Source organism: Amblyomma mixtum, chromosome 3, assembly GCF_055824585.1.
Source record: "Amblyomma mixtum isolate Tamu chromosome 3, ASM5582458v1, whole genome shotgun sequence".
NCBI lineage: Eukaryota > Metazoa > Arthropoda > Arachnida > Ixodida > Ixodidae > Amblyomma > Amblyomma mixtum.
The window spans coordinates 251,307,672-251,429,567 of NC_143014.1; the positions used below are offsets into that span (position 1 = coordinate 251,307,672).

At 47.4% G+C, this 121,896-nt stretch overlaps 2 protein-coding genes across 2 annotated transcripts; both read left to right on the plus strand.

Annotated features, from left to right (window-relative positions):
• The first annotated feature begins 626 nt into the window (after positions 1-626).
• LOC149354332 (cytochrome P450 4V2-like) lies at positions 627-44,582 on the plus strand. Its single transcript, XM_089575961.1, has 12 exons — positions 627-798; positions 9,632-9,741; positions 10,220-10,302; positions 11,586-11,785; positions 14,801-14,867; positions 20,289-20,415; positions 24,743-24,925; positions 35,759-35,932; positions 37,575-37,641; positions 39,690-39,869; positions 41,702-41,854; positions 44,488-44,582. The coding sequence occupies exons 1-12, from the start codon at positions 627-629 to the stop codon at positions 44,580-44,582; spliced, it is 1,611 nt and encodes a 536-aa protein (XP_089432087.1).
• An 8,668-nt stretch (positions 44,583-53,250) lies between these two features.
• LOC149354333 (cytochrome P450 4V2-like) lies at positions 53,251-120,930 on the plus strand. The gene is made up of 11 exons (XM_089575962.1): positions 53,251-53,278; positions 70,736-70,845; positions 71,604-71,686; positions 86,115-86,314; positions 87,375-87,441; positions 95,455-95,581; positions 102,232-102,414; positions 108,631-108,804; positions 110,482-110,548; positions 112,910-113,089; positions 120,764-120,930. Exons 1-11 carry the CDS (start codon positions 53,251-53,253, stop codon positions 120,928-120,930), a joined length of 1,386 nt encoding a protein of 461 aa, XP_089432088.1.
• Positions 120,931-121,896: the final 966 nt, after the last annotated feature.

The window sequence follows — 121,896 nt, forward strand, 5'->3', positions numbered from 1 at the left end:
GATGTATTCCTTGCCACAAAACAGAGGGACTGAGTAGGCCACTATTGCGGTGCATCTAACTACAGGTTCCCGATGTCTAACAGTGCGTCCATGGATTTTTTGTCCGTAACCGTTCCCTTGTCGCCGCTAGAGCGCCCCAAGTGTACTTCACTCATTAATAATGAATAAAAAGCCGTACACAATTCCTGCAGGGCCCCCGCCCGACGAAAGAGCACGTCCAGTCCACGTGCCTGGGCTTTTGGGCCGGCCCGAGCACATGCTGTGTTCTATTCCGTCGTACCACAAGCCCTAGGATGCGGCCGTAACTGCCACGCTGCAACATTAGCACGGCAACGGTCAATTTGTCCCTTCTTGCCTGCCTGAAGATTTAAGTCATGGTTGCTGTCTGTGGAGAAGATATATAGTATGCTTGTTTTCTCTTTTCACTGCACTGATTGCCCACTACTCTTCTCATGCAAAAATGTCGGCGGTCTTGTAAATAAATATCAAATTTCAAATGTCATATAAGCAGCAACTTCAGCAGCACCACTATTCAAGTCGAAGGTGATAAAGCTAACTGTATTTATCCCGTCCTTCTGATGCAGGACAGGTTCAGGTCTACACGCCTTTTTATTGCGATGGGTGAGATGGCTGATGATGATGACACATTTATTCTAGCCCGGCAATGTGCTCCTGTGGACAGCGGCGCTGCTGATCGGGGCGTGGTTCGTCAGGCGCTGGTATCTGCCATGGCTGCGGACTTGGCTGGCCCTGAGGCCCTTGCCAGGACCTTGGGGTGGAATACCTATTTTGCATGCGGTCAGGGTGTACTGCCGGGAAAGAAAGCGACGCACTATCGACTCCTTTCCAGAAGGTGAGCGCTGCGCTGAAAAAAAGCTCACCTAAAACAGCAACCTGTTGCGTTTCTGTGAGTAATTCGGGCAATGAGTACAGACTCTCCGGAGTCGAAACGTCTATAGATAACTATTTCGCGCTGAATTAGTTGCAGGGCAAAAAAATAAAATTGAAGTAACAGCACAGTAGTGGAGGCTAAAGGCCGACGTAGGATTCACGGTGTTCGATTGTAGCGATGCTGCCATTTTTATTTATTTTTGACCACATCATGATGTTCAGTGAAATAAACTGCAAGTATTAGCGCTTCTGGAATATCGAAGCAGTGTTCCTAAGGCGAATATTAGCATCTAACCAAACCTAAGTATTCAGCGATTCTGAAAATGTTTGTATTTCAACCGCTGGTTGTCATGGTTGTCATGAGCGCTGGTTGTCATGAACAAAAACAGAAACTCGCGCTGAATAACTTGCACAGACTTTGGCGAAAAAATTTAAACGGCATGCCATATGCTTGGTTTAATAAATTCCCTGAATGCATTCTTCTTTTTACTCTCTAAGAAAGTGCAGCCGAGGTAACTCAAGCAGACTGGAGCACTCGCCGCGTTTCATTTTTTGCAAATGTAGCGGCGATGAAATTATGTTGACGCATTATCAAAAAAAAAGCAAGGTGCGTGGTATTGAACAGAAGGATGCTTTTTATTACCTTCGGGCACTGGTTTTATTTCACCGGCGAAGAGTAAAGAAGCGCAGTGTTAAAAATAGTGAAGTTGGCTTACCCTCAAAGTAATGCATTCGTTGACTTCGTGCAAGAGGAGGAGAAACATTTATTAGAACCAAAGAGATTTTGATATCATTCGAGTGGTGGCTAACTAAGCCCTTTCAGGCACACCTATGCTACTGAATTGGTCCATTGAAGGAATATTGCACAATGCAATCAAAAACACACTGACTTGATTGGGCATGCAGCTAAGGGGGTACGAGGTTTTCAAGAACGTTTTTATTTTTTGTTCGATTGAGATGAAATTCTTTGTCTATGTTGTTATCGATCTTGTGACTACTTGCACAATGCTTCAGTATTATGTCAATGTCACCTCTTCGCGCACGTATGGCGTCCACTTAGGCAACCTTAGAGCGTGGGGGGGTAGCGGTCGCGGTATAAAAAGAGATGTCCTTGACTCAGCGTGGCAAGCTCAGCCAGAGACAAGCTGTCAAGTGACAAGGGGTGGGGGGGTGGGGGGGGGGGGAGGGGTCGTTTGGTGCCCAGCTTTCGCAAGTCGCAAGCCAAAGAATGGGTCGGAGTGAAAGGTTCACAAACAGAACAAAACTTATACAGTAAAGAGACAATAGAGAGGAATTTACAATCACTTCTACGACCACATACAAAGTGATTGCAATAAAACTCATGCAAAGTAATGCTCGAGAGGCCTCAATACAACAAAAGCCTTGCACCTAAAGTGCACTAATTTCAAGAGAGAGACAAACAAACAAAACACAATTTGTTAACCAGGCACTGCGATAGTCGACGACCAACGGATCATGATGCAGCCGTCCTGCAGGTCGGCGCAAGCTGCCTTGCTTGTCCGTGGCTGGGCGTGTGGTGCTTACTCGGGTGCTTACAGCGGCCAAGGCCCTTCATATAGTATAGGCGTGCTCCGCGTCTGTCCGTTCTTCGCGCCAAGGTAGGCGCGCACGTACACACGGTATTAACTGTACAATTTCCTTCTCATTCTCGCACCGGCCGTGCGTCCCCATTGGTGAGACACGCAGACCAAGGGTGGAGACCAAGGGCTGATTGCACGAAGCAAATAAATCAATCTTTTTCCCAGTCTAATCTTATTCGCGGTCTAAACCCTCTTTCGGTTTTGAGGAAAGGAAATGCACATGACTGGTTCCCTTCGTCGGTGGACGCCTCAAGCGCGCCACTAACGCTGACTGAAACATTGAGTTACAAAGTCTTTAGTCGGCGTTCGTGGTGCGCTTGAGGTGTCCACTGACAAAGTGAACCAGCTATACGCCTTTCCTTTTCTCAAAAGCCGATAGAGGCTTTCAAACCGCGAATAAGATTCGACTGGGAACAAGACTGACTGATATGCTTCGTTAAAACAGGCCCCGCTTCCAGAACCTTCCAGTTCTTTTTTGCGGCGCGACATGTTTTTCAGGCGCCGCGCTGGCGAGTGAAATAGAGAGGGCAGCAACACACACAAGTATAGGCGCTCTCCGAGGTTCCGTCTCCACTGTTCTAAATTTCTCTGCGGTTCGCACTGGCGAGATTGCTTCTGCGCCGAATGTGAACCTAATTTGGTGGCAATTAAAGTGGTATTTGTGTGCAAATTTTAGCGGTGTTTTGTTTGCATTTTTAGACTTTGCACAAGATTCCACATAAGTGCAACAAGAAGGTGGTAGGGTTTTAATGTAGCTGAACCGAGTAGACGTGCGAAAGCGCGTTTTTAGCCTGGTTGGCCCATGGTTTTGCATTGCTGAGTCGTCGGCACGTCTGGAGACGATATTACTCAGGTTAAGCTCTGATCGAGGTTAAGCTGTGTGATCTGTTCGCGCCGCAGATGAAAGTTGATGGCGACGATGTGCAGTGCAGAGCGAGAGTGTGTTGCACTTTAACACGAGGCGCGACTGGTTGCGGCGATAGCATAGTGCCTTCTTGCAGTGGCCAACGAAGGTGATCTGCTCGCACCGCTGCGGGATCGAAACCCAGTTGGCGCAATATTTATTTTATTTCTGCATGGGCTGTTGCTGTGCCAGGCTTCGCAAAGGTCACCTTCAAGGTCAAGCTTCACACAAATTCGGTGAACCGGTTAGACCTCGTGAAGTACTGCTTTTGCACAAAAGACTTCAAGGAACACTTAAGCTCCGCCTTAATGGGTATGACGCGATAGAGATAATGGGTCTCTTCAGTGGCCATGCGCTATACTCTTTGCATAGTGGTTCGCACACACGGTCATTCTCTACTTTGCATTCATAGATCGCGGGGACGGCTGATACCACGCCTGGCACAATGGTGCAGTGGCAGAGCGATGCGCTCCTTCCCCGTGAGGTCGCTGTTTTAAACACAGCCACCGGTGTGGCATGTGACACTCACGTTGCTCTTACCGCGCGACCTCTCGGTAACAATCATTAACTTATCTGCCAGCTTGCCACGGTGGATAGCTTGCTCACAGTCCGATGGACAGGTCGCACCAACCACAATGACCAAGTTTTGATGACGTGATGTAGGTCATGTGACCTATAGTCGCATACAACTTAGGTCTGCAGTAAAGCTCCGTCCACGTTCAGGACCACGGCAGAGTATTCTTCCCTGCCAAAAAAGTAGTCCATCAAAATTTTTCTTGCTGACTATACAAGAAGCTAATCACAAGAAAAATTCATAAGCTCTCGAATTTCGATACCTGGCTCGTTTAATAAAGACAAGCATTAAAAAGCTGATTTCGTTAACAGTTGTGATTGGCGAGCGGAGTGATACAGCGCTTGTGTGTCCTCATTCTCCGTCGTGTGTCTTGCTGGTTTGCGCTGGTATTTATATGTTATGGATCGCCAACTAGCCCGCACTTTTACCCTACTCAGTGATACAGGACGCCGCAGTCCGTAGCCTGGTGTTAACAACTGCTCCTTTTTAAAGTTGTATCCTACTATAGACCAGATTTTTTTACCCTCGCACGCAGGCTGCGGGCGCGCTCCTACTCTCGACACCAGTCGCCATCTGTCGGCGCGCGCGGCCCGAGGCCCGAGGGAATAGAATGAAGATCTATTGATTTGACTCAGTGGAGTAGTAACTGTATAGGCGAGCTGCGGACTGAAGATTGTCCAGACGGAGCGCATGTTTTCGATCACCAGTACGTGTTCGGCATCCTTGCGCTGAGCTTGCTCTTGTTCCCATTAAACACAATTCATGCACAGGATTGTAAGCACACGACCGCTACCCATTTCAGCTGCTTTTTCCGCACGCATGTCAGAGGGATCTGGGGGGGTAAAGGTTTATCTATAGTATCTTTCTGCTGTTGGTATCTAGCTTAGTTTGGTTTAGTTTATTATTAAGGTTTAACGTCCCAAAGCGACTCAGGCTATGAGGGACGCCGTAGTGGAGGGCTCCGGAAATTTCGACCACCTGGGGTTCTTTAACGTGCACTGACATCGCACAGTACACGGGCCTCTAGAATTTCACCTCCATCGAAATTCGGCCGCCGCGGCCGGGATCGAACGCGCATCTTTCGGGCCAGCAGCCGAGAGCCGTAACTACTCAGCCACCGCGGCGGGGCGGTATCTCCCTCAATCATAGGAAAATATGCGCGATTTCGCTATATTTTCCACACTTAGCCAAACGGCTACGCAACAGACTCACACGTGGCGAGAGCTCCTGAAATAAAATAATGCGACTTCAGACCTCCCAATTAGCGAAAGCTGGATTAGCTGCTCATATCTATTCAAGCTTTGATAAATTGAGCGAAAGTACGTTTTTATCCACCAGGTTGCGTAAACCATGACAAAATTTGTTTTCTGTTGGCGCTGCGACTCAGTTGAGCTCACAGCGGTAATTTGTTGATAAACTGGCGCACCAGGCAGACGACAAGAAAGCCCTGTTTAGGAGGGCGGGGGGGCTTTATGGCCGGCAGGAAGGAATAAGAGTGCATGGGAATTGGAACTGCATGCTAGCCGCACACCTAATGCTTGATATTGAACAAAAAGTTTTGTTTGCGGAGGAGCACCAAGACGGAAGCGATATAAGCACGAGCGAGTTCTAAGCGCTGGCACAATTGACCTGAATGTCAAACTAAATGTCATTAAAACGAGTCAATATTATCGCTTTGATAACTTAAATACTTCCTGCAACACAGCCACGCGGCGGAAGTATGCTCGACAACGTTTTTTTAGCGCCCGAAGCGCGGCTATATGCAGGCGCGGCCGTGGAGCTGCCGCAGCCCCGCAGTCCCCAGAGAAACGCCCGCACCGCGGAGCGCCAGTCAGCGCAAAATGGCCGCGCCCGGGAGCAGCTCTGAATTCTGGTCTATAGGTGGCAGATGCGTCCCTGGTTTTTCGCTCACAATGATCCACGCTGGATTTTCCACAGCACAGAAGCCTTAACGCTATCGCGTTCAAACTCTGGAGGCACTTAAGTAACCTTGAGAGGGAAATGCGATAGCATTAGATTTCACATGTGTCGCAGCTTCTGTTGCAACTTCTGTGTGTGTTTTCGTCGGTTTCTCTGCAGCTTTCGGTCCATTAACCGCAACATTCAGGTGTAGTCGATAGTTTGACGGCATACTGCTGGTCAGCAATCATGGCTGATGAAGTTCACCGGTCCCTGACCGGGGTCAGTGATCAGTGAACTTCATCATTATTCACATGCTGCAGACAGGGATGCAACCAGACAAAGCCCGAACCACAACTCTAGGGGTCCCGCCGCGGTGGCTCAGTGGTTACGGCGCTCGGCTGCTGGCCCGAAAGACGCGGGTTCGATCCCGGCCGCGGCGGCTGAATTTCTTGAAGGCGAAATTCTAGAGGCCCGTGTGCTGTGCGATGTCAGTGCACGTTAAAGAACCCCAGGTGGTCGAAATTTCCGGAGCCCTCCACTACGGCGTCCCCCATAGCCTCAGTCGCTTTGGGACGTTAAACCCCAATAAACAAAACCAAACCAAACAACTCTAGTGCAACATTCGGACTGCTATCTGCAGAAGGAGGTATCAGCTGCGCTGTGAGGATGCCGGCATTTTCATGCGTCAGATTTTTTTCTCTTTTTGATTTCGATTTTTTATCTAGGTTGCTGTCTGGGCAGTAGGTTGGGCACAACTCGGTGGGCAGGTCGGGATGACGTCACGAAGTCATGTAACCTCTCTCGATTATGCAATATTTTGTTACTCACAATCCGGTGGAGCGGTTGACAGCTTCCACGGTACGCAGCTTGTGATGACGTCAAAAGGTCACGTGACCTCTCACTACCAATCAGCGAATTTCGTCTGGGATATCTGAGGGGGGGGGGGGTGCGACGATAAATCTGATGCTTTGTCGTTAAAGATAAGAAAAGCCCAAGACGAGATCTCTCACGAGTAGCCCGGCTTCTCAAAGGACTGCCACAAGGAAATCTCGTCTAAGCAACGCGTCCTCGGGAAACATGAAAGGCGCAGAGGTGAAAAGTCAGCACATTGGAGTGAGACCGAAAACGAACGCACCCCTATCAGCACAGAGGATGAAGAACGAAGACCGAGGGAAAACCATGGATTAGCCATTTTGTTGAAATCCCATCCGCCACGGGGCAGGGAAGAAGGGAGGATCATGAGGCGGAAAAAAATATTTGGAAGAAAAATGAAACAATAACAACCCCAAAAAACCACAGCCCTAGGAAGGCGGGAACAGACCCCCCCCCCCCCCCCCCCCCCCCCCCATATTGTCACAAGAACAAAATTGGGGAGGACACTTAAGCTCCGCCTTAAGGGTATGACGCGATAGAGTTAATGTGCTTATGCCCATACTTGCAGAATCGGTCTTTCTCGACCTTAATTGATAGATCCCTGGGAATCCTCATACCTTTCCAGGCGAATTGCTGCAGTGGTTAAGAGATGCGTGCCTGCCCTGCGATGGCAGGTGCTGCCACCGGAGGGGCTTGAGCGACCCAAGCTGCTCTTCCCGAGGAACCTCTCGCGACCGATAATTAGTTTAACTTCCACCTGCCCCGGTGGTCAGTTTGCTCATAATCCGGTTGGCAGGTTGGGATGACACTACAAGGTCACGCGATAGGTTGCTTCTCCGGGGACTTGTCAATCCCCGCAAGGATACCAGGGTTAACCATATGCGTATTTTCCGACCATTTCAAGTACCACAGCGGCTGATAACAAAAAAAAAAAAAATTCGGGTACTTCTCTGCAGATGTCAGCTAAGAATAGAAAACGAGTTATTCAAGGGGGAAATTTGAATTTTGATATATGGAATTTTTTTTTTACTTTCTGCGATTTCAAATCCGAGTTGCCCGTTCCCGCAAAGGTCGCAGTTTTTGTCGCGTTATTTTTTCTCTCCCTTTCAGGAAACGTGCAGCTAACAGCTAGGCATTGAATTAATGGGCCTGTCGCCCTATTCAGACCTAATGGGGTGGCACGCTCGCACCCGTATTCTTACGATTGATTTACAGCTGAAAAGGCGGAAGCAATTTGGGCAGCAAAACGTTCCTTTCTAAGATAAATTGCGGTGATTCGTGTGGAGTGGGCGGAAACAGCAAGGCAGCTTGAAAGTTCTATGTAAAATTACGAACAAAGATGGGCCACAATGAATTTTGGCGGTATTAGCTTTTGAGCGAAGGGATTTATGCTTTTGAAAGCACGAATTTCAGCACAGCAGAAGAAGCTACACATTGGCGCTTTGACGGAGCCATTACGACTCGCCTGTGTGGGGCTTCAAGTGTCAAATAAAATTTGATCATTTCAAAGGGTGAACCAACCAGTGTAAGAAGAAAACTACGACTTCGTGTTCACTCTATAAAGAAAAATCGAACTCATTCTGCTGTCCCAGAAAGTTGGTGTATTGGCCTTCTTATAGGCTGAAATAAGACGCCTTTAAACTTTGCCGAACTATGCTGTAGTAATAAGGTCAGTTCAAGTGTTCTAAAGCTGATCTTGTTTTCAAAGGATGTTCTCTAAGTCAGACCTTTTCTGCCTTCAAATAACGCGATGCTACCGTCGTTCTTTGCCAAACAGCTCTCGAGGTGCCTCGTTCCCATTGATTCGATATATTAAAAAAAAGTAATCTAACGTTACCCCAGTAAGAAAAATTCGGGAGGGATGAGCAAACGCGGGCAGTCCGAGTTATCAGATAGCTTACGTATCAGCACTAGAAATGCAAAATGATAGTTGGTGTCTCAAATCCCCTTTTTTGCGGAAAGATGCAGTATCTTTGCTTTCTCGTCGAAAAAACATAGCCATGAACAATTAATACCCGCAGTCCGTCCTGTCTCTGTCTACATCATTCAGACCACAGCACAAGTGGCTAAGAGCAATATCTTGGCCTCAGCAGTCTCCCTGTGGTTCACTCTGCGTTGCGCGGTGGCAGAAGACGAATCTGAGCGCTTTTTTATTCTCGCTATTTATTCGGAGCAGCCCGAAAGGTATAGAGCGGAGATAGCGTGGGCAGCGAATTTGTCGCATTTATCGCCTGCGTTGTCGCCGGTGATTGAAAAGCTGGTTGCGCGATCATTTTAACCATGTTTTACAAGTTAAGGGATTTTCGCTTGCGTTTTTCCTTCTTTCAAATCATGCGTTAGACGTTGGTATACATGGAAAACATCACGGTATTCGCCTACAACTGCTAAACAATTGATAATTGAATTTGTTCGTAATCCTATTTCGCTCTCGTTTTCACCAGCCGAGCAGTGACTGTGACATGTAGTTGGTGTGTAGGTCACGTGAGGCATGAAAAAAAAACTACGTATTAGCTATTTTACTTTTTTAGTGGCAAACGTGACGTAAACGCGAACTACACGTGACAGCCATCGTCAGGTTGATGACACCGAAGCCAAGAAAATCATGAAGAATAAATCCAATAATAAATTAAGTAGTGTTCTTAGGCGAATACCTTGTTGTGAAACATCTATTTTAATGGCTAACGCCTCATTTGATACAAGCAAACAAGCGAGTAAAATTTGTGTCTATGATCTTTCAACATTAGGATGTGGGCTGGCGGAGCACAGCAGTCAACGAGAAGCGGTTGGCGAACCATAAACGCCTACACTCATGGCTCACAAGTATTACGAATCTCGACCGGCACCAACCTCGCACTCCTGTATTTTTCACCACTTTCACTATTTCAGTTGCCTTCCGCTTTCTGCGTCAATTGTTCAAGCAGTATGAAGGGCAGACGTTCAAGTCATACCTTGGAGTATTTCCCATCGTAGGTATACACACGCCCGAAGCTGCACAGGTGATTGCATTCACTTTTGCGCTTAACATTTCTCAATAAAACCAAAGCAACCAATTTTTTAAAAGTATATGTGAAAGCGCAGTGTGGCTTAGCTAGACGGTTCTATTTTAATACGAAAGCCCAATTGCTTGATCAGGTCTTCAAATTACAGTCTATAATCACGGTGTATTCTTTTTTTTAATCAATGATAATTTTCTTCGACTTTGAGGCAGCAAGAAAAGAGAAAAAGTTGTGCGTGCCCTACTCAGCGCGCTATTTTTTTCAGCCCAGTTAAGTCCATCCTTTAACTTTAAAATTTCATAAGTGGCCTCCATTACAAAGTCTAAGAAAGCAGTGACAATGATATAGCTCTTAAATGCCTTCAATTTGCCGAGGTTGAAAAAACATTGAAGTGGCATCATAGACTCGAAAGATTCTATGGTTAGTTGATTAAAACTTAAAACGTGATTGCTATTTTATAACACTTACGCCCTGTCAGGCCATCCTCACGTGCAAGAGCAGGAAACCCTTCTTCTATAATTTTCTGGTCCCATTGATCGGTAGGAAAAGCCTTCTCCTAAGGTGAGTAATTTCATGTGCATTTTCTCGTAATCTATTTCATCTGTCTGTTTAATACTGAAGTTTAAAAGCCCTGTTTTTAAAATTTTTGCAGCTGAAAAGAACGCAACGTACAGTATCCTGTTGGAAAGATGTGCACAATGACGTCACTGGAGCGGCGAGAATCGCACCGCTCGGCTGGCGCAGCGCCGCGCTTTGCGAACACACCTGGCACTTTCGTTATTGGCGTGTTCGCAACCGCAGCGCAAAGCGATGTTATATGTCGCTCCTTTGACACGCCTCTAGAGCTAATCTCTTTTACTCGCGACTGTAATCTCAGGGAAAGGTGCATGTAAACTATATTTGTATTGCATGATCTGGAGGTGCAGCATATGAGAACATTTTAGCATGGTACACTTGTAAGACTGGGGCGTTCACTTAGTCATGCTTTCTTATTAACGCAGCACTCCTGTCGTCTCCCTCCATTGCACTACTGTCACCAAAATTTAAACTAAGCCGCAGCGGTGGCTCAGCGGTTATGGTGCTCGGCTGCTGTTCCGAAAGACGGGCGTTCAATTCCGGCCGCGGCAGTCGCCTTTCGATGGGTGCGAAGTGCTAGAGGCCAGTGTGCAGTGCGATGTCAGTGCACGTTGAAGAACCCCAGGTGGTTGAAATCATCCGCAGCCCTCCACTGCAGCATCCCTGAAAGGCGGAGTCGCTTTGGCACGTTAAACCCCCTAAATGAAGTGAAATAAGGAAGGTCAAATTTAATTTTCCCTAGTGTCTTCATAATTGAACGTTACCGCCATGGTTGCTTTCATACTACAGTATGTTTCGAATGAGAGAAGCAGCATAGAGAAGGACTTCTATGCCAAATAAATTCGCGTCCATGTCGTCAAAGAAACGCTCCTTCAACCACCGTTTGCCACCGTATATGGCTGATGTCGAAGGCATTCCGGTGCTGTATTGTCGTGGGAGGGAGAACACTCAAAGCATTTAAAGTCCAGCATCTTTCCATTGTATTGTATAACAAAACGTTTTCAACCCAGTATGAAAAGCCTAATGTATGCCGTTCGTATTTTAGTCCCTCTTCTCAAGCAATCTTTATGTTAAAAGCATGGCTTCCTACAGTAAAGTCGACCACATGACCTACTTAAAACTGCACTGCAGAAAGATAAACCATGGCGTTTGTTTGATTTTTTGTGAAAGCTAGAAGTTTAGAAAGTTTATTCTTGAGCTCGCGCGATAAATAGCGCCAATAAAATCTTCAATTCCGTCTGTCTTGTTGAGCTTGCTTTTTTTCTCAGGGCCGGCGATTCCTCGAGGATCAAGCGCAAAGACATACAGCAAGGATTACGAGCTAGCGCCTTGGACGGCTATTTAAGCGTCATGCAAGAGTACGCAGACTCTCTGGTGGCCCGTGCAGAGCATTTGCTCACGAAGTCACCGACCGAGCCTATCGACATTGCGGAGAACGTCTACACCTGCAACTTGGACATAATTGGGCGTGAGTGCGCAACATAAAAGAGCGACATTTCTATTCGTATACACAAGCCGTTCGGCGGTTAACACCGATAAAGGCTTATAAATATATTCAGGAAAACGTGAGAACATTATAGCAAAGGCAGCTTGTATGAGCCTGAAAAGGACAAGGATTAAAGCTACGCCGCTAGGTAGCGTGTAGGGTGGAGGAAAATGGATCACCTAAGGTTAAAGTTTAAAACTTATTGGCTAATTTGCTGGCTGCGGCTGTTTACTTTTGTTTCTTGAACTAAATGCCGCGAAGTTAGAGGTTTTTTTTTTAACGGACAGTTCATAAGAAATCTTGGCTCCCAACGAAAAGAAATTCAAGTCGGATTTCTTGGCTATGAACGGTATCGGTTACCCTGACAGAACACTATAGGAAATTTATCGTTCTTCCAGATAAAATGTTCGTCCTTTCGGGAACGAACTGCGCTGCCACAACAATTAGTCCAGTAATGCATGCTGCCGGGCTAGTTGGTTTAGCATCTTGAAACTTGGAATAAAAATACCTTGGCGCAAATAATTTCACAAGGACAAAAGAGACGAGGAGCCTGTCCGTTGTCTCCTTGTCTCTTTTGTCCTTGTGAAGTTATTTACTCCAAGGTGGTTTTATTCCATGTTTCAAAAGCCATTAGTCCTTTAGGGGTATTAAAGTTATCGGGTTCTTTGCTTTGCACCGGAGGTGCGCAGTCAGCGACGATTTGCTGACTTGAAGGCTCCTTGCACCCGATGTGTCCTGTGGGCGACGGTGTAATCACGACTGCCAACAACGGTTGCTAACGAGAAAAACAACTGAAGTTTATATACAGGAGATTTACAAAGTGTACAGAATATTAAAAAGAGTGACAAATAAGATGGAACTGGCTAACAAGGAAATCTTCCCCCCTCGGCATAGCCGAAGATGCGGATCATCTAAACCTAGTCTAGCACGACGGTTTGGGTTCCCGGGCTCGCTTTTAAACCCTCGGGAGTCCATCTCACATTTAGTAAGCATCCAATAGCAGCAAGCCTCGACACAATTCGTTCCTTGCTTCGTTATACCTCCTTAAATTTTGACACTATTAGTAACTCTTAGTTAACAAGTTATCAAATTAGTTAACAAATGCGATGTACGGAGTGATCTGATCTCAATAAAAGCGATCGGGTCTCCGAATCGCTCGTCCCGCCCTACAACATTGGTAGTGCACACGAAGCCATCTGTCGAAGTGAAAAAAAAACGAACTAGACGGACCCCAGAGTCCCTTTCTGCGCGGGTCAATCCGGCTCCTTCTTAGTACCCATTCACTTAAGAACTCTTGCGGTTCCCAGGCTTAGGACATTACAGCAAGCGGGAAAAGTCACTGTCATGCAATCTCCCTTGAGGGGGTTCTTTGTTGCACACCGCTGCTGCCGGCGGTTTCCTGAAAGGACGGTGACGAGTCGAGGGTAGCTTTTGGGTTTGCACCCACAAAGAAGTCCCTGGCCTTCTGACGAACCGGTGGCAGTCGGCCACACGGTGGCGCCTATGTTCCCAGTGGCTGCCGGCGTTGTCCAACAACAAAAGTCAAACACATGCAAATACACAGTTTTAATACATCGAACAACACATTTTGGTACGTAAAAGACTGGCTGATACTGCTTTACGATGTGCAAACCAAAGGAGCGAGATCCGTAACCGAAGGTTCAGTCAGCCGCATTATCGGCTAAGCCGCAGTAAGGTTGCTGTTTTCACTACACAACAGTAATGAAAGATGGCTTACTTTTCTGGAAAACAAGGCTCACATTTTGGCGGAGCGCTGGTAGTAAAAGATACAGTGGGAGAACTGCAAACAGCGTAAAGCGCCAACGATCGCGAAACAAGCAGCGCACAGAAGCGTTCAGTGCGTACAGTCTGCGCGCGTAGCAAGCAAACGCTAGTGACTGCAACGCCAAATGAGGGACTAATTTTGAAAATTAAAAATTAACCAATCAACATTACAAAAACAATAAACTGCATCGTTTTTGTAACTTTTAGGTAAAACTTACTTTTATATAAAGCATACAGACAGACCTATTTGAACTTGAAATTGTTAAAATCATCCTCACTTGAACTTTAAATTCTATCGCCGCCGAGCGGGGTGGCACCAAGCAGCAAAACCTTCGGTGTGCAGGACGCATGGAAGGATGCGCCCGAGCGGACTGCGCCAAGGCGGAGACGGCAGCGTTCGCCGCACGACTCCAGCTGGGCGCCCGTAGCCTGAGTCGCTTTGGGACGTTGAACTCCGTAAACCCAATCAAAACGAATTTAAGCAAGCACCACGAAAGACGGCTTAATTTTTTTTTCACAGCACACATTTTAAGGCGAAATCCTTTAATGACTCATTCTCCCGTCCGTCCGTCCGTCCGGCGTTGCATCCAGCACCTGGGGTGACTCATCGACGTGCGCAGCTGATAGGAGAAAACGAATGGTAGCATCAGATAGGGGGGACAGAATGTAACCCTGACGCCGTTTGATGACTGTAGAGTGAATAGTTAATTAATTATAGCCAATTACAGCGAAAAAACAAACAACAAAATGCGTGGATATAGCGCGGAAGTCGATATAGCGACGGGAACGGCGTGACGTCATATTCACCGGAAGTCGTCACAGCATAGTGAAAATTATCACAGAATGGGCGGAAAAACGCCTTATTTCTGTCAAATTAGATTGAAAAATGTCTAATTAAGCGTAATTAGTACTGGAGATCACCGAAACATTTATCGTTTGGGCAAAAATTGCTCAAAAACGAGGAAAACTGGATGATGACGTTAAATCAGATGAAAGGACGTCGAAGCAGTGTGATCCGCTGCCAAGCAACAACTGCCGGCGCACTGCGCATGCGCAGCGTGACGTCACCGCTTCCTCTCGCCACGCTGTGCTTCTCTGTCGTGAAATGAATTCAGGCGCGGCAAATTCAAATCAGTACAATGAGTCGCAAACGGCTTTCGTCTTCCCGCACTTAAGATATATCTAAGTGCCTCCAACGAATTTTTATTGCAGGTTTTGCTACAGGAGAAAGCCTCGGTAGCGAAAAAAAGCATGGAAACTGTGGCGCCTATTCGGATATGTGAGTCATCTTTGGCTCTGCGCTGTTGTCACTCGTACACCTCAGTGATGATGTAAATGCGCAATGATAACACTTGCTCACGTTGTTGCTATAATTATCACCTTCTTACAATCGCTCCTGCCGCAGCGATTATGTCTAGCTTATGGGCAAGACAGTTTTTAACCCGTATGCTACACAAACTGAAGCTAGGACCCAACACATAGGATGAGTAAAATTACAGTGCGCAAATTTAAGCAATGCTTCTTTGGATGGACTCATGCTGTTTTGAATAAAAAAGATGCCCAGGCTTAGCTTGGTTAAGGCAAGAATGCGTTGCATATTGCGCGGTCTTTTTGCGCGAGGTATTGCTTGGCGGCACTCGATTTTCTCAGCAGCTTTTCCTCCGTGACGTATGGATGTATGGATGGATAGGAGCGCCCCCTTTGAAACGGGGCGGTGGCAACCGCCACCATGCTCAGCCTTTCTTTTTTTTTGTTTTCTTTTTCTTCTTTTTTTCTTTCTTATTTTTTTGTTTTCTCTATTCTTTTTTTTCTTTTTTTTCTTTTCACTGCGTTTACAATTCTCACCAAGAATCGCCATCATCTTTACCTACGGTTTTTCCTCCGGCTGTCGTGACGTCACGTCACGTGGGTTGGGAAGCTGCCAGGCCGCGCCCAAGGGCTGAACTGAGTGATTGCAATATGCTACGCATAAAAGGAGTGGAGGAAGGAGAAAGACTGACAAAAAGAGAGTAATGCCAGCCTGCATAGTGTAATGCAGAAAAGACGTAAGACCTTACTGCCTGTTCGCAGCAAACGAAAGTCACATATTTTCAATCATCATATCGCTCATCTACCGACTGCGAAAAAAAAATAAAATTACGTGACCTATCCCATCGCTGCTAAGTTGCCTCGCAGTGAATCAGCGCCTATACTACTCATAAATTTCTTTGATATTCATGTTTTCTTCCCATTTTTTTTTCTTTCACACACCACTTGGTGTGGTGTTCCCAGCGGTTAGAAAATTAAGCGAAGCGTTTTCAGGAGAAACTTTATGATCGCTTTGCTAAAGTAGGGCGATGGTATTTGAATGGGTAGTTCTGACGCAGACGTAGCTCCAGCTGCGACATTAACGTTTAAGAAGATAAACTTTAGAGAATGAATATGGTGCATTGGGAAGACACAGGAAAAAGGTGGTAAAAGGTGCTTGCTTTGAGCAGTCCCACAAGAACAAAATGCTGGTGTAGACTGGTGTACACGTGGCTTTAAATAGATGGGACGCAAGCAACTGCATGCGGGTCCGTTCTACTTATTTTACAGAATAACGATAAATAATGGTCGCGCTGCTTCTGGACGAAAGTTCCTGCATGCAGATTCCTTTAGGACACCTTCTGTTGGTAATAGCTTGAAGAAACCTGGCGTTAAAATGTACGCATGAACATATACGACACGCAAGTTGAAACCGTGATCTCGTAACTATTGTTCTACAAGCACGAACGCAACGAAATATGGAAAAATGAGGCAGCTGAAACAAACAAAAAACAATAGATGCCTTGCGTTAAACGATCGACCAAGTTTCCAAACAGATCCTTCGAAATAATGAAAGCAGAGCAGACGGTAGAAATGTCTCATCCAGTTACGTCGATTCTTACGCGTAGATATCAAAGTTTGACTGTGAACGCAGGAGGAAACAAGCTCACACTCATTCCGTTATTAAAAGAGAGACCGCCACTTCGAAGAACCATTTAACCAGAGACTCCGAAGATTGAAAATAATTGAAACTTGCACACGATAAAAGAAACAAGCTATCTATAGGCATTTCCACTGCAGAAAGGTCATTGAATGTGTGAGTCCATTTGGGTTCTCCCTCTCGCAAGCCGCTATCAAGTGTCTTCACTGATGTACCACTAAAGCGTAGAGCGCGTTTTTCACAGTGCGAACTGAGCATAGTGTGATATGGAGTCAATTTTAATGACACAAAGACGAAGGAAAAGTCTATGCAATAAGTGTTCAGGCGTGTCCAACCCGCGGCTAGCCTCCGCGGTGGCTCAATGGTTATGACGCTCGGCTGCTGACCCGAAAGACGCGGGTTCTATCGCGACTGCAGCGGTCGAATTTCGATGGAGGTGAAATTCTAGAGGCCCATGTACTGTGCGACGTAAGTGCACGTTAAGGAACCCCAGGTGTTCGAAATTTCAGGAGCCCTTCACTACGATGTCCCTCATAGCCTGAGTCGCTTTGGGACGTTAACCCCCTTAAACTCATAAACCAAACGAACCCACAGCTGTCATATTTCATGGCTAGCTGGCAAAGGTAACGAAAGATTTTTGCCAAGAGATGCGTAATGAACTGAAAACAATTAAGAAACCTGGATGAGTTGTGCGAAGCCACCATCGTGTTTGTTATCAATTTAGCGACCATGCAGGTGCAACTGCACGAAACTGAGAAAAGACAACGCTTTGCTTGTCAGACACTGATAACTTTTTCTTTCCGATATGCAAGTTTGTCAAGCGAAGAAGGCCGGGCAGAAAAGGTCGGGGACGAAAGGGAAACACGCACACAAGCGTCACTTCCTCGTTACCCTTCCGTCGTATTCTTTTTAGAGCGAAAGCCTTTAATGCCTCATCGTTGCCTACAGAAGGTTGTCAGCAGAGGTGTCACGCTTTTCGGTTGGTCGAAATGGTTAAGACGTCAGAGTGCGCGGATTCGATGTAATGAGGTCACCTACGGTTGCCTGACGCCCCCTTTTGGAGCAGACAACTAAAAAGTAGTTGTCGTCCGCTCCGACAGGGAGGTATGGCGTCCGTGGGTGACCACATTACATACCTCATTACTGCGAACAGAGGCATGGATACCACCGAACTCATCGAAACAGAGAGGGAGTCGTGTTTAAGAAGCCGTCAAAGTCGGCATACAAAATGTCTAGTTGTAATGTGTAGTCAAAGTATGCAACCAAATAAAGCACTAGTAACGCACAAACAGTCTCGCAGTCAATGCCAAACAGTGCGCCAGGAAAGGCTTTCGCCTTGCAGCACTTTGCAGAGCCAAAGTGCCCCCTGAATTTTTTCTGCCGCGACATTGCTCGCTTAACATACGTCTAGCTTGCTCAAACCTTTACGCAAGTTTCTGCGCAGGCCGAATCATGAGGCAAAAACTTCGAGAACGCTTATGCTTCGCCTTTAAGAGTAGAATGACAGCGTTATCGGGCCGCAGCCGCTATCGGCTGCCGTGCAGAGGGGGGGTCCGCTTTCTTTGCAGACGAACGGGATTGCAGCATCCCTCGGTGGATTCCTCGAGAGATGGAAACTTTGCGCCAGACACACCAGGCTTAATGTCAAAGCAGCATCGCATCACTGCGTGGCGGCACATTCGGTAGCCCCGCAGTGGGTTTACATATCTCTCTTTACCCGATTTGTGATGCGTGAATCACACTTTACACACCGATACGTCACTCATGCACACGAATCGAATCGTTCAATTACCGTCAACAATCTCAGAAATCGAATTTGGTTTAATTACCTTATTAAAATTAGCATATTCATAATTAACTATGCAAGCATTAGTGCATATCCTTAAAACACCACACCACGTCAAAGACCATAACCCATTTGCCATGTCCACCTCTGTCGCGCTTAAACCAAAGAGCGCCTGTCGCCTATGGGTACCATACCCGTATCGCAATCCAAAGCTCCTTGGTTGGAATCCCCCCTGACTCTCGCCCAATTTACTTTAAATCGAAATTACCTTATTTTGCATATAAAACGTCCTTAAGGTGTTTGCGACCAATCCCGGCACGCCAGCGTTAATTTGTATTTTTCATGTGCTGGTTGTGCGCGTTGACGGAGCAGTTTATACATACGGGAAGCCAGAGTGTGATTGCTGTGGCTTTTTTTAATTACCCGCTCGAGGTCATGTGGTTGTGACGTCAAGACCCTGTCAATTAGTTCCAATATTTTCGTCACTCTAAAGGGAACGGCGACACCGGGTTTTATTCGTCACGAGGCCTTTAACGCTACGCGTTAAAAAATGCTTTCCTTTCTTGTCCATGTAGGTCAGTGAAGGCGCACAGCCGCCACAAATCCGGAAGAGGTGGCACATAATGTGCCATCCCAAGCCTAATTAGTCAATCAATTCATGTCATAACGAACGGACTAAGCATTGGCTGCCATGCGCACAACACTCACCGCATAGTCATTGATGCGACGGTTCCGAGACGACTTGGCTGCGGCTGCCAGCGCAGCGGCTACAGCGCCTTAACCAGCATGACCCCTAGATCATCTTCTGCAAGTGTTCGTATTCATTCCGGGGATGATTCAGCGGCCAAGGCACTATTCTCGTCGCCCCATATTCACGCGGTTGTAAAGAGATGTCGTAGCCATTTTCTAGCGGAGTTCCTCGAACCTGTATAAATGTTAAGCCTGGGGTTTGCGTATTCGACGCTTTCACAGTATTTGGTTTTTGGTTTAACGTCCCAAAGCGACTGGGGCTATGAGGGACGCCGTAGTGAAGGGCTCCGGAAATTTCGACCAGCTGGGGTTCTTTAGCGTGCACTGACATCGCACAGCACACGAGCCTCTAGAATTTCGGCTCCATCGAAATTCAGCCGCCGCGGCCGGGATCGAACCCGCATCTTTCGGACTCGCAGCCGAGCGCCGTAACCACTGAGCCACCGCGGTGGGTGCTTTCACGATATATAGATTTCCTTGTTTATTGTCTTCCATTTCCCATTTTCTTCGTCAAATGGTGCTTTGAATTTGGGCTCCTCCTTAACCTCCCTTTCTTGGTGAATGTATTCTCCTCTGGAAAGAGCAGACTAATTTACCTGCAAGGAGAGATAAGGCAGTCAGCACTGCGTGTATGAGGAGTAGCGGAGTAAGGCTTGCAAACTTTCACCCGCCGCGGTGGCTCAGTGGTTACGGCGCTCGGCTGCTGACCCGAAAGACGCGGATTCGATCCCGGCCGCTGCGGCCGAATTTCGATGAAGGTGAAATTCTAGAAGCCCGTGTGCTGTGCGATGTCAGTGCACGTTAAAGAACCCCAGGTGGTCGAAATTACCGGAGCCCTTCACTACGGCGTCATTCATAGCCTGAGTTGCTTTGGGACGTTAAACCCTAATAAAACCAATAAAACCAAAAAGCTTGGAAACTTTCTTTTGCAGTTATTCTATTGTGCTTCCCCAAAACCTGGTCGCCCGCACTAAATCGAATTCTCATTGGTGAAAACAATCAACGCGGTAGATTCATGTCATGGCCAGTAATAACAGGTACTGGACTCTTGCCTTGAAATGTTCGGTTTGGATTGTAGCGTTGACCTTAGCACTAAGCATTTCACTTGATCTAAATGAATTTTTTGTTCCATTTTTGAAATTGTTTCATCTCCATTCGTTTTTTGCGCAAGCATGCGTTGCCATTGTCTTGCAAAAATTGTGTTCACTAATTTGCAGATTGACGCCCCTGATAACTACGCGAATATTTCAACCCTGGCTGTGGTTGGACAATATCTACTACGTCACGCCCAACGGACACTTATTTCAGAAAACAGTGAGGAAGGTGCATGACCTCATACGCAGTGTAAGTTCTTCTACTCGCTCGATCGTAGCTTGAAGTGGCACCCCACGACCTCGCATCGAGTCACTATGTGCCCTCTGCGGTCACGGGAGCGACCCCGCATGTGTTTGTCTATATGAGATACCCAAGTATATCAAGAAGTCCCCTGCACGGAAAACAATACAATACCTTGGAAATAATACTGGTGGTGACAGAGCGCCTACATTGGTATTTATGATTACTTCATCACAATCGAACTAATCAAAATTTCTTTTTCATTCGACTGCTCTAGCCGCACGCGAAGACCATGGATTAAAAGATGGAGATCTTGAGTGAAGACAAGGTGGAAGCTTGGGCATGTTGGTGTGTGGGGTTCAGTGAATGTTTTCAGGTAGTTCAGCGTTTATGGTTTTCGTTGAAGAGCTTCAGCTTTCGGATTCAAGAGAGAAAGAGAGAGAGGGAGCTCTTTAATGAAAAAACAGGCAATTTAGGCGGCGTGAATATTCGCTGACATGCTACCCTGCGCAGGAGAGGGAACAGGGGAGTAAAGATGGAAGAAGGGTGTCAGAACACAGTGCGGTCATTGAAGAGGGTTGTAACGCAATAGTTTACTGCATGATGGCTTCTTTTTGCATGAGTCCGAAGTGAAGTTCTGTGCATGTACAGCGGGGTGATCGGGCAATTTAGAGTTTGTCTAAAACATCAGTAGCGTCTAAATAGGCAAAAAAGAATATCATTGCACGTCGCTGCTGTCTGTAGCAGCCTAAAGGACCTAATATAGAGTCCAGTGTTATTGGCACTTGGGTGACGGACTGCATGCATTGCTCATAGTGCGCACGTTCGTTGGCGTACGCTGGACATTCGAAGAGAATATGAAGTACAGTATCAATTGAGCCGCAGTTGTCACAATACGGACTGTCTGCTTGCTTGAAACGGTATCGTAGATTGTTCGTAAATGCAACATTAAGACGGAGGCGATGGCAAATTGATTCTAGGTGATGCGGAAGCCCGAGTTGCAGTCTTGATTTCAGCTGTGGGGCGATGGAATGGAGAAAGGGGTAATGATGACTTGGCGAGTTCCAGAGGCGGTTCTCTTCATCATGGGTATACCGTTTGGCCAGTTGAGATGCATCTGATTTTTTTGAAGGTGCACTTATAGTTACGACGCTGTAGAGGATTGCATGCCGCTTAGTCTGCTCTCTCGTTGGCGAGTATGCCGCGGTGAGCTGGAATCCATTGCAAAATTATACAGTGGCTTTCAGCAACAGCCAAGTGGTGCAGGTATCCAATGTCATGAGAAATTGGCGGGTGATTTGTTCTCTTCAGTAAGTTGGACAAGGTTTGTAGCGCTCCTTGCGAGTCGGTGAAGATTACCCAGCATCTTGGGTTATGGCTCAAGATATAGGAGACAGCTTCTTTTATTCCGTATAGCTCTGCTGTGGTGGAGGATTTCCGTCACTCTAGGCGCTATGAAAGCATTTGGCCTGATGAGGGCACATAAGCCGCATTGTGAGGCGTCGTGAGAAGTGGAGCCATCCGTGAAGATGTGTGTGTCTTGCGAATTTTAAGGCGGAAGTTTTTAATTCCTCATCGTTGTAAGCAGGAGTTGTCGACAGAAATGTCACGCTTTTCAATTGGTCGTGACGTCACAGTGCGCGAATTCCAAACGGGGCTAATTGCAACCATGCAACCAATTAAAAGGATCGTATAGTGATGCTCCAAGTAAGTGGGACTCAGTTTAGTTAATTGCTTAATTAACCAGATAGCTTAATTAACGTTTCTAGTCAGACCAGATAAATAAATAAAACCCAGTAGGAAATTGCTCGAGTTCGCGAATCGAACCAGGGTCTCCGGAGTGAGAGACGAGCACGCTAATCACTCCGCGACGCCAGCTCAATGGTTTGGAATGAACAAAGGCACGTTTGGTGAGTACGGTGTCTTTGTTCACTCCCATCTTCCTCCCTTCCCCTGACGGAGATGTTCGGGTGTCCACCGAGATATGAGAGACAGATCATTTCCTTTCCTCAAAAACCAATTTACCGACGAGCAAGGCTAGAGCCGAACGGGCGATGGTGTTCTGTGGTCTCCCTGTCAGCGTTGCAAGACGCTGTCGCGTTCCACTCTTAGAGACGAGGCTGAACATCTTAACCACACATCAGTGACGCAAGCAGCAACACCGCGCATAAGGCTTCCGCGTCACCGCACTTCAGGTCAAGAAAGTGCCCCCCCCCCCCCCCCCCCTGAATTTTTTGCTCAGCTATGTAGATCAGAGCAACTTGTAGTGGCGCATCCTGCGGCATGCCGTTTTTTGCAGTGAACGGATACAAGGTTATCGCGTATCCCTGCAGCACTCAAAAGAACAAGAAATCTTGACTTGTATTTGGTATGAAATATTAATTTCAAAACACCTCTGCTTGCGCAAGATGGCCGGCAGGAGTAGTGTGTGGACTACGGCGCCAGTAGGTAATTCCCCCCGTACCGTGTCGTCTGAAGTCGGGAGGGGTTGACAATGATGACAGCGCGTCGCGCGCTTCGGACGCTGTCCAAGCCCGCGAGGATTGGGGAGAAAGACCGCGAACAGCCTTGTCGGGGCCGCAAGGGGCCGACGACCGTTCCCGTTGAAAGGAAGTGGCTGGGGGGTCAGTCAGGTCGGCGACTTCTGAAATAGCTAAGCAGTGGACTTACTGGCGCCTCTAGAGTCGGGCTCAGGCGAGCACTGGGCTCCGCCCACTTGTACCTACAGTGCCACTGCAGCGGGATTGGTTGAAATTGGTCGTCTTCCTCACTCCCTAAGTGACCATAGGCTACCAACTCGACAACTGCTTGCATAGACGGCAGTATGACGGCCGTATGCGCACGCGTCGCAAACGGCGCATTGCACAGACCTGAGGGAGGTGCAAAAGTGGCTTCACAACCAGCTGAAAACATTCTTGGAAGGAATACACAAGCCTGTGGCCTACTGGACCAAGTACATTGAAAATACTGGAGGCTATATAGAGGAATGATGTACACGTTGTGCATCTAGCTTTCTGTGAATAAATTGTAGAATGAAAAGTGTAGGTAATTTTTGCCATGCTCTTGTACTACTAGTAGTAGTAAGTGTAGAAGTAGTCAGTAGTAGGAGTAGTAGCGTTCTTAAGTAGTCGAAGTAGTACCATTAGTATGTAGCATTAGTGGCACTAGTAATAGTAGTGGTTACAGTAATAGTAAGTAGTAGTAGAAGTATTAGCTGTATTAGCAGTATGACTAACAGTTTCAGTGAGTACAGTAATAGTAAGCAGTAGGAGCAGTAGTGACCATCATGCGTCTGCAATCACATGGTCACTCTGCGCACATAATCTGAGCCTAGCTCCTCGATATCAGGTAGACGCTCTGTCATCACATGGGGCACGCCGATCGCCTTGAAACGCAGCTCAAGATAACACCTCGAAATTACTGCTTGAGGCGGTATCTTGCTCGCTAAAGCAGTGCTAGCCGCATCTGTTATGATAAAGCCTCCAGCGGCAATGTGTCACATCAATCGCGTTGCGGGAGGGTCATCGATGCTGCCAAGGCGGACCGTCGTGCTCTGAAGGCTTCACGTATGCAAGATTCCAAGCGTGTCCGCAAACGAACTGCACGAAAGAATGTTCGAGCATGCTCCATGCAGCCCATGCCATCAGATTTCTCATATCATATAGCAACCGTTGTTACCCGCCAAAAACAGAAACATAGAAACAACATCATGATAAAATTACACGTAGCAGCAGTGTAAGCAAATGCAACAAATGAAAAAGCGCAACGTGGACGAGCTAGCGATTAGACCCGCATTGGAAGAGACGCAAATACCATGTAATTTTTTATTTGTGCTTGGAAAAGGCTGTACTATCGCGCTCAATATGAGTTGCAACGCGCGGTCATCGACCGGGGCTCGTTCCGTGGTGTGCCTCCTCCAAACAGTCGCTCGGAATTCTGGGAGAAACTTTTTGCTGAGCGGGGGTGCTGTTGTTTCCTGGAACAGCAGTTTCTCCCAGAATTCCGAGCGACTGTTTGGAGGAGGCACACCACGGAACGAGCCCCGGTCGATGACCGCGCGTTGCAACTCATATTGAGCGCGATAGTACATATTGGTCATAAATTGATTTGCAGCGGGCTTAAGTTGGGCCGTGCCAGACAAACATACAATTTATTTCTTTACACGTGTAAAAGCTAGGAGATGCTAAGTACCAAAATGTCGCATTTTTCCCCATGGCACGTTGCGCCTCCGTCAACCGTATATCTGTGCTCTGATGCAAGAGGAAGTGAAAATATTATTATTATTCATTGCGCCTTGTACCGCTTTATTCTGCACTGATTTCATCTTTCTATGCAGGTGATCATGGAAAGAAAAAGCACGCTGCAGAAGCTCTACAAAACCTTCCCGAAAGAGACTGTTCGCGGCACCACTGGGAATAACGGCTGGTTGTTGTCCGACGCTCTCCTGCTGGCTCACATGAGAACGCCCTCATACACGTTGGAAGACGTTGAAAAAGATGTGGCCACTATGGTGTTCGCAGTGAGCTTGAAAAATATTTGTTCTTTCCCTTCGCGTCATGATTAATGCAATGTCATACGGCTACACAATCATAATCATCGTCAGCCCGACTCCGTCTACTGCAGAACTTGAGGTCTCACGCTCATCAGTCCAAATTGCCATTTTGTGGCAGCTGCCGCCACATATTCCCGCAAACTTCCTAATCTCACTCGCCCACCTGACTTTCTGTCTCTTTCTGCGTTCTCTTGGAATCTAGTTGGTTACACTACAGAAAGCTTGAGTGGAAGTTTCCCCCGCAGGGGTATCTGCAACATGCAGGTCAGGGTGAGTTGCGACACCACGGTTTCTCGAGCATCCGCAATATCATTCTCGCAGGGGGATTTTGGTGAGCGGTGCGCCGCCACGGACCCGAGCACCCACGCTTAGCCGTGTGTGGCATCGCCGTGTCCGGGGAAAAGGGGGATCTTGGTGGTTGGGGCGATGCAGAGTGTTTAGACCTGTAAGGCCTTTCGGCGGAAACAACGCACCTCTTTGGCACCCGCTTTCTGTAGACGGCACCTCCGACCTGACCCGATCGGGGGAAATCGGCAGTCGCCTTTTCCTGTTCTACCCTTCATCATTCACTTTCCTATCTTCTTTCTCACAACTTCTCTGCTTCCTCCTCCCTTCTTTGTTTTTGTCCTTTTTCCTGGCGGCGGAGGTTAACCCTGCGTGGCGAACTACCCTGCGTTTCGTCATAGTGGGTTATAGATGCGGTGTACAGTTGACGTGGGCAGGACTAGAGTGCAAGCTCCTGTCTCGTCCCCTTGTTTGGCTCCATGGTTTGTGGCTTGAATAGTGACCGAACAACATCTACTTTGCATGGCTCCCCCCTTTTCCAAACATGATCGCTCTCTAAAAAGAGGGCGGAACAAAGCAGCCAACTTTTTTTTCCCTAAAAAGAAAGCAAAATTTCAAAGTTCTACTTCATCTAGAGTGAACTAGAAGAAAAACAAGCCAAACGTTCCCCTTTTCTTGCATGAGAGTGCTTAAAAGAGGCCTTGGGCTCTGGCTACAAGACATCAAAAATGAGTGTGGCGATTTATTGCTCGAAATTTCTGAGTGTCCAGAACTCCAAAGTCGCAATATATCCATTGATTACGCCTAATGTCCGTTACAGCTCACTGATCTCTCTATAGTGTGCGAGGCGTTATTTAATAATAATAATAATAATAATAATAATAATAATAATAATAATAATAATAATAATAATAATAATAATAATAATAATAATAATAATGTTTATTTGATCACCACGTTGTACATGATGATGCAGGGGACCGAAGTAAAAGCTGTCTTTCAACAGCTTGACAGAGCAACGGCCCCCCTTTTTGGCAGCATACAAAGTGGCGCAAAAACAAAATATACAAGGTAAAGGGAGAACTCCGTGCGATGAGCACACCGCACTAAAAGACAGTACAGAAACATGTTACAAAACAGATGCACCTGGCACATATATTTAAAGCAGTACAAAACCATAAACACAAGGCAAAAAGAAATAAGGAATTCTAATATTTAACACAATGCAATTACATGGTAAAGACGCTTTAATAGAAAACATATGAATACGAGCCAGGAACACCAACAGTTCCAAGGCGGCTGTTATCGTTGCATGAAGAATTACATGAAATGTCTACAAAGAAAGTAAGTTAGAAGTCTCTGAAATGTTACACATTGGGGTGTTATATTCTGTTTTAGTAGATCATTAAGAAGTCGTGGAAGACTTCGTGGAAATGACTTCTTACATTTAACCGGAAAATAAATTCTGGAAGGGCTCACAGATCAAAATGTAACAGATGTCTACGGAATCAAAATCCTCTAGGCCAACAAAGAGATAGATACAAAACAAGTGGTTCTAACATTCAACACCAGCATACTGCCTGAAACCATCGAAGTTGGATACTTAAAAGTAAATGTGGGACACTATGACCCTAGCCCCCTGAGGTGAATATATTGTAGCGATAGCTACACCATACCAGCCACTTTGCGAGGTCAGCATGGCTGCGCGCTGAACCGTGGCACCACCGCTCCGCCAGCTGTGGGAATGCACGGAGTGACGTAATAGCCCGCAGCTGGTGTGCGCGCCGCACGCCTTGCCACTGCGCCGATGGCGGAGAAGACGCCGGCCGCCTCGTCAGTTGCGCTCATGTGTGGAGTGACGTCAGAGCACGCAGCTGGTGTGCGCACCGCGCGCCTACATTACGCTAGCGTTTGAATCTGGCCACCGTGGCGGAGCCGTGGCTGGTCACGTGGGTGTTCACGTGGTGCGGAGCAGCTGCCGGCGGCGCGGCGCACCGGCGAAACCGAGTGAGGGAGGAGTGGAGACGGGGGAGGAGGGAGTGAATCCACGTCCAGGGACGAACATGAAGAAGGAACGCCCAGCAAAACGGAGCGGCGAAAGACTGACTGCAATTCGACTGAACGAGTTCCACTCGGCCAGCTGTAGCTATCGCGTCACTACAGGTTCAACCAGACCTTAACCACAGCCAATTTTATCAGAGGTTTTTCAACGGCTGAGAGGGTTGCCGCAGCCGCAAAACGTGCGCGAATTGTGCGTTTCAGAGAAGTGCGAGGCTACTACGCTACACTGCGCAAGCTGTGAGCGAGAACACGCTACCTACTCAAGGTCTTGCCCATCCTGAAAAAGGAAATAAAATCATTACTCTAAAAACCAAGGAAAACATAAGCTTCGGAGAAGCACGAAGGCGATACTCATTAACACAGGGCGCATCCTCTTTGAGCGCAAAATATAACTTCGCGACTATGGTGAGCGGCCGCGGCACACTTTAGCAGCTTATGGCACCTGGCCAGCTCACACACAGTGCGACCGAGGCAGTGTCACCCGCACATCTGGCAGACGCAGCGAATGCTGCATGCCACCGCCCCCCCCCCTCCTCCCCCCAAAAAAAGGACCTGCCGGCAACCAAGCCGGCAGTCCGCCAGGTTTCCCCTGTTCGGGACAATCCCGCAACGCCTGAGCCAGCGGGTTCTCCGCGAAACTCCAGTGCCCCCAGTTAGGCGATGGGCGTAACTCCAAGTCCGCCTGCTTTGCAGCGGCGGAACAGCTCTCCTAAGCGAAAAACAGAGCGCTGATTACGGGCCCAAAAACGAAGCAAATCTCTTTTATTTCCACCCCAAAACATACAAACATGACTTTCTTGGAAGAGTGGAACTGTAGAAGACTAATGAAGAATTACAATGACATAACACATATACTAGGTTCAGTGTTATCTCTAGCTTTATGTCTTCAGGAAGCCAATCTTGGTACACAACATGCGAACATCCTGAGACATTACAAAACCTCCTGATGCGATCGCGAGAACAAGTAGACTTTGAGTAGGCGCCGCAATTGCCACTCAAAGCGGTGTCCCTGTGCAGGAAACCAAATTCGACAAAATCTGAGGCGGTTGCAGTCAGCATTGTGAGCTACAAACAATAACAATACGTTCTCTATATCTGCCCCCAGTCCTCATATTACCGATGCACGGTCTAGAATACCTGATCGATGAACTGCTGGAGACATATCTGTCGTCGGGGATTTTAATGCTCACTCTCTCTTTTGGGAAAGCAAACGCTGTAGCACTAGGGGCCAAATAATCGAAGCATTTATCTTCACTGATAATGTATATCTTTTAAATACGGAGTAAAGCCACATATTGTTGCCCGAGCTCACGAAAACTGTGCTTCCTTAATCGCATCACTGTCTGTTCTTAGCGATTTTGAATGGGATGTTTTAAATTACTATTAGGAAGAGATTACCTACCTGCTGTCATCAGGGTCAACTCGGCTTTTCCTATCATCCCTAGAAGACCTCGGCGCTGGAAAATTCATCTCGCTGACTGGTGACTTTTTCAACAAGTGCTACCCTCGAAAAACAGTTTTGCGAAGACCTTAGCTGATACAAAATTAACGAAAGATTTACTACATGTATATTATCGGCCACAACACTAGCTATTCAACAAACAACAGGGCCTGCACAGAAGAAACACAAAGCATCGTGTACACAGAAATGCACACTGGCAAAAAAAAAGCAAAGCCAAACCTGGATGCTCTCCGTCGGTATCTCACAGTAGAAGACTTACTTGCCTTTAACAGGGTAAAGGTTAGAGCGCGGTGCATGCAAAGAAATGCAGAGGAAGCCTCCTGGTAGAAATATGCGTCTGCTATAAACAGTTCAATACCTTTAAAAAAAAGTGAGAACAATTTCGGAAATTCACTGGTGACCATACTGCTTTCTGCCTTCCTTTGTTGACAACACCTCGTACACAAACATCATTAGCAGAACAGGCAATTTGTTGGGCAAGCATTTTGCTACACTCTCAAGTTCATCCTACTACACAAACACAATCCAGAAGCGCAAAAGAATAGCAGGAAAACACTTCCCTCTGGAGCAGGCATGCATGAGGACTACAACAAGCTTATCACGCTTCAAGAATTGAATAGAGTATTATCCACTGGTAAAAAAGACAGCACTATGCCCATACAACGTGCATTACGCTGTGCTCGCCCATCTCTCTGAGGCTGCCGTAGAAGCACTGTTGAAATATGGGTCACTGGGAAAATACCTGGTGACGGAAAAAAAAGCAGTTCTAGTATTTTTTCTCAAAACTGGAAGAGCACTAACCAGTTCTAGCAGTTACAGACCGATAGCCCATACCAGTTGTGTTACAAAATCTTTCGAAACTCTTGTCACCATTAAACCGACTTCCGTACTTGAATCTCGGCGACTGTTAGACATGCATCAATGTGGATTCCGAAAAGCACGTTCAATTGCTGATCACCATGTGCGCCTACAAAACCTTATTCTGGAGGCCTTCATCCACAAGCAGCACTGTATCGGGGTCTTCATCAACCTGGAGATGGTCTATGATACCACGTGGAGGTACAGTCAGGGACAAAAATCTCCGGAGCACGTGTTCCTCTAATAAAGCCGATAGCTCTGCTATTAGTCGGCGGGTGGAGACCACACTTGTGGAGGTAAAAGTTAAATTTTTGTTCTTTCATCCGCACAAGTGCGGTCTCCAGCCGCCGTCTGATAGTAGAGCTATAAGCTTCGTTTGAGGAACACGTGGTCCGGAGACTTTTGTCCCCGACTGTACTGTACCCTCCGTGACCTAGCACACGTAGGTATCCACGGCAGGATGCTGAATGTCTTGAATGACTTCCTAGCTAACGGCACACTCCGAGTCCGTCTAGGAGCACCTCTCTTTATGAATATCATCCATGGGAACGGCGTACCTAAGGGGTGTACTCTAAGCACAATCTTCATTGTAAAAATGAATTCCCTAGCTAAAATAATCACCAAGTCCATAATGTATTCAGTTTATGTAGACGACCTGAAAATCGCATGCACTTCTTGCAGCAAATCTACCCTTGAGAAACAGATTCAAATGACACTAAATAAACTGGTTGCTTGGGCCGACAGAAATGCAGTGAAGTTTTCCCTTCAAAAAACAGTAGCTGTTCTGTTCTCATTGAGACGGGGCCTACAGGTCGATCTTAATCTATACCTGAACCAAACTGAACTACCAATTAATCAACAGCAAATATTTTTAGCAATCACTTTTTACAAGAAACTTACATTTCTGACACACATAAACAACCTGAAAAAGAAAGTTTCTCATGTCCTTAACACCCTGAAAGTGCTCTCACGAAAGCGGTGGTTATCCGATAGACAATGCCTTTTGCAATTCTATCGCTCACTGGTGGGAGTCAAAGCTAGACTACGGGTGAGTAGTATATGGTTCAGCAAGTGTATCCTACTTGGAACGATTAGACCCTGTTCATAACCTTGGTCGGCGCCTATCATATGGAGCATATAGAACACCCCCGTAAACCAGTCTTTATGATGAAGCTAATGAGCCCGGTCTAGAGTATGGAAGAGTCGCACTGACATGCGCATACGCTCTAAAAGTCTGTTCTTTCCTGAAACAGCTCTGGCGTCCCATTCTCACCAATTCCCCGTCCAAAAGATTGTTCAAGAACGAACCACTTTTGATCAGGTTATGAATACTGCGCTTTGAAGATCAATGCGAAAAGTTAGCCGTTCTAGATGCTCTAACATTGTATCGAGACAAGACCCTTTGCCGCCATGGTACAGCCTCCACACAGAATATGACTTCACAATGACACATATACACAAAAACCAAGCAACACGTGAGCACAAACTTCAAAAATTCTTCGTAATGCAAGCAAGATATTACACGTACGCTGAATTTTATACTGTTGGCTCAAAGATAGAAATGTATGTCACAAGTGAAGTAGCTCAGGTCAAAAGGAAAAAAAATGATGCGACTGCCGCAGTGTGCATCGATTTTTACTGCCGAGTGTTATGCCATCTTTGTGGCTCTAGAGCAAATAGTAACAGAGAACATCAAAAACAGCATCATTTACACCAATTCCCTGAGTATGCTGACAGCACTGCACTCCATCATGCTGCCGAACCCCTAAGAGAAACATTGTACAAAATATAGTTAAGGTCATAACACGAAACCGTAGCATTAAATTTTGCTGGGTCCCTAGCCATGTCGGAATTGTGAACAATGAGAAAGCAGATGCGTGCACTCCACAAACACTATTTTCACAAATAAAACAAGCTAACGTACCGCACAGGGATTGTTTGAAGTTACTGCACACTAAACTGAGAAATAAGTGGCAGCTTAAAGGGCAGAAACAAGTAAACCACAAACTGTATATTCTAAAGCCCATTTTAGTAGAATGGATGTCATGTAGACATCAGGAACGTGTTTTTCAGGAGTTATTTTATGTCGTCTACGCATTGGACACACACACCTCACACACAGTTTCTTACTGACAAAACGGAACAAATCTATCTGCGAAATGTGTGGCCATGTACTCACTATAAACCACATTTCACTTTCGTGTACAAAACTTGAAGGACCAAGAAAAAGATATTTTGCATCACTTTACAAGGAATTTCGACGGAGGCGAAATTCTAGAGGTCCGTGTACTGTGCGATGTCAGTGCACGTTAAAGAACCCCAGGTGGTCGAAATTTCCGGAGCCCTTCACTACGTCGTCCCTCTTTCTAAGGATGAAGCAAGTCAGCCAGAGCCGACGTCCTCGGGAGTGAGTCGTCGCATACGTTGGGCCGAGACTGATCATCTGGTCAACATTGAAACCGTGCGAGAGATTTAGAAAACGATAGAAAGGGTAAGCGCGCGAAACGGGCAGCCGAAACCCGAAACCGATGAAGAGCGGAACGTTCAGACAACCCAGTGGGGAACTACCATAGATCCAGTCTTTCAGAGGGAATCGCTGGCCTCTACCTACTCTGTGGCCAGTGTTGTGACGGCGGAGAAGTACTTTACCAATAAGCCAATAATAATTAAGACATTAAGCCAAATAGGAAGCAATGTAATGGTGCTAAACAACGCCTAAGCATGTGTTAGTCTATGTCTAACAGCCAGCCTAGGGATAGGTCTGCATGTCTAGCCGGGCCTAAACACAGCTAAACCGAGGATTAACAAGTTATTGAAGACTAAGAAGTGAAGGCGGGCTAGTTGGTGGTTGACAATGGAGTGCATATTGCAACCGCGCAAAACGACGAGGGACGAAGAGAGGAAAGCACAGGACAAGACGCGGAACTTCAACTAAGGTTTACTACATGAAAACCACATTTATATAGGAATCGTAATCACACCTGATGAACAGCCGATACCATCAAATAACACAGGCACGTGGGCGCGCGTGGCACAAGTTAGCATCTAGATAGTAACATTCTTTCTTGGATAAAGATACGGAAGTGGAGCTGATGCAACGATAATTTTCTTTTTTTATGCAGTAGGCTTCGAAAATTTCCCTGCTAAGCTGGGTCGTCAATTTTTTCAAGACAATTGTGTCGCGGAACCTGGGCGTGCAGTTACTACAATGGCGACAATGTTTTGCCAGTTCCCCGCCCCCCGCCAATGATTCAACAGCGGCGCGATGCTCTTGAAGCCTGACATTCAGGCAACGTCCTGTTTGCCCTATGTAGCAATTCCCACATGTGAGGGGTATTTTGTACAGCACCCCAGTTTTGCACGGAACAAACCTGTCTACGTGCTTAGTGCGGCACTCATTCTTTTTGCCACTTCCCTGCACCTTATTGCACATGCCCGAAAACTTTTTGGGCGCCGTGAAAACCACCGGGACATCACATTTCATGGCCACGTTTTTGAGGCGATGGGCGATCTGGTGGAAGTATGGCAAAACCTTATGCTCAGTTCTGGCTTCGACAATCTGATATTCTTTCTAGGGCCCTTCATTTTGGTGTTATACTTTTAATGCGACAGCATTGCTAGTCCCATTACGCGAAAAACCAGCGACGTGTGTGAGTGGTGTACTGGCAGATAGTACAGAAAACCCTAGTGATGGCAAGCAAGAAAAATAGTGTGCCGTCATCAAGCCGTCGTAGGACGCATACAGCAAGACGAGCACCGCCATTTCAAAAACATGTACATTTTGTTCATCTATATATACACTCCACTCGCTGACCTCAATGTGGTGCCAGTTTTCCCCGACTGCATTGGTACTAAAATTGTGAGCAACCGTTTGTCGTACAGAGTTCCGTGCGGTATCACACGATTTCTTGTTGCGTATAGGTCACATGTGATTGTCAAGTTGGAGGCTAGCTTGCGACAGGGATTTGAACCAACGACGTATGCACCTTCTATTCCATATCTTCGCAGACTCTTTACCTCTTCCCGTAATGCGCAGTTGAGGCGTCCACCGGCATGACACAGTTACAGCGGCATTTTCTTTCCCCCCAAAACAATTTTCGTATCAAAATTGCGACTTGACCGTTCGTTGTACACCGTTGCGGGTGGTGTTATACCCTTTCTGGTTGCATATAGCATACGTCTCCTGTTTAGGTGTGAGGGTAGTTCGTGACAAGTATTCGAACCGAGTGTATGAGTGTTTCAGTCGGATCTTTGTGGATTCAGCGCTTGTAGAATCAGCGTTCGGAGGCGTGTCTTCGCTTCATTTTGCAGTGCGCAGACTGCTTCACGGCCGAACGCTGCCGATGACCCACTAATGCTTTGGCCTTCACAGCACCAGCAGTGCTAAGCGCCCTCTGAACTTTTTCCGGAGCTCGGCATGTAAATATCTGGCAATATTTTTTTGGTTAAAATTCGTGTTAAAATCGGGTTATTCCGCAAAACATTCCGCAATTCGGGCTTTTCGTGTCTCTTTCAGCAGGAGAATTCAATTTCTATGGGCGCTTTTTTTGTGTACGGAACGCAACACGCCCCATTTTTTGCTTAATATTTTCGAAACAGTGAAAATCACAGGTTAACGAGAAAAATTACTCACCAAATAAGACTTCTTCTCCTGAAGTATATTAAAATTATTTTGTCACTTACAATACCTGCTCTGCAACACTCACGCATCCGTGCAAGACCACCTGCCTGCCTTGTGCACTGCGTAAACAGCCAATGAACATCAGGGCGGCCATTTTAAAAGGGCAGGAAATCTGCAGTAGGAGTTGTTAGCCTCGACAGCATTTCATACAGTGATCGTGATTAAATGCCTGGTCAGTACCGTCGTTTTGGCTTTTCGCCTCTAGAAGGTATTTTTCTACCCGATCCTCTGATTAGCCACGTCATCAATAAGAAGCTGTGAAAGCGATTTGAGACAATCAGTTGAACGAAAACACTTTTCTGTATAGCCCAGTTATCCAGAGAAGAGAAAACTGGATATCCTTTGAAAAGATATCCGTTACATTTCGTGCAGTGTCTTCTGCTTTGTGTGGGAAGACTTAAGTTCTCCAGGTTCTTTCATATACATATATCATAACGAGTCCCTCATTCCCTTCCCCTTGTGCGTTCTCTAGAAGAGGCATTTTCATGGAGAAACCGAGTTAAAAACCATTTTTAAGAAATATGTTCTGGGTGCGAAAATTGGAAAAATCGCCTGGTGTTACCAGAAAACGAAGGGTATTAGATTTCTTCCGGTTCATCCACTTCACCATGCTGTGATCATACGCTGATTTCTATGCGATCAACTTATGCGTTAAGGCACCCATGAAGACTCGAAACGATAACGCGTGTAGAAAGGACGCTTCTTCTTCGATGTCATTGTCTACTACGCTATTAAGAATAGGTTATATTCAAAATTAATACACCCCGCAAGCTCCACCCTATTGTCTGTAATATTAAAGATATAACCGAACTCTTCCTACGGGAATAAAATTCGAGTGAGTTTTCTCAGTGTACCGTAGACAGGGGGATAATTATGAACGTGGTGCTACTGGTTGCCCATAGAATGTACTCCTTTATTACGGCACTAAGTTTCAGTCGGCTGAGCATCAAGAGCTGCGACCGCGAAGCTAATGTAAAGCATGCTATGCGGTCACAGGCGCGGCAAACGTACACTTTCGGTTGTTTACGTGCGATTACAATGCTAGAAATAGGTTTACAAGAAAAATAAATATTAATGCGTTATAGGGATTGGACGTCACTCACAAAATAACATAGCGCCCCGCCGCTGTGGCTCAATGGTTATGGCGCTCGGCTGCTGAACCAAAAGACGCGGCTTCGAACCCGGCCAAGACGGTCGAATTTCGATGGAGGCGTGTACTGTGCGACACCAGTGCACGTTAGAGAACACCAGGTGGTTGAAATTTTCGAAGCCCTTCACTACAGCGTCCCTCATTGCCTGGATCGCTTTGGGACGCTAAACAACCATAAACCATAAACAAAATAATATAACACATTTTGGCATGAAGTGCGCATATATAATAAGCTTTTAGCAATAACCCGGTAATATTTGCAACTTTTACGGGCGTAACCCAGCAGAACAAAAAAAATTACAGGGCAGTGATTCTACTTCGTGGGCCCTCAGCTGGTGCATATACCTCCTCGGCCTCCACCAGGAAAAACAGCGAAGAGTGCAACAGGAACTGGACGACGTGATGGGCGCCGACGCCAACCGGGTTTATACAATGGTGGACCTGCAGAATCTACAGTACATGCAATGCTGTATAAAGGTATATGCATGAGATTGTCTCTGTCATAACACAGTCCATGTTTTGGCTTTGCTGTTATTTTATCCTTCGCAACGCCGCGGAACACAGAATTATGACAAAAATATATGCCATCAAAGCTGGTTTTACATGTCATGCATGATACGGTATGGAGAGTACGATGAATGAGGGAACGTAAATCATAGTGATGGTCATCTTTGTTAAATATTCAGCATTCTTGACCAACTTAAAAATGAATCTAATTGATAGTGAAAATTTCTTTGCCCCTCTCGTTCATCTGTCTGCCAAATTCATTGATAATATATATATATATATTATTGCTTATTTCATATCATGATTCATTATATTTAAGTGCAGACTTTCCTGTTTTCATTTTTTGAGAATTTTGAAGACTGGTTTCGTCATTTATTTCAGAGTGCAGTTTTCGGTTTTTTGGCAGATATTTTCGACGGATGAATTGCTATCTTTTTTGGTGACATAATGTATTCGTGTGCGTCAAACGTCACTCGCAATTTAAACTGCCCTTTTTTTCAAACTTAGCATTTGGGTTACATATCATTAGGACCAACTCGTGGTATATAGTGATGTGCTTGTAAAAGAAAATACTATCGGCATTTAAGAAAAGTATTGGAAGTGATAGGATGGAACTGTCAGACAAAACTTCAAATCGAAATCACCGCCAAAAAGTTAGTTTTCATGTTTACGTTAGATTGTTGTGCTGATTTTAACTGAGGACGGGGCATCACATGGCCGGCGTGTTGACAGCAGCGATTGAACTGCCACTTTAGCGTAGCGATGCCGAGAACTTGACATCTTTTTGTGACGCGTATGCACGGTTTGTCGGGGAAGAAACCTGTTCAACCAAGTAACTACCGCAGGTGGGTGACGACAGTGAACAGCGCTACGCTAGAAGTTTTTGGGGGAGGTCGAGCCTCCCGGGCGGTCAAGGCCTATAACGTAGCACAGCAGTGTACCTCAACACGAACTATTGCGCTACTTAATTCATCTTTACCACCCTCCCACCGAATACTTGTCTTGTGTACTTTTTTAGTCCTCTGCTTTGCTAGCGTAGCTCCTACTTAGGGGTGAGCTAGCTATGGTAGTGGGTATTAACCTTTTTCGCTTAAAGTCGAATCCCGCTAATTGATTGCTGCGTACTTAAAACGTTTTTTACGTCTTAAACTGAAACGCCCATCCACTAATTATATTCTATTCGTAAGTAGAGAAAATTTTTGAATTTGCAAATTAATCAATCAGCCACTCTATGAATCAGTCAACGAATGCGTGAATGCATCGATTACTCAGTCGAAAATTAAATTTAATCAGTTTTTTAATGTGTTTGCATGATACAAGACCAATACAAGATATACAAGACCGGGTCCCAAAGTATGAAATTTTTACAGGATCACCGGCAACCTGTCGAGCTCTCCGGCAAGTGTGTAAGACGATTCAGCAAGATATTCGACAAGGTGTTCTCATCAAAGCATTGGCATTTTGTTAGAGCATATTAAATATGTCAAGTATTGCACGCAAGTGCATATTCGAAGCAAGTGTCTAGGAGATAACCGAGCTACGTTGCAGTGCATACAGGGAACGTTTTGCATATTTTTCTCGCCGGTAACAAATGGGTCTTCTTAAATTTTAGGAGGCTCTGCGGCTTTTCCCATCGTTTCCAATAATCGGAATTCTTCTAGACGAAAATGTCACGCTCGGTAAGTTTTGGCTCGCTCACGGAGATAATTTAAATTTTAAGTGTTACCTTGATTATCACGAGCTGAATAAACACCTTAAAGCGCCTCAATAGTTAAGTTAGCAACACGAAATCGAAGATGCTTGAAAGGAAAAACATTCGCTGTTCTTTTTACCCCTCTTGAATCGGTCTCGTGCAGAACGCATTAAATAACTACCTACCATCATGATGCAATAGATATATTTGGTTGCTCCGCTACTTATAACCTAGGCATAAGATTCTTACAGATGCGCGCCGTACCGTAATGCTTGCCATGAATGAGCTTTTCACCTTACTCTCCGCCTCATGAAATTCCGCAAATTCTATATCGGTCATTCGCGCAATGAAACAACTATACCGCAATGAGGATTTACACTACAACATCACTGACGCCGAGGAAAACCTAGCGCCCGTCCCAATAACAATACGCATTACCTATAGTTGCGCAGGACTCGCAGGCAATTAGTAAATCACCTCGCCCGAGAAGCTAACATTTATGTACCTGTGATCCCTGGCCAACGCAGACGTCTTGTGGGCCGTGCGTGCAACATATACAACTTAAATAACAATACTTACATGTGCCGGGAGAACTTACATTGCTACCGGTACCACAATCCCAACTAACAACAACACAATTTGCAATACTTGTTCGGATTGACATAAAACTCTACCTTTCAATTACATCTCGTGTATAGCTACTTTGCCGAACACAAACACAGCTATCAGCCTGCCTTGCTGCACTCACCGCGCCTTTCTTTTTCCCCGTATCACCCGGTTTCATCCCGGAACACTTGGGTCGCTTTCCCACAGAGGACTCATCAATTATCTTTGATTAATTAGGCACAGGAACTACCGAACACCTAAATATTCTGCTTAAATAATGTGCAGAGTCTGCGTTACGATTGTGTACAGTGCTTTGGAGGTGCACTGTCCTACAAAAAGATACCTTGTCTTCGCTTCCATAGGCTTTAAAGCCAGTGCTTGCCGGGAAGCAGAGTAACAGAGGCCTACCAGTTTGGTTGGGCTAGCAGGAAGATCAGGACACAGACGTAGAAAGAGAAACAGGAATAATCGTTGACTTTCGGATTTTCTGAAGACGGGTGAAACCAAGCGTAATATATACACAGTGGGCAGAGGTGAAGGGTGGTAGTCAGCATGACAAAAAAATTAGAACACAAGAAAAACAAGGCAAAAGTGTGTGTTAGGTAAATTAGATAGGCGGCAATATGAAGCGTGAAAGAATAACATAAAAAATAGAGATTTACGAAACAATTATTAGGCTGAAATCGCGTCAGGAATTCAAACAACGGATTTGCACCAACTAGCCCAAAAGATGCCATTCTGCAAAGACCAACCAGTCAGGTGGGCAGGAGCACTTTACCATAAAACCATGAGCCGCTGTGTAATTTTAGTTTTGTATGCTTTGGTCGCATTGTTCCAGCGCTCTACACAAGGGTGACGCCGACCGTGATCCCTTTCTCCACCTGGCGGTAATTTAGTGACGTGGCAGTTGTAAAAAAAACATTTGTGTTTTAAGTCCATTATAAAGGTGCATTATAAATTATATTGTTTTATTAACTCGTAGGTTTCATAGTTCATTCCTGGAATAATTTCTAATAAAAGGGGAGAAGAGTGAAAACGGAAACTCCCAAGATTTATGTGGCCTGTATGGGGGAATGAATGAGTAAGATTTGTGTGTGCTTTCATTACTGTCGGAAATTCCCTGTAACATGAAGATTTGTTCCTCCAATTTCGTCACAGGGGAGTAACGCTTCTTCCCGCCGGCCAGGATAATCAATCTTTGCCGCGTTTTTGTTCCATGTGTTGTAACGTGCTTGCTGCTGCCTTCGTAAGTGGAAATGCTAACCCTAGCTTACAAGAATTTACATTTAATGGGATATGGTGCAATTCGAAAGCTGCCACCACTTGCTTGGGAATTAATGACACGATAAAATTCGCAGTCTTTGCAAAGCTTCTACTGCATGATGAACAGCTGTGCGTGCCCTGCAACCATTTTCGTCTCTTTTTCAGGCGGCGTCACGTTGCCGAAAGGCCTCTCCTGTGTAATCAACGTCTTCAGCCTGCATCGAAATCCGCAGCAATTTGAGCGTCCCGAGGAGTACATACCGGAGAGGTTTATGCAGGAAGAAAACAGCCGGAGGCACCCATTCAGCTACATACCCTTTTCAGCAGGCCCGAAAACATGCATCGGTAAGTGATTTGTACTGAGGAAAAATAGAAGCAGGATGGTCACCATTGTTTGACCTTGTGACCACAGCTTTTATAAGGGCGGTAGCGCAGAGATGCGTGCGTGGCCACTGGAAGTCTGTGCTTCATCATGTCTGTGAGCCAAGGGCATGGGCCGTGAGACAAACATGCAACGCCAGTTACCTTCCAACCAAGCACGTATCTATGGGTTGTCTGAAGGAGAGGGGGATTGCGCTCTCTATATGCCGCTTTCCAGATCCCTGCCCATAACCAACCCTTCCTTCGGTACTGCAGAGCTCAACAGTGTGAGTGTTGAAGAGATATTCTAGTTATATTTAAGGGCGATTGCAGTGTACTGTATATGTTCATTCTGTCCGCAAATTGTTGCGTAATATATCTCGGCCCCCATTGAACTAGGCGCATCTGTAAAATCAAGTCAACAGAACGTCAGGTGATTTCACACAACTTTCTTCACTTACCATTTCACTGGCAGGCTTGACGGCAAGAGGTTAAGAGACAAGGCAGACAAACTGGTTTTGAGCTCACTTTCTTAAATACGGCGACGTGCCAGTTTCTGCATGCACGATAACCATATTTGGTGAATGCATGACACACATGTGATCTGGGTTCAGGTCAGAGGCTCCCCCTGGAATCCTTTGGATTTGATCTGTGGGACGGCGATGTTTTCTTTAGCTACCTCGGAAGCTAGACGAACCTCGGACGAGAGTGCAGAGCAGCTTAGGATTTAAGGTGTTGTTCAAAAACTGCGCGGTACAGCCCGATATATAGCTGAGAAGGCAACGAACGAACGCTTTCCGGCATTGTATTTTCTTTCTCTTCCATATAGGCAATCTTCAGTGCCCAGGTGGCACTGAAATTATGGCACTGCGCATCTAAAAACTGCCGTCAGCTGCTCGGGCCGCTGCCAACGCAAGACCATATTCTGAACCATTAGAAGAGCGCGTTTGGATGCTAAGTTTCTTTGGGAAGTTTCTCCCTACATAGGTTAACGTCTTGACGCACGCCACGTGTGGCTTCTGCACAGTGCGTAAGCTAATGGATATAGGCTCAAGCAGGCAGCATGTAAAAGCACTAAGGAGGCTCCCAAGACTACTAGCTCCTCTCGCTTAAAAATGAAAGAAAGTTGTCGCGCTAAAAGATGTTGACACAACACTCATGTCCTGTTCTATTCGTGTTGTTTCTCGTGTTGTGCCTTTTTCTATTGTGTCGTGACATCCGACAGCGCTGCAACGTTCTATCAGTCACGAACTAGCCCAACTTGCTCCCTCCGCTACAGTATCTTCCTGCGAATTTCCTGTTATTCTTTCGTCGCAACGCAAAACAGAGTGAACAATGGTTGATTGTGGAGCCTCGGTGCGCTTATCGAACGTTTCGACAAGAGGACTTATCGTCAGGGCAGTGTTCTTCTTTGGCGGCGGATAAATAGGACCTTCACTACGACAAGGAAGTCCTGGTGAGGGGGAGGATGGTGGTCATACGGGGAGTGTGAACTTGAATAGCTGTTGTCCAGGCAAGATGGCTGTTACAAGGAATTAGACCGGTTGACCTGCAAAACTGATAAAGAAAAATGCCAGCTCAGCATAACAGGATCTGGTGGGTGTGGACGGTGGAGAGACGGAGAACGTGGACTTGAAAGGTTTTGTGTACAGGCAATGCTGCATTAGAGCATTGTTTATAGCCCAAGACTTGCTTAGACACGGGAATACTCTAATAAGTGAAGCCGCACATTCACTATATCAGTAACTTTTTGCAAGATTCTTGAAGCAATTTCTTTGCTGCGTGCGCTATATTTTATCCTTCCATTTGTCTCTCAGGTCAGAAGTTCGCCATGATGGAGATGAAGGTTGTGCTGGCAAAGATCCTCACCAAGTTCAGCATAGAAGCTATGCGTCCACTGGAAGAAGTGCAGATGACCTTTCAGATCGTTCTCAAACCCAAAGGGGGACTTCCAGTTTGGTTAAGGCCACGTGGGCGTTCATATAGTAAAAATTGAAAACTAGCTACGCAAAACTGTAAGACTTTTATTTGAAACAAGTATGCTCGAAAATTTCTGTCTAGACGAAATATCACTCCCTTACAGTTGCAAGAGGCTTAAACATCCCTTATTACAACTTTGAACTTCCGGCCTTAGCGAATGCTTTAGTTCCTTCATCGAGATGGCTTGCTTCCGTAGTGTACCACCTTAAATTTGGAAAACTAACAGACGAAGTCTCTCAGCTTACATAAGGTACAAAAACAGCCTTGCTTGGCGATGTGACCGAGGAGATGGCGCGAGTCGCAAAAAGGCAGAGTTGCCAGAGAAGCGACACGCAATAATGTTAATGAGAAGAGAATTCAGATTGGTAGCCCTGCTCATTGCGAAGGGACACAGAAATAAAAGAGAAATGAAGAGCAGTTGGGAAGGCTTTGACGAAAGACTGACACGACAGACTGGCCGGGGGCACTGCCATAACTGTTGCATAAGCCGCCGAGCAGTGCGTAGAGAGGCCTCGCTGCTAACGTTTCCTGGACCACCATCCAGATATGCAGTTTTATTGTAAGAACATACTCAGATGCGCACCAGTGATCTGTGTTTTTCTGTAGGAATCCAAGCGCACCCACAAAGCACGATCTCGTTAGGCAAAACAGGAGTAAAAATCTACTCCACTCCGGCATAGCGGTCTAGAAATAACATTGTGGTTGTGTTTTATGGGGTTTAACGTTGCAAAGTGACTCAAGTTATGAGGACGCCGTAGTGGAGGACTCCGGGCAATTTCAACCACCTGGTGTTCTTTAACGTGCACTGACATCGCACTATACTCGGGTCTCTAGCATTTCCCCTCCATCGAAGCACGCTCGCAGCGATCGGGATCGAAATCGCGTCTTTCAGTTCAGCAGCCGACCACTATAACAACTGAGCCACCACGGTGGCCAGTAATGGACATTGATCCATAAATGAAATCTAGTAAAGAAGGAATTAGTATCGCCGTTCATTGTGGTTAGATGAGGAAGTTTAGTCCTCATGGTAGTACACAGGGATGCGTCAGTGCTTTTGAAGACATGTGCATACCAAGTTGTGCCCTTGCATATTGTCACAAGCGTGCCGTTTTCAAAATATATAATTGAGTTGTTGATAAGATCAGTGGTGTAGCGCACGGTTAAGGTTTTAGGCAGCTGACATGACAAACAAAATAGTGTCCATTCTTGCCAGGGACCATATGAGATGGCTGTCCGATTTATTGCTGTTTTGCAATAAAATGGGGAGCTGAGCTATAGTTGGTGCAACATAGTTTAAAAACACAGTGGAACGGGCGAAGGAAAAACGAGCAGGCGGGAAAAGCGGTGACTATCAACTGCATGATTCATTGGAATGACACAAGTACATACAAAACATCCCAACAACCAAGTGCGCATGTTCGCATGTGCGCTGATGAAAAAAAACATTGACGTCAACAAGTTTCATCACCAAATGCTATTTCACGGGAATGAATGATAACCGATGGGGTGCTTATGCACGTGTCAGAGTTCTTGTGAATGAGGTATCCTTCTTTTAATTCTCTTGTTAGTTGTTTTCTGTACTTGTACAGCACCGATACTTCACTAAAAAGTGGGTGTAAAGAGGGTGCAAGAGGGCATATCGCTGCATTTTTTGGGATGAAGTGAAAGGTTCCAGGACTGGACTTTTCTGAGAATTTGTCGTGTTCACGTAGACTTATGTTGAGACACCTTGCTGTTTGTCCGATATAGCTTTGGCCGCATGTGACAGGTACTATGTACACGACGCCTGCTGTGCATGGAATTCTGCTCAACCTTGGACTCTTGTGAAGAATCCCCCTCTGCCAGAAGGAAAGCTACTGATTCTGGGAGAACAGCAGGTGCCCGAGAAACATCATAAAATTCTAAGTTTAGGACTGAAGTTTTGTGCACAGCCGACGCTTCAAAAACTGGAGCAGGTAGTTCTGGCAAGGAACATCTCCTGCCAGGCTCTCCAGAAAGAACGACCTAGATTTGCTGTTCACTGTCTTGGAGGCTTAAGTCTCAACAAGGAAGAAAGTAACAGGGCCTCTAGTCTATCTCCATTGGTTGATTACTTGGCGTCAGAAAAACTGAGGGCAAACCTTTCTGATAAAGAAGCATTTTTTTGTAATTATGCCAGATGTGTCTCAGGAATGCCAGATATGTCTGAGGAAAAAGTGAGACCAGCCAACAGGAAGAATTTCTAGCTTGTAAACGCCGAGGTAAAAAGGAATAAGAAGACAGCTTTATAGTTAATGACTAGTCGGGGCTTGCAACGAATTTATTCTTCTGTAAAAAAAATAAAAGGTAAATTCTTTGAAAATATTTTTTGCCGCTAAGACGCGCAAACCGGAGATTCAGTTTTCATTGTTACTAAGCGAAGCACTTGGCAGCATGCGGTGTCAAAGTTTAGCATAGCGGTCTTGGCATGCTAGCAATTTAGGATTATTTTCTGTTGTCAGATTGGTCTATTATTGTCGAATATTAGGCGTGGCACAACCCTGGCACCTTCAGTATCGACATTCAAGACCTATAATGTTCAGTGAACGTGCACGGCAATTTACTGCTGATATCGTGGAAGAAATGTTCCGGCTTTGTGGACCAGACTACCGACATTCCACACCGTACCACCCGCAGACCAACGGCTTTACCGAGCGCACCAACCGCACCCTGACAACCATGTTGTCCATGTACGTCTGATCTGAACATGGAAACTGGGACGCAATGCTACCATATGGGACGTGCGCATATTCATAAGGTCACCGCGTATTCTCCCTTCTATTTGCTATATGCCCGAACTCTCGGCGTTTTCCTCGATACCATCTTCCCGTTTTCCCCCATAGAGAACGCGTCCATTGCCCAGATACTATGCCGTGCCGAAGAAGCCCATCGTATAGCCCTCTGACGTACACTGGCCTCCCAACGCCGCTTGAAAGAATACTACGACCTACGTTATCGTGCAGTGACTAACTCTCCTGGAGACTTTGGCTTTGGACGCCAACTCTTGATAAAGGATTGTATGAGAAGTTTCTGTACAAGTACGATGACCCCTTCATCGTGTTGGGCTGACTGATTGACGTGAATTATGCCGTCGCCAAGATGACGACTGATAAACACCGTTCCCGTAAAACACAAGTCATTCATGTGGCTCGCTTGAAGCGCTGCCATCGTCGATCTGCAAGAAGCGACTCCATAGACACTTCTGCGTCCTATGCGCCGTGCGCAGTGCCCGCTTGCGCGCTGAGCTCCGTGCCCCAACGCTCAAAAAAGGCGGTGCACAACTCCATGTGCATCTCGCAAGTACGCGACCGACTCCGCTCCGGAAGGCACAGAAGCGAAACGTCCACTGGTTGGTCGATGCTGGTGCGCCCGAAATAAAACGCGCGCTGCAGCGAGTAGCGCGCGCGCTGAACATCTGGCACTGCCGGATCCGAGCGTCGTGTCGTGGACGCGCTCGGTGGCGGCCGACGCGTCGCGCATGTGCAGACTTCCGCTGGCCGGCGCGTAGGGGCGTACTGATGAGTTCAAGGAAGAAGAGGAGGCAGGCGCGCGCAGACTGATCTGAGCTCTGAGCCGTTTGCGGCCAGCTTTCATCCGTCCAGCTCTCACCTGTATTAAAACCACTTCATCCGCTACAATATTGTCACAGGAGCAGGTAGGCAGGGTTATATTTGCCACAACGTCCAAGCGCCAGCGGAAACGGCCCGGCCGGTCAACCGACTAGCGAGCGAGCTCTCGGGCGAAGAAGAGTGCGTGCCAGCCTCCTGAGCGCGACTACTAGGCGGCGCCAGTAATGCGTTGCGGCATTGCCCCTCACGGTGGAAAAAGCATCGTCCCGATGCTGCGTGGCGAGGTCAAGCAGAACCGTAGGCTTGACCTAGGGGGCGTGGAAGGGCTTCATCCGGGCAACGTGTACGACTTTCGACTGTGTTTGCCGTCGGGACGTACGAACAGTTCCTTGCGGAATCACTTCGTAGGTGACGTCGCTGAGTTTGCGCAGCACTTCGTACGGGCCGAAGTAGCGGCGCAGAAGCTTCTCGGAGCGACCCCGCTTGCGAACAGCAACCAACACCCAGACTTGATCGCCAGGGTTGTAAATTACCTCCCTGTGACGAAGGTTATAGCGTTGAGCGTCTTTAACCTGCTGCGTCCGGAGTCTCATTCTAGCTAGCTGACGGGCGGCCTCAGCGTGCTGGACGAATTGGTCAGCGCCGGCAACTGATGGGAGGGCGACATCGGGCAGTAACATTGCATCCAGCATGGTAACGGCTTCGCGACCGTACACCAAACGAAACGGTGTAGAGCGGGTCGTTTCCTGGACTGCGGTATTATACGCAAATGTTGCATACGGTAGTACCTGGTCCCAGTTCTTATGGTCTTCGTCGACATACATTGAAAGCATATCGGCGATGGTCTTATTGAGTCGCTCAGTAAGGCCATTCGTCTGAGGATGGTAAGCTGTTGTTCTGCGATGACAAGTGCCACTGAGCCCATAACTTCCTGGGTTAGACCTGAAGTAAATGCAGTGCCTCTGTCAGTTAAAACGACCGCAGGGGCACCATGACGAAGGACTAGGTTAAAGATGAAAAAGTTCGCAATATCAGTAGAAGTGCCGCTGGGAAGAGCTTTGGTTTCACAATAGCGGGTGTGGTAATCAGTGGCGACTATAATGTAGCGGTTGCCCAATGATGACGTAGGGAACGGCCCGAGCAAGTCCATACCGACTTGGTGAAAGGGTACTCGAGGAGGACCAATAGGCTGCAGCAGGCCGGCCGGCTTGAGAGGCGGCGTCTTCCGACGTTGGCAATCACGGCACGTCTTAACATAGCGCTGGACAATAGCAGCAAGCTTGGGCCAGTAGTACCTTTGTCGTACGCGAGCCAAGGTCCGTGAGAAACCGAGATGGCCGGCAGAATGCTCGTCGTGGCATGCCTGCAAAACGTCGGGACGGAGCGGCGTTGGGACCACCAGCAGGTACTGAATGCCTGTGGAAGCGTAGTTTTTCTTGTAAAGGACGCCGTCCCGCAAGCAGAACGACGACAGGCCACGCGTAAAAAGGCGAGGTGGCGACGAAGCGGTTCCCTCGAGGTAATCGATGAGGGGCCGAAATTCGGTGTCATCTCGCTGTTGTTGAGCGAGATCAGGCGTCGTGAGAGCGCCGAGAAAAACGGAGTCATCTGTTTCAAGTGAAGAACACGGGATAGGGGCTCGGGATAGACAGTCAGCGTCACTGTGTTTCTTGCCGGACTTGTACACAATAGTGACGTCGAACTCCTGCAAGCGGAGACTCCAGCGGGCTAACCGGCCAGAAGGATCTTTAATACTGCAGTCACACGGGCACTTTCGATCGCGATCGAGTCGATCGAAATCGAACTCAATGCAGATCCGGCGTTGCTACACGGCGAATTCAATCACGATCGACCGCGATCCTGCTCAACCGCATGGAGCACGATCGAGGGTTGCGGGATGCGTTGACAAGATGGCGGCGCCCTGCTCGTCCGCTTCGGAATAAATACATGTCACCGCTGGATTCTTTGACGCGATAGCTCGCTCAAATGGTAGCGGTTCGCTTTTATTTCGCACACTCTCGCCCACGCGTAGAGGTTTAAGCGATAACTAGCCCCTGTTTTTTAGATAATTCGGCGATTTTAAAGCTCTTAGGCCTAACTAAATGCAGTGTGTTTACCTCGCAAGAGCGACACCTGGCAAAGCAGTTGTCTTGCTTTTAGTCAGTTGTTACATTTTCTACTATTTGCAGTTTTTCTTCTTGGAACGAAAAAAAGGCTTGCAATGCACAGACCCTAACTACCAGTAATCAGGGCAGAAAACTTCTTCATCGCAGAGTTGATGTGCTTTGGCGCCTTGTCACTAGATGGCGCTACCGTTCACGCGTGCACCGAGCGTTGTTGTGCTGCTGTTCGCTATCGAGTCCATTGCTGGTTGCAGAAGAAATTAAGCTGCTTTTTCTGCTCATAGTTTGAAATTTTCACAATAAAATTTTTATTAACGATTGTTAGTTTTAATTTATTAGACATCAGTAGCGATGATGACAGTAGGCGCAGCGCCATCTCGTATTGATCGGAATCGAGTGGATACGTGTAGCAGCTGTCCACCTCGATCGCGCTTGAAACTTCAACCACGTTCGAGACCGATCGCGATCCGAAGTGCCCGTGTGACAGGGGTATAAGGTTTGCTAGCCAGCAGAGAGAGTGGTGATCACTGACCACTCTAAACGGCCGACCATACAAATACGGCCGAAATTTTGTCACCGCCCACACAATTGCAAGGCACTCCTTTTCGGTAGTAGAGTAATTCACTTCGGCACGAGAGAGGGTGCGACTGGCGTAAGCAATGACCCGCTCAGCACCATCTTGCCACTGAACGAGAACTGCTCCGAGGCCAACGTTACTGGCGTCGGTATGCAATGCTATATCCGCCTCCTCGTCGAAGTGGCCAAGTATGGGCGTTGTTTGAAGGCGTCTGCGAAGCTCCTCGAAAGCCCTTTGCTGCTCGTCGGCCCAGACGAAAGGTTGGTCGTCCTTTGTTAGACGAGTCAGTAGTTCGGCTACCGGGAGAAGTCATGGACAAAGCGTCTGTAATATGCACAGAGGCCCAAAAACCGTCGAACAGAACTTTTGTCAGTAGGAGTCGGGAAAGCAGCTACGGCAGCCGTCTTCTCTGGATCAGGGCTAATACCCTCAGCGCTGACGACATGGCCCAGAAACTTCAGCTGTTGGAATGCAAAGGGGCATTTTTCCGGTTTTAGTGAGAGGCCGGCCGCGCGGATGGCATTTAGGACGGCCGTCAAGCGCTTGAGATGCTCGTCGTAAGTCGCAGAGAAAATGACGACGTCGTCAAGGTAGACGAGGCACGTCTGCCATTTGAGGCCGGCTAGGACAGTGTCCATCATTCTTTGGAAGGTCGCGGGGGCGGAGCACAAACCAAAGAGAAGCACCTTAAATTCGTAGAGGCCGTCAGGAGTAATGAACGCCGTCTTTTCATGATCACGTTCACCGACTTCGATCTGCAAATAGCCACAGCGTAGATCGAGCGATGAAAAGTATCGGGCATGGCGGAGTCGGTCGAACGAGTCGTCGATTCGAGGCAGTGGGTAGGCGTCTTTTTTGTAATTTTGTTGAGCCTCCTGTAGTCGACGCAGAATCTGAGTGTTCCATACTTTTTAGCGACCAGCACAACAGGCGAGGCCCATGGGCTTGTGGACGGTTGGATCACATCATCGCGAAGCATTTCATCAACTTGCGCCCGAATAGCCTCGCGTTCCTTAGTCGACACTCGGTAGTGGTGTTGGCGGATAGGGCGTTCGGTGGTGTAAACTATAACGCGATGCTTTGCTACTGACGTCTGTCTCACCTTGGACGTGACGGCAAAGCAGTCATACTAAGAGTCAAGAATTGCTTGAAGGCGGCGTTTCCGGTCAAAACGCAAAGCAGGATTCACGTCAGTTCGAACTGTATGGCCAGTGCTCTCGGGAGGGTTCTTGTTGAGCAACGATAGGGCGCAGTGGGCTGAGGGCTCGCCGACTTCATCAAAGTAAGCGATGGCTGCCCCTTGCGGTAAATGGCGGTATTCGGCGCTGAAGTTCGTTAAAAGCAGTTCAGTACTCAAGGAAAAGACCCCACGAGCGACGCTGACTTGTAGGCTCAACAATAAATTCACATTCATTTCCGCGAGGCCTTGAAGGGCGGGAGGGTTGTCGCAGTGCACTGTAACAAACAAGCTGGTGCGTGGAAATAGTGTGACATGATCATCGCATACCCGGAAAACGGGCCTGCCTGCTGTGTAGTCGTCGGAAACTGCGCGCTGGGTCGAAAAAGTCACTATGAGGTCACGGAGGTCGATGATTGCGCCGTTTTCTCGAAGAAAATCAAGACCGAGGATCAGGTCCTTGGAGCACTCCGCCAGCACAGCAAAGCAACAAGAGAAAGTTACGTGGCGAATCTCGACTCGGAAGGAGCACACTCCTAGCGGCGTCAGCACATGCCCTCCGGCTGTCCTTATCGGCGCGCCGTGCCAAGGAGTCAGGACGTTGCGTACGATTGTAGCAAGGCCACGACTCATAACGCAAAAATCAGCACGGTGTCTACAAGGGCAGTCGTATGGTGATTGTCAACGATGATCGGTATCTCAGCGGAAAGAAGCTCACCGTCGACGAAGTGCGCCGTATCACGGATCGTCGGACTGACGGGTCGTTCAGTGCGTCGAATTGCGGCGTCGAAGGTAAGCTTCTGTGATCGTCGGAAGGTCGTCGGACTCGTTGGTCGTTCGGTGCGTCGATTGGGGGCGTCGGAGGAAAACTGCGGCGATCGTCGGAAAGTGGTCGGACTGCTGGTCGGTGCGGGGGGTCGGAGGTCAGAATGTTTGATCGAATCGGCGAATGGAGGATGTTGGTCGTAGTGCTCATCGACGGCGGCTCTACCTCCGAGAGTCGCCGTCCTCAGTTTTCCCGGCGCGGACTTCGGGACTGCCTGAAGGAAGTACGCCGGTTGGGGGAAAACTGTCGCGGCGATGGCGACTTGAACTGGCGTCGCGGTGGGGACGCAGGTGGGACGTTGGCGCTGAGGTACTGGTCGATGTCCCGAGGTCGTTCACCATAGCGCGGTCGAGGGGCATCCGGTGAGAATCCGCGCAAGCCCATCTGACGGTATGGACAGTGGCGCAGTACGTGTCCGGCTTCGCCGCAGTGGAAGCACAGAGGTAGATTGTTCGGCGTACGCCACACGTGTGCTTTGCGAACGGGCGGTCGAGTGTCGGGCGCATCAGCCGGAGCTGGATGTCGAGGTGCAGGACGGACGAGAGGAGCGGGCCTGTAGGGTGCCGGCGGTGCTGGCGCAGGGGTACGCAACGCGTCGCTGTAGGACATGACGTGCGGCGCAGGCGGCTTGGGGGATGGCATTGATGGCACTGCTTGCCGGAGCTCTTCACGTATAACATCCGAGATGCCTCCAACACGCGGGTGTTGCTCGAGAAAGGGCAGCTTTTGCAGTTCTTCACGTACGATGCTTCGGACAAGCTCGCGAAGGGCGCCACTCTCGTTGCCGTTCATCGGCAAGCGGAAGTCCACAGCAGTGATGTTCTCAGAACGATCAAATTGTACGAATCGCTGCTGTAGGGCACGCTCCATACTTGTCGCCTCCTTCTTAAAATCAGCCACAGTACATGGAGGGTCACGTACAAGGCCGACGAAGATCTGTTCTTTAACGCCACGCATAAGATGGCGCACCTTCTTTGCCTCCGACATGGACGGATCCACGCGGTTGAAAAGCCGAGTCATTTCTTATACGAATATGGCGACGCTCTCATTGGGCCGCTGCGCTCGGGACTGTAGAGCCTGTTCAGCCATCTCTTTTCTTGCGTCGTTGCCGAATGTGCTGAGCAGCTTTTGCCGGCAATCTTGCCAGGTGGTGATGGTAGTCTCGTGGTTTTCGAAACATATCTGGGCGGCGTCTTCAAGTGTAAAATAAATGTTCCGCAATTTTCGCTCCTCGTCCCACGCATTAAACGCAGCGACCCGGTCGTAGTTGGTCAACCAGTCCTCAACATCCTCAAATTTGTCGCCATGGAACGGCGTGGGCATACGCGGAGCATGGAAGAACAGCGGCTGAGCACTCACTGGAAGGTGAATGGGCTGGCTTGCATCTGTAGTCGTCATGGTTCGCGGTAAGGAAAGAAGGGGACCACACTCGGGGGCTAAGCCTCTTAAGCGGCGGCTGGCCTTGTGCACAGGTGTGTCCACGGTGTGTAGCGGGACTTCGGAGGCACCAAAAGCTCTTCGGACATGGGATTTACCCAGCACCTCCACCAAAATGTCACAGAAGCAGGTAGGCAGGGTTATATTTGCCACAACGTCCAAGCGCGAGCGGAAACGGCCCGGCCGGCCAACCGACTAGGGAGCGAGCTCTCGGGCGAAGAAGAGCGCGTGCCAGCCTTCTCAGCGCGACTCCTAGGCGGCGCCAGTAATGCGTTGCGGCAATATGTTAACCCCTCCACTACACTAATAATTTAAAGGGGTTGTGAAAAAAAAATGAAGCTGCCCGGTTGTAACTTTTATTGCTTCCATAAACATTAGACATGTCGATTCCGAAATATTTCGGCGAAATATTGAGTTTACATTGAATAAAGCACGTTTGAAATCATTGTCGTCTTGCGGTCATAAAATGACCATGCGACGCTGTCGACCGGCATACGCACTACTCGACTACGTCATCTTAAGACTTCCACCTTCCAGGCATTTCACTTTTTCTAGCGGTCCTTGAAGCACGTGCGAACTTGTGCCCCTGAATTTCTCGGCAAAGAAAAAGGGTGGAAGTGAATATTCGTCACGTGTCATGGTGTCACGTCCCGCGGCGCCGTTGATGGTCTGAGGAGCTTCGCGACTTGATGTCCCGTCGCAAGTAATAGGTCAGCGACCGATTTCTCCAAACTGGCCACTGCATGCAACACTTTCCTGGCTCCCCTTCAGAATCAATCGGCTAAACAATGTCGCCCCAATTTTGTGCTCGACTCGTCACTGTGAACTCGCCTTAAAGGTGCACTGGAGAGGAATCTGAACTCGTCTTTTTGCCGCGGGAACTCGATCTACACGTTCCGAGCATTCTTAGAAAGTTCGACTTATTGCCCTGTGTGGCCGATTTCCCTAATTTAAATCGAGTTAACGTTCGGCTCCCGCCATTTTTTTTAATTACCCGCAGGCGGAGGGAGGAGTCGACCAACGCATGGAGTGCCTTTCAGGCAGTCGCGTGGCGGCTTTGCTTTCGCTTTTATTTTGTTTTTAGGCTCCCGTGAATAAAATAGATCTAGTCACATGGACCCTTTGCTTTCGCCGATCACTACGTCTCACTCCGCCGATGGCAGAGCGGCAAGCCGGCACGGGACTGGTTGAAATGTTGGTTGACTCCTCCCATCGTCTGCGGGGAATTAAAAAAAAAAAGGCGGGAGCCGGGACGCTTAAGCGGATTTAGATTAGAGAAATCGGCCGCACAGGGCAATAATTCGAAGTTTCTAAGAAAGCTCGGCACGTGTAGATCGAGTTCCAGCGGTAAAAATACGAGTTCAGGTTCCTCGTCAGTGCTCCTTTAACACCTCATACTCGCAGTGTGATGCCAGAGGAATAGTTTTCAGTTTGACACTTTCTTTGCAGAACCAGATCAAGGAGTACTGCGCGCTCTTCGCCTCAAACTCCATCAAGTCTTTGCGAGGGCAGCAGCGTTGAAATCTCCGACAGGAACTGTGGCCGGTACGGCGAAAAACAAGCACGCACACGTAGCCGACGAGAATGTAGCAGGAGGAAAAAAACGTAACGAAGCAATTTAAATGAACGCTGATAAAACGGGAACAGACCCACGCAGCCATGTCGCGAGATGACAAGACCTACACAGGCATGCCAAAGCCGGCAGCATAGCCGTATAACCGCGGATGGAATGAAAAGACTCAGGTAGAATAAAAAAATAAATTTTATGATAACAAAACCATTTTTCGTTCTAATGAAGTGGATAGGACTAAAAGGTTTTAAAATTAGACTAACTAGTATAGCATTTCAGGTTATGGATCACAAATATATTCTATGAAAATTTCTTTCATATAATGTCTGTCTACTACCTACATTTTCGCGCTTCAGTTCCACTGATGCCGATTGCCGCTAACTGATGTCGCCGGCACATTGTTTTGAACCCCAGTGGAGCCTCGCCTTGGCGACCTATGTTATTTGATCTTGGCAGTGCCGTAGCTGAGCGCGTGACTAGATGGCCTGATCCGGCCGACCAATCGCTATGTGGCGCGTAATACTAACGTGTTCTCCTCGCTGAGGTCGCGCGGCGACGTCATTCCCAATGTGTTTGGCAGCGTGCCGACCTCCGATCTACTCCGGCCCGAGCCAGACCGCGCGCCGGACGCTGTACTGTTAATGTTACTCTATTAGCACTCTAGTTTTTTCTCGAGAAGTTTGAGTGGCGCCCTCTCAAGGTCAGCCTGTGTAAGGTCAGGGCAAGGGCTCAAGCGCAGAATACTCCGGCTTCTTTCGTCTCGCTAAGTAGTTTTTGTTTGCTTCTGTTGTTTGCTACTGGCTGGACACCAATTATGAAAACAGCTGGGTTAGAATCTCAGGTAAGGAAATTTTTATTGAATCATGATCACTGTCGTTTTTGAAGCGCCAGCAACGGAACATGTCGCGGCGAGTGCACAGGTGCTTGTGGAACAGCCTCAGGTGTCGCCATGCTTCGGAGATGATAGTGTCTGCGTGCACTTGTGCCAGTTATTTCCATGTCCCTCTCTGCGTTCCCTTTTTCTCTCCATTGGTTATGTTGTGCATGCGATATATGTTTCTTTCATGCTGATGTGTGATCGCGAAGTAATAAATTGCTATGCTGCAAGCCCTCAGACATAGGTGGGTGTGGCGCTTTGAGACGGCACTGGGCCAAACCCACCTTTGATTGAAAAGTGTAAAAGTGGTCTTCCTTTACGTGCGTTTTAGAGTGTCACCAATAGCATGACTGCTGTTCTACTGCGCGTAAAGTGATGAAGGAAACGCCCATGAACTACACTGTTTCATCCGTTGACGATTGGGATGTGTAGGTGTGTTACCGGATGATCAACTTGTCCTGCTCTCCGTTCAGCTCTGCATGCCGCGACACAGCCGAAGCAGCAGCGCTGTTTTAGAGATACTATTGAATTGTGAATTATATCTCTTTGAGTCGCCCTACCACTGAGCAGCATCAATCGCCATGCGAATAAGGCATGCGAGACAAGTCGTCTCCTCATTGTTCAGTGCTCAACTGAAAAAGCTGTAAACGTCGTTTTCAGACTCTTCGCGCACTTCAAAGAAATCCTCGAAAGAAACACTGAGGCAACCTATAGCCAATGTACGCTACAGTAGTTTTGATGGACTTCAGCCGTTGCCTCGTCGAACCGAGGTGGCATCGCCTCGCATCGCTTGGGCACACAGGATTGTTGATCGATTGGTTAAAACCGGAGAGCAGCTCTCATTACTACTAAAGATGGGTTCCGGCGAGCAGATCGGATCACGGGTAGTACGCAGATACTGGTGTCATGTGACAATGCGTCCGCGAGCCCGTGCGGATGTGAAGCGCTCACACGAACGCAAAGGACCACCCGCCCGTCCTTTTTATGTCATCATGCTTGCGCGGCTCTGAAGGCTCTGATATGATTGTCAACGTGAGTTCCGAGTGAAAGCATTGTCTGGCTGCATTGGATTTGGTTCTCGAAGCGTTGGAGGGCAATAAGAAACTCCTTGCGGCGAATGAACGGTCATGTTGGGTGCAGCCATGCCTTTAATAAGAGGCTGTGGGTGTCTGGCGCACGCTTTGCGAGGAGTTTTTCAAAATAGACCTAGCCGAAGACGAATGCCTGTGGTTGAAACCTCTCAACGAACTCAAAAAACGTGAAGGGCTCTTCGTCGCTGACCGATTTTTTTGTTTGAACCGCTTGCACGCTGGAGCAAGAAAAACAATACAAACTCGAGATTGAAGCACATACGCGAGCCGAACAAAAAAAACTTGAAACGCGTGCATGGACAAAGCACCCAACAGAAGGAGCACAATTACAGACGCTCACCGCAATTCCATGCGGATCAAAAGTGTGCCAAAAAGAAAACTGCACGCGCGGTGCAAAGCCGGCTTCATTTTCGTTAGCTATAGCCAGCGGGCGCATGATCCGCCTGCACACGGGCGGACTTAAATAGGAGCAGGCGTTTTCAAAAGGGTGCGCGGCAGTGCGGCAGCAGACTCGGCGTAAACTGCTCAAGGTCACTATGAGGAGTGACATTTGCGTCACTTGGCACCTGTCCGCGCGAACCATCTGCGATTCAGTTCTTTTGTCTGAACCCAGCTTAAAGGTACATGAAAGCAACGGACGATAGACCGGGCCGCAGTCCGGTCACGTGGGGTTGACCGTGTCTGGCCGGGCCCGCAGTCGCAGCTGCACGGCGTCCCGAAATAGCGTACGGCAGATCGGGCCGGGAATGACACACCTTGACCCTCTGCTCCGCGATATGCTCGCACACTCACCTCGATCATTTTCTGAAAGTTACAATGACAGGATGGGCTCACATTCGGGTTGTAGTTACATGCAATACTGGCTTCATATAAGCCGTTTAATTCATGACTCAACGATGCAGACGATCTGGATCGCGTTTTCTTGCTTGATATCGATGCGTGTGGGGGCCATGAGAGCATCTACATCGGCTAGGGAACACTACCACTCCACTCAGTTATTGTCGTGCAGTTCGTCGCGTCATTGGTGGCACGAACGGTGTGCGTGAAATAGCACGTGCAGAGATTTCTTCGAACATGTCTGCCGATGGCTCAAATGGGATTAGGCATACGCGCGGCCGTTCACCTGCTACGTTCGCGAAATGGCAGCCAAAGGTCCGAGGTCCTCCGCCAGAAAAAAATTCTCAAATATTTCTCGTCCGCTCCTCTCCGCGGACCTGGTGTGCTGTCACGTGACGCCTTCTCCGCGTGGTACAACAGGTCCGAGGTCCGTCGGCTGGGTTCATCCTGATTATTTTAAATATTATACTCACGACCAAACAGCCGGGAAAAATGTCGGTACTTACCTAGCACCTTGAAAACGGGCTACAGAAAATCTACCTCTGTAAATAACTTTCATGTAAATAACACACCTCTGTAAATAACACAGCAGCCGGTACTGACATTTGCTGCTACACTCTTAACCTAATAATCCAGGCTTTCTCCATTTTTTAACTACTTCATGTAGGTGGAAGCGAACACAAGCTTCCGTGTGTGATTTTCACTCAGGTACTGAGCGGCAGGTCCTCACGATTACAAATTATAGCCCGCTACAAGGAACGAGGAATGCAGGCACGCCGGCAGCCGTGTGGACGGAGTCCATGCCCTGACGGCACACTGCAGCGGTCGCAGCGGCACCAATGTTCGCTCTCGGGGCTAAACATTTTTCCTCCATGTGGCTAAAGGATCCAGAGCTTGGCGTTTGCTTTCCAACACCGCTCACACCACTTGAGACTAAAAGTGATCACATGGTTCAAAAACATTCATGCTTGTTGGAGAAGCCAACATCTTTCCATTGTTTAGCGCTCTACTGCGGCTGAAAGTGCATTGGTTCATAGATTCTTCTCGTGCGTTACGGTACTTCATTTTTTGCATATGTTCATTGAAAACACGTTTTGGTATGAGAAACATGCAATTTTATGGCAAGTTCTCTTTAATCGGTAAAAAAAAGGGGGGGGGGGGCAAAAAGGGGGGGGGGGGGGGGGGCAGTATTTTGACTGGAAGAAACAAGCCCAGGAGCAAAAATTATCAGATTCAACCAGTACCTGCTCCAATAACTGCCTCAAGCATGCCTCCTGCACGCAGTAGTTGCGGCTTTCCGTCATAACTTGCATGCTGGGGAAAGCAAGATGGCGTAAATAAGCGCGATACTCTGGCTCTGGCTCCTAGAGAGCCTACTCACAATTTTCAAGACTCAGATAGTGCGCCTAAATCAAGCCAACATGGAAGCTCTACTAAGTACTGCTTCTGGGCTCACCCTGTGTAGAAAGGCGTTTGATTTAAATTTTCACGATAAACTCGCGCTTGTTCATCGATAGTGGTAGCCTCGTGCGAGTCAAACAGTCTTGCCTCTCGACAGCGTTCAGGAATAAAAGAATGATAATAAGGAATCGCTGTCTGGCGATTGAAAGCATCGTTGTGAAAGCTCCAACTTCAATCTTTGTGCACATTTTGAGTGCGCTTTCAAGGGCGGATCTGCTCACTATGACATTTTTAGACGTCGTTTTACTTACAGAGCCCTGGTATCATATGGTACCAAGTGCCGTGTTTTTTTCTCTCCGTACTTTCTGTCGGGTATAATCGTACTGTCAAACTGTAACGTTCGCCTGATGTGCAATCGGAAGGAATGCAGCAGGGACGGTGTTGGAAAAGCGAAAATTGGCATATAAGGGTAGATCCTTGCCCTCTTTGCCGGTTTTGCGTTTTCTGGCAGGTAATTTTCGCGGCTTGAGAGTACATTGGTAACAGCCATGCAGTTGTGACTTGTTGCACCTCCATGGCCGGCATGGCATCTCTGTGCTCGGGTAGCTGCACGTTTGTTGCCCTTGTCTAATGCATCTCATAAGTAATTTGCAGCAGTGTCCAGCTTAGAGCCCTCTAGTGCATTCAGGGCTTCAGGAACGCGACAGATAGGTCCTCGAATTACTGATCAGTGAAGACCTGTTTTCGAGCATATGCTATAATGTCGAAATTTGTAGTTTGGGCTAGTGCTTTTGAAATACAGCGATCGTTTCAATTACTGGTTAAATTAACAAATAAATCCCAGACAGAAACAGCTGAACGAAGGCCCACTGAGAAGTGCTCGCTGCCATTCGCAAAGATTGCTTCCGCCGACTCGGTCGTCTGCGCGACATCCATCGAAAGGTCATGGTTTCCTCAAGTAAGCGAAACAGACTTGTAAGCCTTCGAATAACATCGCAACGGAAAAAAAAAAGGCTGAAAAGACATCAAGCACCATTTGCGGTGAAGATAAAGCAGCTGAATGGTGGTACTTCTTCCTCCCCAGAGGTGGAGCCACCAGTGTGCGAGCCATGGTAGCAGAAGGGCATATTTATGGACGTGTGCTATCCTAATTGGTTCAGATGGCCGTAGTATCAGCAGTCCTGCAGACTACTTGGGATGCGCGTAACTGCTGTCGATGTTGTTCTGGGACCATACGCGCGCTCCAGGTGTTTGCTCGTAAGCACAGGCGCCGCCGATCATGTAAGCGCCCCTTCCAGAGCTTGCTGTTGTGCTTGCAGAGGTCGCTGCGACGACCTATTGTCCCAGCGGCGACCCCATAATTGCCGCCTCATCAGCGCGCCCAGGCTCAACGCGGCTCTGTTAGGCCTAGTAGTCGAGCCACGTCTTCATTTGGCAGCTACTACGTGTGTGTCAAGTCCTTACTTGCCTTCTTAGGACGGACGGGTTGGTTTACCCTACGGCTCTTGTTTTGGGGGCACGGATGTAACAGACACTCGAAATCTTCCTGACCATGATTTAGCGACGGCGCACAGCGACACGTGTAATTCTTCATTGATGATTTAAAAATTGCCTGTGTGAGCAGGCACCAACAGCGTTGTCCGGAGGAGAGTAGCTTCCAAGATGCCTGGTGACAAGTGACCTTTGGCTAAGAGACAAGAGCCAATCTCAGGGAAGTTCCTTAATTCGTTTTTCGCCACAGCTTCGTCCGACTAACCTATCCGCATGCATGCCTGCGTCGCGCAAACTCTTTCGCCTATCCGTCTCCAGCGGTGACGGTGTGGAAGAGATCCAGAAAATCGAGCTTTTGCACTTTCTCAACACCGCTTATCCACTTGGCCCTCAGAACGTGCGCACTACCGGCATGGCTTCGAAAGTCACGCCGGGGAGGAGACGCAACAACCGCTGATTAGTGAGGTACACGTTACCACTTTGCAGCGGGAGATGGCGCCCTGCCTGCTTCGCTCAGTCCTAAGGAGCCTATCCAGTGCAAAGGTTTCGCACAGATGACGTGATCAGCGGAGAACTCCCCAATGGCTGAGCGAATAGAACTTATTTCCGATTTACTGTAGACAGCCGATCAAATAGCGGTGCACACTTCCTGTTCCTTGAGGGCTCAGGCTTGCAGAAAAAATGTTGTGTTGTGTTGTTTTGGGTTTAGTGGCGCATAAGCATCTAAGGCTATCATGCGCCAAGCTCAGAACAAATGAAGGGTATACTTGAGCTCCGCCTTAAAGATATGATGTGGTAACGTTAATTGGTTAATGCTGACATATGCTGGATTGGTGATTCTCCGCTTTACATTCATAGATGCCAGGGAGAACTCATACCACTACTGCTTTTAACGAAAATAAATACGTTTGGAATATACAGCGGGGTATTTATACTGTATTTTAAATATATATTATATTCAGGAACGAGTTGAAAGTATACAGGAAATAGGTTCCGGAAATTTTATGCTCGGTACTCGAAATATATTCTTAAAATTTGTCAGAAATACCACCCCTGAAGCTTCCTTCCAGCACGTTTCAAAAACAAATTCAAATTCTTTATTTCTGCCTTGTAAAGATACAGAAGCGGAGGCGCAGAAAAAGCTGTGAGAGACAGCTTGACTAAGCCGCAGCCCCCTTTCGCTTGGCAGCAGCTTGACAGCAAGGCTTTTAATACAAAAGGCAGTTTTCAAAGCGTGATAACAAGTATACAATAATGAGCAGGTACAAGAGAAAACGAAAGAACATTATACAATATTGACACAATATTCACATTGGGTAGACACAGGTAATGGCAGCACAGAAAAAAAGAAAAAAAGCACAAAACAAAATCCTACATGCTAGCATACAAAGCACGCAAAGACCTGTTTGACGAACTGAAAAGGTCAAAATTATTATATACATACGCTTTTAGCAGCGCAAAATGGGGAGGGGGGGGGGGGATTATAGTGTTTCACGCGTTTTAACGTGAAACACTATTGCGGTTTTACCATCTTGTCAGTGTAAGAAAAGTGTACTTTCGTAAATAAGAAATTAAATATACTTCAATTCTAAAAAAATGGGCAGTCCTAGTAAAAATATTTGTAGCAGCACACTTCTAGCTGCCGCAGAACACTCTAGAGCTTGAAATCGCATTTCGGGGAGTCGGACTTGCGTGTTGGCAATGCATTATAATGGCAGTTTCTTAAATACGCAATTAATTCGACCAAAGTATAAGTAAATTTAAAGATGGTTTGTTTCCTTTCTTCGGATGGGTTCTTTCCTCTCCAAACGTGGTGATTCGGCGGTGATGAAAGAGGCGATGATCAATGATGCAGATGATAAACGAAGAAATATATTTACAAAAATATAAAAAGGCAACCTGTAAGGCAGACAAGTCACCAGAAAATGCAAACTGTAGCTTAAGAGTAGCGATCTCACACAGAGATAAAACTCGAAGACCTCACTTATCGACCGGAGGCTTTCGTTGAGGCCTAGGTACTGTTTAAGTACGGTATTGTTCAAGGGAGCCTCTAAGTAGACTGATGTCCAAAGCTTCTGCACCCCATTTTAAGCGTTCCACAAATAAAGAAGTTAGGGCGGTCATGTTCCGAGGCCCGTCCTAGACTTCGCTCACCAAAAAGTTTTAGCACAAAGTAGCCACAGCCACTGAAGGTTACGCACAACTTTGAACCCCGGGCTTGGCTACAAAGAAAGAGGAACTCATAGAGAAACATTCACGACAGCCTTTTCACGCGGGAGCCCTTGCCATCTTCGGGTGATGCTTTATCTCTTTCCCCCTTATCAAGTGCATTCTCGCGGCTGGCATGTCGCAGCCGCACCTGCGTGCCACTTCTCTTTGGATAACGTGCCCTTTTCGCTAATTGACAGGGCGAGTAATTTCCGGTTTAATCACGGAAGCGTGGGATGTCAACGCATAAAGCAGGAAACAAGCCCCGCGACGCTTCGCTGTTGGCGTGATTGCCTGCATACTAAAGGGCCGCTCACAAAACTCTTCGCAGGCCCGCACGTTTCCGCGGACCCGCTGGCGTGGGAACACCAGACCGGATATAGCGGCGCCGCCTGTCGACTGCTACTTTTTGTACGCGCCACGCGTATTTTCTTAGCGCCTGCAGATGCTCGCGCATAACAATGCTAGGAGTCCTCGGGCATCCTAGCGACGCGCTTAAAACGACAAGGACTTCCGCGCATTTCTACATGTTTGTGTATGGCCCGCTTCCTCTCTCTATACGAGGCAATTGTTGGATAGTCACTGCCATCGACCATCCGACACGCTACGCAGAGACCGCAGCCTTGCCTGATGGCTCGGCGCACGAAGTTGCACCTCCGTTAACAACCCAACGTACCGCGCCATGGTGCCCCTCAGGTGCTCCTCAGTGACCGCGGCCGGACGTTCCTTTCGTCCATTGTTGCCGAAGTTTTGCCAGCTTCTTCTACACTTCAGAAATGATCTCCTAGCTACCACCCTCAGACCAATGGTCTAATTGAACGGTTCCATCGCATCCTGTCAGATATGATTGCTATGTAATCGAACCTGACCACCGGAATTAAGACACAGTCCTTCATATCGTCGCTTCTGCCTGACGGGCATGCAGTGACGGGTTTTTTATATTTAATTTTTTTATTCTTGGGGTTTTTTTCCTTATGTGTGATGTATGGCGAGCGCATGCGGTGGTATACTTCGTTGAAGGGTGTTTCCTGCAAATAAGTCAATTGCAAGTCCAGCGTCGTCCTGTGTCCCTCTCTGTGTCTGCGTCCTTCCGGTGGTTTTTTTCGTTAAAACCATGTACGAACTGGCCCAGCTCTCTACTCTATAAATGCTGCCTACAATTCCGCGTTGCAAAGAACCACTGGTTACTGCCCGCTTTTCTTCGTTTACAGCCGTTTTCCCACTGCCATTCTCGACGCCTCTTTCTTCTCGAAGCCTGTGAACTCCTCACTGTCCGTTCTCGACCGATTCCTCTCCCGAGTGGCCCGATGCCGCCACCTTGTTCGCCTGAACACGGAAGCATGCCAGGAAGATCGTAAGAGTCGCTACGACGCGACACACCGCGTTGTCTCGTTCAACCCTGGAGATGAGGCCTTGCTTTGGACCCCTCCGCGGACGTCTGATCTTTGCGCTAAGTTTCAGCCTGGTTTCATTGTCCCTACTTGGTACTCAACCAAACTTCTCCCCTGAACTACCGCGTCACTCTGGTTGACCCTCCTCCGGACAGCCGGTACACGGGCCTGTAATTGTCCACGTTTGCCGCCTGAAGCCTTTCATTCGTCGCCCTGCTTCAGACTAATCACGGTCAGGCTGGCCGCTCCTGACCGCGCGGGTAGTTTGTGTTGTTGTTCTTGTTGCCTGTCTCATGAGTACTGTATGTGCCTTTGTCGTTTTCGCCAATCTTCTTCTTCTTCTTCTTCACCTCTTTATAATGGCACATACCCACGTGGGGAGATTGGCCAAGGTATAGTGATATGCCAATCTGGCTGTGACTTCATTCTCTTTCGCCTGTGAATACTCATCGTCCTCGCTTTGGTTGTTCGTTTGGGACGCGTCTCTGGCAGTGTTTTGGAATAAACCTGATCCGTGAAGTCTTAACTTACAATATTAAAACATCTTCGAAAACGTAATCGTGACACTCCTGGTTTTATATGAGCAGGATTTCGTGGTTGAATTCATTGCCACACTGGCTGTGTTTCTATGTAGACGAAAAACAAAACAGCCTGTTAATTGCGTATTATGTCTTTGAAAACCTCAGGTGTCGTAAACAATATTCTTTTCTCCAATGCCGTTTCTTGCAGCGCAGAGGTGTGTTTTGGAAAGGCGAAGGCAGACAATAAGATTATAAACAGCTGCCAGTCAAGCAGTGGAATGAAGGCCCTTCTCCCGCGGCTCTTCAGAGACTTGAAATGTCCACTCGCGAGCGGTAACAAAAAATCGAGTAAAGGCGGTCCGTCTTCGGGTAGATCCGACGGCGTGTGCTAGCTGTTAGCTGAAAAAGCCCAAATGAGAGGGGCTGCGTACTGTAGCAGGCGAACGCACACTTACAAAAGAGCCGTGTGTCAGGCGCTGCAACGCTCCACTTAAAAGCTTGTTGTAGTGCAGCTCGCAGGTGGATTTTGCGCTTTCGTTATCAATTTTTTCTCCTTATGCCCTTCAACGAGGCGAGGCATTCGAGTCCGAAGTTACTTGGACATATCACTCCGGGTGACGCTGATCAAACTCCGTCTAGAAAGAAGCTTTCTCTCGTTCCGCATGAACAGAAAAGTACTGATAGGGTTTACTACCAAACCAACGGAAATATTTTAGCGCCCTGATATCTGAATTCCTCAGATGCTCCGGACAACATTCAAACTGCAAAAAATCGGTATTGTTTTTGTATTTTTCTCGCGTCAGAAAAATAAATCTATAGCAGACACCAAAAATAAGTAAACAAGCTCTGAGTAATTCTTTTCTCAGTCAATACCATGGCCCCATTTCATTCGTGAAGCTCCTAGAGCGTCCCAACTGTACTTCACCCTTCATTAATGAATCAAAGCCGTACACAATTCCTCTAAGTGCGGAACAAAGCCCGACCTGCGGGCCTGCAACTACAAACCCGGACCCGACGCTAGCCTGGCGAAAGAGCACAATTTCTGGCCGGTCCAGCCCGCGTGCCTGGGTTTTCGGGCCGCCCTGAGTCCGCGCTGTGTTCTATTCCACCGTACTGCAAGCCCTAGGATGAGCCCCAGACTGCGACGCTGCCGTTTTTAAATGGCCATGGTCAATTCGCCTCTTTCTGCTCATGGTTCAGGTCATGGTTGCTGCCTGTGGAGAATTTGTATAGTATGTTTATTTTCTCTTTTCACTGTACTGATTTCCCACTACTCTTCTCACGCAAAAATGTCGGCGGTCTTGTAAAGAAATAAGTCAAATTTCAAACATGATCTAAACAAACTTCGGCAGCAACACTATTAACGCCGAAGGTGTTAAAACTTAGTGTGTTTATCTGGCCCTTCTAATGCAGGACAGGTTAGTTGAAGGTCTACAGCACTTTGTCCTGCAAAGGATTAGATGGCTGATGATGATGATTTTGCATTTATTCTAGCCCGGCAGCGTGTTCACGTGGACAGTAGCGCTGCTGATCGTGGCGTGGTTCGTCAGGCGCTGGTTTCTGCCGTGGCTGCGGACTTGGCTGGTGCTGAGGCCCTTGCCAGGACCATGTGGTGGATTACCGATCTTGCATACGATCAGGGCGTACTGGGTGCACTTTAACGGACGGTCGATCGACTCCTTTCCAGAAGGTGAGCTCCGCGCTGAAAATAGGCTCACCTAAAGTAACATCCTGGTTGAATTCTGTAATTCGGGCAACGATTCCGAATTTTCCGGAGTGGAGACATCTATAGATAATTATCTCGCGTTGACTTCGATGCAGGGCAAAAAACGAAAAATCAAGCAACAGCACCGTAGTAGGGGCTGAGGGTTTGGCTACGGACTGGTTGTAATAGCTGCACTACGTATTATTTTCTCCCTTTACAGCCGATGAGCGCTTGTTTAATGTTGTTACTTTTATGTCTGAGCTTTTTGCCTGAACTTTTGACACCTGTATTACGTATTTTTCTGTTTATTGATGAAGAGCGATCGTTTAATATTGTTACATTTTATCTCTGAGCTTTTTGCCTGAACTTTCGACACCTGTACTTGTAATTTTCCTTTTTTTGGTATGCATGTACCCATCTTGCGAAAATTTGTTGTGGGGTTGTGGTATTCATAAATAAATAAATAATTAGGATTGGCGTACGTTTCACAGCACTTTACTGTAACGATGCTGATATTTTTTGTTTACCATAACCTGATGTTCAATGAAATAAACGGCAAACATTCATGCTTTCGCAACATGTACACTGTGTTCCTGAGCTGGATATTAGCGTCTAACCAAACCATAGTATTAAGCGACTCTCAGAGATGCTCCTTGTATTTCAACCTCCTGTTGCTTAGAACACATTGTCATCAACGAATAACAGAAACTCGTGCTGAAGAACTTACGTAGACACAGATGGAAATTAAATGTGGCATGCTGCATGCTTGGTTTAATACATTCCATGACCCACCGCGGTGTCTCAGTGGTTATGGCACTTGGCTGCTGACCCGAAAGACGCGGGTTGGATCCCGGCCACGACGGTCGAATTTCGATGGAGGCGCAATTCTAGAGGCCCCTGTACTGTGCGATGTCAGTGCACTTTAAAGAACCCCAGGTGGTCGAAATTTCCGGAGCCCTTCACTACGGCGTCCCTCATAGCCTGAGTCGCTTTGGGCCGTTAAACCCCTATAAACCAATCAATTCAATGAGTGCATCCTTTTTTATTGATGCGTAAGCATTCTATGGCTATGTAGGCGGTTTCGTTGTGGACTAGATAATCTTGGTACTATAACGGAGGAACATTTGGTATATCGAAAAAAGCATGGTATAATCGGATGGAGCATCGAACGAGGATGTGCAAGCGACAAAATGGTTGAAGTGGTTTAATTAGGTAATTAATTAGAGCCAGAAATGTGAAAAAGTGGGCAGGGCCAGAGAAAAACGGGCGCCAAATTTGAAAACACCGGAAGTGTGGCGCCACGTGACGGGATGTGTAGGCGAGCGACGCGTGGCGCCATATTTGAAAACGAAGCGTGGCGCGCAGTTTGAAAACTCAGATGGGCAATTGATGGAACTTGATTAAGTAAGCAAATTAATTGTGGTATCTATAAAATATGGATAGGTGATCGATAAATGATCGATAACTGATCGATAAGTGATCGACTTCCGGTTTGAGGGTCCACCCTTCCGGTCACGAGTTTCAGTTGACGTGAAAAGTGTGGAATTGTTATGTCGACGTCTTGGTGTGACGTCATGCTTACGCCTTTCTGCAATGCTGGTGTCGCAGTGATCTCTAACGTTTTTTATGTGAGAAAGTGCTGCCGAGGTAACTCAGGCAGACTCCAGCATTCGTCGCGTTTCATAGTTTTGGTAACGTAGCAGTGATAAAATCATGTTTACGCATTCTCAAGAGGGAATACTGAATTTCTTTACCCTTCGTCCTTGAAACAAAAACCTTGCCGGATGCTGTAAAACACAGCGTTCAGCTCAAAAACCATGTTGCTTGCTTGGAAATTTTGATTCGAAAGAAAGGAAATACCACAGTAATTCTGAGATGTCAGACAATTACGGCGCCATTTCCGTTCCTAAAAAAAGCATTTTCCAAGCAAGGGTAAAGAAATGCACTATTAAAGAAAGTACAGCTGTCTTACTCTGACAGTAACGCTCTTATTGTCTCCGTCCAAAAAAGGCCGCTAAGGAATCCCCCTTGTGGCACACTTGTGCTACTAAATTTAGCCACAGACGGAACATAGCACAATGCCAAAAAAAAAAATAATAAACTGACTTGATCAGGCATACTTAAAAGGGTACGAGTCTTTACATAGGATTTCTATTTTTTGATCGACTGACATCAAAATTTTCGCCCATGTTGGTAATTACCTTACCACTACTTGCACAAGACTTCAGTTCTATATCAGAAGCATATATGTGTACAATGTTCGCCATGTTTTTATTGTGAACGTTGTTTGGTTTATGGCTTGGTTTATCCATGGGGTTTAAGGTCCCAAACGACTCAGCCTATGGAGACGCCGTAGTGAAGGGCTCCGGAAGTATCGACCAACTGCGGTTCTTTAACGCGCACTGACATCGCACAGTACATGGGTCTATAGAATTTCACCTCCATCGAAATTCGACCTCCGCGACCGGGATCGAACCCACGTATTTCGGTTCAGCAGCCGAGCACCATAACCACGGAGCCACCGTGGTGGCTAAGTGTGAACGTTGTGCGAAGCCTAACAATACAACAAAATATGTCGAAAAATTGGAATAATACATAGGACAGGGCTTGTCATGCTTAGATTTCTCGAAAAAAAAACAGCAACAAACAAGTAGTCTTCAATAGATGTGGCGATGTTGCCTCAGACTTATCTAGACAAATAAAATTTGTTCGGTTGGTCGGTAGGTTGGTCGGCACGTCAGTCGGTCGGGCTTAACACCTTAAAGAGACTCAGGCTACGCGGTCCGCCGTAATGGCTGGCTCCAGATAATTTCGACCACCTGTAGCTCTTTAACTTGCACTGGACATGCACTATACATGTGTCTCTAGGAAATTAACCTTCCTCAAAATGTGACCGCTACGGCCAGAATGAACCGGCGTCTTCCGGGTCAGTAGCCTAGCGCTGTAACCCCCGAGCCACCGTGGCGGCAAATAAAATTTCATTGGAGGAATGTGTAGTTGATAAAACTGAAAAACTAGGAACATCTTTAGAACACCAAGAGTGGAACAGCACAAACGTCCTTACTTTCGCAAAGTGAGCACCAAGCCTCAAAAACGATATTGAGAAAAGGTGTCAACAGCCGAGCACAGCATTTTCTTGTGTAGATGGCACTAGGGTTGTAGTCCTTGGTGCCTTTTTAAATGCGATAGTGTTTTGGTTGCCCTTTTTTGCCCATGGCGTTGCTTTCCACTTCCTTGCAGTCGGCCGCTGTGCGCTGTAGAGAACATCCGCAGAGCTTGGCTGCGCATCCATGACGTCCTTCATGCGGCTTGCACCTGAGATGAAGCTTGCCATTTATTTCGACGCGCTACCAGTTTAGGCTGAAATTTTCAGATGCATGTCCATGACGCCCTCAACGACAATGTCACAAGCAGCAGCCCGCAAGGGGGCTTCTTTACCACTCTTGGCCGTTGGCGACTTTCATCCACGGCTGCGGTTGTGCGCTGTTTTGCGCTTCGGTTTAAAGGATCGTCGTCCCTGAACTGAATCAATAAATCAATACCTGGTGTTTCTTTTCTTTAGAAGGTCCGAAATTTCTTAAAATAAGTTTTTTTGAGGTAAGGCGTTTTGCGGCGTACTAATACCAGTGTTGTCGGACGTAAAAAAAAAACACCTGCTTGCGCCTGAGGCACCTGATGGCACCTGATTGCAATTAGAGATTGGTAAGGGGCCTTTAGAATCGCCGTATCAGTTTCTGGAGTTTGGAAAAGTGGATCACCCACTCCAGTGTGGCTCGACTAATGAAAATGAAAATTGTTTTTTGAGGAAGGGAAATGGAGCAGTATCTGTCTCACATATCTCGGTGAATACCTGAACCACGGCGTAAGAGAAGGGATAAAGGAGGGAGTGAAAGAAGAAATCAAGAGAGAAGTGCCGTAGTGGAGGTCTCCGGAATAATTTCCACCACCTGAGGATACTTAACATGCACTGACATCGCACAGCACACGGGCGCCTTTTTGTGTTTCGATGTAGGCGAAACGCAAAAGGCTTTACTAACTTGGTGCATTTCTCGCGCCATTCGAAAACTGCGCGCTTGCGGGAGGGACGTTAATCAAATCCCGAAAATCCGTGACGCATATGTACCACGCGACAATCTCAGCCACGCTCGTGTTACACTGCTCCCCGCTCCCACTTCGCTTCTTGAACGCGGGCAGGGCAGAAAATGTTGCGTTGTGCGTGCGACACGGAATGTCCTTATTTGATTAATAGCGCTCGGCGCTCTTCCGAAAGCGCCGGGTTTTCGTATCGTGCGAGAAATCGCCCAAATTACTCGAGCCACAGCGGCGAGGGTATTTCAGTTTTTAAAGCTCTAAAAACTAATATGACTGTTACTAACTGCCGGCTACAAATCTGTAACTGCTATCAGGTGCATATCGGTAATGGCTAAAAGTTAAATAATAAATTCAGTTAATCACTTAACTGGTTAACATGAATCGCCTGTTTTTTACGCCTGCCAACACTGGTATTACAATGGCACAGAAAAATAATCTGTACCTGAAAAAGCTGACGTTTCAGAATTTTGGACCTTCTAAAAAACAAAACAACCGTTATATCGCGAGGCAGCCGAATAAGCACCAAAATAGCTAGCCGAGTCCAAGTGAAGGTGCCCCTCAAGGTCATACGCGCGAACTCTGCCGGTGCCGGCCGCTAGGGGTTACTGCGGGGAGGGGGCATCTATGATGAAGTTGTGGCTCACTCGCGGCAGTCACATGGTGATACCTTGAAACTTTTGTTTTCTGTCTGTTCGCATCTCCACGCGGAATTCAGCTGAGACGCTAGAAACTGCCGCTCCGTCGCGGAGTCGGAAGGTTGGTTTGGTTTGGTTTTATGGGGTTTAACGTCCCAAAGCGACTGAGGCTATGAGAGACGCCGTAGTAAAGGGCTCCGGAAATTTCGACCACCTCGGGTTCTTTAACGTGCACTGACATCGCACAGTACACAGGCCTCTAGAATTTCTCCTCCAAAGAAATTCTAGCAGCCGCGGCCGGGATCGAACCCGCGTCTTTCGGGTCAGCAGCCGAGCACCATAACCACTGAGCCACCGCGGCGGCGAGTCGGAAGGATACCAACGTTAAAGAAATGCGTATTTTTCGACCATTTCAAGTACCTCAGCGGCCATAGAAAAATTTATCGTGTACTTCTCGCTAGATATCAGCAAGGGCATTACGGGACATCACAGAAAACGAGGTATCAGCCTATTATTTTACTTTGGATGAAAGGTGCTTTTGTGTGACTTCTTGTGAATTCAAAGCCGCGTCACCCTTCGTCCACTTTTATTTCTTTTTTTTCTGCAGCCCTTCTGTCAGTGTTCATGTCAGCGAAGGATGCTCTCTGAGGCCTTCAAGCAACGCGACATTGCTGCCGTTTTTTGCCAAAAAAGCTTTCGAGGTGCTCTTTCTCGTTGTCTCGGAATATTTTTCAAAAGGAATCTAACTGGACCTTTCAGTAAAAAAAAAAAAAGAAGCGGAGCAGGATTGAGCAAACGAGGGCAGTCGGAATTATTAGATAGTTTAGGTGTCAGCAGCAAAAACACCCAATGAAGGCTGATGTCTCGGGTCCCTTTTTTGTGGAGAGAGGCAGTATTTTTGCTTTCTCGCCGAAAACAATTACCATGAACAACTAATAACCGCAGTCTGTCCCGTCTTTGCCTGAACCATTCAGACCCCATCACATGTGACTAAAAGCAATATCTTGGCCTCAGCAGAGTCCCTGTGGTTCACTATGCGTTGTGTGGTGGCAGAACACGAATAGGAACAACCCGAAAGATATAGAGCGGAGATAGCGTGGGCAGCGAATTTATCGTATCTGTCGTTGTCGCCAATGGTTCAAAAGTTGGCTGCGCAACGTTTTTGACCATGCTTTACAAATTAACACTCGTGTAAACGCTAGGGGGGCACGACAGTCAACAAAAAACTGCTGGCGAACCATGAACAGCGCTCACATTTCGAAAGTACGACGAATCCCGGCAGACACAAACGTCGCACTGCTTAATTGGTCATTATTCTATTTCAGGTGCCTTCAGCTTTTTACATGAATTGTACAAGCAGTACGAAGGGCAGACGTTCAAATTTTACTTGGGAGTATTTCCCTTCGTAGGAATACACACTCCCGAAGCTGCACAGGTGATTTCATTGACTTGCTTTTTTAGCGTTTTGCAATAAAATCAAAATCAACCAATTTTTTTTTAAGTATACGTGAAAGCACAGCGTTGCTGAGCTGGAGGCTTCTGTTTTAATATGAAAACACAACGGCTTGATCAGGTCTGCATATTACAATTTGAAATGACGACGTAATCTTTGTTTTTTTCTCAGTGTTATTCCGCCAGTTTTTTAGCCAGCATCGGTGAAATGTTTAGGGGACCAACACTGTTCCCACTTCGAGTTATTGATCAATTCACCTTCGCCCTACCATAAGCTTGTCGTCCCGGTTAGCTCAGTCGGTAGAGCGACTGCTCCTGTGAAGCGGTGGTCCCGGGTTCGAACCCTGAGCTAGGGCGAATTTTTCTTTAACTGCGAAGTTCCCGAGAAAGCTGTATAGCTTTCCTTTGTAGCCGTATGGTTACGCTTGGGTGGATGTCAATGAGTAATTACTCCCTCATTAGAAAGTATCAAAAGAGCAAAGGTTGTTGCGTCCCCTTTTCTTTGGACCATTGTTCTTTTCAGTGCAGTGAAATGTACCCCTCGATATTAAAATTTCTCGAGTGGCCTTCATTGCAAAACTTAAGAACATTGACAATGCTATAGATCCTGCATGCCTACACGTTCAATTTGCCGAGCCTGATAGAACGCTGAAGCCTCATCATAGGCTAGAAAAATTCTAAGGTTCCTTGAGCAAAATTTAAAACATCACTAATATTTTGCAAACACTTCCGCCCTACCAGGCCGTCCTCACCTGCAAGAGCAGGAAACCTTTCTTCTACAGTTTTCTGGCCCCATTTATAGGTAGGGAAAGCCTCCTGCTAAGGTGAGTGATTTCATGTGCGTTTTCACGTTATCTATTTCATCTGCCCTTTTAACACTGAAGTTCAAAATCCCACTCTTTTAAGTTTTAGAGTTTAATACAACACAGCGTGCAGTCGCCAGTAAAAAGAAAAAAAAAAGCACGATGATGTCACCGGAGCGACGAAGACTGCACCTTGCGGCTGGCGCGGCGCCATGCTTTACGAACACACCTGGGACTTATTGTTATCGGCGTGTTCTTAACCGCAGCGCCGAGCGTTGCTATCTGCCGCTCCTGTGGCGCATGGCTAGTGCTTATCTCATTTTACTCGCTACTGTACTCCAGGGAAAGGTACATTAATAGGTTGGCGCAGAAAAAAAGGATGAAAAATAATAGCCCCCGCAAGGAAAGGTACAGTCGCTTTCATAAATACACGGCCCACGGCTTCAGTCTGCGGAGCGGCTGTGGCGCCGTACCACGGCGCTGCAGTCTTCGTTAGGCACTGGCTGCGAGAGTGTCCCGTGTGACGACAGCTTTCACCCCACGCTTTAAACAATGCTTTCGGCACATGCGAAGCGAAATTTGAACAGGGAAACAAGACTTCGTCATTGCAAGGCGTCTTATCTCGACACTCCGCTCGACCCTAGTCTTGCTCTGACGACACGGCAAGTGAGCACGGCAAAGTGGAAGCATCTTTTCATGACACACGTTTTTCGCGCCTCGATGTGTGCACGCCGAGCGACACACAATGCGCGCGCAGAGAACCGCGAACATGCAGACGCCCTCTCTCGTACCGAGTGCCTGTGGCGAAACAGACGATCGCCGCACCGCACATAGAGTTTACCAGGCGTATTACGGAAAAGCGCGAGAGGGAGGGTGACGACTGTCGTCACACGGGACACTCTCGCAACGAGCTCCTGAGGGCGATAGCAGCGCCGTGGCGCAGCCCCGCGGCCGCTCCGCGTACTGAAGCTGCGGACCGTGTATTAACGCGGCAGCATTAAGGAAGTCATGTCGCAGAAAAGCCGGTGTCGGCGTATTGTAGTTGTAACACGAGAACCTCCAAATGAGAAATTTTGTGGAGATACGGGTAATCGCGCACCGGCCTTTCAGATTGCGAGGCGAGAACACGCAGGACACGCTACGAAGTCTCGTTGGTTCGAACTTAATAAAAGTGGACATAATGGCGTGTGGTATTTCACTTCGTAAGTGTGTTTGTGCACTGGTACGTGCATGAATAATTATAGGTATGCGAATTTTGAAACAGGGCCCGATAACAATCGCGTTCTTATGTATCAGCTGTGGCAAAGCAGCGCTACCTTTGTTGTAGAGATGAAAGTAAATGCGATTAGCTTGCGCTCAAGTACGATAGGTGGCGTTATGACCATGTTCGGTTTGAGTTTATGGAGTACTACGTTCGAAAGCGACTCAGGCAATGAGGGACGCCGTAGTGCAGGGGTTTGGTAATTTTGGTGACCTGGGGTTCTTTCACGTCCACTGACATCAGAGAGAGGTGGTGGATTCGAATCTGGAGGACCGGCAGACGAAACCTTTGAAGACGTCAACTGGTTCGAAATCTGAGCCCGATGACAACACCGCGGCTTCGCCCCTGCGGCGTGTTTTTTTTTTCAGCGCAAGCCCAGCCAAGCCACTGCTCATTGGCTCGCTGTACTGTGCACGTCACTTCCGCTCCAATTAGTACGCAAGCATTAAAAGTAAATGGCTGTTCTAAAGAACTATCTACACAAACGTTTCATATGCATACAAAATATAATGAATCTTTGAGAAACTAGATTTTAACGTTTAGTTTGGTCACGTGACTAGGCGCACACGAGCAGACGACGCCCAAGCATGCGCCCAAGAGTGCGATCACGTGATATGACGTCACTTTTTGTCAACAGTCAAAATGGCCGCTTTAAAGGTCGTCGCGGCAAGTCACGGTAGAGTGCCATGGTTACAGGTTCTAGAGCACTGTACACGGTGTTTTCGGGCAGTTGTACGCAAGTGGTTCCAAGACCAGTGCAAGCCGCCTAGCTGGATCCAGGATACTTGCCTCTGAATGGTTAAAGTGCGCCGATTCCAAGGTGCTTTGCAAGCCGCGCGGTTGGATGCTAGATATGCGTATTGCATTCGTAGGACGTACGCGGTGGCGATGTAACGAAGCGTTTGTGGCCGTGTTGCAAGCGTTTATAATTCCTGTGAGGATCACCACGGACAGCGCCGAGTAACAGCTGCTCACCTTGGAGAAAGGAGGCTGCTCATGGTGAATTTCCTGCGCGTGCATAAGCTACACAGCACAGTGACAGTGTCCGAGAAGTGAAAGTGGTTGCGGTCGGAGCAAGTGCTTCTCCGCCGAGGCAGAGAAGTGCGCACGTGCGAAGGCTCACTACGCATGCAGTGTGTTCCGAATGCTGAAATGAATTTGGCGTTGTGCAGCTAGTCGTACTGGTTGCAGTGATCGCGACCGAAGCGACCGTTGTTATACGCATATCTCTTTTGCAATAACTGTCTGCAAGGAGGAAGCCTGTTTACATATTACAGTGACAACTACTGTGCACTGCTAGGGAAACGCTCGTCCCATCCTGTCTCTTCTCTCGTGATCGTCCTTTTTTGCGCCTTCCCCTGGCCAATTTTTTTTCTATCACAAATGTAAAACCACTGCTGTGTGCTATTTTGAATAACTCACTAATAATTTAAAATATATAACCTTAGCTATTTGAAAAATGTGATTTAGTAATTATGACGGTTGTTAGCAGCTTGTACTGCAGCCTGGCTTGTTCCACTCAGTGTGTTCGGCCCGATAGAGGATTCGTGTGCACAGTGCGCAAGTTAGCCTGAATGCAACTACTGTGCGCATATATTTATTTATTTGGAACACTGCCAGCCTCTGGTTAAAACTTTAGCAGAGGGGCATTACATGTATCATAGTAAAGGATAACATTTCTAAAAGCGGCTGTGCAAAGGACATATTTATATGCCGTGATATTACCTGAAATAGAGGAAAGTTCTCGATGACCACATTATGCATAATAGAGCGTTTTATTCGTTTGCCCGAGTGAACGAGTCAGTAGGCACTTTATTAGATCAATTTATTTTAATATTTATTATACCTCAACGGTGCTAAGTGGCAATACCTGAATGGTGAACTTTGACATGGTGAGGCAAGTAGGAGCTTGATGAGTTTGCAATGTACTAATAAGGGAATAATTACTCATTAGCATCCAAGCACAGCCATACAGCTGCAAAGAAAAGCTTTGTAGCTCTTTTTGTAGCCGTATGGCCGTGCTTGGGTGGATGCCAATGAGTAATGACTGCCTTATTAGAAATCATATCAACCTTGAGGGATTCGTCTAAAATATTGGACCAACACCGCTCCCATTTCGAGCTCGCCCCATCATATGCTAGCCATCCCGGTTCGCGCACTTGGTAGGGCAACTGCCCCGGTGAGGCAGTAGTCCCGGGTTCGAACCCCAGACTAGGGTAACTTTTCCCCTAACTACAAAGTTTCTGTGGAACCTGAGTAGCTTTCTTTTGTAGCCGTATGGCTACGCTTGGGTGGGTGATAATGAATTACTCCCTTATTACAAACGTTCTCCACACTGGGGGATTCCTCAAAAATATTGGACTTGCATTGTCATTAACTGCATGGATTTCTACAGTGACCAGTTCGAAGGACAAGAGGTTAGCAAGCATAGCCTTGCGAGATGGAAGACCATTCTAGCCTTTCGTGGCAAAAACAAAATTGAATCTTGAAATGCAATGGCATAAGCTAAGGAAGGGACAGTGCTTGTGCAGCTAGTGCAGAAGGAACCATGAGCAGGAAAAGATTAGTTGGTTATGTGACAGTAAAGAGCAAAAAAAACCTGCAGTTTCTACATGAGATGAAGAAATTAGAAGATTCATCTTTAGTGCTGTGACGCTGGAGCTTCTACAATAGTCTGAGAGAATAAAACAAGCAGCTCAGTTGTGAATTCATCCCAGGATCTGAGAAGAATTAGATTTATGCCATGTGGCCTAACAATATTCTGCTGATGCCGCACAGGAGTTTTGAATGCAAGCAACATGGAAGATGGTGATAAGGACATGCTATGGTGTAAATATCCTGGGCTGTGGGTAGTTGTATAAGTTGTATAAGGTAGTTGTATCAGGAATTGCTCCAAAGCGACCTAAACAGGATTGAAAGCCGGTGTTCCACATGGCTAATGACGCTCAATGTAACAAAATGCAAATACATGCAGGTATCACGCAAGTGCACTAATATCGACTACACGTATTCACTCAGTTCAACCATCCTCACTAAAGCCGAATCATACTGGTATCTTGGAATCCATATCACGAGCAACCTCACTTGGTCCGAGCACATCACGAAGATTGCTGCTGATGCATCGAAAACACTCGGCTTTATCAGACGTCACCTCAGTTTCTCCCCTTCTTCCATTCGCAGCCAAGCCTACAAAACTTTCATCCGTAGCAAACTTCAATTTGCATCCCCAATATGGAACCTACATCAAGCCTACTTAATAGCCAGCCTAGAAGCCGTCCAAAACCGTGCAGCCCGCTTTATTTCCTCCAACTATGAAACCCGCTCTAGCATTACCAAAATAAAATTATCTGCCAACATAGAGCCTCTCGCGCATAGGCGTAAAATTGCCCGTTTATCATTATTGCATAAATTGTACTATTGTTTTCCCTCACTTCGAGACTCCCTTCTGCTCCCTCCCCTCCGAACATCACCCCGTCTTTTCAACTCCATGAGCATCCTAAGACTCCATGGCTCCTCAAACGCATTTAACAAGTCATTTCTGCCTCTTGCCATTGAAGAATGGAATTCACTACTCGAATGTATTGTCACTGAACGCGATGCTCTTAAATTCCACCAATTCCTGTCATTTCACTTGAAATCCCAATGTGGGTAACTGTTGCCTTTGCGTTTTATTTTGATGTTATGATTGTTTGATCTACTACTGCACCTGTCTGCCTGATTTATAAACGTGTATTTCTTTTTTTCTCTTCCCCAAGCAACGAATGTTTCACTGTATTCTTTTTTATCACTGTTTTTTTGACTGTTTCACTGTGTATTTTTTTTGACCTAATAATGTGTTGTTTCGATGTTGCCCCCCCCCCCCTTATGTTATACCCCTCCAGGGGTCTTTAAGGGTCAATAAATGATGATGATGATGATGAAGGATTGTTAGGTGAGACCATGTTACATTGTCAGCCAGTTCGGGTATCCACCGAGATATGTGACAGTTACTACGTCATTTCCTTTCCTCAAAAACCAATTTTTTTTTTCAGTATGCAGTGAATATGCCTTTCTCAGTAAGGCCTTAAGTAGGCAAGATGTAGTTATCCTGAAAGTAAAAAAACGTTAGTGCATTCTTAATAACATTAGCAAACAGGCTAGTCGAGAGCATCCGAAATATTGTTCTGAGAACTGAAATACTGTTATTGATTGCAGAGGGCAGACTCCATAGTCGTCAATGAAGGCACGTTAGGAAACACTGAAAGGAAGCTCATATTGTATTTAATAAAACCTCGGGCCCAAGGGCAATGCCTTGGGGACACCCGAGATTACAGGAAAAAAGCAGGACGCGTAAGAATTAGTATGGGAATTCTGTTGACGGCTGGCTGTTAAAGCTTGGAATCAGTTTATAGCAACTGGATTCAAGTTATAGCATGAGAAATTACGCCTAATTTATATAAATGAGGGATTTTATCACACGCTCTTTCAAAGACCAGAAAAAAAAGCATTAAGGGGGATGTTGCCGTTGAGGGAGAATGAGAGCAAGTTGGCTATCGCAGGAATGCTTTCTAAAGCCTTGCCAATTTGGATGAAACAACTTAATTGGTCATAACATTATAGCACCACAAGAGTATAAATTATGTTTACAATTGGGCGCACATGCCAACGGCACAAATTCGGTCATAGGTGCTGGGTGATGATTGGCAAGACACATACAGGGGCTAAGCTATGATGAGACAGGAGGCTATCTTCATGGCATGCACAAGATATATGTGCACACTGTGTCCTGTCCAGCTGTTGCATTCTCCAAGATTCACAGGGCTTAAGTTTGCTGTCGGGTAAACTGCTGGAAAGACGGCATGTCGACGATGTACTAAGGATGAGAATGACAGAACAAGAATGGCTACTGGGTGCGGTGGTGGTGATGTTCTTTCCTGTCGTCTTCGTTCTTTGTAGTTTCACTATCTCCACAGGCCTTGTTTTCCTATCCACTGTTTCAAAGTGGTGTCAGGTAAAGCCAATTGTTACTCTACAACCACCAAACTGCTGTGCCATACTTTAATCAGCTTTCATAATTTGCAATGGCAAATTTACTTCATAAGTCGTCTAGGCAAATAACACAGCTGAATAACTTGTGTCATCATCAGGACTAAAATAACTATAATTTCATTTATACAGTCATGCCTCGTTAATACAGACCCCATTATGGATTCAAATTATGGACAGTATTTCTGGGGGCAAAACTTTTTCAATGCACTCACACCTCAATAACATGAAAACTCGCTCATAACACAGTGGACAGAGTGAAAATAAATACAGCTCTTTGTCGCATAATTGTGCAGAGTGCAAATACTGTTAAGACTTCTTGAATTTGAGTAGATAAGTCAAGCACAGCCTGAATCATATGCTTTTTTTACACACCGTAATTGCCATCATACTGCTTGTCGCACTGTGTGCAGAGAGTTTTGTGTTAACCCATGAACTGCCAGGCCCAGCGACTCCTCCTGCTCAAACACTTTCTGGATGCCAAAGCACTTCTTTTCCTGGTGTCATTGTCAGTGCTCGGCGACTCACATCCTGGCTCAGATTACTCATTGCACAAAATAAATTAAGCTGCTTAACAATAAAGAACAGAGTCGCAAGCTTACATTATAGGCTCACAGATGCCTCTCCGCAGCCCACAATGCTATAGCACTTTTTAAACGGAGTGCACCATGTCACAACCTAAACCGAGAACTACTCCTCTGGCTCAGCCCACCATCATGCAGAGAAGTTTGTGTTGTCACCAATTCTTCATGCAAATATTTTTGCAGACATAGGTCCACACAGCAGGCAGGAAATAAAAAAAAACGGCGCTCCACAAGAGACCACTGCACTACACACCGATGTTTTCGCACGTCGTAACCCGAGCATCCATAATCACAAAATGTACTGTATGAAGCAGCAACACGCAGAAGAATGGCGACGCTGTTGTTGTCGCGGAAGAAAACAGTTCGACGGCCGCGCAGCCAGGATCGCGTCACGTCGCACACACAGCAGTTTCGAAGCACAGTACCTACACGAAGCGCGATCAAAATCGGTGATGGATACGTAACAGAAACAGCGTCGTATAACAACGCTCGCTTCGGTTGCAATCACTGCAACCAGTACGACTAGCTGCAGAACGCCAAGTTCATTTCAGCATTCGGAAAACACTGCGTGCGTAGTGAGCCTTCGCACGTGCGCACTTCTCTGCCTCGGCGGAGAAGCACTAGCTCCGACCGCAATCACTTTCACTTCTCGGACACTGTCACTGTGCTGTGTAGCTTATGCACGCACAGGAAATTCACTATGAGCAGCCTCCTTTCTCCAAGGTGAGCAGCTGTTACTCGTCGCTGTCCGTGGTGATACTCACAGGAATTAGAAACGCTTGCAACACGGCCACAAACGCTTCGTGACATCGCCACTGCGTAGGTCCTACGTCGGTTTGAAGATACGCATATCTAGCATCTAACCGCGCGGCTTACATAGCACTTTGGAATCGACGCACTTTAACCATTCAGAGGCAAGTATCCTGGATTCAACTAGGCGGCTTGCACTAGCCTTGGAACTACTTGCTTACAGCTGCCCGAAAACCACGCCGAAAACACCGAGACACCGAGCGGCCATTTTGACTGTTGACAAAAAGTGACGTCATATCACGTGATCGCACTCTTGGGCGTCGTCTACTCGTGTGCGCCTAGTCACGTGACCAAACTAAACGTTGAAATCTAGTTTCTCAAAGGTTTATTATATTTTGTATGCATACGAAACGTTTGTGTAGATAGTTTTGTAGAACAGCCATTTACTTTTAATGCTTGCGTACTGATTGGAGCGGAAGTGACGTGAACAGTACAGCGAGCCAATGAGCAGTGGCCTGGCTGGGCTTGCGCTGAAAAATAAACACGCGCCCCTGCGGGCGGCAGCCTGGATGCAACCGTTCGCGACCTCTTCGCGTTTCAGACGGGCAGGCTGCGGTGACCGGACCTGTGTGTGCCACGTTTTGTTCGGGTATCAACTGTCATGGTGCCCGTACCGCCCGAGCGCTTGTACACGTCTGCGTGCTGTTATGGTGAACGAATGCGACGCCAACGGAGACGCAGACCTCCATTACGGCCTCTCTTTCTTTCTTTTCACTTTCTCTGGAAACTTCCTCTTCCTTTTCTCGCGGCGTTGTTGAGGTGTCCACCAATATGTGAGAGAGTTACTGCGCCTTTCCTATCTTCTAAATCACACCTACAACGCAGACGCGCACCGGCCAATTCAGGGAGCAGCCTCACTGCAGCAGCGGATGGGCTGTTTTTAGAGGCCTCTTAGAGATTTTCAGCTACGTGTCCAACCCACAAGGCGTCGCGCCGAACGGGCGATGGCGTTCTGTTGACTTCCTGGCAGCGCTGCAACACGCTGTCGCGTTCCACTCTTAAAGGCGAAGCTTTAGCGTCAGCCATTTTTTTTTTTGAAAACGACTGTAGATCTAAAACCGTATATTTGTAATGCATGATTGGAAGATGTATATGCGCACATTTTGACCCCGGTACACTTTGTAAAACTGTGGCGTTCACTTAGTAACGCTTCATGATTAGCCCAGCAGTCATGGCGTCCCACTAGTGGCGCCTAATTTCATATTAAGTGTTCCAGAACGACTTCACAATTGAACGTTATCGATGTGGTTGCCTTCATATACGGTATGTTTGGAATGATAAAAGCGTCATAAAAAAGGGCTCCTCAGCAAACTAAATTCCTGTCAAAGACGTCAAGAAACGCTCTTTCAGTCACCGCTTTATTTTAACGGATAGGAGCCTCTGTAGATGACTGAGGTCCTGTATGCCGTTGCTATGTCCTCCTGGGAGGCAGAACACTCAAACCATTTAGAGAGAGGACTGCAAAATTCCGCCCTAAGATCATGACGCGATAACGTAGTGGGTTAGGCTTTCTAGTGTGAGCAGTTGGACATCTTTGAACGTATTTTTCATTTATTTCCACTGTTTCAATTAATTAATTGATAAATTGCAGACTGAAAATTTTCTTAATTAGCATGATCAAGCATTGGCTTTTCATTCTGAGCATTTTGACAACTACGAAGCCCATTTTTCAATTTATTTTTTCATCTTTAAGTAATCAATCAATTACAATAATTTCATTAGCTCGTCATTGCCTATCACACACCAACAATAATGGCCAACCATAAATTACCTTGATACGATCATTTTACGCAACCCGCGATTATTTCTGACAAGTGGTGCCGACTACGCCCACGTCTTTTCGACCGAACGAGTTGTATACAATATCGCGTAAAAACTTTTCAAACCAGGAGGAAAAAAAATGGCTGTGGTTTAGCGCTGGTTAAACCCGGATGATTGCGAAAGCAGCGTCTTCGGGTAGCCATATATTGTTGCGTGAGCTACATTGCCCACAGTCTCGCCGTTTTGCGTGCTCTTGCACGACCACACTGCGCATACGCGAGGAGCAAGCGACGTCACTACGCTCAGCTGGCTTGCCGGCGGCCCCGGCACGCTAGCTGGGCGCCGATACTGCGCATCGGAGAGGAGAGAGCTGATGGAGAGCACGCGGCAGAGGCGGCGGCCCCGGCACGCTAGCTATGCGCCGACACTGCGTATGCGCAACTGGCGACCGCAGCGGCGGCACCTCTGAGTCACCCGCGCAGCGACGGCGGCGGCGCGCCAGCTGTGCGCCGTGTGACGTCACTACTCCTCGTGCATGCGCAGTATGGCCTTTCCTCGGGTTCGCGAAATGGGTCGGCGACTAGTGCAGTGTTGCTTTCGGAACAAAAATACCGTCTCTGCCAAAAGTAAAGGAGAAGTCGCGCCGGCGGCCGGAGCGGGCTTGCAGCCTAGCGACGGTGCTGCAATCTTTGGCGCTGGCCGCAGCGCCCCGGCTGCGAGTGTAAATTGGCTGACGTGAGCCTGCTCCCTGGCTCATTATCGCAGCACTCCAAAGGGGCAAAATTGCTCCCCACGCATACACCGGCTTAGTTCTTGTCATCCAAGGAAGGAGAGCGAGAGCACGGGAATACGTCACCCAGTTTGCACTCGCAGCCAGCGAGCAACCGCCAATGCAGGGACCGCAGCAGCTGCTCTGCCGCTCGGCTGAGAGTCCGATCCCGCTGCCGTCGAGGCTGCTCGGTTGCGTTCTGAAAAGGCGATACGCCGTTTGTATTTTAGACCCCTTTCTCAAGCAACGTGCGAGTTCTAAAGATGGCTGCCTGCACTTACGCTCGAGCACATGACGTAGTTAAAAGTTGGAGGATGCTTAAGCTTCCCCTTTAAGAGTGGATCACGACAGCGTGTCGCAGCCTGCCAGGGAGTGCGCGGAATGCCATCGCCCGTTCGGCGCGACGCCTTGCCCGTTGGACAAATTGTTCGGAGTCTCTAGGCAGCCTCTCAACAAACCCGACGGTACGAACGCCAGCATAGATTCCACGCCGAACGAACGAGCAGCAAGACGCAAGCTTCGTGGTGAACGCGCCTTGGATGAGCGCTGCGTTGTTCGCAGCTCACCGCGTGATTCCAGCGTCCCCGCACGGCCCCACTGCGCCCGAAAGAGACGAGCGGGGTGCGCTGCCGTCGCGCGCTATCTAGGGTGCCTCGATGTCAGCGCCGCCGTTCAGGGTGGAGACAACATCCGGGCGCCGCCATATTGAATCACACGGGATCAGCTGCGCTAGCGTGTGTAACGGCGCCGCTCTTACTCTCGGCGGGGGGGGGGGGGGGGGGGAGAGTGCTTTTGACTAGAACAGTGTTTTTCATCAACATCGCACTGCGCATCTTTTCACTCATAATAGCCATTTTAACATCCGGGGGTCGAAGACATAATTGCATGACTTAATTTTACAGCCCCAGGTGGTCGAGGTTGAACATTTACTGTTCCGTCTGTTGGTTTGAAAAACGCGTTAATATTTTAAAGATCCGTTGCCGGGCAAGTGCTGCTGCTACATGCGGATAGAAGAAATTGCTGCCTCTGTTTTTTCCACGATATTTTGGATTTTAATTCCCACGTTCTGTTAACGTGCGCGTGTCGTCAGCCGCCCGAGCACTGCGGCTGGTCTCGCTATCGTCGCGCGGGCTGTTTACGTTTCTTCTGCTCGCAAAAACTGGTGTCTACCTGCTTTCTAATCTTTCAAAGGGCAACTGCGAGTTGCTCGCCCGTTTATTGCTCACGAGGGCGCAATTACATCTGCTTATGGGGCGGGCGCAGGTATATACAAATAATGCCGCCGTACACCGACGTTGCCACTGCTCCTGCGTTTTCTTTCTTGAGGCCAAAGAAAACGAATCGCCCCTCGTTGGCGATAGCATAAAGAATTACTGGAAGTTTCTCACTCGTTTAGTTTTTATGAGGGCGCACAACCACCGAATGTTCTTGCGTGCGCTCGCATGCACACTTCGCTTGCGCCAGGGACATATGCACCGGTTGCTCTCCTGCGATTCCTCAGTTTGTGAAACACAATTCTACACATATTTTTTCATATTTATTTTATTCAAGCTAATCGGTATTCACTAATAAACCATGCATGTAAGCCTGCTCAAAAAAAGGTGGATTTTACTCATTAAAAAACTGCAGTATTCTGAAAATTTTGGTTGGTTGGTTTGGTTTGTTTATGGGGTTTAACGTCCCAAAGCGAATGAGGCTATGAGAGACGCCGTAGTGGAGGGCTCCGGAAATTTCGACCACCTGGGGTTCTTTAACGAGCACTAGCATCGCGCTGTACACGGGCCTCTAGAATTTCTCCTCGAAAGAAATTCAACAGCCGCGGCCGGGATCGAATCCGCGTCTTTCGGGTCAGCAGCCGAGCATCATAACCACGGAGCCACCGCGACGGCTCTGAAAATTTTAAATTCGAAATCGAATTAAACGGCATTGAAAAGTCACGCTTTTCGAAAAAAATCGACCATACAGAGTTTTGTTTTAAAAAAACGCGGTTTTTAACGTTGGCTATCCGTGTATTTCCTATTCTGTCTACAAAATTGTGTGCTGGAGGGTTAGGCTGTTCGAAAAATAACACCTACGTAAAAGTTGATCTTTATTACTGATGAAGACGAATAAGTAACATAGCTTTTGAGCCTACCCTCTTACAGAGGGTACAGAGAACAAAGCAAAAGAGAATGCAAATTATTCATTTAATGCCAACTGTAATTGCAGGTCATGAAAAAACACGACCTACAATATAAGTAAGCAAGACATTGGGACAGAAAAGTGGGGCGTGTACCATCAGCAACGAATGAAACGCGAACAAGTAAACTGAGATGCCGAAAAAAAGACCCACATTTTAGTTCTTGGAAAGGAAATACAAGATAGGTTGCTTAACACCTCTGAAGAAGAGTCTTCGCGTCTTCGGTGTTAAAGTAACCTGAGCCAGTATTGAGCTTCTCCTGCCTAAGAGCATCTTGTTTGGCTGTTCGCTGCCTAATTGTGATGTTCAGATTTCATTTCCTGCTGATAGTACCTTGGGGTGTAATCTTAAAGGAAAACATAAAAGCAAAACATGAAAAAAGGTTCAAACCACTAAATAAGTCAACAAGACTTAGGGGAAAAATGTTGTTGTGCACAGTGTGGTGTAACCTTCGCCGCACACACGAAAGCAAAGCATGAAAAAAAAAAGATGCAAACCACGAAATAGCAGAACGAGACAGAGTGGTAAAAAGCACAGTTAGGTGTAACATTTAAAGCAATGTACTCTAGGGCTGATCCTGCTTTACTTCAACTTCCCATTTTTTCCTTCGTTTGGAGTCTCGGGGGAAGCGAAAACTTCGTAGGCCTTTACGCGTTGACCCGGCGCACATTGGCACACAACAACCCGTCATGCCGCCTCGGTGGACTTGAGAAGCTCCTCAGTCCGAACAAATAAAGCCACCGGTGATAGTCCGCAGCCACTGGGCCTCGAAAAACGGAATCTCAGCTGCTGGCACCAAGCAACTGAGAAGTGTAAGATTGAGAGGTGTAACTGAGGTGTAACAGCTGCTTGCACCAAGCAACTGAGACCAGCCCGACCAACCGCTGTGATTCAAAACGGCGCCGCAGAGAGAGAGAGAGAGAGAGAGAGAGAGAGAGGCGGAGTTGGAGCGGTCAAAGGATGACACCACCCTGAACGGCGGCGCTGCAATCGAGGCACTCTAGCGCTATCGGTTGGGGCAGTGACGTGCATTGCGAGGAGGAGGTTTTAGTGGGCGCCACCTGATGGCGCTATGTGCGCGCTAAGCGATGAGGAAAAGTAGCGGAAACGTACTTTGCTGCTTGCTTAACTGCGACTTCTGTAATTTCCATGCTCATAATTGCTAATATATACCACAGTACAGGTCTCTAACGCACCCTTCTAATACAACGCCGTATTCACTAGACGAGCGTTTGTTCATTCCAAACCATTTAGCTGGCTTGGCGGAGTGGGTAGCGTGCTCGTCTCGCGTTCCGGAGGTCCTGGTTCGATTCCCCAACTACACGAACTTCCTACTCAGTTTTATTTATAATGCTTCTGGGATTTTCGCTCACGGCCAACGCCACGGACGCCGACGATGACACCGGCTTTTCTTCGACACGGGGCCCTTAACGCTACTGCGTTAAAACGGTGCTGCACAAAGCAAAACACGGCGTTTGTTTTTCTCAGGAGGCTAGAAGTTAAGATTGTTTATAGTTGAGCACGTGCTGTTATTAACTTCAATAAACTCCTCTGTTTCGTGTTTCCACAACCCGACGTGGTGGCTCAGTGGTTATGGCGCTCGGCTGCTGACCCGAAAGACGCGGGTTCGATCCCGGCCGCCGGGGTCGAATTTCGATGGCGGCGAAATTCTAGAGGCCCGCGTACTGTGCGATGTCAGTGCTCGTTAAAGAACCCCATGCGGTCAAGATGTCCGGACCCCTTCACTACAGCGTCCCTTTTAGCCCGCCACTTTGGGACTTTGAATCTCCTAGACCATATTCTTTCTTTTAAGCCGCCGCGGTGGCTCAGTGGTTATGGTGCTCGGCAGCTGACACGAAAGACGCGGGTTCGGTCCCGGCCACGGCGGTCGGAGGTCCGCGTACTGTGCGATGTAAGTCCACGTTAAAGAACCCCAGCTGGTCGAAATTTTCGGAGCCCTTCACTACGGCGTTCGTCATAGCCTGAGTTCCTTTGGGACTTTAAAACCCATTAGCCTAAGCCTATTCCGTCTTTCTTGATGATCTTGCTTGTTTTTTTAGGGGTGGAGATGCCTGGAGGGCGAAGCGCAAAGACATGCAGCAAGGATTTCGAGCCAGTGAATTGGACGGCTATATAGGCGTCATGCAGGAGTGCGCAGACGCTCTGGTGGCCCGTGTCGAGCATTTGCTCGCGAAGTCATCGACCGAACCTATCGACATTGTGAAGAGTGTGCACACCTGCAACTTGGACATAATTGGACGTGAGCATGCAACATATAAAAGAAACTTTTCTGTTCGTATACACAAGCCGTGCTGCGGGATACACCGATAACTGCTTCCAAAGAAATACAGGAACAAGTAACGATCATCTAGTAAAACGTAGCTTGTATGAGACTAAAACTGATAATCATGAAATCCACAGCGCTTGTAGAGTGTGGAGTGGAGGATAATGGATTAGCGAAGCTTAAAGTTCTAACTTATTGGCTCTTTTGTTGACTGCTGCGGTTTAGGTCTGTGTTTCTGAAGTAAATGCTGCGAAGTTGAAGTTTTCTTTAGTGCTAGGTCTTAGAAAATATTGGCTTCTAACGAAGGAAAATTCAAGTCGGATATCTTGGCTCAGTGACCATGACAGAACACTCTGAGCGATTTTTTGTTCTTTCAAAATTTGTCCATTCGGGGACGTCCTGCGTACTATCGGGCAATCCTGTTACGAAAGGCAACAACTATATAAGCAGCTAACATGTCATAAAGAGCGAGAGTGCGGGGACTAAAAAAAATGTCGTTTATCCCTCCGTTCACCTCCAGAGACTAACGGTCGTCGTTACTCACGAAAGGACGAAAACTCGCATAGAGTGAAGAAGCAGCACATGTTATCCTACTTTTCATTGCTTGTATCCCGGACTTCCCCCTTTGAAAGGGCTATAGTGATTTGCCCAACTACTGCCTTAAATTTCGCGGCAGAAGCACCGAAGTAATTACTAAGAAGGGCCGTGCTAGGTTTTGCTGAACGAGCGAACGCAAAGGCCCGCTGTGATAGTTAAAGAAAACGCACGTCTGTTTTTCCTATTTGTTCGGGTCATAGAAAGTTAGTCGGACATGGAAGTATATTTAGTGACATTTTCTTTTATTCCGAGTCATCACTGTATATTTTTATAAGCGTGTATCAACCACTATTTGTACTCATAAAAACACTGATCTGAAGAGCGCTGCAATCTCAAACTAATGTTCTTGCACTTAAAGCGCTAAGTATTTATTAAGGAGTGGTGTATAGCCCTACAAGAGAGGGCTTTATTTTTTTTCACAGCTCAATTTTTATTGCAGGTTTTGATATGGGAGTAAACCTCGGCAGCGAAAAAAAGAATGAAAACCATAGCGCCTGCTTTCGCTTGTGAGTCGCCTTTTGCTCTGCGTTGTTGTCAGTCTTAAGCTTAAGTGATAATATAAATATGCAATGATAAAACTTGCTGACGTTGTTGCTATAACTGTTTCGTTCTTATAATAATTCCTGTCCTAATACTCATGCCTAGCTTTGTGCAAGACCGCTTTTTACCGGTGTTTATTACTTATTTACAATATTGCCGGTCTTTTCACAAGACCATAACAGGGGCAGTTAATGGATTGCAAACACAGAATAAAAAAAGCACATACATCTTCTTCAAAGCCAGGCAACTTGATCTAAAATGCAGGTAGGCAAAAAGATACACACTGGCCATGTCAATAAGATATATCTAAACACGTCACCTACAATGGCAGTAACAACTTCTCAATGCTATCATCATCGCATACATGACAAGGTGCGAAAATCTTATCTAGAGCTAACAGTGCTTCCATCAGCTAGAAGCTGATGGAACCACTGTTTCTTTCTTACAAGCCCCGTTCCTTCTTTTGATCGGCCTTGGCAAAGCCAGGTGGCAAGGGTGACGGAAGATTTTGTGCCGACAGAAGCTTATAATGAACAGAAAACAATTAAGAAACGTCCATGAGTTGTTCTCAAAGGACGTGCGAAGCCTCCGTCATGTTTATTGACAATTTACGACCATTCCGGTATAATTGCACGAATAACCAAAATGACAACGATTTAGTTTTCAGACATCGAACACTTTTTCTTTCCCAAATGCAAATTTGCCCACAGAAGAATGGAGGGGCAGAAAAAGACGAGACGAGAGGGTACGTATACACACAAGCGTCGCTTTCTCGTTACCGTTTTGTCCTCGTCTCTTTCTGCCTCGCCACTCCTCGCTTAACACGTGTCACCAAGTTGCTGAAACCTTTACACAAGTTTGTCCTCAAGTGGAATCGCAAAGAGGAAAAACCTGGAGGGCGCTTAAGCGTCGGCTTTAAGAGTAGAACGCAAGAGCGTTATCGGGCCGCCGCCGCTAATCAGCAGCCGCTATCGGCAGCTGCGCGGGGGTGGAGGGGGGGGGGGGTTCATTTTATCCAGAGACGAACGGCATCGCAGCGCCCCTCGGCGCACTCCTCGACGAATGGAAAATTTTGACCGGACAGATGAGACCTAATGTCGAAGTAGTATGGCATCACCACGTGGCGGCACACACGGCGGACCCGCGCCGGGTTTATACCTCTCTCTCTCTCTTTCCCCGATTAGGGATGCCTGAATCACACCTTACAGATCTATGCATCAAACATAAACTCGCATCAAAGCGTTCAAGCAGAGTGAACCATCTCAGAAATCAAATTAATCTGGTTAAATTACCTAGTGTAGTGTGTCAACTGTGACAGGTTCCGCTACCGCCATGCGCCGACACAACGCTGCACCAGACGACGACGAAGTTGCCCAGCTCTCTTGGTGCTGGCTACGCCCGTCTACTCTGACAGATTCTGCACGGCGGTTCGGTCTCTTGAGGACGCCTAATAAACGTACCCCTACAATTGGTGCAGGTGCTGGGTACGTCCCCTACCAACCTGGAACTCCGGAGCCGTACGCTGCCGCCTGTGTCAACCATGCCAGATGAGACTGCCCCAACACCGGCGGCCAGTTCAACCATCGTCATTTGTTCTGGCGTCATCCCGCAGCGTGACCCTGCCCTCTTCAGTGGCACTGCCGACCAAGATGTTGACGACTGGTTGTCATCGTATGAGCGAGTGAGCAGCTATAACACGTGGGATGACACTATCAAGCTGAGTAACGTCATCTTTTATCTCACGGACGTGGCGAACCTCTGGTTTCGAAACCATGAGGCGGACCAACCCACTTGGCCCGTATTTAAGAAGAGTTTTGCGGAAGTGTTCGGCCGCCCTGCGGTGCGCAAGCTCTGTGCCGAACAGCGCTTACGGGACCGCGCTCAACACACCGACGAGACCTTCACAAGTTACAATGAGGACATCGTTGACCTCTGCAAACGTGTCAACGCCGCCATGCCAGAAGCGGACAAGATCCACCACAGGCATCGCTGACGACGCATTTCAGGTGCTCCTCGCGAAAAATCCCACCACCATCAGTGAGGTTATTAAGCTTTGCCAGAGCTACGACGAGCTCCGCAAGCAGCGTGCTTCTACACGGCGTGCCGGTGTCTGCGACGAGGCCCTCTCCACACTGGCCTTGGGCAGTACTACTCCTGAGGACTCCCCTCTTCTCAACCAAATCAAAGCCTTCGTTCGTGAAGAGGTCGCTCTCCAGCTGTCTCTCATATCACATTTTCAAGACCCCGCCCGCCAAGTTCCTGACTCGACCCCGTCTTTGGCTTCTACCATTCGCCGTGTCGTGCAAGACCAAGTCGCTGATCTGCTACCGTGCAGCCCTGTGCTCCCGCCTGTGACAGCACCCCTGACGTACGCCCAAGCGGTGGCCAGGCCACGACAACAACCGGCACCCGATTCCTACCAGGCCGCCCCTTCTTCCCGTCCTCCGCCTCCGTCTGAGCCCCCGTCTCAAGCTCCGTTGTTAAGAGTTCGCCCACATCCTACGGATCCCTGGCATACTGCGGACAACCGACCCATCTTTTACGCATGTGGTCTGCCCGGCCATGTCGCGCGGCTTTGCCGCCAGCGCCTTCCGCCTTCTCGACCTGATCTGCGCCCCTACCCGTACGATGCCGAACTATCCTCGCCAAGAAGGCCACCTGGTCCTCCCTTTGTTTCCCCTGATCGCCAAATTTACACCACTCGCCGATCGTCTTCCCCTCGACGCCGTTCCCCTTCTCCGATGCTGCGACGTTCTAGCTCCGCGCTTGAGGGAAACTAACAGTCGCAGTTCCGGGGGCAAGAACTGCGCTTGTTTCGAACTCCTTAAGTCCTCCGTGTCGTCCCGCTAATGTAATCGTAGTGTTCGTGGAAGGTGCCAAGGTTCTCGCCCTCGTAGACACGGGCGCTGCAGTATCTGTCATAAGTGAAGCTCTCTGCCGCCGCCTCCGCAAAGTGACTACCACACTTTCTGACATTTCGCTTCGCACCGCCTCATCACAGCGCATTCATCCCTCAGCCGCATGTAGGGCCCATGTCCTCATTCAAGATGTTTTGTACACCATCGAGTTTGTTGTGCTGTCTCACTGCTCACACGACATCATCCTGGGATGTGACTTCCTTTCGACTCATCGTGCCGTTATTGACTGCGCTCGAGCTGAAATTGCCTTTTCTCCGCTGTGTGACGCTCCCTTTTGCGACGTACCTACGCAGTCTGCCAAACTTGTGGTCGCGACTGATACAGACATTCCTCCGTTTTCTGCTGCCCTCGTACCCCTCTCCTGTGCCGGCATCACTCATTCAACTGTTTTCTTCACGCCTTCCGAAACCGCTTCCCGCCATCCCTGCCTCGTACTTCCCTTTGCTGTTCTGACGATCAACCATGGACAAAGTGCAATTTACGTCTCGAACCCATCTTCGTGCCCGCAGCAGTGCTCCGAGGTGAATGCCTCGGGCGTATTGAAGAACTTGATTCCTGCCTTCCCTACCCTATTCTTGATACCACCGCTTCCTTCGATGTCGATGTGCTCAGCTCTTGTGATGCTAAGAACTATCCACCACCCTCCGACGTCTTCCATTGTGCCATTGACGCTGACCTTCCACCCGCGCTACGTGATCAACTCGTCGCCCTCCTCCAGCGCTTCAGTTCTTCTTTCGATCTTCCTCAGGCTGCCTTGGGCCGTACGTCTGTCGTTGCGCACACCATCAACACCGGTACACACGCCCCTCTTCGCCTGCGCCCCTATCGTGTCTCGGCTTCTGAGCGCCGCGTCATCTCTGATCACGTGGACGACATGCTCCGTCGGGGTGTCATACAGCGCACCCACAGTCCCTGTGCGTCTCCTGTTGTGTTGGTAAAAAAAGAAAGATGGTTCCATCGGGTTCTGTGTTGATTACCGCCGGCTCAACAACGTCTCACGGAAGGACGTCTATCCCCTGCCACGAATCGATGACGCCCTGGACTGCTTGCAGGGAACTGAGTATTTCTCCTCGCTGGATTTGAGGTCAGGCTACTGGCAGGTGCCCATGGCTGACGCTGATCGCTCAAAAACTGCCTTCATAACACCTGACGGCTTATATGAGCTCAACGTCATGCCGTTTGGCCTTTGCAACGCCCCGGCAACTTTCGAACGCCTGATGGACACTATCCTTATTGGACTCAAGTGGGAGAGTTGTCTTTGCTATCTCGATGACATCGTCGTCTTTTCTGCGGACTTTTCTTCTCATCTCCTCCGCCTGGAGCGCGTTCTGACTTGTTTTACTGACGCTGGGCTTCAGATGAATTTGAAAAAGTGCCGCTTTGCTGCCCGACAACTCACCATTTTAGGACATGTAGTCTCTAAAGACGGCATTCTTCCGGACCCCGCCAAACTTCACGAAGTTGCCGAATTTCTGAAGCCCACCTCACTGAAGCAGCTCCGTAGCTTCGTTAGCCTTTGCTCGTACTTCCGTCGCTTCATCTTGAATTTCGCCTCGATCATCGCTCCTCTGACCCAGCTACTCGCAGGCAGCTCCAACCTCTCCGCTTGGACGCCTGCTTGCGATGACGCCTTCGACACCTTGCGCCGCCTTTTGGTTTCGCCTCCTATCCTGCGCCACTTTGACCCGACTGCGCCTACGGAGATCCACACTGACGCCAGCGGTATTGGACTGGGTGCCGTTCTCACCGAACGGAAACCTGGCTTCCGTGAATGTGTGGTCGCCTACGCCAGTCGGACCTTGAGCAAAGCGGAGGCCAACTATTCTGTTACCGAACGAGAATGTTTGGCCATCATTTGGGCCATTGGAAAATTTCATCCCTATTTCTACGGTCGGCCGTTCTCTATAGTAACCGACCACCATGTCCTGTGCTAGCTGGCCTCTCTCAAAGACCCGTCAGGCCGCCTAGCTCGCTGGGCTCTGCGATTGCAGGAGTATGACATTCATGTCATTTACCGCTCTGGCCTCAAGCATAATGACGCGGACGCTCTTTCCCGCTCGCCGCTACCTAGTGCTTCATCGCCTGCTCCTGTGTCTGCTTACGACTCGTCCTCGCTTGCCACTGCCAACATGTCCCCCGAGCAGCAGAAAGACCCTTGGATCGCCACTCTTATTAAATTCCTTTCGAGTCCTACGACTGATAATTCGTCCCGTTCCCTCTTACGTCAAGCCCGTCACTTTTCTATTCGGGACGGTCTCCTCTATCGTCGCCTGTTCGACGGACGCAAATGGCTCCTTGTGATCCCCCGTCATCTACGCGCCGACATTTGCTCCGCTGTTCATGCGGACCCCCAGTGTGCCCACGGCGGCGTGTTGAAAACCTACACGCGTCTGCGTCTCCGTTTTTACTGGCGTGGCATGTACCGCTTTGTTCGCCACTTTGTGCAATCTTGCCCATCCTGTCAACGGCGTAAATGTCCGCCTCACACCTCGCCTGCTCCACTGCAGCCGTTACCCTGCCCTGCCCGCCCGTTTGACCGTGTTGGCATAGACCTCTACGGCCCCCTCCCTTCCATTCCCGCTGGTCACCGCTGGATTATTGTGGCCATGGATCATCTCACACGTTATGCTGAAACGTCTCCATTACCATCTGCGTCCGCCCGCGACGTGGCTTTCTTTCTTCTAAAGAACCTGATTCTTCGCCATGGTGATCCTCAAGAACTGCTCAGCGACCATGGACGCGTATTTCTGTCTGACGCTCTTGAGACCTTCCTCAAGGAATGCCGCATTATCCATCGAACCGCTTCGTCTTACCGCCCTCAGACCAACGGCCTGACCGAGCGTTTCAACCGAACCCTCAGTGACATGCTGTCCATGTACGTCGACGCAAACCACTTCAACTGGGACCGAGTTCTTCCCTTCGTCACCTACGCATATAACACTGCGATACAAACCACCACTGGATTCTCTCCCTTCTTTCTTCTGTATGGCCGCGAGCTCCCTGCACGATGGATACTCTTCTTCGCTACCGGCCCGACATTTCCGAGTCCACGCCACTCTCCGACGCTGCCAGGTACGCCCAAGAATGCCGTCAGCTTGCTCGATCGTTTACCACGCAGACCCAGTGGCAGCAAAAACATGACCGCGACACTTCCGCGGCCTCTACCTCCTACCCTGCCGACTCCCTTGTGTGGCTCTGGGTGCCTCCTACAACTCCCGGCCTTTCGCGGAAACTGCTACATCGGTATCATGGTCCCTACCGGGTTCTCAAGCAAACCTCTCCGGTCAATTATATTGTTGAGCCCGTTGCACCTGCTGAGGACTTGCGTCGCCGTGGCCGCGAAACCGTCCACGTCAACCGACTGAAGCCGTACTACGACCCCTCTGTTCTTTCTTCCCCTTAAGACGCCAGGCTGGCTCCTTTTCACCCGGGGGAAACTGCAGTGCGCCAACTGTGACAGGTTCCGCTACCGCCATGCGCCGACACAACGCTGCACCAGACGACGACGAAGTTGCCCCGCTCTCTTGGTGCTGGCTACGCCCGTCTACTCTGCCAGATTCTGCACGGCGTTTCGGTCTCTTGAGGACGCCTAATAAACGCACCCCTACACTAGTTACTAGTTAGCATAGTCACAATTAAGTTTGCACGCATCTGCACATGCCCTGAAGACACCGCACCAAGCCAAAGACCTCAACGCATTCATCAGGTCCACGTCTATCTCGCTTAAGCCAGCGAGCGTTTGTGCTCTATGGGTAGTGCACCGTCTCGAAATCTAAAGGTCCTGGGTTGGAATCCGCCCTAATTCACTCCGATATACTTTTCACCGCAATTACTTTATTTCGCATGTATAAACGTCGCTAAGAGGTTTGCGACCGATATGAGCACGCTAGAATAACTGTCTTTTTCACTGTACTGGTTCCGCGCTTTGAGGCAACACCATAGTTCTACGTGAAGCAAGGGCATGATCGCAATGGGGTGTTTGAATTACCCGCGCGAAGTTATATGGTTGTGACGTCAAGACCCTCCAGATTAGTCCCAATTTTTCCGTTACGCCGACGGCAACGCCGACACCTGTTTTTATGCGACAAGGAGCCTTTAATAATACGCGTTAAAAAAAGCCCTCCTTTGTTGTTAGCATCGATAAGTGAGGGCGAACTAGTCGCCGCAGATTCTGAGGAGGTGACACATGATGTGCCATCCGCAAGCCTATAATTGGTAAATCAGTCCGTGCGGAAAACTCCTTTGAACAGTCTGAGCATCAACTGCCATGTGCACAACGCTAACTGTACGGTCATTTCTACGACGATTACGCAGTGACTTGGCTGCGGCTCTAACAGCATCGGTGACAGCGCTTTTTTTCAGCATAAGCCTGAAAGCACCTTCTGCAGGTGTCCGGATTCATTCGGGTACAAATCAACGGCAGAACCACCATAGTTGTTGTCACATATTTGAGTGGTTATGTAAGAGATTTCGTAGCTTTTTTCCAGTAGAGTACCTCGGAACCTCCGTCAATGTCATGCCGGGCGTTTCCACAATTTAACACTCTAACGATGTATAGGTTTCCTCATTTATTGATATACATTTCGCATTTTCGTATTCAAATGGGGCTTTAAATTTGGCCTCTTCCATAACCACCGCTTCTTGCTGGACGTAGTCTGCTCTGATTTACTCTGTGAAAAAGGAGTTTAATTAATCTGCAGGGAGAGATATGCCTGTAAGCGTTGCATTGATGAGAATTAGCGGAGTAGGCCTTGCAAATTTTATGTTGTCTTTATTCAAGCATGCTTCCCAACAATTAGCTGTCCGCACGCAAACAAATTCTCACTGGTGAATACATCTGACGCGCGAAATTCATGTCATGACCAGTGACAACAAGTTTTGGACTCCTGTTTTAAGATGTTCGGTTTAGACTGCAGCACTCATTAGCACTAACAATTTATTTACCTCAATTGATCTAAATGAATTTTTGTTCCATTGTGGAAATTGTGCCATCGCCATTCGTATTTTTGCGCAAGCATGCGTTATCATTGTTTTGCAAAAAATGTGTTCCCTAATTTGCAGATTGAAGCCCCTGATAACTATGCGGTTGTTTCAACCCTGGCTGTGGTTGGACAATATCTACCACGTCACGCCCAATGGACGCTTATTTCATAAAATAGTGAGGAAGATGCGTGACCCCATACGCAGTGTAAGTTCTTCTACTCGCTGTGTAATAGCTTGAAGTGGCACCCCCCTACCTCGTATCGAGTCAATATGCACCCTCTGCCGTCACAGGAGCGACTCCGTATGAGTTTGTCTATATGAGATACCCAAGTATCGCAAGAAGTCCCCTGCACGCAAAAAACAGAAAACCTAGGCACTAGTATTCTGACGGTGATAAATTGCGAGCATTGGTATTTCAGATTATTTCTTCACAATCGAACCAATCAAAATTTCTTATTCCTTCTACTGCTCTAGGGATGCGGGAAGGCCTTGAATTAAAAGCAGTGAAGACACGGTGCAAGCTTGGGCATGTTGGTGTGTAGTGTTCAATGAATGTTTTCTGATGGTTCAGCATTTATGGTTTTCGTTGAAGGGTTACTGCTTCCAGATTCAAGGTTCTCGCTTATCCCTGCAGCAGTCAAAAGGTTGCGAAATTTTAATTTGCATTTGGTATGAAGTATTAATTACAAAACACGTCTGCTTATGCAAGACGGCCGGAATAGTACTTGGGTTCTGTCGTCGAATCACATCCATGGATACGGGGTGAATTGCGGTACGGGTGAGTGCGTAAGGCGGCGCGATAGCGGAAGTACAGCGGCTGCAGAGAGTTACAGAAGCGACAAGAGGCTTGCTTGTGGCACCATTTGAGCGCAATACTCGCCATCGGCTGAGGTGTTCACGGCGATGTACCATAGCTGCTGGCAGTGAAAAAGAGGTGGTTTAGATGCCGTTAAGAGCATAAATTCAAAAGAGTGCCCGTGTCCGCAATGTACTACATATAAGCAGGACGGAGAGGCAGAGGCGGCGGGGCCTTCTTCGGCCTGTGACCAAACAAATGTATTGTATAGTAGTTGGAAAGCGTTATGCCGTCCTCTTCACTCCCCAAAATTTATCACTGTGCATAGCGGCAAACATACGCACGGAAATGGGCCGAACTGCTTCAGACTTCATAGTGCGGCAGTCTCCACAAAGAGATCTGTGCATATTTGTGTATTTCGGATGTAGTGCAGAGGCCACTCCTTCGTTTGCTAAGGGAGACTTTATAAGCCTTGAGCACTCTTTAAATAGAAACTAAAAAGGAACAATAAATGAAGCTGGATAATTGGGATGCTGTTGTGAGCTAGAGAATGTGTTCGTATTACAGGATACAGTGCTTTGGTAAGCGAGAAATGTGGTTACGACTGATGCTTGCAGGAATGCCGCATTTTATTTCAAATAACTGTGCCCACACACCTTCATTCTTCTCCAGTCACTTCGGCTGCTGATCACAAGGTCCCAACTAGATCCCAGCCGCGTCGGGCGTATATCCATTGAGGCAAAATACAAAAACGCCCGGGTGCTGTCTGATGCCGGCGCATGCTGTACACCACTGGTGGCCTGAGCTGATCTAGAACCCTCCAGTACGGCGTCTATCACGGCTTATGTGTCGCTTCGGGACGTTGAACCCCACAATTTAATAATTTTTTTCTCCAGTCACAACAGACCGATGCTGCTTAATCCCTCTCTCGATTGTCACACTGTTTTGTCAATCTGTTTTCCCCTGCGAGATAAAAAAGTTATCATCGGAGGACGGTGAAAGTAGGGTGCCGAGAGATATCCGACACGCTACCTCATTGTTGTCCTCGTTTTGGGTACTACGATCGCTGTGCAGCCTCTGTAGTTATCTTTTTTTCACCTTTTACATACACTTTTTTCACACCCTGCCAATAATATGATGCCAATTCATTTTTGTAATCAATAAAGCTATTTATAGGAGTTAGTTATGTTCTGCACATTTCTCTATAACTTGATCGATGAGATGCACACGGTTCATTGTCCTGAACTTTTTTTGAAAACCAGCCTGCTTCCTTGATTGATAGAAGTCTGATGCTGATCGTAACCTATAAAAAGCAGTTACATTGCAAGTCGAACACACATTGGTTAACATGCAGGAATAATTGGGCCATAATTTTTCCAGTTTTTAATGACGCCTGTCTAATGGATTAGCATTACCTTAGCTTTCTTCCAGGCCTCTACTACGCTCAAGCTCATGAGGCAAGTGCTCAGAGTGGCAAGCTTAATAAGGAAAATAATATTTGCACAGGCCTTCACCAGATGTGCACTTATTTGAGATTCTCTACTTGTATTCTCATTCTGCGCTTTAATAAAACTGTAGCTAGTTCTGTTAATGGGGTGGTCCCCTCCATGTTGAAAAAAAAAGCAGCCTGTGCCTGCTCTTTACACCACACCGGCTTTTCAGACACGGGTTCTGGAGTGACCCAGTGTAGTGTCTTCAGGTGTGACCGTGTCTGGTGTTCCCACCAGACCAAGATACGTATTCCAAGATACGAATACGTATCTTAAGATACGTATTCAATGTGAAACGGTATGGTGGGTTCTAGTGTGTTCCGATCTGGTGTTCTCTAGTGTGGCCCGGTCGGATGATACCAGGTCAGGGGGGCTTTGGTTGTGTTTCCAGGTGTGGTTCGCGTACCGTTGTGGTGATACGTATGCCGAACGAAGCAAGCATCCAGGAAGACATTTCTCACTGAACATGTAATTACAGTGATACTGTATATTTGGATATGCATGAGAGCATTCACATAATTATATAATTACAGTTCTTGCCAAACACGGTGATCAAGCACGTATTGAAAGACAGGAAAAAAAAAACTCTCACATCTGCCCAAAAGCATCGTTAGCTTTATTGGTAGACGAAAGTTGCAGCCGTGTCGTACTGCAGGCCCCTTGAGTCATAGAGTGGATCTTTTCAGAGAAAGTCGAATGTCCTTATTTGCCCTGGTGGCAGCTTGATTATAGTCGTGTATAGCAATGCCTGAAGAAGAATGGAAGAAAATTTTACGTTCAGGGCGAAATACACTCTGTACTGATCACAGCGCAAGGACAATTAGCAAATGCTTCCATTAAATTTAATTCAGCGGTGCAAGCATGTCCTATGCACTAAATATGAAAGCCAATTCTTCTAGTTTAAACTGAGCCGGCAAGGCGTGTTTGTCATTGTTATTGTCTTCATCAAAAAGCGTCCGTGCAGCCAAGCGTGTTACCGGGATTAGGGGGGCAGGGGGAAGGCGAAAAACAGGGGGAACGCCGCACGGGTTCCCACCACACGGGGTCCGATCACCGGACCACTCCGCTCACATAACCCGTGCCTTGCGCCCCGCGCTAACTTTCCCAAAGCGAAAGTTTCCACTAAAGGCTGGTTTGTGTCAGCAGTCATTTCGAGTCTTTGCAGCCGTGTGTGACAGGAGGGAGCGCGGAAGTCAGAGGGCAGGGATGCCGCATGAGAATCCCGCATGGTCTGCATCTGTCTGTGCGTAATTATTATCGCATGCCAGCTACTCCTGAATTTCCTCATAACCAGTTGTGTAATCCCCCTCAATTTTTTGAGCTGCTTTAAAAGGCCATTTCGTCGGCGCCGCTGTTTTTAACATCAGTACCACAAGCATTTCGGCAACTATACAAATCCGTATAGCGTTCGCCTGCGGTTACATCTTAATCAATGTTTAGCAACCTGAACTTCATTTAATCTCGGGGGCTATGCTGAAAGCTCAGTTTCAGTTTAAAAACACTTCGCTGGTTCAAATTACGACACCGGTATTGATTTATAAGTATGGTAGCCTGATTCTGCTTTCCGCTGAGCTTGAGAGGCAGGTGGGGAAACAGTTGCATCGAAAAACGCTGGTGATAGCTTGTTAGTTCCTACTCTTCGAAAAAACTACGTGCACGGGATTGCTTACTGTGGCGTGGCCCCAAAGCCCCAAGCTGTATCACTGTACGGATGTGCATTACAGCTGGACATGGTTGTGATGCTAGCTGACGCCGTTACTTAATAAATGTAACTCCGCTTAACGCTTCCTGTGTTTCAATGCCAGAGCAATGTGCTTGTTTCACAATGGTACCCTTTGGAATTTTCAGAACAGTTAGTCGTCGCGATATGGCCGCAGAGCGGCAGGCTACGTGATGCCGCGAGCCGTTGGCATGGTCGCTGAATACTCCGTCCGTCTCCTAGATCGCGCGTCTGTCAGGTTTTTAAGCATGAAATGCCTTTAGCTCCCGTTGTATCGCTTTGAGTGACGTCAGCGCCAGAAGGGAGGAGAACACGGAGCATAACCTAAACGAATATTGGCGAAACCTCCTGTGTGCTGGTGCCTGCGTGGGGCGCCGCCGACAGAACAGCGCATGCGTGAACAACAGCGTCTCCATGGTCCCGTGTTGGCAAAAGCCAGTGCGCGGCGTGAAGTAGCTCAAGTTCTGTCCAACAGCCCGAGAACCGCACGCGCAGTCTGATTGGCACTTCATGAGTTTCCGTCATTACATTCTTCGCCCGCCGGTGAGCACAAGTCCTGTGGGTTCATCTGCCAGAACAACCGGCAACCATCTGCAAACTGTTGGCCCTTTCCGCGCTTGGCAATGATCTCTAGTTTTGCGCGCTGGCGAGACGTTTACCTTGGAACGAGCTTCAGTTTGGCTCAGTAAGCTTTCAGGCCTGTGTATAATCGTGGGCACCTACGCTTGTGCATCGGCCTGAAATTCAACGCGTTCACCCTTAGAGCTGCTTAGGCTGAGCAATGAAGCCAGATTACAGGAGTGGTAAGAAGCGTCTCGCGGACAAGGATCGCTTAAGGCCGATTCACACGACGGTGCGTTTGCCCGCGGCCCGCGCACTACGTGTTGATGCGACAGCACATTGAGAGGCGCGCTGACCAGGCCGCGGGCCGACAGCGCGCCTCTCAATGTGGTGACGCATGAACACGTAGTGCGCGGGCCGCGGGCGAACGGACCGTCGTGTGAATCGGCCTTTAGCGAGTTATACGCCAGAACGAAAGTCTGCTCCACTGTGTCGACAACGGAAGGTTTATGCTACCGCTCACGAGGCTGACAAGGCCGCCAGGAAATTCGAGCGTCAAGATAAGGCCGCAGAGAAGCCGGCGATCGCTTTTGCGCGACGAGCAGAAAAAGCAGTGACGGATGCGGAGCGCGTTTCATGGTTTCAAGAACTTCGTTAGCAGCCCGCCGTTGTAATCGTTCAGTGTGTACTCGAGTAGAGCGACATGCATTTTTTGTCCTTTATAATAATTCTACAGCGAAAGCTATAATAAATTTATACAAGCTGTTCAGTACCAGTCATTTACGGGGTACAACAGAAGCCCTGACACGTTCACTCATTTCGACCCTGGCGATCTTTAACGTGCACCGACATCGCAAAGTGCAGCGGCCTCTAGAATTTCGCCTCCACCGAAATTCTACAACCGCGGCCGGGATCGAACCCGCGTCTTTTGGGTCAGCAGCCGAGCTCCATAACACTGAGCCACCGCGGCGGCGCTTGTGCTAGCTGTACCGTCCTCGCGGCATGCATGCGCCAGACTGAACTTAACTGTCGAAAATGCCACCAACTTCAACCACCTTTAGCTGATTAATGGCATTAACCTTTAACCTTAGCTGTGCTAGTTTTTTTTCCGCAACTGAGATCGCTCCCCTGGGTAAAAAAAATTTAGATGTCACTGCGGAGACCGGTATTGGGAGAATGCGAACGCATTGACTCCTCTTGGCACGCGTCACCTAACTTTGCCTCTCTTTATAATATTCTTCTTGTTTGTTAATTAATTTATCTACTGATTTAGCGTAATTCTCTTATGCTTTAATTAAATACTGATTTTTTTCTGTGATTGTACCGTCTTTTATCTTAAACATTTTTGTTTTTCAAATTTGGCGCCGCGGTTGCTTCCCGTCCACTTACTATACACCCGTCCAGCCTATTCAACCATCGAATAGTTCTTGCTGATAATTAATTAATTTATGTCAATGAAACTTTTTGTTCGATTAATTATCACTAATCAAATACATTTCATTTCACACTTTATTTTAACTCCTTCGCCTATTTTGCCACTACTTTCCCGTCCACGGCTGTTTTCCCGTCCACTCACTATATCGACGTCCGCGCTATTTCAACCTTTTTTGACATTTTGGCTCGAATCAATTAACTAATCATCCTAACGACATAATTTTCTTTGCGCAGCGTCCTCACGCCGTCCTCGATCGATCACAAACATTCGCTTGATGCTACCTCTTCTGAGAACGTCACAAGTGCTGCGGACACGTTTTGCGGAGACGTTTTGCTGACATGTTATGGTGACACGACACCGCCGACATAGCCTACAAATCCTTTCACATTAATAACGCGTCTCCTACGCTGATGAACGGTATTCGTTCGCTCAAAACCGCTCAAAACAGAAACATAGTAACACCATCATCATGCATTCACTGGTGGCAGCAGCTTTCAGAGCAAATGCAACAACTGAAAAAGCGCATGATGGACGAGCTAGCGATAAGACGCAGATTTCCAGGAGTGCAAATGCCGTGTAAACTTTTTCTGAGCTTGGGAAAAGAAGAACGTATTGGTCTTCAGATGAGTTGCAGTGCGCCTAAGTTGGGTCATGCCTGACAAACATCCAATTTATTTGATTACACGCATAAAAGCTAGGGGATACCGTATGCAAAAATGTCGCGTTTTGCCCCATGTCACGTTTCGCCTCACTCTTCCCATATCTGTGCAAGGATGAAAGAAAAAGTGAAAATGTTGTTATTCATTATGACTTGTCCAGCTTAATTTTGTACTGATTTAATTCTTCTGTGCAGGTGATGAAGGAAAGAAAAAGCACGCTTCAGGAGCTCTACAAAAACTTCCCAACAGAGGATGCTCGCGGGAGCACTGGGTATAGCGGCTCGTTGTTGCTGGACGGTTTCCTGTTGGCTCACATGAGAACGCCCTCATACACGTTGGAAGATGTTGAAAACGACGTGGCCACTATGTTGTTCGCAGTGAGCTTGAAGAATATTCGTTGTTCCATTTCGCTTCATGCTTAATGCCATACGGCTACACAATCATAACCATCGTCAGCCTCACTACGTCCTCTCCGGAACAGAGGCCTCACTCATATCAGTCCAAATAACCGAATCCTCTGGCAGCTGCCACCAAATATTCCCGAAATCTTCCTAATTACATCCGCGCACATCAATTTCAGCCGAATTCTGCTGCGGTTGCGGTCTCTCGAGTTTAGTCCGTTGCCTTATAAAAGCTTCAGTGCAAGTTTAGTGCTTTAATGCACAGTTTGGACAACTTATTGTATTAAGAACGACAACAATACCGCGTAACCTAGATGAGGAGTTAAGAAAAACTACGTCACATCAAAGAAACACGCGTCGTGCCAAAAAAATTGGCAGTGGTTTAGCTCTGGTTAAACCTGGAGGATTGCGAAAGCAACGAGGAGAGAGAGAGAGGCGATGGAGAGTGCGCGGCAGCGGCGGCGGTCCCGGCACGCTAGCTATGCGCCGCTACTGCGCAGGCGCAACTGGCGAGCGCGGCGGCAGCACCTCTGAGTCTCCTGCGCAGCGACGGCGGCGGCGCGGCAGCTGTGCGCCGTGTGACGTCACTGCTCCTCGCGCATGCGCAGTATGGCATTTCGTCTGCTACGCGAAATGGCTAGGCGACTCGCGTAGTGTTGCTTTCGCAACAAAAAGTCATTGGTTTATCTACAGAGCCCGGCTTTCTGCCTTCTGAAACGCACTGTGATAAATAGCGGCTGAGGAAAGCACAGTATAGCAGTTCGGCCAACCAAAAGCATTCAACACCTTTTGTTTCATGCTCATTTTATCTCTTCGCGAAACCCAATGCTCTGCTCCGACTTTGGCGACCTGCTATTTTTAGCGCCCTTCATTAGTTAAATTCGAGTTCATATCGGGTTATTCAGAAAAACTGTCATAATTCGGGCTTTTTGGTTTGTTTTTTTTGCACCAAACATCAATTTTTTATGAGCGCTCGTTTTTGTGCGGAACACAAGCTGGACTATTTTTTACTATTTTGAAAACAATGTTAAAATGACAAGTTAACTAGAAACACTGCTCACCGAGTGAAACTTTTTCTCTTCACGTATTGCAGCTATTTCGCCGCCTACACTAAGCACCTGGGTCATTCCACGCCTAGTGACCAGCATTTTTTCTTACATCATGGATTTCGTTGCAAAACTCACTCACAGGTTTCCTACAGTTAAAAATTACGCTTACCGGCATCCTTCAGTGTGGTAAACTTATAGTGTCCATTCCCCGCATTTAGCTGTTGTGTGTTTGTTCGTTTGTCTGATTTGTGTTTGTGGCAACATGCTCAGGTACATATATATACAGGGCGTCCAAGCTAACTTGGACTCAGATTTAAAAAAAAAACCGAAGCGTTCTTCAGAACTGAAATCACGTGGGCGTTGTTAGGGTTTGTCTAAAGTTACAGTAAAATTTTTCGCTTGTCCTATTTGAAAAATTAGTGCAGATAGATAAATTAACTTTTCAAATATAGCTTGAAACGTTCAGGCGTCAATAGGAAAGTTGTGGAGCTCCATAAATTTTGTCCAACCCATGCACTTCCAACGAGATAGACTTAGCATGGCTGTTTTTATTCGGCAGAAACAAAAGCCCGCAGAGTTTAAAAAGTACTTCAAGAAATGCTTCGTCGCGGCAAACAAGCACAAGACGCAAAAAACACACCACAGAGCGCCAACTAGCAAGTGATTTTATTGAAACCCGCATCAACGAATATATGCTTGGCGCTCATCACGACAAAAAATACAGTGGTAAAATACAGTGAAGGGAGCACTAGGTACATTATGCTTAGCAAACAGGGCACGATCGAGTGACACAAGCGAACATCGTCTTGCACCAAATCTAATCATTTTGATAGAAATTCTAACTCCTTCTTGAGCAGCGTCAGAGATGGATTGCTCACGCATGTGTTTGTCCCCGAACGAAGAATGACTGCTGCTTCAAAAACTTCTCTCAAGCTGGTCTTTACTGCGGCCTAAAATAACTGTACCGCTGAAAAGCTGGGAACAGCCGCATTCTTTGCAGTGCGCCGGCAGGTACTCCTCAGTGCTGTTCCTGAGATAGTTTGAGTGGTCTATTAGTCTGTCATTTACAGACCTGCCGGTTTGTCCAACATAAAACTGACCACAGGTGAACTTGATTTTGTAGATCACGCCAACTGCACATGTGATGAAAGGATTTTTGTGTTGTTTGCCGCAGACTATTCTTTCTGATTGCACCTTGCCAACCACTGGGTATAGTGTTGACAGTTCACAAGGTGCCGTAAAAACCATGCTGACACCATGTTTCGTAGACACCTTTTTAAGGTTGTGTGAAACCTTGTGGATGTATGGCACAACATTGGCAACTAAGGTTTCTAAATGCAAATCTGAGGGATTAACCATCTTTTTTACCGCCAAAAACCACAAAGGTTCTTGTCCGTTCAGGTCGATTGTAACGGAGCGGCACAGTTGGCTGTTTCTCGTCAGCATGTTTTTGCAGTCCCATCTGAGTCAACTTTAAGCGGAAGATCCGTTCATAGTTTCCAGCTCTGATTGCGTGGTTGACATTCTCAAACAACGTGCTCCATTCTTCCTTTTCGCTAGATGTGGAGGAACTTTTTTATTCAGTTCCTCACGGTGATCTTTTCGTTGCTGTAAGGGAGTTGATTGAATAGTCGGGTGCTGTTGCCTTTCAGAACGCTTGTAGTGTCTCCACTGAATCGTTTCTAGAGCTTCTAAAGTTTTATCTTTAGTCAACTATTGTCAAATTTGAAGACAGGTTTTATATACAGAGAAAAAGAATTTGCATCGAGTCCTGTGTTGCCCCTGTTCTTTCTGAGATTTTCCTTGCGAAGTTTCACCGCCAGCTAGCGTTCATTTTGACACAACGCTGCGTCGTGAGTGTTTCAAGATATAGATGATTTTTTTGGTTAATCTGAAAATATAGCCGGAGAAATTCTATCTGCTTTTTTCTAGCGTGTCTAATTCCCTCCATCTCACCTCTGAGTTGCCATCTTGCAGTGCATTCAATTTTTGAATTTAAGCCTAACTTTTGATAACAAAGAGCACATTTGTTGGCAGCATCTCTCGCCGTGTAAGAAGGCCCCATTGCCCTTCAATTCCTGCCATTCAAAACTTGTAAAACACGACCTTGTGGTTTCCCTATTTAAGTCCGCCCTTCTAAAATCTTGCGAATACATCTGAAGTCTTGCGAACACAAGGTTAACGGCAGTTTTACAACTCAAATAGAGCGTCTTCGCATGGCCGCTACAAGTCATCCCTGATGGTGGGAGCCGCGGAATCATTATTCAACAAGTTCCTGGGTGCTTCACCCAGGAAGAGCGGCCACATCACAGGAACCTTGAAAGAGAAAACAAATTTGAAGTTGTACCATACACCCACAAGGTTTCACACAACCTTAAAAAAGTGTCTACGAAATATGATGTCAGCATGGTTTTTACGGCACCTTGTAAACTGTCAACAATAGGCCCGATGGTTGGCAGGGTACAACAAGAAAGAAAAGCCTGCGGCAGAAAAAACAAAAATCATTTCATCTAATGTGCAGTAGGCGTGTTCTACAAAATAAAGTTCACCTGTGGCCAGTTTTATGTTGGACAAACCGGCAGGTGCGTAAATGAAAGACTAAGAGAACACTAAAACTCTCTCGAGAACAGCAGTGGGGAGTACCTGCCGGAGCACTGCAAAGAATGTGGCTGTCCCCCGCTTTTCAACGGTACAGTTATTTTAGGCTGCAGAAAAGACCAGCTTGAAACAAAAGTTTTTGGAGCAGCAGTCATTCTTCGTTCGGGGAAAAACACATGCGTGAGCAATCCATCTGTGACGCTGCTCAAGAAAGAGTTAGAATTTCTATGGAAATAATTAGATTTGGTGCAAGACGATATTTGCTTGTGTCACACGTGCCGTGTTTGCTAATCATTTTTTACCTAGTGCTCTCTTCACTGTATTTTATGTTTTTTTGTCGTTGATGAGCGCCAAGCATATATTAATTGACGCGGGTTTCAATAAAATCAGTTGTTCGTTGCCGCTCTGTCGTGTGTTTTCTACGTCTTGTCCTTGTCTGCCGCGCCGAAGCATTTCTTGAAGTATGGATCACCAACTGGTCTACAAAACGACCCTTCTAAGATTAAAAAAAAAACACCACGTGACAGCGCGCTCCATGCGCCCGAATGCGCCGCGATTACAGCGCTCTCAACCGTGCATTGTAAAAAACATCACTCGCTTGGCTCCTTTCGTGCTGCCCAAGACAGGGCTTCGCGTTGTGCTTGGTTCCAAGATAAGCGCCAGTGGGTACGGGCGGCACTTGGAAGAAAGCGCGGCTCCCGTTTCTGCGGCGATAATTGGGCTCTCACATTAGCAGAATGCATGCGTAGGAACGATGGCAATCGCATGAGTTCGAATTTGGGAGCACGATCCCAACTAACAAAGACGCATATAACAAGCTTGATGACGTCGTGTGAATTACGCTGAAAAACAGGAGCCACGGTTTTTTTTCAACTGCCGCCCGAGCCAACTGGCGCTTAACTTGGAACCAAGCACAACGCGAAGCCCTGTCTTGGGCAGCACGAGAGGCGCGAAGCGAGTGATGTTTTTTACAAAGCACGGATGTGAGCGCTGTAATCGCGGCGTATCCGTACTCACGGAGCGTGCTGTCACGTGGTATTTTTTAAAATCCTCAGGCTGTCGATTTTCTAGAATAAAAACGGCTGCGCTAAGTCTATCTCGTTGGATGAGCCTGGATTGGACAATATTTGTCGAGCTCCAGAGCTTTTCTATTGACGCCTGAACGTTTCAAGCTGTATTTAAAAAGTTAATTTATTTATGTCGACCTATTATTGAAGTTGGACGAGCAATAAAATGGTACTGTAATCTTAGATAAACCCTAACAACAGCCACACGGTTTAATTTCTAAAGACCGCTTAGGTTCTTTAAAGGGTCTTTATGTTCGCTATATTTTTTCGTGTTATAAGCTAATTTGAGATATAATGCTCTCTGAGAGCGTCTGCCATCCTCCGGCATTCCATAATCGCTATTTAGCCTATTCAGCTATTTGAGATACTTGTAAAAAAAAATGTGCACTGCACCCTCTTCCGGTCGAAAAAAAAATGAAAGTGCCGTCAAGACGTGAAAATATTTTTCAGGAAAAAAGCATGCTGGTGAGTGTAATGTTTAAGTGTAGGTAACCTGGGACATTTTTTTTTTACGAAATCCATGGTGTGCGAAAAAATATTGGGTCACTTGGCGTGGATTGACCCACCTGCTATGCAGCAATCACACGTGAGTGCAAGACCTGCCTGCCTTGTGCTTTAAGAAAGCAGTCAATCAACACCACAGCGGCCATTTTTAAAGAGCAAGAAATCTGCAGCAGGACATCGTTAGCCTGAATTGCCCTTAACACGATAATGGCGATTAAATGCCTGGCTAGTCCCCGCGTTTTGGCTTCTCGCCTCTAGAAGGTATTTCTCGAACTTATCCACAGGTTAAGCCACGTCATGAATATGAAGAGTTGAAAGCGGTTTGAGGCCATCAGTTCAACAAAAACACTTCTCTGAAATAACCAAAGCAAATCCGGCACTTTTCGTGCGGTGTCTTCCACTTTGTGCGGGAAAACGTATGCTGTTTAGGTTCTTTCGTACGTAAATCACAACGAGCCCCTCATACCCCCGCCCTTGTGTGCTCTCTAGAAGGCACATTTCCAGATAGAAACCAGGTTTAATCTGATTTTATAGAAATCTGTTCAGGGCGCGAAAACCGGGTAAAAATTCCCAGGTTTTAACCGAAAACGAAGGGCATTAGTTATCTTCCGGCTCAAACACTTCACCATAGTGTCAGACTACGCTGGTTTCTATGTGAACAACTGCATGCGTTGAGGCACCCATGATGCCTTTAGTAGATAACGCGTGTCGATTGCCCGCTTCTTCTATGCGTTGATAGGCGTGGCAAAAGTAGACTTTCGGTTGTTTTCGCGCGGTACATTACTAGAAATAGGTTTATGAAAAACAATTCATATTAATTCGTGAGAGGACTTAAGCTTCACTCGCAAAATTAACATATCAAATTTTGGCGCGAAGTGCACACCATTTAATAAGCTTTTGGCATTAACTCGCTGATCTGTGCAACTTTTACTGGTGTAGCCAAACAAAACGAACCAAAACAAAAATACTTACAGGGCAGTGATTCTACTACTTGCGCCCTCAGCTGGTGCCTATACCTCCTCGGCCTCCACCAGGAAAAACAGCGAAGAGTGCAACAGGAACTGGACGACGTGATGGGTTCCGACGCCAACCGGGTTTATACAGTGGCGGACCTGAAAAATCTACAATACTTGCAGTGCTGTATAAAGGCATGTATCATATAGGCATGACCTTGTCAGTATCGGCAGACTGTCCATATTTTGCCCTTGCTGTTAGTTCGACTGCCGAGCAGCCGTTGAACGCAGAATTATTACAAAATTTCTGGGATCAAAGCTAGTTTTACGTGTAATTCACGATTCACACGTGTCATTCACGATTCGCCATTCACGATTCACAGTAAATTATGCAATGTAAATCATAGACATGTTGATCTTTATTAAGTATTCCCATTCTTGATCAAAATAAAAACGAATCCAATGCATAATAAAAGTTTCATTGCCTCTTTCGTTCAGCTCTTTGGCAAATCAATTCTAGAAATAATGTTGCTTATTTCACATCATGATTCATTACGTTTTTGTGTTGGACTTTTCTGCTTTCATTTTTTTTAGAATTTGGCAGATTTTTTTCAGCATTTATTTCAGAGTGCCGTTTTCGGTTTCATTCGGCGAAAAATATTTTCGACGGTTGACATACTGATTTTGTTTTTGGGGATATGATATATTCCTGTGCAGTCAAAAATCACTCGCACTTTATGTTGCCCTTTTTTTGAGCCACAGCATTTGTTTTACAAGTAATTAGCGCACAACTGGTCGTATTTAGAGTTGTTCTTGTAAAAGACAGTACTGCCGTCATTCAAGAAGGTAATGGAATTTAAAGGATGGCACCGTCAGACAAAACCTCAACTGGAATTTGGCCGGCAAAAACAAAAAATTAGTTCTCATGTTATCGTTGCGCTGCTTCGCTTGGTTGAACTGAGGAGGTGGCTTCACGTAGTCGGCGTGTGTACGGCAGCAGTGGAACTGCCATCGAACCGTAGCGGTATCGAAAACATGACATTTTTGCGAAGTGTATGCATGGTTTGGAGGGGAAGAGACCTTCTCAACCAAGTAACTACCCAAGGCGGATGATGAGAGTCAACAGCGCTACGCTAGCTGACGATGTTTTTCGAGCAGGTCGAGCCTCGTCGGTTAGCAAAGGCACATAACGTAGCAGAGCAGTATACGTCAACACGCTCGACTGCGCTATTTAATTCAACGCTACCACCGTCCAACCACGTCCTTGTCTTGCGTGCGTTTTTACTTCTCTCTTTGAATGAGCGCAACTCCTACTTAACAGTGAGCGAGCTGTGGTCGTAGGTATTGACCTTTTTCGGTGAAAGCCGAATTTCAAAAATTGCATTCGGCGTACAGTAATCGTTTTTTCTTCGTTTTAAACAGAGTTGTACAACCCCTAATTATATTCAATTCCCAAGTAGCGAATATTTTTAAAATTTACTACAGAATCAATCAGCCAGTCAATGAATGCATGAAAGCATCAATTGCTCAATTGAAAATTAAATTTTATTAAACTTTTAATAAGCACTTTCACGATAAAAACCAATACAAGATAAGCAACGCCGGGTCCCAAAGTATGAAATTTTCACAGGATCACCGGCAAGCTCTCTTGCACTCTGGGGAGTGTGTCAGAGGATTTAGGAAGATATTGGACACGGCGTTCTCATTAAAGCATTGACACGTTGTTACAGCTTGTTGAATATCTCAGGTATTGCACTCAGATTGCATATTCGGACCAAGGGTACAGAAAACATGCGAGGTACCTTCAAGTGTATACAGGAAATTTTTCCAAATCTTCCTTGGCGGTAACAAAGGGTGCTTCTTATATTTCAGGAGGCTCTGCGGCTTTTCCCACCGTTTCCTGTTATCGGAACTCTTCTTGAAGAAGATGTCACCCTCGGTAAGGTTTAGTCCGCGCACCGAGACTTTTCAAATTTTAAGTGGTATTTTAATTGTCACAAACTTATTTAAAAGATTAAAAAGTATCAATAGCCGTAAGCTAGCAACAAGAAATAGATCAAGCTGGAAACGGAACAAGAATTAAAATTTGCAGTTCTATTTACCTCCTTTCAAATTATCCCCTGCACATTGCATTTAAGAACAGCCCACCATGGCCATGCTATAATAGGTGTACTTGTTTCCTCGGTCACTTATAATCTAAGCATTACACTCTAGGAGATACACGCCGTAATTTATGCCATAGATGAACTTTCACAAACTTGCTGTCCGCCTTATCAAACCCGTATATTTCAGCAAATTCTGTGTATAATCTGCGCAACGCAGCACTGATTCAGCAATGAGGATTTACACTGCGACCTCAGTGACAATAGACTGTAGCGCAGCAAAAGACGAGGACACAAGAGACGAGAAACGAACAGCACGAGCGCTAACTTCCAACAAATTTTATTCTCCTGAAGCATCACATTTATACGCCAGAAAACAGTAATCACATGTGCGAACAGTATCAATTCCTTAGAAAAACGAGCTCTTTATCTGAGAGCAGAATGGAAGGTGTGACACCCAGGAAAATATAGAGCCCATCCCAGTCAAAATACACAAGATACGTAGTTGCACAAGGCCCGCGCACACCAACAGATAGAACATCACGTTGCCTGACAAACTCACACATGTGAACCTGTGATCCTCTGTCCACCATATATTGTGGGCTGCGTCTACATCAGATATAAGTCAAAGAACAATACTCACATCTGTCAGAAGAACTTACATTGCTACCTGTACCACATTCCCATCTGACTTCGACAAAAAAGGAAACTTGGTTGGATTGACAAAAATAAGTTATGCCCCCCCCCCTTCCCTTCCCCCCCTCTCTTCTCTAGGCTCTACCTTTTCGATGACATCTTCTCGCCTAATTCCTTGCCAAACCCAGACAAAGCTCTCATCCTGTCTTGTAGCCCTGAGCGCACCTTTCTTTCATCCCTTCTCCCGCTCTTCCATCGTGGAACGCTTGGCTCGCCTTGCCACAGCTGACTGAACAATTGTCTTTGGTGAATCAGGCGCAAGAACTAATGAGAACCTAGATATTGGGCGTAAATAATGCGCACAGTCTGCGTCACCTTTGTGTAAAGCGGTAGAGCGGTGCACTGCCCTAAAAAACGACACCTTGCCGTAGCTACGGTAGGTTTTGCAGCCAACGCTTGCGTGGAAGCAGAGTCACAGAGAGCTAACAGTTTGGTTGAGTGAGCATGAGCATTGGGACACGAGCGTAGAAAGAAAAACAGGAATCATCGCTGACTTTCGGCTGTTCTGAAGACAGGCGAAACCAAGCGGAATGTATACAAAGTGGGCTGAGGTGACAGTTGGTGGTGAGCATGACAAATAAATTGGAACAGAAGAACAACAGTGAAGATGCATGGATAAGGTAAATATGATAGGCGACTGTATGAAACGTGAAATAATAACTGATAAAAAATAAACACGTATAAAAAATTATAATGCTCATCTTGCGTTAGAAATTCACACAAAGGATTCCCACTAACTAGCGCAAAAATATGCCATTCTGCAAAGATCTACCAGTCAGGCGGGCCGGAGCACTTTACCGTAAAACCATGGGTCGCTGTGTAATTTGAGCTTTTATATGCTTTGGTCGCACTGCTCGAGCGCTCTACAGAAGGCTGACGCCGACTGTAGTCCCTTTCTCCGTCTGACGGCAATTTTCTGACGTGATAGTTGTAAAAAAAGCAAATAAAAACATTCGTGTTTTCCTGAAATTAAGGTACATTATAAATGTATGTTCTTTTGGAAACTGGGAATCCTTAGAGCTGATTCCTAGAAAAACTCCTAATAAAAAGGAAGGAGCGTGAAAACGGAAATCACTAAGATTCATGTGGCCTGTAGGGTGACATGAATGACCAAGTTCTGCGTGGGCTCCTATTACTGTCGGAAATACTCGCCTGAACAATCGTTCCCCGTAATACACAGATTTTTTCTTCCAATTTCGACATTGGCGTCCAGTGTTTTTTTTCCCTTTGGCCGCAATAAACAATCTTGCCGCGGTTGTGTTCTATATGTCAGTCTGGTTACTGCGGCTTTCATAAGTGGAAATGGCATTTGCGTTGACTTGCATAATACTTTCAAACCGTAGTTTACTAGCATTTACATTTACTGTCATAGTCTACAATGCGATTACCGCCACCACTGTCTTGTGCTTTAACGGCACCATGAAATTTGCGCTATCATTGGAAAGCTTGTAATGCGTGAAGATCAGCTGTGTGTGCACTGCAACCATTTACGTTTTCTTTAGACGGCGTCACGTTGTCGAAAGGCCTCTCCTGTATAGTCAACGTCTTCAGCCTGCATCGAAATCCCCAGCAGTTTGAGAGACCCGACGAGTACATACCGGAGAGGTTTATGCAGGAGGAAAACAGCCGGAAGCACCCATTCAGCTACATACCGTTTTCAGCAGGCCCGAAGATATGCATCGGTAAGTGATTTCTCTTCTCTGGAGAATTAGAGGCAGGATGGCAACTATTCTTTGCCCTCGTGATCACAGCTTTTATAAGAGTGGTAGCGCCAGTAATCATGCACGGGCACTGAAAGTCCGTGCTTCAGCATGTGTAGGCGCCAAGGGCATGGGCCGTGAGCGAAACATGGAACGCCATTCACCTTCCAACCAAGCATATGTCCAAGGAGGTCTGAGTCTGAAGGAAGAGTGGATAGCTCTCGCTCCCGAATAAATTCCGCCTCCATGACCCTGCCCATAACCCAGCATTTCTTCGGCATTGCGCAGGAAAGCAGCGTAACTTTCGAAGAGATATTGCAGTTATATTGCAGGGCGGTTCTCGTGTACGGTATGCGTTCGTTTCGGTACCCTCACGGTAGCGTAATGTTTTGCTGCCCCTATTCAACAGGGCGCATCTATAAAATCAACCAAACAGAGCATGAAACGATTTCACTGAATTTTCCTGCTTTGCCACATGACTGGCGGGCCTGAAGGTAAGAAGAGGTTAAGAGAGAAGGTAAACAGACTGATTCTGAGGTCATGTTGTTAACTCCACCGACGTGCAAGTTTTCGCTCACGCGAACACTATAATTGGTGAGTGTGTGACACACTTGTGATGTGGATCACGTCAGAGGATGCCGATCGAGCCTATTATTATTTTTATTTTTTTATTTATAATTACTGCGGTCTTGAACAAGAAGACGATCGCAGGTTTAGATCTTGGGTTTAGATCTTGCGGACGGCAATGAAAAGTTGTTTCGTCAGCCTCCTCGGAATCACAAGAAACCTCGGGCGTCAGTGCCGGCCGCCGGACATTGGGTGTATTGTTCAAAAGCTGGGCAGCACTGCCAGATATATAACTAAGAAGGAAACGGATGAACGATTTCTGGTATTGTTTCCTTTCTCGTCCATATACGCAACCTGCAGTGCCCAGGTCACGCTGAAATTGTTGCAGGGCTCAAGTAAAAAAAAATTGGCTGTGGCTTAGCTAAGGTTAAGCCGGGATATCTCCAAGCGAAAAGCTCTCGCTGCTTTTCAGCCAACTCCCAAGCTGCCACTTCTGGATCGGTGTTTTTTCGCCGTCCGACTGTTGCTTCTTCTTCTCCTTCCATGGCGAGTGTCTGCGCCTGGTCTATGAGCAAGCGTGCCTTAATACCCCTCCTTTCAAATACTCACTGCGCACGGCTGCGGCGAAAGGTCAAACGCTGAACAGAGGGTCTTTCTCTTTCACTAAAAATTCTCTACATGAGGCACACACACTACCCACGGTTTCACTCAACTGAACAGATGCTAAGCTCAATGTCTGCCGCATGACATTACTTACCGGCTAAAGATCCCGCAAATGCCATAGTCTTTCACAAACGTCACACACGTAGCCGAACGGATTGTTCACAAAGTCTGCCCAGAAGACCTTGGTCGCGCTGGCACTTCTGCCTGTTTCTGCGCCGTCCGACTGTTGGTTCTTCTTCTCCTTCCATAGCGAGTGTCTGCGCCGTGCGTGACGTCATTCGGTTTCGCGCAAGCAACAGAAGTGTCAAATCTTTAGTGGGGCTCACGCGAAGCGCGGTGTTGACTAGCCTAGTGTAGCTTTTCCCTTCAAAACTGCAGCCGTCAGGAGCTTGGGCCGCTGCCAACGCGAGACCACATTCTGAACCATTAGAGGAGCCTGCTTGGCTGATAACATTCTTTGCGAAGTTGCCATCTACATAGCTCAGTTGACGCACGCCACATGTGGCTTCGCTACAGCACGGAAAGCACTACGCGTGCCCCCAAAACTACTAGCTCCTCTCGCTCATGACTGAAAGAACGTTACCGCGCTAAAAGACTTTGAGACAACACTAAATGAAACGGATATGCGCATATATACATTTTTTTTTCGTGTTCTGTCTCGTGCTGTATATTTTTGTACTGTGTCGTGACGTCTGGTAGCACTGTAACGTTCTCATTGTCCCCTGCTAGCCAAGCTTGCTCCCTTACTCTAGTATATCTCTATGTATGTCATGCATTTTTTTCCTGAAAATACAAAACAAAGTGAACAATAGTTGAGGGAAGGCCCTTGGTGTGCTTAGCTACTGTTTCGACAAGAGGACTTGTCTCCGTCTGGGCAAAACGTTTATCTTTGGCGGGGTTGAATAGGACCTCCACTGAGAGGAGGAAGCCCCAGTGAGGGAGAGGAGGCTGTGATGTTTGAAGGGTGGCGAGATGGGGAGTATGAACTGGTTTATCTGTTGTGCAGGCAAGATGGCTCCTAATGAAGATTAGACAGACGCACCTGTAAAACTATGGCACTGAAAGGTACCAGCTCGGCATAACGAAATCTGGTGGGTGTGGATGGTGGACAGACAGCGAACGTGGACTTGTAAGGTTTTGTGTCTAGGTGTGGGGTGCTGCGAGCGGAACGCCTTGTGTGTTACGGGTGTGTGCATTGGCATGCGCACGGCGAGGGCAGGCGGTGCACCCTCCCCCCCCCCCCCCTTATCATCTAAGGGGGGTGCCAAGTCTGCCCCATAGCTTACTCTGTCGGACCTTTCCCGTTAGTGGTCATAGTGCAGGGTTATGGTTATGACTATGCCGTTATTTTGACGACACTGGCGGCCGAGGGCCCGCGGCGTTGCGTTCCAAGACATTGTAGCGGATGAAATGGTTTTAATACAGGTGAGAGCTCGACGGATTAAAACTGGCAGCAAACGACTCAGAGCCCAGATCAGTCTGCACGCGCCTCCCTCTTCTTCCTCGAACTCCCCAGGAAGCTGCTACGCGGCGTAACAATTTCCTCGGGGTAGACGATTCTCGTCCTCGAGAAAGTTGGGCAGATCGACGATGGCGGCGCTTCAAACGAGCCACATGAACTACTTGTGTCTTGCGGGAACGGCGTTTATCAGTCGTCACCTTGGCGACGACATAATTCACGTCATTCAGTCGGTTCCAACACGACGAAGGGGCCATGGTACTGGTACAGAAACTTCACATGGAATCCTCTCTTGCGGGTTGGCGTCCAAAGCCAGAAAAAGTCGCCAGGAGAGTAAGTTGTTGCACGATGATGCAGGTCGTTGTATTCTTTCGAGCGGCGTTGAGATGCCAGTGTATGTAAGCGGGCTATACGATGGGCTTCTACGGCACGGCATAGTATCTGGGCAACGGACGCGTTGTCTTTGGGGGAAAACAGGAAGATGGTATCGAGGAAAACGCGGGAAGTTCTTGCATAAAGCAAATAGAGGGAAGATTACTTGGTTACCTGATGATTTGCCGTGTTATCAGCGTACGTCACGTACGGTAGCCCTGTGCCCCAGTTGCGATGGTCAGACGAGGCGCACAAGGACAACGTGGCTGTTAGGGTGCGGTTGGTGCGCTCGGAAAGACCGTTGGTCTGCGGGTGGTACGGTGTGTAATGTCGCTAGTCTGATCCACAAAGCCGGAGCATTTCTTCCACGACATGATCAGCAAATTGCCGTCCACAATCACTTACAACCCGTGGTGCGCCATGCCGAAAAATAACAGTGTAGAAGAAACGACGAAACATCACCAGCCTTTGCGGTAACGAAGGCAGCGGTCTCCGCGTATCTGGTGAAATAGTCTACGCATACTATCACCCAGCGGCCTCCCTCTGAAGACTTTGGGAAAGGGCGAAGCAGGTCAATTCCAATCTTTTCAAAAGGGGAAGTGGGTGGTTTGACGGGCTGCAAAGGACCGGCCGGCGTGGTGTTTTATGCCTGAAGTCGTTGGCATTGTTCACATGTTGCAACGTACTGCTTGGTGGTCTTATAAAGTTGTCTTATAAGTTGGTTATAAGCTAAGTTGGTGTTATAAAGGTGGTCTTATAATACACGCTGGCGAATTCGGTGTATGGTACGAGAGAATCCTTGATGTCCAGATATCATGTCATCGTGCGTAGTGTGCAAAACTTGCGTTCGGAGACTTTTCTGGGCGACCAAAATCAGGGAAGCATCATCGACTGTATAGTTCTTGAACAAAACACTATAATTGATTGTGAATATTCTAAAAGAGGCTGCAGAGAGGTCGCCACGTTGCTCTCGCCTAAAGGTCGCCATACTGGGGAACGTCTGCGCGCACGAGGCTGAACACCCTTCGAAACCATCTTTATCGTTGACCGAAGTCGGCAATAGGTGGCGTGACAAGCAGTCTGCATCGCTGTGACGGCGCCCACTTTTGTACGAGAACGCAAAGTTACATTCTTGTAGGCGCAATGCCCAGCGCGCCAGACGACCAGATGGATCGTTAAGCCCGATGAGCCAGCACAGAGAATGATGGTCTGTGACAACAGGGAAGTGGCACCCATGTAAGAATGGTTGGAACTTGTGCGCAGCGAACACAACGGCAAGGCACTCCAATTCGGCGACAGTGCAGTTGCGCTCACATTTTGTAAACGTGCGGCTGGCATAGGCAATAATGTACTCAGCCCCACCGTGCAGCTGGACAAGCATCGCCTCGAAACCGACGCCACTGGCGTGACTGTGATTCTCCGTCACAGCTGAAGAGTCGAACAGCCGCAAGATTGGTGCTGAAGTGAGAGATGATTTCAGCAGATGGAACTAGGATTCACAATCGGGGGGCCACATGAACTGCGAAACCTTGTGCAGAAGAGAAATCAGGGGGTGGCCAATCTGCGAAAATCCAGCAATGAAGCGACGAAATTGAGAAAAAAGTCCGAGGAAGCTCCAGAGACTTTTCAGGGTGCGTGAAGTTTCGAAATCTCGTACTGCAGCGATCTTCTGCGAAACCGGCCTGATACCATCCTTGTTGACAAGCAAACCAAGAACTAGAGTTTGCCGGTCCCCACAATGGCACTTATCTGAGTTCAAAATGAGTCCCGCTGTGCCGATGCATTCAAGAAGAATATGAAGTCTTTCACTGTGCTCTTGGAAGGTCTTGCCGAAAAAGATGACATCATCCACGCAACAGATGGATATTTCACATTTTAACCCACGAAGGATACTGCCCATCAATCGCTCGATCGTTGTGAGGGTGTCTCATCATTCAAACGACATCACATTAAATTCGTACAAACCATCTGCGGTTACGAAAGCTGTCTTCTGACGGTTGGATGGTTGCAGGAGAATTTGCCAGTAAGAAGATCGCAAATCAATGGAGGAGAAATATGACCCCGAATACAGACATTCGACTGCGTCGTCAGTGCGAGGTAACGGGTATACGAATTTCTTTGTTAGCCATTTAAACGGCGGTAGTCAACGCAGAATCGCCAAGAACAGCCTTTCTTTCGCCCTAGTATCTGAAGTGCGGCCTACGGAGTGCAAGATTCGCGGATGACTCCTTTCTGCACCATTTCGTCCACCTGTTCTATAATGATCTAGCAGACTGCTGGGGAGGCTCTGTAAGGTTTCTGGCGAATAGGGACGCGTTTTCTGTTTTAGTTTTATGCTGTAGTCGAGAGGCTGGGAAATGGCTACCCGAGTCGTTGGAGGCAAAGTCGAACGCTTGAACATGATTTGTCAAAATTTCTTGCAGCGCACGGCGTTCACTAGACGGGAGCGATTTGTTGACCATGAGCCCAAGCTCAGCACAACATTCAGACTGTCCTGTCGCGGCTGCTCAACGAGCAAAATGGTTACAACGGTGTGGGTCACATGGATCTCAAATATCGTGAGTGCTAAACCAGAAGGAATACGAACAGGCTTCTCTGACACATTCACAGTCTAGAGCCTCCGGAGCATCCACTGCCTCCACGGCGGCGCGTGGCACGAAAACATTTTTTCCCGCCCCGTTCGAGACAGCTGGCTCGACGAACATTTAGTGTGTGCCCACGAAATGCTCAGATGATTTCAAAAGACACATATGTTGCCATCATCGCAGGCAGCAGCAGATCTTTCGTCAGGGAGAGAACTCCTTCATGATACTGGGACATGTTATCCACTAATACGGGATAATGTTTGGCTTCAAAGAAATTTCACCGGCACCTGCACCTTTCATAATGTCGGAGCCATTCTTCAACGTCCTCTTCGGTCTCGCCGAGGAATGTGCGCGGCTATCGCTGATAGGGTAAGGTCGTCTCCTCTTCAGCTCACTGTTCCTGGGTCTGCGCCGTTTGAGTAGTAGCCATGAACTCTTGGTTTGGTTTATTGGTTTGGTTTATGGGGTTTAACGTCCCAAAGCGACTGAGGCTATGAGAGACGCCGTAGTGAAGGGCTCCGGAAATTTCGACCACCTGGGGTTTTTTGACGTGCACTGACATCGCACAGTACACGGGCCTCTAGAATTTCTCCTCCAAAGAAATTCCAGCCGCCGCGGCCGGGATCGAACTCGCGTCTTTCGGGTCAGCAGCCGAGCACCATAGCCACTTAGCCACCGCGGCGGCAGAAAGGAACTCTTGAGGCGGTAAAGGTGGCAAACCTGCTACACGGCGGCCGCGGTGGGGTACTGGCGAATCCAAATCATTTTGACCCAGCGTCTCCACCATATGTTGCGGATAAAATGGATTTATTACAGGTGAGAGCTCGACGGATCAAAACTGGCCGCAAACGACTCACAGCCCAGATCAGTCTGCGCGCGCCTCCCTCTTCTTCCTCGAACTCCACAGTAAGCCGCTACGCGGCGTAACAATATGTTGGCTTGCCGGATCACATTGAAGAAATCTTTTTAGTTTCTTTTTTGCACTTAACCAAAGGCATATGTGTCGTATATTTTCTGTGTTTTAGACAGCATGGAAATTACATTGGAAACGCATTGTTACACTAGTGCATCAGCGACACAGGGACTTCCTTTCTCTGTCGATGTTACGTTTAAGTTAAAACTTCTGTTCAATAATACATTGCATATTTGGCAATTCCACACATTTAAACACATGTTTGAAAAAAATTCCTCATATTTACGCTGCGTTTTGACTGTATGGCTCACGGTGGGAGGGAGTTTGGAGGAGGGGCGCTGCGGTGAAACTTGGCCGCCCCTAACGGAGAACCCTGCGGACGCCTGCGGCTTTGCGTTACGGTTCTGCGGGCGACACGGAAAACTTCATCGCAGGTTGCCTCTTAAGCTGCTTCGCTGCGGCCAGAATTAACGCCGCGAGAAGGAAGATCGACACGGGGTGTAGAAACGATAATTGCGCGGACTTTGTTACTCCTTTGAATGGAAGCCTAAGAATCTACTGCCAACGCTAAATAAAATTACTAGTAGGCGCCAACTACGTCATTCATAAAACTTAAGGCACGAATAGGTAGCGAGTTCATTTGGCAGCTTCTCGCGATTGCACAAAAAGGTCTCTTTCTCTTTTTTTATTTTCACCCTCCATGGTGGCTGGTAACCTGCAGTGTTCTCCCCTGAGTCCATGCTTTGCCGCGGCAAGCACATTTTTATGAACGTGAAATGAAAAACTTTCCGCTGGACTGAAATTTCGGAGCAGATTAAAATATTTCTGTTCGTCGAATTCAGATCGAAATTCTTCATTAGAGCATTCTTGCTGAACTATTGCTTAATCATCATCATCATCACCATCATTAGCATGAGTACGCCCACTGCAAGACGAAGGCCTCTCCAAGACTCTCCAAATAACCCTGTCCCTTGCTTAGGAACGAAAACACCATTTTAAAAGCAGAGACATGTTCTCATTAATGTTAAGAAAAATTGTTGACGAAATTTCTGAGCTGCATGCGCTACATTTAATCGTGTCTTCCTTCCATCTTTCAGGTCAGAAGTTCGCCATGATGGAGATGAAAGTTGTGCTGGCGAAAATCCTCACCAAGTTCAGCATAGAAGCTGCGCGACCACTGGAAGAAGTGCAGATGACCTTTCTGATCGTTATGAAACCCAAAGGAGGCCTTCCAATGTGGTTAAGGCCGCGTGGACATTCATAGCAAGCATGGGAATCGAGCTACGCAAAACTGTCAATGTTTTGTTAGAAACAAAGCTAACCTTGAAAATTTCTCTGCGTGGACAAAATATTACTTCTCTGCCGTTACAGGCGGCTTAAACGTTGCTTATTGCAGCTTTGAACGTCCGCCGTTAGCAAACAATTTCCTATTTCATCCGGTTGACTTGCTTCAGTAGTTTACCACCTTAAAATTTGAAAGCTAACAGGCGAACTCTCTCAGCTTACATATGGTGCACAAAATGGCCTTGCTTGTCGATGTGACCGAGGAGATGGCGCGAGTCGCGAAAAGGCAGAGTTGCCAGGGAAGTGGTGCGCATAAATGTTAAGGAGAACAGAATTCAGACTTGGAACCATGCTCATTCGGAAGGAAGACAGAAATGAAAAGGACAAGAACGAACAGCACAAGGGATGCCCCTGAGGAAAGGCGAAGACGAAGGCCGCCTAGAAGTGCGTATAAAGGCCTCGATGTTGACGATCACTAGACCACCCTCCAGAGGTCCAGTGCTGTGTTAGGAGGCAGCCAAATGCGCATTAGTCTTTTTGCAGTAATCCAAGTGCACCCACAAAGCATTATCTCTTTAGGCGACCACAGGAGAAAAAAAACCAGTCCACTCTGGCATAGCGATCAGGAATGAACGTTGTGGTTGTCGTGTATGAGGTTTAACGACCCAAAAGGACTCAGACTATGAGGAACCTCGTTGTGGAGGGCTCCGGATAATTTCGACCGGCTGAGATTTTTTAAAGTGCAATGACATCGCAGAAACTTCTGGTCTTTAGCATTTCGCCTTAATCGAAATGTGACCGTCGCGGCCGGGATCAAAATCTCGTCTGTCGGCTCAATAGCCGAGCACCATTACCACTGAGCTAGCGTGGTGGCTAGGTATGAACATTGATCTATGAATGAAATCTAATTAAGAAGAAGATAAGTATCGCTTTTCGTTGTGCCAAG

Bases quoted from the DNA above. Each gene is read 5' to 3' on its own strand.
- LOC149354332 (XM_089575961.1), top strand. From the start codon at position 627: ATGGCTGATGATGATGACACATTTATTCTAGCCCGGCAATGTGCTCCT. The intron at 11,786-14,800 runs GTGAGTGCGCAA...TTTTTATTGCAG, and splicing joins CAACTTGGACATAATTGGGC to GTTTTGCTACAGGAGAAAGC. The intron at 24,926-35,758 runs GTGAGCTTGAAA...AAAAAATTACAG, and splicing joins TGGCCACTATGGTGTTCGCA to GGCAGTGATTCTACTTCGTG.
- LOC149354333 (XM_089575962.1), top strand. From the start codon at position 53,251: ATGTCGCGAGATGACAAGACCTACACAG. The intron at 87,442-95,454 runs GTGAGTCGCCTT...CCTAATTTGCAG, and splicing joins CATAGCGCCTGCTTTCGCTT to ATTGAAGCCCCTGATAACTA. The intron at 102,415-108,630 runs GTGAGCTTGAAG...AAATACTTACAG, and splicing joins TGGCCACTATGTTGTTCGCA to GGCAGTGATTCTACTACTTG.